Here is a 137037-nt window from a genome sequence, read left to right on the forward strand (position 1 = left end):
GTTGGACTCTAGAGAAGCATGGAATGACTTACAGGATCTAATGTTGAGGAACAACATTGTGAGATGATCAACTCCAATCCAGAGGAAAAACAAAACAAATAAAACAACCCTTCAGAATCCGATGAGCACTATATAAAAATTATCTCATACATCTCTTTCCCTTAATCCTAATTCCTCATACCCAAAATGACTAATCCATAAAAAAGTTTACCAAAAATTTATATGCTAACCTGACTGTTCGCTACTGAGGGGAGTGGGGTAGAAAGGGAGGGTGGAAGGAAATTTTTTAACTTAAAAATATGTATGTGTATATGGATGAAAAAATAAGTTAAATAAATAAAAACCCAGAGTGGCAGAGTAGGGAAGGAGTATATAAAGATATTCATAGTAACATTATTTGGACTAGTAAAATGGTAATGGCTAAGTATATAGCCAACAATGAAGGAATAGATGAATAAACTATGATATATTAATGTAATGTCTTATCATAGTATCATAAGGAATAATAAATATGAATTCAGAGATGCAGAATGAAGAAAACAGAGCAAAAGGAACAATATACATGATTTAGACCATGTAAATTAAGATAAAATTGAATGCAATAAAGCATGGACCAAATTCAATGAATAGCTTTTACTTCCATTAATAAATGGTAAATTATAAAATTTGAAAGAGACATATACTTTACTTGCAAACATTTGTTTTGTTGTTTATGTTGAGAATATATTGAAGTGGGAGGAAGGTGTTGCTTGTGTTTTGTAAGATATCACTGATATATTAAAATAAAAAGTAACAAGGAAAAAAAAGAATGGGAAGGGAAAGAGACTGTAAGGTAGTCTGAATAAATACCAAAAGATATAAAGTGCTCTGGGAGTTCAGAGGAAAGATTACACTTAGGGAATTAGGAGAGTCTTCACAGAAAAGATGGAACCTTGTTGAGCCCTGAGAGATCAATTTATTTCAAAATATGGAGATTGGGGGCAAGGGGTAGGAGATTCAAGGCAGGAAATTTGTAGCAGGGTTTACATTATTTTCTAATAGAAATAAAAAATGTTTGTGCACTTTACTTTTACAGACAGTCTCTCTGGAAAAGACTAGTGCCCATACTTATCCTTGTGGCTAACCCCAAAGTAGAATAAAGTATATCAAAAGCTTTTTACAACATTTCACCCTACTCACAAACAAAATTCAATCGACTTAATAGCTGATCCTGGGACCTGCATGTTGACTAGGAGGGAAATTACCACGATTTGAATTTTATAAGCTTCTTTCTTATTAGTAATTATTCTTTCTCTTCTCTGAGGTTTAAAGTTGGATGCATTTAATAGCTCCCCAAGGTATTCTTTTGCCTAACCTAAGGCCAAAAAGGGTGACAGTCTTTTACATATCATGCTTAGAAACTGCTGACAATATAACTCTCCTTTGGGGACAGGCTTGTGTGAATGCAAAATGTGAGACTGACAGATTTATTTTCATCTGCTGGTTCTGAGAGAATGGGTATTTGCTCTGCACATCAATAGGTAATCTCTGGTGTGAGGTAGCTTTGTTTAAGGTCTGCCAGCTGCAAACCATAACAAGCCCAGGCTCCCCATAGGAAGTCAGAGGGCAGTTTGAGTCTATATAAGACCAATACCATACTTATTTGGTTTTGCTGTCTATATAGTCAAAGGAAGTTATTATTGTAGATGAATTTTCAAATAACTACTAGAATGTAAGTTAACCAGTCCTAATGTACTGTGAAGTTAATTTATTTCTAAACAAAATTAGTACAATGGAATTTGTTGCCTTTTTTATCCTAGCACCTAGCCTGTTATGTAGTAAAGAAATGGTTGTTATATCACTAGGTGGTGTAGTGAATAAAGTGCTATACCTGAAGGTAAGACTACCTGAATACATTATCTGCTTCAGATACCAATTAGCTATTTGACCCTGGACAAATTACTCTGTCTCTCAGTCATCTCATCTATAAAGTGAAGAAAACAAGAGCACAAATTCAAAAGGCTGTTGATCCAAGGAGCAAATGAGATAAAATCTTAAGCAAATCTTAAGCCACTAAATAAATGCTATTATTATAATATTTACTAAATGACTAAATCTCTGGATTCAGTGGCTACTTCTTTTTACCTTTCATCACCATCCCTACCTTTGCTAGAGGTGTGAAGATCTGGGGCTCTAGGTGAAGTTAAAGGAGCAAGGGGAAAGAAGGCAAAAAATACTGCCTCCAGTTCAAGAAATATCTATTCTACTTTCAAAAGTCTTAGATTAAGATAAGCATTTTCTGAACACAAATACTAGATGTTTCTGTTCCTAATTAAGGGAACAATAATGAAATAAAATCTCTCATTCTGGCTCCATTCACATCATTCCTGAGAGTTCCTTGAACCAAAGCAGCCCTCTTTAACCAAAACATCCTGTAATTGTAGTCTTCTCTTAGAATGTAAGTTCTTTGAAGACAAGAACTTGTTTTTTGTTTTCTGTTCTCCAGAACTTAGATATATAGGAAGTGCTTTAAAAATGCTTTTTAATTCATTATTTCTGAATCAATTGTTTATACAGGCAGATTATCAATATGTGAGGAGAAAGGAAAAAAAGATGGATATAAAATATGTACAAGGGACCTAAAATAGATAGGGACTAGCAATATGTTTAACTGGAAGAAAGCAGTTCAGAAAAAAAAAGTAGCTCAATGGGTAGGATGAGAACCAAAAGTAGTGTTATAAAAACCTGGAGTGTCTAATGAAGGGATGATCAACAGTATCAACCTGAAGAAAAGAAAAGAATGAGTACTGACAAAAGGTCAGCAAATTTGTCAATAAAAGGATCATTAGTAGTGAAGGGAGTGGTATATTAAATGAGACTTGAAGTTGAAAACCAACCTGCAAAATGTTTAAAGGACAGTGATAGGACAAGCAGGTAGAACTAGAGTAGATGAAATTTCTTCAAGGAATTAAGATCAAGAAGAGAGGAAAAACAAAGGATAATGGCTTGAGGAGGTAGGAAAATCAAATGAAGATGGTTTTTTTTATTTGTTTTTTAATGATGCAGAGATCTAGGTATAATTGTTGGCAGTAGGGAATTGGTGGGGGAGGAGCTTGACAATTAATAAAGGAAAATGATCAAAATGGTTAGATACAAGATGAAGATGGAAAAAAGCCATAAGTAAAAGATGGTGTTGACAAGAAGGGGCTTCTCTTCTGCCAAAACTAGCAAAGGAGAAAGTAAAAAAATATTATAAAAATGACTTTTTAAGCATAGAATTGAACTGAGGGAATTCAGTTTCTTTCAGTGAAGCAAGGTCTTCTGCTGAAAGGAAGCAGGGGGAAGATGATGGAGGTGGCTGAGGAGAGGAGGTAATTTGCAAAGGACACTGTGGGTAGGCAGTGTAATAAAAGCATTGAAGTGAAGTACTAAGAGCCAAGTTGAAATTACACTGCTTCCATTTGAATGATGTAACAATAAATTTACTATATTACTTTTTGTCAATAATTGGCACAATTATTTTTTCAGCCTCAACACATTTAAGAAGAAATATAGTAAAATATTACAATCAGCATCCTTTCTCTAAAACAGATAAAAAGACAGGTGCTAGGAAAACTGTGAATTAAATAGTTGGCTGTATTCATACCAACATTTTAAGTTAATTAAGAACCATTTCAAACACAACTGAACACAATTAAATGCAACTGATTATATCAAAGAAAAAAAATTGAGAAGTTTGCTTCCCTTCCAGGCAGGGCAGGGTAAATTTTGTAGTGATTTGAATACAGTATATGATATTTGTCTTTCTGCCCAATCAAGTAAATTATTATTATTTTTGCTCAAAGCATAGGCTACTCTCCTTCCTTAAAGAAAAGGTAAAGGGGATCAAAGTATTTTTCTTCTACTTGCCAAGTATTGTTAGGATGAATAATACACTGCAATTAACTAATTGTCATAGTACATTATTATTCCTAGAAGATATGCTAATAATAATTTTATATTGTATAGTACTTGGTGATTTACAAATCATTTTCATATAAATTAATTCATTTGATAATCTATAGTAATAGAAGAGAATAAATAGCAGTAGTTTCTCTCAATGTTAAAACCAACAATACTGATTCAGTTAAAAAGTGATATTTTTTCACATTAGGAAAAGGAAGAAAGGAAGTTAGGAGGGAAGGAAAGAAAGAAGTTGTTAACAATGATTATTTTTACTCTTTGTAGATGCCTTTCTTCAGAGGAACTAAATCATATAAATATGTAACAATGAAATAAGATCAGGACTGATAAATTTTCCTTTTACATGATAATTTATTATATATGAACACACATGGATTAATGAGAAAAAATCATTCAAAACAGAATAATTTAAATATAATTTTAATTATCCAGGATTTTTTAAGCAGAATCTTAAAGTGTATGAAAGATTTTCATGTGTAGGATGAAAAGTATATATTTATCCATGTATATATATCTCTAAAGCATTATACAATTTTCACAAATAAGATTTTGGATTTCAAACTTTCTCAGAAGTATACAAGGCAACATGTGGCATGAATCATTTCTAGACGTCTTTTCTCTCTTCATTCATCAAGAGTTAATAATTATAATTTGACAACACATTAGGACAAAATAATTAATATTACATAGATTGCTGCTTCTTTTCCAAGGATTTCTCGATATCTTCAAGGACTTGAACTGCAGCCTTTGGAATCCGAGTCCCAGGACCAAATACATTGGCTACACCAATGCTGTATAGAAATTCATAATCCTATTGAGAGAAATTTTAAAACTTAAGGAGCAAGAAACAATTGATTCAGACAATATTTTGTGATGGTAAAGAAAATTAAGGAAATAAGAACCATGAATCCACTGATTCTTCTTTGTCCTCAATATTCCAAACCTACATCTACAATATTCCTAAGCTATATCTAAACCTGTTTCCTTTCACTTATTTTGAGATATTTACTGCCATTCTGTAGAGCATAGCGTGTTTTTGCTCCTTTGTATCCCCAGCATTTAGCACTTAATAAATATTTATTGACTGACTACATAAATATCAATTATAATCCTACAGTTCACTTCAAAGATAGTTTCTCATAAAGATCTTAACCTTATTGTTTCCAAAAGTCTCCTTTTTTCTCTCACATAACTTGGTGGAAGTCAGATAAGAAAAAAAATTATTCATAGAGTGCCTCTAGGTTTATTGTAAAAAATCTGATTCTGGTATTCTTTTATCAGAAGAAGATAATTTTTAGTTATCTTAGCTGTAGTTCTTTTCCCATTTCACTAGGAATTTATTTCCCAATTCTGATTAATAATGAATGACCCCTCGACAATCATCATATCCAGGATGAGATATAAAGTCTGAAGGAACTTAAATTTATAAAATGAAACCTGTAGGAACATAATTTTAAAAAGCCAAATCTAAAGAAAACTTAAAGATTTTAAACAGATATATAAATCTTCTTTTATTTATCTATCCTCCCTTTTCATTTTGTTCTCTTCATGACTATCGTTATTTTCTGTCATTTTGACTAGAGAGGATATTAATTAAAACCTTAAGATATAGATTTTCTTCATGCTAAGTTCTAAGTAAAATATTTTTGTTATTCTGTATTTTTTTAATAAAATATTGTTTGAAATTCTACTGAAATCATTTACCAGTGCCTCATCTTGCTAGTGGAATGTAGGCTCTGACAAGTGAACTCAAACTTGAAAGGTTTCAAGATTGTACCTAGGGAAGAACTGAATATCTGCTGTCTTAGCAATATCCTAGTACTGTTCAGAGAATGAATTAAAAAAAAGTGAATGTGTATTTCAATGATAATTCAAAAATACTGTGGAAGGGGAGAAAGAAGGCAATTTCAATTAATACTTTAGTACAAATGAATACATAATAGCACTCCTTGCCCTTGAAGCCATTAAAATTTGAGTGAACAAAAGCATATGATAAAGCCTAAAGTAGTTCTTAAGCTTAGTTCTTAAAATCTTTCATATTTCAAGATTTTTTTAAAATCACAGCTGCTAACTCCTCTACAATTTTTAGATGATGATTAAGAGGTACAGTAGTTGAACCAAGAAGCTAATCTGGAGATGATCTTTGAATTTAGTTGGATTAGCTCTTAAACAAAAGAACATAGTCAATAAATGTTTTTCTATCTTTTAGGATCTACCAAAGCATGGCACAACACTGAGGCAACCATTGAGAATCCAGGGGTAACTTCAAAGCTCTGATAAGGTACTGGATTAAGACTTTTGAAGAGTTTCTAAAAACTGATCTAAGACATTAAAACTGATGCATGACAGACATAACTTATGGTTTGAATGTCTTAACATGAAAGGAGGAGTTTGAATTTTATCATAAATGATATTTAAATTCTATTACTTTTTGAAATTGTTGTTTTAGAATAATATCCTGGCTGAAACTTTTACTATAATGGTTAAAAAAAGTATTTGAGATATGGCTAGTGGAGTTTGGAGATAAAATGATACATAAAAATGGTTCTATTTCTATGAAAATAACAATGAAGATGTGAAACAAAGTATCTTTACATTAATTAGTACATAACACACTCTGCTCTAAGAAGCAAAATTAAAGTTGTATGGCCTTATTTTCTGTCCTAAAATTAAGCTATGCTACTTGTTAATTTATACACATTATCTCATTCCATAAATTTTTTAGTTGAATTTCCTATATACAATGAGGGGAAGGTGAATTAAGTGAGTTAAAAGTGACATCTGACTATGAGGATAAAAGAGTCTAAGGATAAAGGAATGGATTTGTGGTGTGTTTTTTTCTTTGGTCAGGGTGACAGTTCATTTCTTTTTTTCCCCCATTCTATCTATTACAGTTACAAAGTGCAGTTAATATAAATTCTGACTGGGACTTTCTGCCATTCTAGTCAAACCCCCACATACTATTCTGGTCTATTGAAAAAAAAATAGTCCATTTCAAAGCAATTGAAAATAGAGTAAATATGAAATACAGCAAGGCTATGATTAGCATAGAATATTAATTTTAATGTGATAGCTGCTTTCTTAGAAGAGATGATCAGAGCTAGGGCAGATTTCTTTTGACTATGTATTAGATATTCTTTAGAACACCTAAGTCTTCTTTATGTTCTTCATTACATGAAGAAAGTATAGGCATGTCAGCATGTCCCTGAAAAGAACAAGCTATATTCTTTATTCTGTACAGAAAGTATTGTTAAGATGTTCAGAGTACCTCACCTAAAATGAAAATTAGGATCAGTAGCTTGGTTTCCTTGTCAATTAAAATGCATATTTTTCTTTTTAGCTTTTAAAAGCCCTAGAAAATTGATCTTATTGGACATTATTTCCCCTTCTCATAGACTGCAAATTCAGTCAAAATGGCCTTCTCTCTGCTCTCATGACACTTTATCTCCCATTTCCAGTCTTTGGACTGGCTGATCCACAAACCTGGATGCATTCCTTTTCTATTTCCATTTCAAAGAATCGCTCTCCTTTAGAAGGAGGCTACTTAATTACTATTTTCTGCATAAAGACTTTCCTGATCCCCCCAATAGCTAATGCCATTTTCCCCTCCCAAATTACCTTGTATATACATAAATGTATTTATTAACTTGACACTTATTATATATACACACACACATATAGCATACTTGTTTCCATTTGAATATAAGCTTACTACTGAGAATCTTTCATTCTTTGTACTTGTACACAGTACAAGAATCTTGCATATGGTGGGTGCTTAATAACTGATTGATTTATTCAAACAAGAAACTAAAATTTCTTGAAAAGTAGTAAAAAAAACCAAATCTATCTCACATTGCAATTTTTTAGTATAAATATTTTAGGATATGAATTATTTTGGAAACAAAGCAGAATTCTTTTATATTAAATTGTCAAAATGAGCTGTATAAATAAATTAGAATGTAATTTGATATGAAATGGTGGCATTAACCTCTTATAAGCTTTGTAGAATGTAATGAAAAAGCTTTTTTTTAAGGTTTTTGCAAGGCAATGGGGTTAAATGACTTGCCCGAGGTCACACAGCTAGGTAATTATCAAGCATCTGAGGCCACATTTGAACTCAGGTCCTCCTGACTTCAAGGCTGGGGCTCTATTCACTGTGCCATCTATCTGACCCCGAAAAAGCATTTATTAAGCAATTACTAAATGACAAGTAATGTGCTAAATACTGGAAATATAATGAGAAAAGCAATGCAATCTCTGCCTACAAGAAGCTGACATTCTTACACTGGAGGAGATCACACCTATAGAAAAATTCTACTGCAGATCGTATGGAAAGATTTTTGGTCCTTAAATCTAACAGTATATGATCTTCAGAAAACCCTTTTTACAGATTTAGTTCTACAATAAATTTGTTCTTCAATAAAAGCAAACAGTAAATAAAAGAACTATATAAGAGTTGCCTTTACTAAGGAGTCCCATCCACATAATTTTACTTAAAACACATAAGGATGAAGATTACCTGAGGTGGTATTACTCCTCCACATACTATAAGAATATCTGGCCGTCCAAGAGCATTCAGCTCTTTGATGAGATCTGGAACTAAGGTTTTATGGCCTGCTGCTAGTGTACTCACACCTATAGCATGCACATCTGCATCCACAGCCTGCTGAGCCACTTCCTGAGGAGTCTAAACAAACAGAAGGATGGCAAATCATTATTACTTTTAGGGAAACAATTTTTTTTGCAAGGCAAATGGGGTTAAGTGGCTTGCCCAAGGCCACACAGCTAGGTAATTATTAAGTGTCTGAGACTGGATTTGAACCTAGGTACTCCTGACTCCAGGGCCGGTGCTTTATCCACTACACCACCTAGCCGCCCGGGAAACATTTTTTTAAAAATGATTATGAATGGTATGTATATGCTACTTAAATAAAAACATTTCAAAACCATTTTCTTCCTTAGAAAACCTTGGGTAGATTAGATTAAAAATATTACTTCAAAGTAATGGCCCAGTAGCAGATTATATAGGTAACTAATCCTGAAGTCAGGAAGACCTGTGTTCAAACTCCTCTTCTGATGAATGCAACCCAGAGCAAGTTACTAACCTTTCCATGCTCTAGACAAGTCTATAAGACTACGGGACTACGGAAGCTGCAGACAAAGGGCTAATCTTTACTGGAAGAAAATTTTTCCTTACCCTGGGGTTCCTAATATCAGTAGAATCACAGTTCTAGTACCTAACCTTACTTAACATTCTATTAATTCAAATTGTTCTAAGCATTGGGGATAAAAAAAAGAAAAAAGTCAGTACCTGCTCTCAAGTAACACACAGTCTAATGGTTGAGACAACATGGAGACAATGCGAAAACAATTTGCATGTACAAATAAGTTTTATATAGGGTAAACTGGAAATAATCAACAGAGGGAAGCCTTCTTTTAGAAGATGGGATTTTAAGCTGAATCTTGAAAGAAGCAAAAGCAAAAAACCAGAGTTACCAAAAAAAGGTATTCTTTGCCCCTGATAAAGTTCACATTCTCATTGAGGAAATCCTTATAGAAGGTTTCAACTCAGAAACCTTCAAATTTGAGTCAGACAGAATGAGCCTTGGGGGTCAGAGGTAAAGCATCTTTTTAAATATCATTTCCACTGATAAAATTCTATTAATTAGTAATACTGAACCATTTGATAATGAGAAAGCCTATGGTAACAATAACCTTCTTTTCAGGGTCTTTAAGTTAAATCTATAGCTGTGACAACTACAGAAACATTTTTGTCAAGCTTCTGCATCTCCCCAGAGGGCTTCCTTCCCAGCATGATGGATGCAGACACTGACTGGGCTCTTAAGTTCAGGGTCCTGAGCTGCCTACATCAAGGTCTGAGGGTCCATGACAGTCAATGTGGTAGTGATGGTTGTGGTTTGGCTTGTTTGGCACATGCTTCCTCCTATCTCTTCCTCAGGATGTTACTTACCTCTTAAGTGCCTGAAGCCATATGTGAATTCAGATTGTCCTGGCTCCAAGTCAGCACTTTACCAATATGCTACCTATGCGCTCCCTGGTTTACTAAGCATTCTAGGATTTTGGGGGTATCCAAAATAATGGAAAGGAAAAATGTGAGAAAATTATTATTGTCTAAATGACAGGGATCTATTATCATCAATATTTACTGAATGTTTATGACCAAGGAAATGTGAAAGGTTCTATAGTTGCCAAAGTCTGAAGATATATGTAATGTGAAGCAAAGTAAGTCAATTTTATGCCTTACGGATAAAAAAAAAAGGAATTCACTTTTCAAAATGTTGCAAAATGAGTTCGTTAATATTAATCATAGATAATTTCAAAAACAGTAAATATCTTGGAAACTACTGAATATGAATTTTATTTCCAAAATATCTAATTAGAATCATAACAATTTAGTTCTGTATTAAAGCCTTAGCTATATCTTACCCAAGCCCCTAATTTTAATAAGAAGGAAAATGAGCATTGGAGTCCTGATTTCCTGATTTCTAAGTCTGATGTTCTTTTGTATACTGCTGCTTCCCCAAAAGTACAAGTAACTAACTATCTATCTATCTACAGAGAGATAGATGATTAAACTGTATTGAATATATCTTTGATTTTCACAATGAAATTTAACTATCTTCAATTCATTAGCTACTTTATTCATAACTTATGTTGATTTCACATTACAAGCTTACAACCTGATTCTTAACTTCATTTTCTTGTAAAGAAATTTTCCTCATTAGATTTTTAACCTAATATAAATTATGGAATCCTTTTAAGAATTTCCTATGATATTTTAGGTACCTGAAAAAGCGGGCCTATATCCACATCAAAGCCAAGATCAGCAAAACCTGTAGCAATAACTTTTGCTCCTCTGTCATGGCCATCTTGTCCCATTTTTGCCACAAGAAGACGTGGTCTACGCCCTTCACATTCCATGAATTTCTGAACCCTAAAGAACAGATATAACAGTTGTAACTGTATTCAAACAGATTAATCAATGATACACTATACAAATTGTGATTATTATTGAAAATCTTTCAAGTTAACTAACAGTCCTTTAACTAATTATTTATTACTAGGTTGATATTCCAATTATTTTTATTTTTCTTTGAAGTAAGTATTTTCTTCTGAAATCTAAACAGTTCAAAAGAGTATGAAAAATCAGAACTTGTAATATTCCAGCATAGAGAGGATCATAGAAATTCAAGACAAGGAAATAGGCAATTTTGCAACTTAGATATCAACTAGCTGAAAAATTTTCATTTTATATATATGATGAAATTGAGTTATTTCTTTAATGTAAAAAGGTGAAGGCATGGTACAAAGAACTAGAAATAGAAATTTGGGCAAGAAGGAATTATATCCTGCCTTCAAGGGGTTTACATTCCAACATGTGAAGAAAACATATTAAAAAAGGAGCAGAAAGGGAATTTGGGACAGGGGCCAAGGGGTACAAAAAGTCCTGTGGAAATGATTCAACAGTGAATCCAGGGTAACGTGTGTGTTTGTGGTGACATTTTGCAGAATGCTCAATAGATAGGTACTTCATAAATATCAACTGACCACAAAAATGAAACTTTTAAAGGAAAATCAAATATAAAAAGAGAAAACAATAAAAGTAAATTTAATTGTTTGGCAAACATGAGACAAAACTGCTGAGTTTAAGAATGTAGACACAGATCCTCATTGACATTTCCTAAATTTCCATTTAGTCACTATTTTACAATTTTTCAATATTTATGAATCAGAGAAGATTGTCTTTACTACAGATGCTTACTTATGATCTGTTTCTGAGAAAAGAGAAGTATGATTACTGATTACTTTTGTAAAATTTCAAACTTTTACCTGCTAACAGCAAGTGCTATTTCTTCATTCTCTCCAAATTCCTGGCGGTATGCTCCACTCACTAATCGATCACTAGCTTTATGTTCACCAAACACTCTTTTCATTGCATCTGTTATTTCTCCAACTGTACATCTAAAAATATAAAATGAAAGATTATAAATATTTTATTCTAAATAAAATTTTTATTTAGAAATATTTACCATAAAACATGCAAGTTGACAATAATCTTAACCTACATAAAAAGATTAACTTGAAAACCATAAAAAGGATTTTTTAATAAAGATTTTTAAAGTATATGGAACAAACATTTTTATTAAACAAACCAATAAACTAAACACCATAAAACTGAAACAAAATGCTATATAGGTATTTTAAATCTAAAAATTTAAAGATTATAAAGAAAAACATTCACCTCAAAAAATAATTTTGCTTTTACCAATAATTATGTGTAATTACTTGTTAAAAATAAATTGTCTGAATTGCTTGAAAATGAAAATTCTACATTGGTCATTTATTCTCTCTTATTTATTAGTGCAGTTTACTATTACTCAAAGCACTAAGTTGGCAAGGAAAAATCTATTAAATAATCATACCTTGAAAGTTAAGTATTAGTATGATTATAAGACAAATTAATGGTAAATCTGATTAATGATGGATATTACTGTATAGAACACAAGAAGCATCATAGTAAATTCTAATATGATGGAATTCTGGATTAATAAAAGTTTGATAATAACAATCTATGCTCCAGTGAATGTTTATACACATTAAAATTCACACATTATTTCATGAATTTTGACAGTCCTACCCAAGAGACTCAGAGTGATAAAATAACAAATATGCTATAGGTCACAACAAAGAAAGATTCAGAGTATAGAGGCAAACTACATTAACCTTCAAGTGAACTTTTTTCCCTATAAGAAAGAGGCACAAATCCCTAGATTTCTTCCTCATACTAACTTTGAACAACTTTAATAGTAACTTTACTGATTTATCCTCATAGCAGAGTTCACTGTTTCCTATATTTAAAAAATTCACAGAAAAATGCTTTGCAATTCCCCAGACTAAGTGGAATATTTAAGGAAAAAAGTAATATAGGCTTTTGGGTCATTTCACTAAACTCTCTGAGAGCTAACACAAAATTGAGTTCAGTAACTGGACTCAAAGATTGCTTTCTTGAAAGAATGTAAATGCTCATATGCTCTCACAGAGTGTTATTGCTAGAAGGGACCCCAAAGACTATCTAGTCCAATGCTCACATTTTAAAATGAGGAAATAGGAAGGTATTTATTATAAATATTAATTATAATTTTTCTTGTATTGGTTCTAGATATTTTACACAGAAATATAGCATGAAGAAAGACTGGTAATCTGTCTTTCCATATAAATAACAGAATTGTATTGGCTAAAGACTCAATCAAATTCCTAAACTGAAAAGAGACTCAAAATATTTCACATGAGATATGTAACACATAATGTTCTTGTTCTGGTTGGGATGGTTGATAAAGAATGGACTCAATTACAATAGGTCAAAAACAGCATCAAGATGATTGAAATAATTCTTGATCACACTGCAATATGACCTACAAAACATATCACCTTAGTGAAATAACTAACTTAGTACACAAGTTTCAAATTAATTTAACTGTAATAAATGCAATATAAGTAATGTCTTGTACATTTCACCAAAATTACTTCAGAAAATGTTTCATTTTAAGATCCCAAAAAACAGTCGTTAAGAAAAATATGTTTTTGGTTTTCTTTAAATTCTTTAAGGGATGATATACAGAGTTCTGCTTTATTAAAGAGACAACTCCCTGGGGCAGCTAGGTGGTACAGTGGATAAAGCATCAGCCCTGGAGTCAGGAGTACCTGGTTTCAAATCCGGTCTCAGACACTTAATAATTACCTAGCTGTGTGGCCTTGGCCAAGCCACTTAACCCCATTTGCCTTGCAAAAAAAAAAGAGAGAGAGAGAGAGACAACTCCCATATTTAAGAATTTTCATGTAAAATAAAATCATTTGTGATTCTTGACCATTTTAAATTTTCAAAAGTCCAGCTATATACCTTTTTCGGGCTGCCTCTACTGCAAGATGCAGGATATTTCCTTCCCCAGTGGCAGCACAAGCAGTGATTGCAGCAAGACATTTTTCAGCTGCTTCTTGATCTCTGCTGGCTTTTACCTTGTAAGCGAAGAAAGAGAAAGACACAAATTAGGCAAATGCAGAGTGAGAATCAGAGGCCACATGAAAAGTTTTCCTAGCAATAAAGTATCTTTAATAAAGAGAAAATGAATTAAAGAAATGGAATCCCATTATTGATAATGACTAATTTGAAAAGAACATCAGTGCCTATAGATGTGTTTCTATACTGAAACTAAAAGTCAAATATATGAAGAAAACCATAGAAATTATGTCAGAATAATACTAATTCATTCAACTGGAAATCAATGAAGTCATAAAAATGGAATCAGTTCCTCTGTATTCTATGACTTGTATTTATCTTTTATTATAAATTTATTTTTCCAATTATATGTAGAGAAAATTTTAAACATTTGTTTTTGAAAAGTATTTTTTCCTCCCACCCTCTTTCCCCACCCCACCCTTAGGATAGCAAATAATTTATATAGGTTATACATGTACAATCATGTTACACATATTTACATATTGATAGCACTGTGAAAGAAGAATCACAACAAAAAGGGAAAAACCACGAGAAGGGAAAAGTGAAAAACAAAATTAAAAGGGTAAAGAAAATGTGCTTTGAATCTGCATTCAGATTCCATGGTTCTTTCTCTGGCTATAGATGACATTTTCCTTCACAGATCTTTTAGAATTGTCTTTGATCACTGTATTGCTGAGAAAAGCTAAGTCTATCATAGTTGATCATTGCATAATGTTGCTGTTAAAAGTGTACAATGTTCTCCTGGTTCTTCTCCCTTTATTGAGCATCAGTTTATGCAAGTCTTTCCAGATTTTTCTGAAATGTACCTGCTTATTGTTTGTTAAATTCATATGCTACAATTTGTTCAGCTATATCCCAATTGATAAGCACTCTCTTAATTTCCTATTCTTTGCCACCACAGAAAGAGCTGCTATGACTAGTATTGTACATGTACATTTTTTCCTTTTTTGTGATCTTTTTTTGGGATAGAGACTTAGTGGTATTGCTGGATCAAGGGATATATATAGTTTTATGTCCTTTGGGCATAGTTCCAAATTGCTCTTCAGAATGGTTATAACACTTCACAATTCCAACAGTGCAATAATATCTCAGTTTTCCTACATCCCCTTCAACATTTATCATTTCCCTTTCTATCGTATTAGCAGATCTGATAGGTATGAGTATATGACTTGTATCTGAATAATGCAAACACACTGAGATAAAAATAGACATTTAATTGGGTGTTTCAATGATATGCTAAAAGTGAAAAAATAATAATGAGGAAGGTAAAATAATAGACAGTGAATTCACATATTTTATAATACTTTAGAATAACCAATAAATAGTCAATGAAATTGGTAGTTAAATTCGCTGGATTACTACAAAGTCCTCTTTTAAGATAGCTAATTTTAAAAGAAAAATAAAATGTCAACTATATTTCAGAAACACTTAGAATAATTTTTTTTAAAAAATTACAATAAAATAGCCTTTATTCAATAACCATTATTGAAAGACCATGAATAATCAACTTTCAAAAGAAGAAACTATTAACTTGAAAAAGTTTCTTCCAAATCACTAATAAGAGAAAGGCAAATCAAAACAATTCTACTCTTCTTTAGTAGAAGCAATGTCTATCATACAGGTTAAGGTAAGTATTTTGTTTTCTTTTGTTTGTCATAAAAGGCAGGAAAGTTGTCCCTGATTGTCCCAGAAGACCACGACTTTGGTAAAGCTTCCTAGTCACTTAAAGTCCCAACATACAAAGTGGGCATGTTTTTTCCTTTAAAGGCAAGGAAACTGTCCCTGAGATTTAATGGTACAAGGGAGAGTTGTAATACAGTGAGGCTTTTCAGACTTGCAGAATATACAAAGGGCAGCCCACAAAGAGTCACTGCCCTTCAAAACTTGACAGGTGTCCCAAAGCCATGTGAGTCAATTCACCTTTCTGATGCTACACATCGCCATATGGAGATCAATGGGATTGAGTCTACCTGAATCCTTTTTGAATATCCTTTACATTCAACCTATCTATATCTCCTTTTGTTACTTGCTAGATGGTCTGCAAGTGTCTTATTTCATCCTATTCCTGAATCTGAATCACCAGACTACCCTAAATCAGGTAGATGCAGTCTATAAAAACCTCATATTCAACAAACTAGCAAAGCAACAAATGAGGGAAGAAAATGTTGGGGTGGCCTATAGAAAGACAAGTAAACTAATATAATATTAGAAAAGCTTTGGACCAACAATTTTAGAAAGAAATTTGAAATTATGAATTAAAAAACAACTAAAATGTCCATACTCTTTGACCCAGACACTGACATAGGATAGATTTTGAGAAAAGTAAGATAAGCATACATTCACCAAAATGCCTAGAGGAGTATGTTTTCTGAAATTAAATAATGGTAGCCAAGCATATGCCCATCAATCATGTAATAGCTTAACAAACTGTGGAACTACATGTAAAGAAATATTATTGTATTGAAAGAAACAAAGAATATGAAGAATTCATAGATGCTTGGGAAGATTGACAGTAAGTGATACAAAGTGAAGTATGCAGAAACAAGAAAATTATATACATGATTACAACAAGGAAATGGAAACAACAAAAGGCAAAATGTAAATACTTCGTAGAGTAATATAATGATCAAGTTTGACTTTCTGAGAAGAAAAATGTTCATTTCATCCTTCTTCACTTAGGATGAAAAATATGACCATATACTGTCAGACTTAGTCAATATATTGGATAGTTTTGTGTAGGGGACTGTTTACATTGAGGCCTGAGGGTTGTAAAAAGGTCAAGAACAAAAAAGCCCAGAGCATTCTGAGAAGTTTCCCAGAATTGTTGTTTTCGGGAAAACTTTAGAAACCCGGTGTTCTGATGAGAAACCTCCAATCCTTGGATGAACCTTTGTGACTCCTTCTTGCAGTTTCAAATTCCTTGTTTGCTCAGTACTCTATCTTGGGGTTTTGACTGATAAAAGACAGAGGCTGGAAAGGGGAGAGAGACTGCTCTGTTGAGAGTCTCAGAAGAATGTAACCTGGAAAGGGGAGGGAGACTTCTCTGTTGAGAGTCTCAGAGGCAGAGAGACTTCTCTGTGGAGAGTCTCGGAAGCATGTAACCTGGAGAAGGGAGGGAGACCTCTCGACTGAGAGTCTCAGAAGCATGTAACCAGTCCTGAATAAACTTTCTGCTTTGCTGAGAACCTGCCTTGATTCCTGTTCTTTAGAAGACACTGGTTAACTCCTGTTGTAGACAGAAGACCTGTTGGGGTAAGTAAACTGACTGCCTGGTCAGGGTCAAAGCCTAATAGTTTTGATTAAAGTGAACTGAACTTTAAACCATTTTTCTTCTTTGTTCTTTGTTACAAAGGGATAGTTAGCTTAGGAAGAGAAGTAGAAAGAAGATATATGGAAATTAAAGTGAAATATAAACAATAGATTTTTTTTTAATTTAAAAAATGTCCAGTGCAGCTAGGTGGCACAGTGGATAGAACACTGGCCCTGGAGTCAGGAGTACCTGAGTTCAAATCTGGCCTCAGACACTTAATAATTACCTAGCTGTGTGGCCTTGGGCAAGCCACTTAACCCCATTGCCTTGCAAAAATCTAAAAATAATTATTAAAAAAAAGTCCTAACTTAAGAACTCAAAACATCTTTTCACAGTTTCAAGGACAAGAACAAACTCCTCTAATAAAATCAAGAAGATGTTCCAGACCATATTTTGCAAGCTTAGATGAAAAATTTATTTGGTCTGCACTTTTGTCCCCCATGACTTAGCATCTATAAAATGTTCTTATTACAATATAGTATCCTCTTGTATCAGTTGTTTAAAAGTTTAGTTCATATTTTGATTTTTTGATTTGATAATTACCTCAGAGCAGTAATTTCTTATAATATGAAGTATAACACTGGAATCGAGGCTGAGGCTTGAATCCTGAGTCTACCAATTAGTAGCTGTGTGATCCTGAGAAAGCCACTCATCTCTATATCTTACTTTCCACATTAATCAAACACTCTGGCAATTAAGGATATAATTACAAAAAGGAAGAAAGACTTTCCCTCAAAAAGTTTACATTTTACTAATTATTAGGAAGTATAAAATACATGAAGAGATCAATAGAAATTTAGTTTTCCTAAGTTTTCTAAGAAGAAAATGTTTTCATATATTGTAAAAACCTTACATACCAAATTTAAAATTTAAAAAGCAATGAAAAGGAAAACAGTAAAAAGTTTAGGGTAAAGATCTTATTTATATGTTATGACTAAATTTAATCCTATCCAAATATTTTCAAGTAACTATTCTATAACATTTTATAACATTGTCATTAGCCCTGAAATATATCAAATTGCATGCTGCTCACCTCATGTGAAATCTTCCATTTGCAAATGAAAAACTATAATAGACTCAACTATTCATTTCTTTCAGGAAATGAAAGTCAAGACCAAAGTCATAATACATTCATTGAGAGTGGGTTGATGGTTGGTTACAATTATCTACTTCCTGTGTTAAAAAAGAGGAAGAAAATGCTTACCTAAATGTATCTTTAAAATCAAAATTTAAAAAAGACAACTTAAATAATATAGTTGTGAATAAATGTTCTAAGTTCAAAAAAAGTAGTTTATATTATAGGTGAAAATGACCTTTAATTAGTTGACTCTGATTACTACAGTAGGCCACAACAATTCCAAGGACTGGGCGGTAAGGTGGTGCAGTGGATAAAGCATCAGCCCTGGAATCAGGAGTACCTGAGTTCAAATCCAGCCTCAGACAATTAATAATTACCTAGCTTGGGCAAGCCACTTAACCTCATTTGCCTTACAAAAAAAAAAAAACAATTCCAAGTACTTATGATGAAAAATGCTATCCAGCTTCATGGAGAAAACTGATGAACTCTGAGTACAGACTGAAATAAATATTTTTTTAATTTTTCTTCCTTTTGTTTTTTCATTCACATCAGGGTTAATGTGTAAATAAGTTTGACATGATTTATATGTATAATAGGTATCTTAGTTCTTATCCTCTCAATGGATGGGGGTGCAGGGCAGGGAAAGAAAGAAAATTCAGAACTGAAAATAAAATAATTCAAAATAATTGTAATTGGGAAATGCTTACCATAAATAAATATAAAATATAACAAAGAAAACTATTATTTTCAAGAGCAAAAGGATATCAGTGAATCATACAAATAGTTATATATTCAAAGGATAGTAGGACTGAAAAGACCTTAAAAATCATCATGTCTAATGTCCTAATCTTATTTTTTTAAAAACATATCTCAATGATGTTCATTCATTCACATTCAATGTTTTAGCAGGAAAAAAGGGACATTTTTAATCATCACAGATAGCGAGACTGAATAGGAAAAAGGAATTGAGAGTAGGAAGAAGTTCTAATTGAGTAAGAAGCAAAAACCCAAGCATGCTAAACCTAGGGTATATTTATGAGTCTAACAAGATGAAAAGGATTAATGGATTTAGGATCATGTCAATAAAAGATTATGCTTTTATGAATTTTATATTTAATATAATTTTATACATCTTTATCAGAGTTTGGGTAATATATCTCTAGTATTGGGTAAGATGATCTCTAGTATTCTAGTAAAAATTTTAAAAAATAAGAATATTTGTGAATTCTAGATTATTAAGGGACAAGAATACGAACAAAATAAAATAAGGTAAAAGAATTAATAGGTTCAATTTGGCTCAGGGATAAACCTAAACTATAAAGTATTATATACTTCTAAAATCTCAAAATACAAATAAATATAATATCCAGTAGTTTCCTAAATAATAAAAAATACTTGTGACAATTTACTTGTGACAGTAGCATGTAATTTAAGTTAGTCATTTCATAACGGCCTACCTTTTTAAGTTTCTCAATTTGCTTGTTACGAACCGAAGTGTTATCAATGGACAGAACATCAACAGGCTCTTCCTTTGCTAACTGGTACTTATTTACACCAACAATTACCTCAGATCCTATTCATTTCCAAAGGGAAAAATGTAGAAAATATTCACAATTAGCTGTAGAACCATAACATTGTTAGATCATGTGCTTCTTTCAATTTCACTGAAATGCATTTTTTTTTTAAAATTAAAGTTCTGAGAAGCAAATAGTTTCCTTTGGCAATTAAGCACAATAAGGAAATCAGTTATTGAAAAGTCGAATTCAAGATAAAGGATAAAAGGGGGAAAAAATCACATCTACCTTTTAAAGGGTATAAAGATTGCCATTAGAATCACAGGTTAAAAGATCTAGAGCTGGAAAAGACTGAAGAAAATTGAGTCCAACCTCTTATTTTATAATAAGGAACAGGAGACCTAGGAAATATAAGCAACTTGTCAAAAGATAATAAATGCCAGAGATGGGATTTGAACTCAGGTCATCTGACTCTAGAGACAGTGTTCAGTAGAGAAAAATAGATTTTAATGAACATTGGGTCTTTTGTGGGTTATTTACAAGTTGCTCAATAGCAGCATCATAAAAATGGTTATGTGTTCCTATTTCTAAGGGCATAAACAGTTCTATACTAGTTGTCCAAGTTCTAGAGTTGGCTCCACAAAACAAGAGTCCTAGTAATTAGAATAATTATTTTACCTCAATTATTCCATCTTAGTAGTAAAATTAGTTGTGTGGGAGAAGAAAAATTAAAAGATTTGGGACAACTGGGCAGTTTTTTGAGAGGAATAATTATTAGCAACCTATGATTTGGGGAGATCTGGAGTACCCCCCTTAACCATTTTTTCCTAACATCCTGATTTCAAAAGTTCAGTCTCATGAAGGACATAAATGATAACTAACTTTCTTATTTAGACCTCACCTATGGAGAGTTGTCTGCTCAGGCTTGATGCAAATTCTTTAGATTGTCCAAGTTAACTTAAAGTAGATAACATTCAAAGTTCAGGGTCAGTGCTTCACTGTAACATTCATTCTCTCATTAATTTTTAACCAATCAAGGTTAATTCCCACCCTGGGGAATACCTACTCTTTGAAGGATATAAAAATTGTGAGACTGCCTCCATGATTGTCTTTTGATCTGAGATAGATGGTCAAATGACCATCCTTTTCTGAAACTACTGGCATTATTAATAAAATGATTAAATTGCCCAGGAATTCTCTTGAATGTTTATAAATGCCACATTTATTTTAAAACTTACAAATAAACTAGCTAACAAATGTCTTTTAAAGCTTTTGTATGGTTGACCTTTATTATGTGAACTTCACAACAAAACTGCAAAGTATAGCCTTTGCCCATTTGATAGATGAAGAAACTAAGGCTCAGAAAAGTTAAGTGAGTTGCTTTTCAGTAAGTGAGCATCTGTCAGAGGATGAGCTCTGTATCTAGGTTTGAATGACTTCAAGTCCAATAGTCTATCCACTAATTGATGCTGCTTCAAATAGCTCCACTGATTTCAGTTTTGGCAAATAAAAACAAATAAACAACAGAAACAAATCTCTACTTTGAATACTTTAAAAAATAGATTAATGTTTTTATGTATGTTACATTTGTATATTTAACATGAAACAAAGAATTTATTATAACTTCTATAAAGCTTAATGAATATTTAGAATTAACTTCAAAGAAATAATTATTTATAATTTAAGATGTCATTCAAGTTTTCTGAAGAACGAAAGGAGAAAATAATAAAAAGAATTAATATACAAATAAAATACAAGACATCAAATTTTCTGTTGTTGTTTAGTGATGTTGAACTCTTCCTGATCCCATGGACTATAACATATCAGGCTCTTCTATCCTCCTTTATTTAGAGAAGTCTAGTAAAGCTTATGTTCAGAAATCATAAGAACTTTTATACTTTGACAATAGGAAAACTATCAGTCACTAAAGGAAATAAAAGTGGTAACTAAGTGATAGTCGACTCATGTATAAAGGATGAAGCAAACGTAAGAACATTATTACTATTATCTTTCTAATTCACCTCAATGTCATTCAAATTCCTCCAACATTTATCATGTTGTTATAGGCAATTTAGGCAGTATAGAAAATAGAAACTTTAGATAAGGCTCAATCCTTACAATAATGAACTAACAATTTAGGGAAGAATAAGAAACAAACACAGAAACTGTAATATATAATATTATGTGATAAACTCACAGCAAAATTGACAAAAAGAAATGCTATGTAAATACTGAAGGGGATTAATGACTGAGGTAAGAATGAACATTTGAACTGGGTTTTTCAGGGTGACTCAGAATTCAAAAAAGGAAGAAAGGAAGACTATGTCTTTTCTAGACATAAAGGAAAACTAAAAAGTCACAAAACTGCTTGTAATGCTGCTTGCAGCTCTAAATCTATAAATCCAAAAATTACTTCAACAACAAAAAAATGCAAACTTCTCTGTCAACGTGTGCTATAAAAATTTAAACATTTTTTACAGATGGATGTCCCACTTTTTAGCATATCTGATTGGTAGTATTTCGTCTCATATCAAAGATATAGTCTTTATTATGTCCTTTTATTATCTTTTCTTATTTAAAACTATCAAGTTCGGGGAAGGAGCTTAATACCATAAAAGTGAATTAAATGAAATAAATATTCCTTTATGGAATTAATTATTTAATTAAAAGCATTTATTCAACTCTTTGCAGAAGTGGGATGTATACAAGTATTATATGTTGTATATATTTTCAGATTTTTGATATAATGATCAATTATAATGATTTTTTCCCTCTAGTTTTTCTTTTTTTGTCTTTGAAAAATACTATTTTAAAGTTCAATATATGACATAGTTCTATGGGAAGGTAAGAGGAGAAATACTCAAGGAAACAAAAGATACAAAAAACAAATCAATAAAAACTTATTTAAATTTAAAAAACATTTATTAAGTCCTTAAGTATATGTATATAGTATAGAGAGCATAAATAGATAAAGCAAGACTTTGCACTCCAGAGGTGTTCTTCTAAAGAGAAGAGAGCCAGCAAGGAGGGTTAGGTAGGTGGCTCAATAGATAGAGTGGGCCGTGGATCAGGAAGGCCTGAGTTCATTTCTGGCATCAGTCACAAAATAATTGTCTAATTGTCTAGTTGTATGACCTTGAGCAAGTCACTTAACCCCACTGCCTTAAATAAATAAAAATGTTTTAAAAGTTCAGCTTCTGATAAATAGAAAGGCCCAGTTTAGTTTAGCTCCTGGTGGATAATCAGACCCAAAGGTCCAGAACCTATTTCATATGTCAGATAACAGTGTCAAGAGTCTAAAAGGCATAGAGATAAGACATTTAGCAAAGTCTGGTGAATCTCATAGTGCAGAAGTCAAGGAGATGGTAACAGCCTGATGGTTCTCCATCCACCAGAAGAAAAGCAAGTTTGTGAGCAAACAAGCAATTTTTGATGGATTCTAGGATAGCTGGAGCCAGGAGAAAGGGAAAGAAAGGACTGAAGGGAAGAGGGGGAGCCCAGGTTAATGACAGGACTTCTCACCACAAGGCTATTCCAAAAGTCAAAAGAAGTGTCCCTTGTGTTGTAAGGAACCATATCAAGAAAAGTTCTCTTTTGACTTCTTTGATTACTTTCAATTTGACCAAAAAAAAGTGGAAATTATTTTGGGTAAAATAAGAGTCTCTTTTTCCTACTTTTGACCAGTTAAGAGGGGCAATTTTAGAGGGAGAGGGAATAGTTAAAGAAATATAAAATGGTTTCAGGAAAATAGTTCTACAATGGAATGCTAATATTGACATCTCTATTTTTTCTGTCTGGTAAATCAAAATTTGTTAAACTTGAATTTTATACTTTGTCTTTTGCTGCAAGATTTATCTTTTGTCTCACAATCATTTTAAAAATTATTAGAAAATTACTTATATTCATGAGAATTTCAAGTTGCCTCCCTTCAAGCAAGAATATTTGTGTTTTAAATAAATTGCATCTGATATGACACTGGCTAAAAACAGAGTACAGAATTTTTCACCCACAACCATGGGAACAATATACTTGATACCTTAGTAATGTAAATAAAAATAATATTAAAAGGTACCCAAAATACAAGTTAACTGAAATGGTTAATCTTGGTACTAAAGAACAAATGATGAAACACACTGCCTTTTCCTCACAAAACTATATACTGTCCGATATAGATGGAAAAGACATTGTGGAAAATCTACTACAGTTTTGTTAGTCCCTTTTACTTAACGGTTTTTCTTTCTTCTGAGGAAGAATTCAGTGGGGGATAAAGAATGTATCAAGACCAATAAAAAAATAAATCAAATCAAATCAAAGACAATAATAATGGTGTATCTGAAATGTGCAAAGAATAGAGTATCCTGCATTAGAATGGAAAACTAGTAGACATGCTCTCCCTAGAGAACAAAAAAAAGACTCTAGATATGAATTTTTCCATTTTATCATACCAGAATCTATCCTGGCTTGTCTCCGAGCAGCACACTCTTCAATTCGAAGTTTAGGAATTCCTTCAGCAACAGCTTTTGCCATTCCACCCATTTCTTCAATTTCATTAATAAGCTAAAAGAACAGCAACCTTAATTAGGAATATTTAGTGATATATAAGAATGTAATCATTTTATAGTAAACATCAGTCAAATATTTTAAGTTTTGTTTTATTTGCAAAGGGTTATTTTTTTTCCACTTCACATTTTTAGTCTTAATAATCTCTTGTAACAGGATACGTGTTATCATTTTTTAAAATCACTCATATATCAGGCACATTCGTCAAGTCAATGAACTTTGCAATTCATTTAAAAGATGGTTCTTGAAATAAAGATTTAAAATTCTTTAACCAAAAAGTCTGGGATAAAACCAATTAGTAATTTTAAATAAATAGGAAAGCATGTCCTTTCACAAATATTATTGAACATGTTATATGCAAGATACAGGGCTAATTGCTGGCATACTAATACAATGCAGAATCCTTGATGATAACTAGCCAAATATTAAAATAAGTACACCAATACTTTTTAAACTGCCAATCTTTTTTAACCCAGAAGGCTATGAAATTACATAAACTTTTTATATTTTTATATATGCAACTTTTAAAATACAAATACCCTTTAAAATGATTTTTAAAAATTTCCATTTTGCAAACTGTTTATCCATTTTACAAAAAAATCCTAACGGCTCAATATCAAATAATTTTTATAACATTCTTTAAGGATTATATTCAAAGTCATCAGAGAATATGCCAGAAATCCAGGAAAATATAAAATGTCAAATTAGATTAACATTTAGCCCCAGAAATCTTTACAAAGGCAAACTTTGACAGAGGAAAAAGAAAACCTCATTAGCAATTAGGGCTATTAAAAAACAGAATAAGCAGTCCTGGGATGTAATGCATTCTCTGACAATGAAGGTCTTCAATACACTGTAGATAGATGCCCACTTGGTCAAGTATTTTGTAGGTTTAGGTGTTAAAGGGCTGACTAGATCACTGAAGCTCATTCCTTCCAACTCAGATCCTATTATTTTTAGGACCATTTAACACCACTTCCCGCAAAGATGTGCTCTAGTCCATGTTAATCTATGGACTTTGGAAGTAATAAGAAAGATGGGAACAAAGTTAAAAAGGATTTTGGTTGTTTCTAATTTGTAAAATTTGCAGGGGGGAAAAAGCTTGGCACAAATTTTAAGATTAAAATAGTTTCTGATATTTTAATATAATTTGCTTTTCAATAAACTGAAGAGCACATTGACAGAAAGAAAAGCAGATTTTTAGAAAATAGTATTTCAAATAATATATGAAAATAAATTTCAAATAGATAAGTAATTTGAATGTAAAAAAATAAAATAAAAAATTTAGAAGAGAACATAAAGTTTTCTCACAACTATGGATAAGAATTTATAACCAGATATTACAATAGAGGAGATTATAAAATACAAACTACACAATTTTGATTCTATAAAATTAAAAAATAGGAACAAAATGAATGAATAATAAATTGAATTAAATAATAAGAATAAAAGCTGGAATAAGAGACAACAAAATAATGTATTTATCGAGTTGCATCAAACATATGTATGACAAAAGTCTGATACCAAAATCTATAGGGAATTAACATTAATCTTTAAGACTAGGAGCTGTTCACCAAATGATAAAATATTATGAAGTTTATTCTTTTCAAAAATTATTTATTATTCCAACTAATTAAATATTAAACAGAATGGGCAATTTCATGTACATAATACACAAAACCCTAAGTATCTATTATATGCTTTTTAAGTTAACTTAAGTTTAACTGCAAATTTCACATATGTCCTGCTGTTTAGCTTACTTCTTTGACCCTCCTTCTGATGAAAACAGCTTTCAAAATAATTTATTTTTTTCAAAAATGAATAATGATACAAAAGTATTCAAGAGTCAAAAACATCCAATAAACTAGAGAATGGTAGCATGTGCATAAAATTAAAATGTGATTTTACATTAAGAAATTATGGATATGAAGAATTCAGACAAACTTGGGAAATGTTGTATGAACTAATTCAAGCTAAAGAAAATGGAACCAAAAGAACAAGAGGACACAATGATGCAAAAATGTAAATGAATATAATACTAAAAGACATTAAAATTTAAGTTGAATACAGGATTAAATATTAAGTGCCTATTCAAATTAAACCAAATTATCTTTCTTTTAAGAATCAGTAAACTATTTAAAAAATTATATTACTATCACAAGGAATCACTATATTTCACAGTTTTGCTTAAATATTTTGTCTGGGAAGATAGCAAGTTTGGGAGTTCATATAGTGAGAAGTGACTTGTGTTACAACAACAAAGTAGTCAAAATGAGATGGCAAATAATTGTAAACAAACATTTATAGAAGAAAAATACAATTTATTCTTTTAGAAACACAAGAGCAATTAATTAACTCTAACAATCTTTTATTTTCTGTTTTATTTCAGTTTAGAAGATTGTACAATCAAATTTAGACTTCATCTCTCAAAAATTCAAAATTGTTATAAAATAACAAGACCAAAAGAAGAAATTTACCTTCAAAGCAGCATTATAGACTTCACTTGTGAGAGATTCCATCATATATGAACCTCCCCATGGATCAGCTACTTTAGGAATACCAGATTCTTCTTGAATTATGATCTGGGTGTTTCTGGCAATTCGAGCACTTTTTACTGTTGGCAAACCCAAGGCTTCATCAAATGAATTTGTATGTAAGGACTGAGTCCCTCCAAACACTGCTGCCATTGCTTCTATTGTAGTACGAATAATGTTATTGTAAGGATCCTAAAGAGATTGAAAAAAGAAAAAACTTCAGACAATATGCTATTCCATTTACTTCTTTCATGCTTATATTTCATCTGAGATATGATAAAGGACATATTGCAAGACATAAATGCTTACATATTATACATACAGTACATTCTCAGGCACAAGGAATAAACCTCAGGTCAAAGCCTAAATAGTAGAAGCAGCAGGATTATAATTGACTACATTTCTAATTTTCATCATTTCAATTCTATCATGCTTTAAATATGAATTTAATTTATACAGGCAGATTTTAAACATATTTTGAGTATAACCTTATAAATGTTTCTGGTTGTTGAAATACTAATTTATATTATCACCCCAAAAGAATCATCAATTCTTCAAATCAAGAAAACATATGCCTACCAAATCAATAGTCATATAATAAGTACAAAATTGATGTTCAGCAAATTAACCTGAAGACTTCTATATATCAAGGTGCAGAAAATAATAATAAAAGTCCTGGTTTAACCAATTCATTGAGTGAATATGAATGAACTAGCTAATCTCCACAGGATTCTGTCTATCATCTTAATACATGGGAAAAAATCAGATACTGTCTTGCACCAAATTTCCACAACACTCAAACAAATTTCTCACAGCACTCCACCTCCTACTTCTGTCCTTTTAGGCACATTTTTCTCTGTGGCTGGAATATGCTCCCACCTCATCAACATTTGACAAAAATCCCAAGTTTCCATTCATGAGGGTCTCAATGTTGGAGAAGTAACAGTAAGATTTCTTTTGCATATGCTTTATATTTTTGCTACTTCTTATATGTTAAATCCCATTTTAAACAATTAATAGCTAGCATTTAAATAACAATTTAAGGTTTATAAACTGGATTTACAATTATTTACAAATTTACAAATATTTGTTTATATTCACAACAATCCTGGAAGGGAGCAATTATTATTTTTCCACTGTACAGATGGGAAAACTGGGCCATACAGCATTTAAGGGACTTGCTCAGGGTCACAAAGCTAGTGTCTAAGACTATATTTGAACTCAAGTTTCTAGACCCTGTGGCTCTATATCATGTAATTTTTAAAGCAGGCAGAGTAGAAGAAATCAGTATTGTGAGAGTTATTTAAATGGACAGAAATTAAATAAATTGGCCTAACAGATAAAAATTCCTAAATGGTCTCTATTTATATAATTAAAAAATAACATTCTTTGTATAACTACATGATATAAGTTTAGCTAACTTTCAATGAAGAATTTTGAATCATTGACATAATTTAGTTATATTTATTTTAAAGCTTCTTAATCATAACTTTATATTAATGACACACATTATTTCAATATTCAAGACAAATCATGGAAGAACTGATCAGCTTATTGCTATCAACCACAAGAGGGAGCATATTTCATTTGTGAAGATGATAAAATACAATACTGAATATTTGATAAAATAAAAGTAAAAAATACAACTTAACATAACATTCATACATAACAACTTAAATAACATTCTAGAAAAAAAGTTCTCAGTTTTACTTCTTTTTCCTTTTTTTTTAGTTTTTTTTTTTTTTTTTTGCAAGGCAATGGGGTTAAGTGGCTTTCCCAAGGCCACAAAGCCAGGTAATTATTAAATGTCTGAGGCCAGATTTGAACCCAGGTACTCCTGACTCCAGGGCTGGTGCTCTATCCACTGCACCACCTGGCTGCCCCTTTTTACTTTTTTTTTTTCTGGCCTGGCAAAATTTGGGAAAGCAAATAATCTTAAGAATCAATTACCTCAACTGTTTCCATATACCTAGAATGGCATTATTTAAAAGACTAAAATGACATAATATAAGTACAGAAAGTCCTCTGAAAAAATGAAAAACACTATATGAAGTAGACTGTATTTTTGCTTATAAATCAAATGTTTAAAGTTTTGAATGTACAGTCTTGGGTGGTTAAGTGGCTCAAGCACTGGACTAAGAATCAGGAAGACTCATCTTCCAGAATTCAAATCTGGCCTCAGGCACTAGCTCTGTGACTCTGGGCACACCACTTTTAAACCTTTTTACCTCAGTTCTTCATCTGTAAAAATAATCTGGAAAAGGAAATAGCAAATCACTGCAGTATCTTAGTCAAGAAAATTCCAAAAAGGATCACAAAGGGTCCGACATAACTGAACAACAACAACAAAATGTAAAGCCTTATGAGTATATGTACCAAAAAAAATTTTTAAGTACTGTTTATGAACCACTTGTAAATATATTCTATGTCTGCAAAATACACAATCACAACAGGAAACATTATGTAAATTAATTCTATAACTAATGATTAGTGTTTTAGATTATATACATATTATGAGCTTATATATGTGTGGGGGGCATATGTATTAGTTTGATTTCTTATTTTTATGTTCCCAGAATAGGTAAAATATATTATATATAATCTATTTTTAATCTTGGTAACATGTAATTATATTCTTATTTTCAAATAACTTTGAAAAACATCTAAATAGTAATTCTACAAAACCTTAATGTTCCACATAAAGAATGAACAATTTCTCAATAGAAAAAAACAAAATAGAACAAATTACAAATGACAACATAATGTTATGAAAACTGAATCAGTCAGATCTAAGGAGCTGAGCTGAAAAATAATGTTTAAGAATAAGTCCCAGGGTCTATGGAATTTATTCAAAAAATGATATGTGTTATAATACAAAGAATTCATAAAAGAAGGCAGAAATGCTGCTGGACACATCCTTTATGCACCACACCATAATGATGCAAATTATAATAAAGAAAGGAAAGATAAAGACAGTGACCAAAAAAATAAAAGCATCTTAAATAATGAGTATGTCAAAAAATAAATCACAGAATAAAAAACATACTAAAATAAATCATGAAACAATATAATGTAATATATGGAATGAAATAATTTCAGTAGGAAATATATATATATATGAATATATGAATATATGAATATTTATACTGAAAAAAAGACTAATGAATTCTCAGGTGGCACTTAAAATAATTAGAAAACAAATTATCAAACTCCAAACAAAAATGAAGATTATTTTAAAAATTAAAGGCAAACTAAACAAAAAAGATTTTTAAAAGAAAATAATTAGTTTATAAAAGGATGAATTAACCAAAAAACTCATCTCTTTTTATCAATATGATTTAAATAATTTTTAAAATAAAATAAAAAACACACAACCTGTTCAGTAAGTGACCAGCCTGAAGTCTGACAATGTGCCCGCAGAAGAAGAGATTTAGAGTTTTGGGGTTTAAACATTTTCTCTACTAAGTGTGCCCAGAGTCGTCTTCCTGCTCTCATTTTTGCTATTTCCATATAAAAATTCATTCCGATTCCCCAGAAGAAAGATAATCTGCAAAAATAACAAATGTATCAAAATTTACTTTTAAAGAGTTGATGTGCAATGCAAAAACCTAGTACTTCTACATGTACTAAATATTCTAGTAATAAATATGCAATTTTTAAAAAAAAATTCAAATTAGTTAAAATGGAATAAAACTAAGAAAAGAGAATTTTATTTATTTTACGTCCACTATCTGAAAATGTCATCTTATACACATAAAAAGAGATTATTGGCATTTTAAAAGCCATCTCCTCTTTTTAATAAGTTCATCTTAAATAATAAAAATCTCTCATAAAGCTAAAGTATAATTAATCTTATAAAAATTTGACAAATGTAACTTTTTAGATCATTTAATATATAGTACATAACAAAAGGTATAAATGTATATTAAAAGTTGAAAAACCATCAGAGCTACTCCTATCCAACATTGTTTCCCTGATATATCTGCATTATCTAGTAACAATGAACCACTAATTTGTCATAAAAAATGGAAAACTAAATATAGATATAAAAGTACTTTTCATAACCATTTCACTAATAGAGTTATTAAAATGCATTTTTGAAGTGTCTTGCAACCAAGTACAATGACTCTAGACTAATCTGTATATACAAAATGATATTTACAGGTCAATTTACACATTAAGAAATGCAAAAATGATGGAAAGTAAATTTTTTAAATGACATAATATCTATTAAGCACTTTGAAAACTTCAGCATGTTATATAAGCTTCAGCTATTATTATTATTATTATTATTATTATTATTATTATTATTATTACCTTTATTTTTGTGCCAGACCTACAATTTAATTCCTGTGGGAACTCCCCCCAAAAAGCTCCTTTTAACAATGCAGAGAACATCTGATCCTTATTCTCATTATATACCTTCAATTTAGATCCCTAAAAACTGACAGTGATTAGAAATCAAGTGATTTGTCCAAATTCATACCTGTTAAAAGTCACATAGCAAAAGAATTTGTACCAAAAAAGAGAAGAAACAATAGTTATTATGTATATAACTCATAATTTATTTTGCTAAATGCTAACATACTTCCTATTTCTGTTTAATATTTTTTAGTCATTTTGTTATTGTTTTTTTTTTTTTAGGTTTTTGCAAGGCAGATGGGGTTAAGTGGCTTGCCCAAGGCCACACGGCTAGGTAATTATTAAGTGTCTGAGGCCGGATTTGAACCCAGGTACTCCTGAGTCCAAGGCCAGTGCTTTATCCACTATGCCACCTAGCCACTCCTTTTTTTAATCATTTTACCAATGCTGGACAAATCTATGATTTTTACTCACCTTGGTGCAAACTCATCAATACTAAGACCAGCTTGGAGTCCAGTTCTGCAATATTCTAAACCATCAGCTATTGTATATGCTAATTCCAGAATGGCATCAGCTCCTGCCTCTTGCATGTGGTATCCACTAATGGAAATTGAATTAAACTTTGGCATATGCTATATAAAGAAATTTAAAATCAAAAATTAATACTTCAAAATCAAGTAATTATCAAAAATTAAGCTAAATGAGCTAACTTTATCTGAGCCTAAGTTTCATTCATATTATAGTTCCAGAAGATAAAAAGTACTACTACAATGTTTTCTATACTATTCATATTGTGTTCAATTATGTTCACTTTTAAGGGAAACATTAGCAAGTTGGAGTGTGTTCAGGAGGAGAAAAGGAAGATGAGGAAATCTGTAAACATATTCTATCATCTTTGCCTCTACCCTTAACTTCCATATTTTTGTTGATGGTACCATCATTCTGTCACCCTGGTTTGCAACCTTTAGCGATATTTTGAACTCTTTCCTGTCCCTCAAATCCAAAGTCCAGTTGATTCCATTTCCATAATTTATTTCACACCTATTCCTTCTCTCCACTTTCAAGGTCATCATTTTAGAATAGCTCTTTATCACCTTTGACCAAAGTTTAACATAGCTTTCTACCTGGTATCCTAGAGACAAGTCTCTCCCCTCTCCAATTCATCCTCCACACAGCAACAAATCAGTACTCCTAAAGCAAATGTCTAAGTTACTCCTGCACTCAAATACCACCATACTGCCTTTAGGTTTCTTATATATGATATTCCATTTCCCATCTCTATGACTTGTGGATAAATTGCTCCCCACGCTTGGAATATATTTCCCTATTCAACTTTGCCTTATAGAATCATCTTAATCTCACCTTAAGTATCTCCTATAAGAAGATTATTTCCCCTTAGTGTTGTCTTCCCTGGAGAAGGAAAGGGCAAACCACTCCAATATTTTTAACCAAGAATTCTCCAAATAGGGTCACACAGTCAGACACAATTGAAAACGAATGAACAACAAACTTTCTTCCCCCCCAGAAAATACTTTGCAACAACATTATATACACTTTGAAATCTTTGTGTAAATGATCCCCACACACACACAAAATGAATGTAAACTTTTAAAATAGAGATTATCTCATTTTTGGTTTTATATCTCAGTATCTAGGAGAGTCTGTCTAGGCATTTAATAAATAAACGCTAAGTAAATTACTGAATGGAAAGAATGATTAAAGGAACTGGAATATATATTACTTGAGAGAACTTAAGACTCAGGGGAAGGGGGCAGCTAGGTGACACAGTGGATAAAGCACTGGCCCTGGAGTCAAGAGTACCTGGGTTCAAATCTGGTCTCAGATTCTTAATAATTACCTAGCCGTGTGGCCTTGGGCAAGTCACTTAACCCCATTTGCCTTGCAAAAACCTTAAAAAAAAGACTCAGGGGAAGATGCAACTGCTATCTTTATATATGTGAAAGACTGACATATGGAATACATATTGGCCATATTGTATTGAGTCAAAAGAGCAGCACTTTGACCAAAGAGATAAACTGAGGCAGTAAAAGGCACAGTAAAGTTCTGATGGACTTGGAAGACTCAAGTTTAAATTATGACTCAGTCTCTGTTATGAATTTTGGCAAGTCACTAATGTCTCTCAGTTCCAATTCTTCATCTATAAAATAATTATAATAAAATACTATTTCATAGGGCTGTTAACATGAATAAAATCAGGAAAAACACATGTAAAGAGCTTTGCAATCCTTAAGGCACCATATAAATAGTTACTATACATTACTATTATTATTATGAAAATTCTGAGGGTCTTCCCTTCCCTAACTGATTCTTTTGTAAAGGCAAAATAGGCCATCTTTTACCTCAATTCTTACCTAATTTTGAACTACTGAATGTGTTGCATCAGACAAACTAAGATCTGGAAAAGACCTTTGTTTAAAAAGGCCAGGGGCCCCACTACATCCTGAGTTATCGCCAGCTGCCCTAACCTATCTTGCCACTGGACTCCAATGACTCTGGAGGAGAGATTAGGGTAATGACTTTGCACAGCTCTGATTCATTAAATCCAATTCACTTGCAAATCAAGATATCATTCTCCTGATGTCACTGGTCCTGTTAGAGAACCAAGGATAGACAACAATAATAACTTGTTGTTAACTTCACAGAATCAGATTTTGGTTTATTCTAAGACAGGGCTTTCAAAAACTTAAAATTAACTACATAAAGAACTCCTAACATTGAAAGGGTACCAGCAGAAGTTGGATGATTACACATCAGGGATTTGTGTGTCAGAGAAAGAACTGAACTGGATCACTTTGGATGTTGTAGTCCTTCAAATTCAAAGAGGACCAAAATGACATCCTAATGCTTGGGTCAATGCACATTATATATGACTATAACTGATCAAAGCTCTAAGGGTTCTAACACATGTTGGGCATAAAAATAGTCCATATGAACATTTGGGATGGAGAGGGTCTCTAAATTTGCAGATCTCACATTTCTTTAGAGCTACCACAATTCTGCTATGTTCACAGTGCCTTCTTTGATGTAGGTATGCCATGTTGGATAATCCTGAGACAGTGTCTCCCTTGTCTTACAGCTGAGCCTAAAGTTCTTCAGAGAGATCTTGGAAGATCCATTTATCACATTTTCCAACCTCCATATGAACAGCTACCTTATGTGAGTTCTCTGTCAAATATTCTTTTTAAGGAAACATACATTTGGCTTTCAAACAACGTGGCCAGACCATGATTGTTGTGCTTTCTGCAGTAGAGTATGAATGCTTGGCAGTTCAGTTTGAGAAGGGACCTCAGTGTCTGGTACTGTAGCTGGCCAAGTGACCTTCAAAACCTTCCAAAGATAATTCAAATGGAAGTGATTCAATTTTCTGGCCTGGTGCTGGTAGACTGTTCCCTGACTCCAAGTCAATCTTCCATTCACTATGTGATGGTGCCTTTCCCTTGCATTGGGTGGCTTCTTCATTTGTGCTAGAAAAGTTTGATGGAGTAGATGGGGGGGGGAGTGGAAGAAAAACCACAAAGTATTAAGAAATGATTGGGTAGTAAAGAAATGATGATGGTGGTGTTTGTCCTTTCTCGAAGATCATGACATCAGGGAAGTGATGCCATGACAAGCACAGCATTGGATTTGAGTAAGGGGATACTGTGCTAAGTCACCACTCTTACTTTGTCTTCTAGAACCATCTGGATCCAGGGGCCAGATATAAAACAGGATGAGTGGAAATGGCCCTGGATGTGAGGTAGTCACAATTAAGTTACTTGACCAAGGTCACACTGCTAGGAAGTATCTGAGATTGGATTTGAATTCCTATCCTCCTGACTCCAAAAACCAGTGCCATTCTCTGAGCCACCTAGCTACCCCCTTAGTAAAGAAACAGACATAAGCACAATGTGCTACCAGGAAAAAAAAAAGTTTATAAAATTTGGTGTATTATCTAGAAGTAACTCATTATATGATAAAGATAAAACATGATTCTACATAGGTACAAAGCTATGGAACAAAATCACCCAGAATACTAAGTGCATTTCAGCTCACAATAATTCAAAAAAAAGAAAGGGGGGTAACTGCTCAAGAAAGACTAAAGAAAGGTTAGCCAGTAACTTGAACTATCCTAAACCTATAAATGTAAAATAGGTACTAATCTGCACTGAGAGATAGAGTTTAGCTTCTGTTCCTTACTAATATCTCCCTACACAGATGAAAATATATATATCTATATATATATATATATATATATATATATATATATACTGATTCATAACTTGTTGCCTACAAATATAACTCAGGTGTACTACATTCTTAAAAAAAATAAACAAACTCACTTTTGTCTTACTATCTCCTTAAGCTATCATACTCTATCTCCTATCATTTTTTTCAACAAACATCAATAGAAAGCTTTATACTCTGATTATCTCCATATCTTACTCATTTCTCAACACTTTGCAATCTGTGTTCTGACCTTAAATTATTCAACTGAAACTCCTCTCTACAAAATAATAGCATTCTCTTAATTGCCACATTACATGACATCCTTTTTGTCTATACCAATGATTTTCTACAATAATCCATTTTCAACCTGGTTTATTTTTATAAATTTATCTACTTTCTCAAAAGTTTACAACAGAATTTGGTAATGATTTTAAGGTATCAAAAAATAAAATTTTAATATACCAAGAATATCTGATAAATATAAAATTAAAGCTTTCAATGTGAGTGCTGAAATTAATATACTATTTCTGCCCTCAAGCAATATGAAATCTGATGAGATACGTAGAATACACAAAAATAACTTGAAAATGTCAACTGGTTCAATACTTTTAAATTTGAAATTTCAGAAAATCTAGCTATAGAACTTCTGATACCTAAGCAAAATAATTTTGTGTGACAACTGCTTATGAGAAAAAGAAAATCCAAATATAGTTTTGCCTATTATCAAATATTTCTTAAAGTTTTTGCCATCATTTATTGTAAAAATTTTTCATCTTTACAAAATCATTATGATCCTAAAAAGTACACAATTTTTATTGTTACATTTTTAATTATTTTTCAAAAGAACAACAACTTATTAAGGTAACACTGCAGGAAATTATTTTTAAGTGACTACTATAGGAAAAGTAATCATACGATAATTTATCTACTTGTAAATTTGAAATTACACCTCTAGATTTGAGGGATAAAGCAAAATAAAAGGATACCTTTGCTGTGTATTGGAAGATGTCTGCAATTATCCTCATGGATGGCTCTGGAGGAAAAATATAAGTATTTCTGACCATGAATTCCTTTAATATGTCATTCTGGATTGTACCAGTTAGTTTTTCTTGAGGTACTCCTTGTTCTTCCCCAGTTACAATAAATGTTGCCAGAACTGGAATAACTGCTCCATTCATTGTCATGGAAACTGACATTTTTTCTAAAGGAATTCCATCAAAAAGAATTTTGGTATCTTCCACCGTGTCAATGGCAACTCCAGCCATTCCAACATCACCACAGACTCGTGGATTATCTGAATCATATCCTCGATGTGTTGCAAGATCAAAGGCAACTGATAATCCCTGTTGACCAGCTAAAGTGTGTAAAGAAAAATATATTTTTATAAGAGGGCTGTTTAAAATAAAACTTTGTTTTTAAATATATTACAGGGAAATCATAAACTTGCACTGCATGGTTTTAACATTTAAGAACATCAAAACAACTTAAGTTTACCAAAGATATCTCATTTTCTAAGATAGTTCACTAAAAAATGCTTACATTACATTTCATTATAACATGGTAGAATGAACTAAATAGTTTCAGTGCGACACTTCATAAAATATTAACAAAAAAATGAGATGTTACACATAAACGATTTTTTGGAAAACGGCCTTTAAAGCAGCAAAACATTTTATATTTTGATATAATAGAATTTTTTAATCAAAATATTCTGAAAATGAATTGTAAAGTTTTTTGTTTTGTTAGAGAATACTCAAAGCAAATTCTCAAGACTCAAGGTCATCACATCAAGGTCATTAAATTACTATGTTAGGTCAATTGTTCCTATATAGTGTCCTTATGCTATTATATTTTTTTTTTAGTTAATGATTCTTTTGCTTCCTTTCTGTCAATTGTCACTTCTTATACAAAAAAAAAGAATTAAAATGAGCAAAGAAGACTAAATAATCAAATACTCAATCAGTAATTTTAACCTTTTGCACAATACTAAATTAATAGTCTTAATACAATGTTTAAACCTTAAATGGGTTCATTCTCTTTAAGGTATAGACTTACTATATTATCACTAGGTCAAAAGATATGTGGTTTAATAGTTTTTTGGACATAGTTACAAAGTAACTTCCAGAATTATTGGATAAATTTACAGTTCCACCAATAGTGCATTAATGTACCTGTTTTTCTATATGCCCTTTAGAATGTCAATTTCCATTTTTGTCATTTTAAGCAACTTAATGGATATAAGGGAGCAATTTAAGAGTTATTTTAATTTTATTTTTTCTAATTATTAGTGATTTAGATAATTTTGTGACTATTGACAGATTGCATTTCTTCCTCTGAAAAACAACTTTTTTTCATATTCTTTGACCATTTATCAATTAGAGCATGGTTCTTATTTTCTATGTTTAATTCTCCTTAAATATATTAAAAAGAAAAACTGACAAAATTTTCCCCAATTTCTACCTATAGTTTTTGGTGCACTAGTTTTGTCAAAAAACTTTTTAAATTCACATAATCAAAATTATTTATCTCCACTGAATCTCTCAGTCTCATTTGGTCATGAACTTTGTTCCCTATCCATAGATCTGACAGTAATTTCTTCCATGCTCCACTAACTTGTTTATGGTATCATCCTTAATGACAAAATCAGGTACCCATTTTGAGTTTATATTATGTAAGATATTCACCTATACTAAGTTTCTGCCAACAATTTTCCAGTTTTCCAAAGTTTATGTTGAAAAATGAGTTCTGGGGCAGCTAGGTGGCGTAGTGGATAAAGTACTGACCTAGGAGTCAGGAGTACCTGGGTTCAAATCCGGTCTCAGACACTTAACAATTACCTAGCTGTGTGGCCTTGGGCAAGCCACTTAACCCCGTTTGCCTTGCAAAAACCTAAAAAAAAAAATAAGTTCTAATCCCAATTGCTAGCATCTTTGGGGTTTACCAAATGCTAGGTTACTATGCTCATCTATTTCTGCATATTCTACACATCAATCTGTTCCCCTTAACAACCTCTCCATTTCTTATCTAGTACCAAATTGTTTTAAAGATTATACATTTCTAGAGATCTGGTACTGCTAAGGCCATCTTCTTTCCTATTTTTTCCCAATGATTCCAATGATCTTTTTATTTATCCAGATAAATTTTGTAATTTTCTTTCCTTAACTCTCCATAAAGTGTTAGCTCTACAAAGTAATTCTTTGGTAGTTTGGTATGGCACTAAAGTAAATTAATTTAGATAGCATTGTTGTATTCTGTCTATATATATCTTCCTATTCCACCTCATACTCTTCATGCTGATTTTCATAAAACTAGCAATAATTTTTTTACTATTTACTATAGTAAACAGGTCGCATGGTGGATGGAGAAGTAGGCCTAAGAGTCAAAAAGATTCATCATTGTGAGTTCAAATTCAGTCTCAGAAACTTAATAGTTCTGTAAGCCTGGACAAGTCATTTAACCATTTTTATCTCAGTTTCTCATTTGTAAAATGAACTGGAGAAGGAACTGCAAACTACTCCAGCATTTTTACCAAGGTAATGGGATCATGAAGAATGGGATGTCTAAAACAGCTTAATACAACAAAACTTCTTTTTTAAACATTAAATCTTGAATATGGTCAATTCTCTGTAAAATTACCCTTACTCCAATCATAAAACATTTCTCAAGCCCCTCAAAAGCCAGGCCTTTCTCCATTTGCTCTGTTAGGCAAAGTATTGACAGGTAAAACATTTTACCCTTGATGTTGTCCTTATAAAATTTATTGCTTTCTTCCACAGTGCTAAAACCAGCGTATTGGCGGATAGTCCATGGTCTAAAGGTATACATGGTGGGATATGGCCCCCGAGTAAATGGTTTCATTCCAGGTAACTCTTCAGGTAGTTCCTTGGTATCCCTGCTGGAATACAAGGGCTTTACAGAGATTCCTTCTGGAGTGTGCCATATCAGGTCTTCTGGGTTCTTGTGTTTCAGTTGCTTTTTAGCCAAGGCAACCCAGCCTGGATGTAGGGAGACTTGCTGATGAAGAAGGCATTGACATGTATGCCTCAGAAATATAGACTCTTTTAGATGCTTCAGATGATGTGAAGGGAATAAGAGAGGTCCAATTTTAGCCCTTAACATGACTATGGATGTCATTCACCAAGATCAAGAAGTGACCTGAGAAGCAAAAGAAAAATGCTGCAAGTAAACCTCCAAAGAAAAATCAGTTTCATGAGAATTTGTTGAAAAGAGCAGATGAAGAAAAGCTCAATTTCACACTTTGCACACTGGAACTGACCATTTTCTCCACTCTAAACCTATCTCCTCATTAAGCAACTATGTTCAAGAAATTATCTTTAAAGTTTCTTGTAAATCTTTTCTTAATAAAATGACTTGGAGATAATATGCCTTTCCACATCCAAGAATAATCTTTTGCACAATAAGAACACAAATTGCTTAATGCCATATAGTGGAAAGAGAAATGGATCTGATATAAGAAGACCTAGGTTCAAATTCCAGTTATGTTGCTTTCTAACTGTGACCTTACTAATTTAAAGAAGAAAGAAATAGTAGATTTTGAGTCATTAACTTGAATCCTCACTTGGCCACCTTTACCAATGAATCCTTGTCAAAATGATTTAACCTCTTTTTATATTATTTTCCTCATCTCTGAAATGATTATCTTTAAGGTTCCTTCCAGCTTTAAAAATCCTATTATTATACATTATTTTTTATTCTAAATCTCCTATTGCACTTTACTTATCTGTTCATTTACTTTCTCTTTTCTTCTTATTTTGTCTGTTTTAGATTATAAACTCCAAAATAAGTGATCAATTTAATGTTAGATTCTGAATAATTTTTTTTATTTTTGTGCTTTTGAGAACAGTTCTCCTAAATAACTAAATATTTTATTAACCAGTACAATAGGAGTTGTCAGAAAAAATTACTTAAATTTCACAGTTCTGTACCCTAATTTTCATGGATACTTCCTCTACAGCAGGGATTTTTAACTGTTTCTGAATAATGGACCCAATGTTTTAATATGTAAAATAAAATGCATAAGATTATAAAGTAAACCAACACACTGAAATAAAATTATCAAAATTTTTCAAGAAACAAATTCATGTACTCCAAGTTAAAAAACAATGCTCTCTCAACAAAGGCTACAACTTTTCCATTCCTTTTTCAGTTGATGTAAAAATAATAACTAGCATTTATATTGCACTTTAAAGCTTAGCCCTGTGCTTTCTAAATAGTATTTCATTTTAAATCACAACCCAGAAAACCTCATTGTCATGCAGTCACTTGATCATGGCCCATTCTCCGACAAGATAACTAGGTTGGTCACTGCATTTTTAAAAATGTTTTAATAAAACTTTGCTATGCTTTGTGGTAATAGCCATCATTATCAGCTGGATGAAAGGAAGTAAAAAAACTTAGAATACATTCTCCAAGGTTTTATAATTATAATAACAACAACAACAATTTTATAATACTACATGATAGAAGTATGCTAAGAACTTTATTTTTAATCTCATTTGATCTCACAACAACCCTGGGAGGGGGGTACAATTATTATCTCCATTTTAAAGTTCAGGAAACTGAGACAAACAGAGGTTAAGTGACTGGCCCAGGCTCATACACAGTTAAGTTACTGGGACTGAATTTGAATTCAGGTTTTCCTAACTCCAGGCCTAATACTCTACTGTGTCAAACAGTTGTTCCTAACAGGCTTTATCATCTATAGTTTTGTAAATAGAAAAATAATAGGCTTTATCATCCATAGTTTTATAAATAGGAAAATAAAGATCAAAAATTTCAAAAGTAAAATCTTCAGTGTGATAATACTATAATAGTTATTCTGAAAACTCTCTATATTGCACAAAGGGTAAAAAAATTCACATATATTTTATTGAGATACATTTATGACCTTCCTAAACTTGGGGGAAAAACTGGTCAGTTAAGTTGAAGTCAGTTTCTATACATGAGCATTTCAATAATTTTCAAGTGATAAAATTTTAATGCTTTATTTCAGTATTTAAGACCCAGGTGGGAAGAGAGTCTTTGCAAAACAATTAAGAAAAACATAAACCAATACAATTTGAATTATTAAATGACTAGGAAATGACTAAATGGCTAAAGATAAATATTATGTTTGTTATCTATTATTTGGGATTGTCTATGCCCTTCTTCTCTCTATATAACTTCTTTGCCAGGAATTCAATAAACATGGGTGGCTATTTTAATTTTTGATAGTGTATTTTTAAGCTAATCAATTTCACTGGTAAGCAATCAGAAGTGGTTTTGATGTTTGTCCTTCATTCTCGAAGAGGACCATAACAACAGGGAGGTGATGTCATGGCAAGAACATGAATTGGATTTGAGTGAAGGAGTGCTGTTCTAAGTCACCAGTCTCACTTTCTCCTTCAGATTCATCTGGTTCCAGTGGCCAGATATGAATCAGAATGACTGGAGATGGCCCTGGATGCAAGGAATCAGGTTATGTGACTTGCCCTGGTTCACACAGCTAAGTGACAAGTTCTAACATTTAATTAAAAGAGTTGCACAGGAGAAGCAAAAAATTTAGCTAGTACTATGAACCACAAATCAATTTGTAATTATCTACAAGTCAAACTCTGATCCCATGTCACCTTGGCTCTGTCAATCAGTACGTTTGTGAAGCAAATTACTGTTTTAAGGAAATCAAAACCAAAAAGGCATGTAAATGTGCTGTGGAAATTTATTCAAATGACTATAAATATTATGCTTGTTATCTGTTTGGGATTGTCTTTGCTACCTTTCTCCATAACCGATTTGCCTCCCATTATCATAAATAATTGGTTCTAAACCAGAAGTCCTATAAACTGGGGTAGTTATTTTAATTTTTGATAGTGTATTTTAAGGTATCAGTTTCCTTTGTAATACTATGCTTAAAATTGTATGCACTAAAATATGATTGTGATTTCACTATATTCCCAAAGGGGCTCATGCAAAATAAGAGACATCTGCTAGTTAAAAGTGGGCTACATTACAATAATTGGTGTAGGGCAGGTCTCAGCTGTAATTTTACGCAGGTGCCCTTACGCACAAGAAGGACTGTTGTCTTTGGGGGTCACCTTTTGCAAAGAGCACTCTCAGAAACTTCCTTGTGGCAGAATGGTGACAGCTGCTGAGGTGACAGCCGTATGTATCTATGTTGAAAAAATGTTACTAAGGGGATTAAAGAGACTTGGATAAAACACAGTAGGTCGTGGTCAAGTGCAGGATGCATCAAGTTCAGAATTACCATTGTAGTATTATTACACTGAAGATCTGTCTTCTCCAGGATGAACGAACAAGCCTGGACCTCTGCCCAGCAAAGGGCAGGAGAAAGAAACGCAAGGGGAAGGAAGAGAAATAAAAGGGGAGAAGGAAAGGCAGGAGGAGGTATAAGGAAGGAGGAAGCCGAGAAGGAAAGGAGGGGTGGGGGTTGGGGGGGGAAAGAAAGGGGAGCCATGGGAAATGAGGGACAGTCCAGACGGTCGGGTACTCACTTACCGGTACCTATTTATGGGCCTTTTTAGCCTCTCTGCGACTGGAATTAGGGTGAAACCCCTAACCCTTTCCTAAACCCAGTAGCATCCGGACCGGACTTGATCTAGGCCCCGCTCGGCCCTCGGTCCAAGGAGAGTACGGCTACCAAAGAAAAAAATGCTCTTCGCGCATGCGCGGGAAAAGGCGGGTTGGCTGGATTGGGCGTATAGGGGGCGGAGGCCGGGGGGCGTGGCGGCCCAGCCAATCCAAGGACGTTCCTCTGAGACTCCCTGCCAGTGGCGGATTCCGGGGGCGGGGCCGGGAGGGGAGGGAAAGAAGTGCCTCAAAGACGGAAGTTGCGCTTCAATCCACCCATTTCCGGTTATTATTTTTGACAGTTTGAGCGCCAGTTGTGCTTCATCCCTGAGGCGGCTCCGTATCGAATGCGCGTGCGCCACCGGAAGACCCCCTGCGGAGAGGTTGAAAGAAGGCGTAGGTCGGTTTGCCGCGGGGCAAGCAAGTGATCTGCATGGAAAACCTCGCGCTCTGGAACTGGAAGAAAAGGGACTGGACGACTTTTGGAGGAGCGTTTGTGTGTGACCGAACCTTGGCAGACCTTAAGACAGCAAAGACCATTTAAGGGGGTAAGAGGATATTTGTGGAAACGAAGCCCTGTTTATTAGGGAGGAAAGTGGAGACTGTGTCTTAATGAATTCTTATGGATTCAGGTATAATTTCAGTGAAGATTGCTTAAAATTCGTAGACTCTAAGCCGGCGGTTCTCAAAGTGAATAATTAGCACCAGCTGTGCCACTAGTCGTGTGGAACTCAATCATCACGATTAAATTCGCCGTATTCCAATTCTCAGTACAGGAATTCCGAATTGAGGGCCTTCTTAGAATTATTTTGAAAGCATAAAATTTGGAATTACAATGGAAACTAATTGAATTGAAATGCAATGATCAAAATATTACGAAAACCATTCACAGACCCTCCAGTTTAAGTACCCCTATAAGAAGCAAAAATTTGCAATCCTTTACCCTAGTCTCTCCTATATCACCAAGGATCCTCGACATGAAAAACTTAACAGTTGATTCTCATCAGAATTCATTTATCTCCACACACTAATCCCCCCCCCAAAAAAAACAGCATTCTTATCTACAACTAAAAAAACCCATTATCTTATATTTGTTGTCCACAACAAATGTAGTGTAAAAGTAATCGTCTTAAAAACTTATGCTGTACTAAATCTTACTAAACTAGAAATGCTTCTGGTCTGCTCGTTGCAAAACATAGTACTATAAAAAAAATCAACTAAAGAACATCACTCAATAGATGGGCAATTGGTTCTTTGCTTATTGTAACCCATGAAACAAAGTAGAAAATGACCCTATTGACTATAAAATTGTCCATACCTTTTGATATAGTAATAATACTACTAGGTCTGGATACGAAAAAGATCATAAAAATGGGAAAAGGACTCACATTTTCTAAAATAGCTCTTTTTATGTTGGCCAAGAATTAAAAATTGAGATGTTCTTCAGCTGCAGAATGCATAAGCTGTGGTGTAATGAATGCAAGGAATACTATTGTATAAAAAAATGATGAAAAGGCAGATTTCAGAAAAACCTGGAAAGACTTATATGGCTTTGTGCTGAGTGAAAGCGAAAGAACATTGTATAGAGTAACAGCAACATTCGGTGATTGATCAACTATGATAGATTTAGCTCTTCTCAGCAATACAGTGATCAAAGATAATTCTAAAAGATTTGTGGTGGGAAAATGCCATCCACATCCAGAGAAAGAACTGGAATTTGAATGTAGATCAAAGCATACTATTTTTCCCTTTTTTTGAGGGGGGGTGGGTTTCAAGGCAATGGGATTAAGTGAGTTGCCCAAGGTCACAGAGCTAGGTAATTATTAAGTGTCTGACACTAAATTTGAATTTAGATCCTCCTGACTCCAGGGCTTTGTCCACTGAACTGACTATTTTCACTTTTTTAAAAAGTTTGTTTCTTTTTTTTCTTTCTCATGGTTTTTCCCCCTCTTGTTTTTTTTTTATTTTTAATCGTTATTTTATTCTTACAAATACATGTTAGAAAAGCTTTTCAACATTCTTCCATATGCATATGTATATTTTTAAGATGCAAAATTTCCCTCCACCCTCCCTTCAGTAGCAGTCAGGTTAACATTGTACATACATCTGTGTGATAAACATGTTGACAGATTAGTCATTTTCATTTTGAAGAATTAGGATTAAAGGAAATTGATACATAAGAGATACTTTTATAAAGTGTTCATCAGATTTTGAAGGGTTTTCTTTTTCTTTTTTCTTTTTTTGGTTTGGTTTGGTTTTTCTTCCTCTGGATGGAGATAGCATTGGCCATAGTTGGTCTAATAGCTCTGAACTGCTGAGAGGAGCTGCTTCCATCAAGGTAGACCATCTCACAATGTTGTTGTTAATGTGTACATTGTTCTCTTGATTCTGCTCCCTTCACATATCAGATACTGTAACTCATTCCATGTTTCTCTAGATTCCAACCATTTATGGTTTCTTACAGAACAATATTATTCCATAATATTCATGTACCAAAGCTTGTTCATCCATTCCCCAACTGATGGGTATCTCCTCAATTTCCAATTCTTTGCCTCTATAAAAAAGAATGGCTTTGAATATTTTGGAGCATATGGGACTTTACCTATTTTTTATGATTTCTTCTGCATATAGGCCTAGAACTGGATAGCTGAGTCAGGAAATGAACAGTTTTATTGCTCTTTGGCATAGTTCCATATTACTCTCCAGAATGGTTGAATCATTTCACAGCTCCACCAGCAATACATCAATGTCCCACTACTCCTACAATCTCTCCAACATTGATTATTTTCCCTTTTTCTCATCTTGACCAGTCTGATAGGTGTGAGATGATATCTCATTATTGTTTTAATTTGCATTTCTCTAATCAATAATTTTTTTCATATGATTGTATATAGCTTTAATTTCTTCATTTGAAAACTGTCTATTCATATCCTTTGAGGGTTTCCCCCCTTTGTTCTGATTCTTCTTTTACAACAGGACTCATGGAAATTTTTTGAACAACATTGAGCATGTATAACCTATATCAGATTGCTTGCTGTATTGGGTTTGGGGGAGAAGGATGGTAGGGAGAAAAATTTGGAACTCAAAATTTTTCAAAACTTAAGATTTTTAAAAATGGCACTTTAAACCTGTATGACTCCTTTCTACTTGAATAATAATTGATAGAAAAAGAAACAAAGAGTGTTAAAATTCTTAGTCTTTTTAGATAACTTTAAAGCATTGAATCTTGGTAATCTAAATTTGAGATTTTTTTCCTAGTGGCTAACAACTTAACATACTATTGGAACTGTATCAGTATTAATATTTACATCAACTCTGGGCCCTATTAGATATATTCTAGAAACAACAGAAGTCTGGGGTAAGTATTGTGGGGGGGGGTGGTTAATGGACCCTTAAAAATGTCATTCATCAAGTTCTTGATGTCTGTTTCTACCAATACATATTTTTTCTGCTTGCTTACCTCCAAACCTCCCTTCTGGGCTCTGCACCACTGTCAGGATCTGGGGACTGGCATCAAAGCCAAGTAATCCAGCAATTCTTCTAAACTCACAGAATCCTTGCTTTGCAGTGACTGGGTGAACTGCTTGATCTCTCTACAGTTGAAAGTTATCTTTCTTTTTCCCTCCATCCTCTCTACCAACAGAAAAAAAAAATGAACAAGCAAATAAATTTCATGATGAAGTGAAGAACTACTATGCTGTAAGCAAATCCAAGGATAAAACTCTAGAAGATAGGAATAATTGAGCAATAACTTCCAGTAGAGTATCAGGAAAAAAAATGAAATGCCACAAAAATTCTGGAAATGACAAAAGGACTTAAAAAGGAACTGACTGGGGCAGCTAGGTGGTGCAGTGGATAGAGCACCGACCCTGGAGTAAGGAGTACCTGAGTTCAAATCCAGCCTGACACTTAATAATTATCTAGCTGTGTGGCCTTGGGCAAGCTACTTAACACCATTTGCCAAAGGAACTGACTACAGAGATAAATAGTGAAATTGATTGCTTTGAAAAGAAATTAGAGAAACTTAAAGAAAGCAATCAAGGCTCTGGAGAAAACAACTAAAAATTAGGTGATAACAAAACATGATGAAGTCAAAATAGAGCAAATTTGAAAAATGTCTACTGTTAAAATAGCTTATATAAAGATGTCTTGGAATCATCAGGTTTGACCTAAAAGACCCAAATACTAAAATTCAAGGCATCATAAAAAAATGTCTCTAAAAGTAATAGAATTGGGGGATAAGAGATGAGAGTGTGGCTAATATCCACAGATCACCACCACAAAGAAGTATTGGTTGTAAATACATCCATAAACCTGTTGAGTTCTAGAGCTTCTAAGACAAAGGGAAAATATTGCAGGAAGAGACAGCTGTGGGATCAAGGAAACTCAGTCACTATATAACCAACCAGGAGTAAAGAAAGAGGGGTAAAAAGATATTTTGAAAAGCCAAAGAAAGTAGTTTGTATCCAAGAATAACATCCTGCAAAATTGAGCGTAATCCTATGAGTGGAGGAAAGAGAGTAGGAATGTGAATTTTTAACATAATTTTTGCATTGTAACCCTTCCTATTGAAACATCAAGATCTGTACAGAGCATCAAAGTCTGGCATGTACATATTTAGGACACATTAAAAAGTTTAAACATCTCAAAGGGACTAAGTGAAGATCAAGTATTTCCACTCCTAAAGAGAGAAAGGAGACTATATTTTCCCTTTGGTGTCCCATTGTCTCTAAGGGTCAACAGAGGAAGGAAGGTAGAGAAATTTTGTCTTAGAGTTTTCTTTTCCCTTGCCCAGAAGTTTGCATTTCTTTTGTTATTTAAACTCTTTTGGGGTTAAGTTTTTTCATGCACCAAAATTTCAGGAGACAGTAGCCACTAGGTGGTGCTTAAAGTCTTTCCTTTAAATTAAAAAAGTTTGAAGTGATTAAATTTACTTAGAAGACTTTCTCTATTGATAATCTCTGAAGCAACTCTGAGAATTAAATTATAATTTATTTTAGTATGGAATTGATATTAGTTTAAAAGTGTATTTTTGGTTAGAATTTGAGTCTGATCAAATACAATTAATTTTTAGCACAAAATCCTAACTTAAACCCAGTGCAAGGGTCAGCTACTATTTTGTACCAATCTTCATTTACTCATTTACTCACAATAAGACGGTGGGGGATGTAGTGGATAGGTAACCTATAGTTCATATAATCCAGGCTTCTTGACACCACCCAAAGTAGAATTTTGATAGCAGGGAGAAAATTAAGTGCTGGTCTAAAAATAGAAAAGTAGAACAATCTAGAGAAGAAAGAAAAGATTCAGAAGAATTAATAGGATAATGGGAAAACAAGTTATTACAACATTTATAAGACCCAACCCTTAATAAAGCTTTTTTATTCTGTTTTGACTTCTTTGCATCTCCTTTAACACAAGTATTTTAAACTATAGACAGAAGTTTTCAGTTTGTGAGCTGAGAAGCCTGCATTTTATTTTATCTTCATTCTGATGGTGCCTAGCTTTGGGACCATAGGCAAAACATTGAAATTTTCCATAATTTTTTGTTAAAAACTGGGCATAATAATGACAGCTTCACATTATAGCATTTGATAGATATAGTTGTTCTGTATAGATATATAGTTGTTTGATTAAAATAAAGGGTATATGACAACACTTGAAAAAATAAAATACTATACAAATACAGAGATTATAATTTTTTAAGAGAAAACCCATAAGTAAATTAGCCTCGTTTAATATTAGTTGTTGCTTGGTATTTTAATTGATTAAAGTTGCATGACATTTTTAGAATCTTCCCCTTATCTTTGGTGTTTTGTTGTTTTGTTGTTTTTCTCTGTAGGTCTTAAAGCACTAATTTATCTCCCATAAATCATGATGCCTAGAAGAGCAGATGCAGATCACATCACAGGAACCAAGTCAAAGCAGATGAGCAAATCTCCACAAAGCAAAAAGACTAGAAAAAGGAAAGTTGATGATGGAGATACTAAGGAGTCAGAGAAAGAGGTATTGAAAATGTCATACTTAACCAATCAGAAAAAAAAGAGATTAAAAATGTGATTTCTTCTTGCATTCTCTGTGAAATAGAGAAAAGTGATGTTTAGAAACAAAACCAATTTGATAAAATAAGGTTGAAAATATTTTTTAAAAAATGCTGAAACTATTAATAATAAGATTTTAGAGTTGAAAATGTCTTCAATTTATTCTAGTGCTAGTCCTTTTAAGTTAGAAGTGCAAAAACCAAAGTCCAGAGACATTAAATGATGTGTCCAAAGTAAAAATATGTAATTAGTGACAGAACCAGTACTTTAACCCAGATCTGACTTTAAACGGAGTCCTCTGCATTATATTACAGTGCTCCCATCAACTCAAATGAAACAAACCTTGCTCTCTAAGAACTTACATTCTAAAAGAGGAGAAAACATGTACATTTAAGTAAATACAGACTGTATATAAAATGAACACAAAGCAGAGGGCACTAATGCCTGGGGGTAGGTGAGAAAGGTCTTTCCCTAGAACTAAATTTTATTTTATTTTATTTTAGTTTTAGTTTTAGTTTTTGCAAGGCAATGGGGTTAAGTGGCTTGCCCAAGGCCACACAGATAGGTAATTAAGTGTCTGAGGCCAGATTTGAACTCAGGTACTCATGACTCCAGGGCTGGTGTTCTATCCACTGCGCCACCTAGCTGCCCCTACAACTAAGTTTTAAAGGAGACTATAAATTCAAAGAATTGAAAGGAAGGAATATCCTAGCCACAAGGATAGTCAGCACAAAGACTCAGAGAGAGGAAATGGAGTGTCTTGGTAACTATTAACAGGTAGGCTACCATGACTGAACCATTGAGTTTATGGAGGAAAATATGGAGGACAAGTGGGAAGAGGAAGGGTCATAGTTGTGAAAAACTTGGAATACCAAAAAAGATTAGTTTATATTTGATTCTAGAGTTTATAGAGATCCCCAGAAGTTTTTGTCTCCCAAAAAATCTCTGTCCCTTAGTTTTATTCTTTTAAAAGCTCCTTTATATCAAATAAGTATAGCCAAGTGAAATAAATCTATATGATTGCTATGACCAAAATATGCATCTCATTCTATAACTTGCATCTGTAATGTCTTTGTCAGGAGATATTTTTCAGATGACCTTTTTTTTCTGGATAAGATTCTCTAGACTATATTTGGGAAGTTAATTTTTTATCCAAATATTATACTTAGCCACTATGAAATTTCATTTACTAGATGCAACCTATCATTCTAACCTGCTAATATATTTTAGGATTCTGGTTGTGTCAATCGAACATGTTAATTAGCCCTTCAAATTTAATGTTATTGGAAAATTTGATGTCTTAATTCATCCCTGTCTACAAGTGCAAGTGACTTCACTAAGTTTACAATGATCTATTAAAGACTATTTTGGGGATCTAATCAATAAATTCTAACTATCTATATTAGTTCTCTTGAATGATAATTACTCCTAACTACTGTCATACAATACAAAAAGAGACTTCATCAGAAGTTTTTAACATTGTGTTAAAATGTTATGTGCAGTAAGCCCACATCAGCTTTCCATGATCCACTGTATTAATAGCTCTATCAAAAAAGAAAAGGAAGGTTATAGGATATGACCGATTCTTGATATAGTTATTCGAGTTCTTCCTGATCACCATATTCTATGTGCTTGTAAATCACTTCTTAAATAAGACAATTTCCAGAATAAAAATCAATTTCACTAGTTTAGGACTGGCACACTCCAAACTCTCCTTTTTCCTAAAATAAAGGTTATTTCTTAATGTAACACACCCACTTTCTCCACAGTTCATCAGAGATCTGGGTAGTACTCTCTTCCTCCAGTTCCTTTAGCTCTCCCAAGGTATATGTTGGGACCCAGTAAATTTAAACTCATTGAGGCTATGGAATCTTATATCATCTCATTTATCTTTAATTAGACTTTGTTCTGTTTGGTTTTTTTTTTTTTTTTTTTTGCAATGCAAAGATCATTCTTCTTAACAGAGAAAAAATTAATTATTCTTCTGGCTCTTTCATCTTCTCATTTTCCTCCAGAAATGTCCTTGTTTCTTGAGTTTCCTGCTGCGTTCAGCCTAGCTTAAAATGGATGGATGGATGGATGGACGGACAGACAGACAGACAGACAGAACCTTGCCCTTAATATTCATGTACAACTCAATCCATTCTATGCTTTAACACTCCTGAAAATATCATCACAAAGCCATTACACTTTTCATTATCTGCCTTTATTTACTTCTATTTCTTTTTAAAAATTTTAATTGATAAATGAGTTTCCTAAAGAGACACGAGTGTTGAAACAATTATACCTTTTCTTATTTTCTAAATTAATTTGTTATATCTTTGGAATTTCATTCTTGAAAACTTCTCATCTTTTTTAGATCAAATTTATCTGGGGAATTTTGGACTATGGTATACTTGTCTTTAACTTAGTTTTTGTTGACTTCTTTCAAAATACAGGATGGATATCATAATATGCCCAGCTTCTTTGTCATGATCTGCTGTGAATTTTTAAGATTTTTAAGATTGAATAGTAATTTCTCACCAACTACAACTTCCTCCTTTGTCAGAATCAATTTCCAAAATAGCAAGACTTCTTCATAAGAGTATATTTCCTTAAAATGTAGTACTTCAGGGACAGCTAGGTGGATAGAGGCAAGAGGATCTAAGTTCAAATCTTATCTCAAACACTTGACACCAGCTGTGTGATCCTGGATTTAATCCTGATTGCCTCATTAAAAAATAAAAATACAATGCATCATCACTGTCTTTGTTTTCCTCTTTTGGCTTCCCTGACAGTAGTGATGATAATACTACCTCTCCAAATATCTTCAAATTCTTGTCAAAAACATCACAATAACTAGTACTGGTTTATAACTTTCTTGTTTCTATGTATCATCTCATCCATTCATGACCTGCAGGCATGAGAATTGCACAGTTTTAGAAGTCTTAGAAAATTCTCCATCCTATCTCTGAGTACTTGGCTTCAGCATGTTTGAAAATGATCTTACTCCCCCATCTTCATTTTTTTCTTTTGAACACTACTATATTTGCCACATTCTAATTCTTTTTATATAGTTACTTCTGTACATAGTACAAATCCACTTACTCTAATAAGATTTTATAGACTTCGTTAAGGCAGGAACCAAATCTAATTTTTATATCTTTGTTTCCCCAGTGCCTAATATATTATTTAATTAATTAATGTATTAAATGCATTGATTTTTACTCCTCACTAAATACTTTTTAAAGTTGAGCGATACTTTTGCTCTTATCTAACTAGAATAAGAGTATCAGGATGCCAAGATATTTAGAATATTTTTGGAAAAATTGTTTCTCTAACACTTTTTTTTTGTCTAGGTAAGACAGATAATTAAACAAATGAAGAAACAAGCAGATAATCCAAGACAACTGTTGCAAGGTTACTATTTTTCTTATCCTTTCTTATTTTTGCTCAACTGACTTTAAGACCTGGAGATATTGTAAAGGAAGTCCCCTGTCTACGTATAAAAAAATAAAGATTACCATTTCATAAATCTTATAGAGACTGGCAAAATAATGTTCTCTTTTGTTGGTGGTAGTAGCAGTAAGATTTTATCTATTGCAATATTTTTTTTTTAGGTTTTTGCAAGGCAAATGGGGTTAAGTGGCTTGTCCAAAGCCACACAGCTAGGTAATTATTAAGTGTCTGAGACCAGATTTGAATCCAGGTACTCCTAACTCCAGGGCCACTGCTTTATGCATTGTGCCACCTAGCTGCCCCTATTGTAATCTTTATTTCAATTTTTATTCTTGACAAGGCAACTGTAAAATCTCTTACAAGCTTTAACCAAGTGCTAGTTAGAAATTTTATTGTACTTAAAGTTTTACTCAGATATAAATTGTAAAAGATTGAATATATTTTTTAAATCCTTTTCAAGCAGTAGTCTAGAAGGTTCCTAGAATTATTGGTAGTAATTGTTCTGCTGGTCCTGGGTCATGGTTTGTGCAAGGGAAATAATACAAAGCAAATACATGTCAGGTATGTGGGAACAAATTAAATTCCTTGCACTGGTCTGGTTCCTTCTTTTTAGCTACAAGTTCGGATGTGTGTGTAATGGAATAAGGAAGGGAGTATGGAAAGTGACAAGGCAGCAGAAGAGTAGCATCTGCATCAGAACCATAATCTAAACTATGGTTAGAATTTTCCATTCAAAGTCAAATATCATATTTTTTTTCTTTCATTTCTCATTGTGTGGGGAGAGCAAATTTGGGTTAAGTGACTTATTTGGTATTACATGGCAAGTAAATGTCTTAAGAGCAGATTTGAACTCAGGTCCTCCTGATTATAGAGCCAATGCTTTTTTCAACTAACTGTACTACCTAGCCTCCCCCAAAATCACATTTTTTAAAAATATGTATTTGGGTAATTGCCCAATAGACTGTGGATTTGCCCATAACTAACTTGTTAACACTGTCTTCTCCACTTACTGATTGGTTCTTTGAGGGTAACTTGACCATAACATATATTTCAGACCCTCTGAATGCTTGGATGCAGGTCCCTAATTTTGAGGAGGAATTCAAAAGAAGTATGTGACACAGTGGATAGAAGGCCTTACTTTAGTTACTTGATTCCCCTAACACAGAATAACTACATGACTTTGAACAAGTAACTTAACTTTTTAGTGCCTCCAGACAACTCTTTAAAAGTTGTAGATGAATTGCTGATCAACATTGATGGTGGGTTAAATCCATAAAAATTGCCCAGAAGTTTAACCTAGAATTAGACTAAAGATAAAAATCAAACCACTCTCTTCTCTTCTTAAAGGAAATCTTTTTTTTTTTTTTGGATGTGTTGTGTGAGTTCTTTCTAGGTCCATTGACTAACTAGTGCCAGTTAACTAACCACCATAGAGACAGGATTACTGTAGTTCATTCCCTCAGAGTGAAATACACTCCACAAGCAGTTGATGGACATCTTTATCTCTTAGAATTTGAATACTAAAATTTATGTTACATGAGACAAAGAGAAAAAATGCTAAATACAGTACACCTGGTTATAAAAAGAAAAAAGTTATGCTTGTTAAGGAAAATGTATATTACTAATTACAGGAGACAAGGAATGTATCTGTTCGTAAAGCTAGCTTCATTAGATCAGGTGGAAATATATTACTTATAGATAAGATAAAGAAGGAAATAAACATCCTTGAGCAGTTGAAGTCCTCTTTAATTATCATAGAAGCCTTTCTAAAGGAAGTGATTCAAAAATCTTGACAAATGTGGCAATATTGTTGTAATGAAGGTTTAGATTCAAGGTGACTTTAAATAGGAAATAATACATTTGAATATTATTCTATTTGTATGCTTTTAGTCTCATTAATTAGTTATTCACAAATATATAGATAACTTTTCCATGGTGCTTAATATAATGTATATACTTTGTGGATGTGAAAGAGAAAATTCTAAATCTATGATTTATTGCATTGGGGAAATACTTCTTCCACACATTCAGGTCAGCCACTCAACTCTTTCTTAAAGTCTTAGAGACTTGCCTAAAATACTGAGAGCTTAAATGGCTTATCCATATTTACCTAGCAAATGGGTATGGGAGGCAGAACTCAACTAGCAGTTTTTTCCCTTAAAACTATCTAGTTCCTACAAATGATCTCTCTTACTGATTTGTTTTATTGTCAGTTGTTTCTGACTCTTCATGATCCCACCTGGGGCTTTTCTTGGCAGAGATACTAAAGTTCATTGACATTTCCTTCTATAGCTCATTTTATAGATGAGGAAGCTGAAGTAAACAGGGTTAAGTGCTTTGTCCAAGGTCACACAGCTAGTAATTGAGACTGGATTGAAATCAGGTCTTCCCGATTCCAGGCCTGACTCTAAACACTGTGCCACCTTGCCTTCTCCTATCTTACCTATACTCATATTAAACTGTCAGGATTGTACTTCCTCCCTACTTAGTTAATATCTTAGTCATTTCATTTGGTTTTATAAAACAGGAATCTTAAAAGATTCAAGTTCTGGTTCTGTATTATTTCTGTACATAATTTAAATTTATCTCACTAATTTGTCCTGTGATTTATAAAGCTTGTCCAGTAAAAGATGTCAGTTGACATATAAGGAATAGGGATCTAGTAGTTCATTAAATATTTGGATCAACTAGAAGTCAGCTGCTCTACTTTACTGAGATACTCTAGGGGAGCTGCTTGTCCTAGGTTCATGGGACTCATTCCAGTGGCAACAGAGATGATCATGCTTTTCTTCCTATCCCTCAGACTTAACATCAGATGATAACTAAATGAATAGCTTTGTGGAAAACTATTCATATGTTTCTAAAAGGCAAAACCACTCACATATTCTTTATAGGATTTTAATTATGATTGACTGGATCTCAGATTAAAAGTTAAACAGGGCACAAAAGCTGACCTCTCAGGTACTTGTATATGAAGATCATGCTCTTTAAGGCTTATAGAATTTCTGTTCTGCATCAGTTTTTTTCACATTGATACAAATAGCCTGTGTCTATAAGTCACAGAAAGAATTTTTGGCAACCATGCAATCTAAAGCCATATTACTCACTATTTATCAGTAAGAGACTTGAGGTTTTTTGAAGATTTAAGAGCTCAAATTGGGTGAGTTGCCCATAACTAACTTGTTAACACTGTCTTCTCCATTTACTAATTGGTTCTTTGAGGGCAACTTGACCATAACATACCTTTCAGACCCTCTGCATTCTTGAATGCAGGTACCTGATTTTTGAGAGGAAACTTTCTTCTCATAATTAGCCTTAAGGTGATATACAATCAAGGACATTTGGAGGTAGACAGTATGCTCAAATTGAGTACTAGTAAATAACCTGAGAATGACCTTAATAGAAGCTGCAGTTATCAGAGAATTATTGGAAGGAGAAGAGAAAACAGAGTTTTTTTGCAGAAATGAAAGAAAAAAATTAATTTTTACCATGGAAATTTGCAAGTCTACAAACAACTACATTTCAAAAGAAAAATCTTATTACTAGTAATGTGAAAGCCAAAAGAATTATAGTAACTCATTTTTTTACCTAAGACAAACATCTTCCAAAATGGAAGTGACCTCAATGTTTGAATGTATGATAAATAGTTGTAATAATAATGATGATGATGACTCTCATGGAGGCAATAAAAATAGCTTAGTCCAGCACCCAACCTCATTTCTTTAATTAAAAATTCATACTTCTCATAAGAAAGATCCCTATATTCAGATGGCCAAAATGTGATACCTGCCTGATGAAAAAAAATCCATCATGGTATTGCTGTAGCCTCAAGAAGACTTAGAGCAACTAGGAAAACAGACTTAACAGATAAATGATTCTTACCTCCAATGTAGAATAACTTTTGTTTTGGTTTGATGCTGGCAAACTGTTATACTGTTGTCATTTATGTAAGAACCTTGAGCCACTCTTTCACCATTCAACCTGATTAGTTCTTCTATTTCATGTTAAGTGAAACGTATTCTGCCACCTCCAGGTAGATTGGTAATGATCTTTTCAACTCTCTTCTTGAAAAATCAAAGTTGCTTCTCAATTTTGAATAGCAATTACATCATTCTTTCTTATTTCAGTTTGAAAGTTGATATTTTAGGCATATGTCTGAAGTACAAATTAATAAATATATCCACTGGTAAGTTGCTGGACAGCATGGGTTACTTGTTTTTATTGTTGTAGAATTTAATTTTAATAACTAGCAGGCAGATGGGTCAGACCGTGGATAGTGCAACAGCCCTGGAATCAGGAGGAGTTCAAATCTGGTCTCAGGCACTTAATAGTTACCTAGCTATATAACCTTGGGCAAGTCACTTAATCCCATTGCCTTGCCAAAAAAATGTTAATGAATATATTTCAGTATAATTGGATTCCTTTGTTACCCTATGTATTTTACTTTTTTATTTTATTTATTTAAAATATTTCTTTAAAAATATGATGAAAAGAATTACCTTTACCACATTTACAAAGGGGGTACATGACATTAAGAAAAAGTTAAGAATAGCAGCTTTATTTGGGTATCCCCACTGATTATAGAGTTTGAGGAATATTTTCAGCAAATATTAGGCCACTTAGAAGTTGATCTGGTTTTATATATTTATATGAATTCCTTATTTTAAAAAATAAAATGAACCACAGTTTCATCAAGAAATAAATTGTCATGTTCCTCTTCTTTTGCCAGAAACCGGGAAAAATATAAAAATGAAAAAGAAAACCCTCAAAAACAAAATAACTTGGCAGTCTTTCTCAAAAGCCAATAAAGAATATTTTGAGGATATGATGGATTCTATGATACAGTGAGTATGTAATCTGTGTTTTTCTTTTTTCTACAGCTGTGTGGTTATTTTTTTTTCAATTATGTCTGACTCTTTTTTGACCCCAACTGGGATATTGTCAAAGATACTGAAGGGATTTTCCATATCATTCTCCAGTTCATTTTCCAGATGAGGAAATTAAAGCAATCAGGGTTAAGTGATTTGCCTGAGATCACACAGTTAGTAACCAGATTTGAACTCCAGAAGTTGAGTATTTCAGGCATAGTGCTCTATCCATACCACCTTGCTGCCCAGTTCAAATCTTTTTTTTTTTAGATTTATCTTATATCCTGCAACTTTTCCTTTTTTTTAAATTTTTAAATTTATTTTTTCTATTCTCATTTTGTACAAATTTTTTTACATTAATAAAATATACTTGTTTACAAGTAAACAAAATACCCCTCCCCCCATGAATATAGATAGACTTGCTTGGGCGAAAAAGTAAAGGGGAGAGAAGAAAAATTAAAATTAAAAAAAAAATAATAGTAATAATTTATGGCCAGGTGGCGCAATGGACGAAGCACCAGCCCTGGAGCCACGAGCACCCGAGGCCACATCCAGCCTCTTAAACCCAATAATCATCCAGCCATGTGACATGCAAGCCACCTGATCCCCACTGCCCTGCAAAAACCAAAAAGAAGGGGAAAAAAAGACCCAAAATAAAATAAAATAGTAATAATAGTAGGGGTGGCTGGGTGGCAGACAGAGCATTGGCCCTTGAGCCAGGAGCACCTGGGTCCAAATCTGGCCCCAGACACCCAAAGATTACCCTGCTATGTGGCCCCAGGCAGGCCACCCAGCCCCACTTGCCCTGCACCCTCCCCCAAATAATCATAACAAAAAATGTGCTTCAGTCTTTGTTCCAACACCATCAATGCTGTTGTGAGTGGATCACATTCTTTATGATAAGTCCATCACAAAAGTTACTTCCATATTTTTCCAACATTGCCATTGCTGATCGCAACTCCCACCTTTCTTATTTCTCCACTATCATGTACTATGTTTTCTCTCTCCTTTCACTCTGACTCTGCTGTAGGGTCGCTGAGTGGCACAGCAGACAGATCCCTGGTCCTGGGGCCAAGAAGCCCTGAGCCCCCATACCACCCCTTAGGCCTAGAATCCACCTGGCCCTATGGCATGGGCAGGCCATCCAATCCCAGCCCCTTGCAAGAAGTAAAAAGGAAAATGTGTTATATCTGACCACTGTCCCCCCATGGTCCATCCTCTCCTCCTTTATTCACATCCCCACCCCTTCCCCCTGCTCCCCCCTCCTTCTTACTCCAGTTGTCTGTACCCCATTGAGTATATTTGCTGTTTCCTCTCCTAGCCATCTCTGATGAGAGCAAAGGTTCCCTCATTCCCCCTTGCCTCCCCCCTTCCATATCATTGCAATAGCTCATTGTAATAAAAAAAAATCTTATTATGTGAAATATCTTGGACTATTCCCCCTCTCCTTTTTCTTTCTCCCATTCTATTTCCCTTTTTTTCCTGTTGACTCCATTTTTACACCATATTTTATCTTCGAATTCAGCTTTCTCCTGTGCTTCAACTATAAAAGCTCCCTCTACCTGCTCTACTAACTGAGATGGTTCATATGAATATTATCAGTATCATTTTTCTATATATGCAGTTCATCCTCATTAAGTCCCTCATATTTCCCCCCTCTCCTCCAATCTCCATGCTTCACCTGAGTCCTGTATCTGAAGATCAAACCTTCTATTCAGCTCTGGCCATTCCAAAAGGAACCTTTGAAATTCCCCTGGTTCATTGAAAGTCCATCTCTTTCCCTGAAAGAGGACATTCAGCCTTGCTGGGTAGTTGATTCTTGGCTGCATTCTAAGCTCTTTTGCATTCTGGTATATTGTATTCCAAGCCCTACGAGCTTCCAATGCAGTTGCTACTAAATCCTGTGTGATCCTGACTGCAGCTACACGATATTTTAATTGTGTCCTTCTGGCTGCTTGTAATATTTTCTCTTTGACTTGGGAATTCTGGAACTTGGGTATAATATTCCTAGGGGTTGGTTTTTTGGGATATCTTTCTCGAGGGGATCGGTGGATTCTCTCCATTTCTATTTTGCCCTCTGCTTCTAGAATATCAGGGCAGTTTTCCTGTAGTAATTCTTTGAAAATGATGTCAAGGCTCTTTTCCTGATCATGGAATACCTATTCCAATAATTTTCAAATTATCTTTCCTAAGTCTGTTTTCCATATCAGTTGTTTTTTCAGTGAGATATTTCACATTTTCTTCTAATTTTTCATTTTTTTGGTTTTGAAGTATTGATTCCTGTTTTATGGTAAATTCATCAATCTCCCTGAATTCTATTCTTTGTCTGAAGGATTTGTTCTCCTCAGAGAGTTTTCTTATCTCTTTTTCCATCTGGCCAATTTTGCTTTTTAAAGCATTCTTCTCCTCAATAACTTTTGAACTGTTTTATCCATTTGACCTAAGCTGTTTTTTAGCATACTATTTTCTTCAGCAATTTTTTTTGGATTTCCTTGACTAAGCTGCTGACTTCATTTTCATGTTTTTCCTGCATCTCTCCCCTTTCTTTTCCCAGTTTTTCTTCCAACTCCCTCATTTGATTTTCAAAGTCTTTTTTGAGCTCTATCATAGCCTGAGCCCAATTTCTGTTTTTTCTTGGAGTCTTTAGATGCAGGAGCTTATGCTTCCTCATCTTGGCTCATTTGAAAAATATTTCTCAATGGTCTTCCTCTTGTTTCTTGTTCATTTTCCCAGCCTAAGCCTGTTTTTTGGGGTGCTTCCTGAGCTTTTGGGACACTCCCACAAGGGTCTCAGTGTGTGAGGTTCTGTCCTCCCTCCTGGTCTGTGAATGACCATAAGCGCCCCCCTCGGCCACGGGGCCGAGGTGGGGGGACCCTGCTGTTCTATGGGGGGGCCTAGACTGGGATCAGGATCTGAATGTGGTCAGAGCTCCAGAGTCCTGTTCCAGGGGCAGAGGACAGAGCTCTGCAGTCTCTCTCTCTCTTCACTCCCCTCCCTCAACTCAATGGGCTCATGCCCTGGGGGCTCCTGCTTACTGGCTTCGCCTGCTTCTGTTTCCAGGTCTGGGGTGAGGAAAGACCAAGCTGCTTGCTGTGTGCCCTGAGGGCTGGGCTCCATGTGCTCGCTCTGGCAGAGGTTCCTTGCTGTTTCCCCACTTTGTGCCGGTGCTCCCCCGGGGTGCAGCTCAGGAGACTCCCCAGCTGCTGTGAGCCGGGGCTCCCAGCACCCTGGGGCTGCCTCCAGGAGGCTAAAGTTCTTTGGCTCTGGCGGGCCACCCCTCTGGTGGGCTGCCCCTCCGACCCCGGGGAGCAGGGCCTTTCTGATCTTTTCCAGGTTACCTTGAGTAGGAGAACTGCCTCACTGGGTCCCTTTGTGGGTTCTGTCTCTTGTTTAGTTAGAGTCCTTAGCTTATGAGTTTTTATCAGAGAGCTCCTAAGACTTGATCCCTTCATCTGCCCAGTTCAAATCTGAAGCTCAAATCAGGGTTCCTATATTTTAGCTTATTCATTTTAAAGTCTGAGCTATAGCATGTTTTCAGGGATATGTGATTTTAGAACCGACTACTCGCCACTACATATCACAGCCTCTATAAATTTGTTGGCAGTTTTTAAAAAGTTCTCTGACAAAAATGTTAATTTCCATGCAGTTAATATGATGATGATCATTTATCATTCAACTGGACAAGTCTTCAGACTACAAATATTTCCATGTTTAAAGACTTTCCAACTTGGTAGGGCAGTCCAGAACTTGGGTTTTAAGGGAATGATCTTCAGGAACCCAGAATTCCCTCCACTTTATGATGAGGCATTAGAGTAGGACTTTAATACAGAATGTATCATCATTAGATTTTTCAGAGTGGTAAGTCCAAAATTTTGTCTCATAAGTCAAAAAATCATTTATAACTTTAAGAAAACAAGATTATAATGAATCCAGTTCATTATTTAAATTCTCGTTGGCTTCCATTAATACTACTGGATTTATGTCTCTTGTTCCATGCTTATTTGGCCATAGAGGTTCATTCTGATTTATTTCATTCAAATGTCCCTAACAATTCCTATCCTTTTTATCCCAGCACTGGAAAATAACTGAAATCATAATGGAAAGCATCATTGATAGGCTTATCAAAGACTATTAAAATCCTTTCTTTCTACAGCAAAACCAGCATAGTAAGAATTGATATTTAATTAGCAGAACTAAGTCAGCTAAGAAGGAGAGATGTATAGAAACCAGTTAAAAAAGAGATGAAGTAATTCAGATTTGAAATGGCAAAAGACTAAGGATTTGGTCTAGAATTTTAGAGATAAGGATGAATTATCTCAGAGATTAGAGAAAAGGGCATTTAGTTTAAATGACTTAATGTAAAAAATTCCACTTTTTCATTAATTATATTAAACCTCTTCTAGGTCTGTTTTGAGAACTGAAGTAAAAGAAAAAGAAAACACTCAAATTCATCTCAACTGCTTAAAGAAAAGGTAATAGTTATGTTATTGCAAAGAGCTAAAATGGCAGAAAAAACTATTAATAGTTATAATTAAAAACTAGTAATGTTCTCTTTTCCATTGATGAAGATTTCTTCACTTATGTGAAACTCATAAAATGAAAGAATGGAACAGTCCAAAGGAAGTGTCAAATCTCTGTCAGAAGGAAATGAAGACTCTTGAGACCAATGAAGAATACCAGGCATTATTGCAGGTATTACAAAAGTGTAAGTGGGAGGATTTGACAATATCTAAGAAAGTAGGGGAAAGATAAATGACTGGAATTTTATCACATATCTGTTTGATACTCTACCAGTTTGACCTAGAAAATAGTGCTTCCCTTCTTGAATAAACTTATTTATCTCAAATCCTTTTTCAGCAAGATATCATGTATACCTGAATTTAGGCTACAGTAATTGACTAATGGTCAGGTGTGGGGTTTTTTTCCCCTCCTTTTATTCCCTTAAATATATAATATTGTTTTCGATTCAAATTATGGGCTTTCACAACTAATACTATAGAATTTCAGAATCCTCTTTCTTTCACATAAATTTAATATGCTATTGGCTGTAGTGCTAGTAGCTGCCAAAGTTGACCCCAAATCATTTTTGTTTGTTTAAACTGCTATAACCAAACAATAATAGCAAATTATAGCATATAATTAATAGCTAATTCTTAGAACTAAAATAAGTTTTTACTTGTCCTTAGACTCTGGCTTCCAATTTCCAATGCTTGATCCAACTCTTTGAATGTGCTTACTTCTACTGAAACAGCCTATCAGTGAGTTAATGAAGCATCATATATTTAGAAGAACTTGAAATTTTCTTTTTCATACTACTTGGAAACATAATCTGAAATAGTGTCAGTTATGCACACAATTAGAAGGAAGAGAAGTTACAAATAATGCAAAGTATTAGATATCACAGAAATAATTAGTATGTGGAATAAGTTCTTCAAAGACCTATATCTTCCACTATCCTTAAGATTCCTTCCCATGCTAATATTCCTCAAATTCAACTTCTTCCCTTTTGAATTTGATTTCATTTGCAACAGTCTAGTCTAGGTTCTTATGATTCACTTCTATAAATAGTAATCTATAAACTGGATATTGAATATTTATTATGATTAATTTTGTAATTGAGATTATAGAAATTCTGCTGCTATGTTCAAACAAAAGCTCTATACCTTAGAGAAGACCCTTTATAAATAGAGTCCAAATTCAGGATCTACCTAGACTCACATTACCTATATTTCTGTGATAAATCATTTAAGTTTTCTTAAAAATTTCAGTTTTCTCAGCTGTAAAATAGGGATCATGGAATTTCTAACTAGAAAGGACCTTGGAAGTCTCATCCATTTACTTATTTTATATGTAAGGAGATTGAGTTCAGATAGGTGATGCAACAGCCACTGTTCTACAAATAGCAAATAACAAAGCCAGGATTTGAAGACTGATCTTGTGACTTTAAAGTATTGATGGTATTCGAGGAAAAGATTGTAGTTTGCAGAACATTTATATGTTATTTTCACCATTTGTAAACCAAAATGTGATCATATCTTAATTTACATGACAAATGTTAGTCTATATGAATTTTTCCCCAGTTTTGCCAGTGTTTTGAAAATATTTATCCCAGATCTTTGTACTTCTTAAATCCTAGTTGACCTCATCCAACAACAAAGAAAAATTTGCACAAGTATATTTGCCTGGCATAACATAAGGTGGCCAAAATTATCTCTTAACTCTAATAATATAGTTCACAAAGTGTACTATTTATTCATCTGTAAAATTCATTCAATTCCATAAATATTTATTGAGCATGTATTATGCACTGGGGTTATATATTGAATGAAAAGCAGCATGGTATAATGAATAGAGGACCAACTTTTGTATCAGAACAACCTGAGTTCAAGTCCTCCCTCTGATACATATTGACTGTGACTCTTAGGCAAGCCATTTATCTTGTTGGTGCCCTCAGGCATGTTTCTGAAACCATAAATTGCAGAAGAGTTACTGGTCTGCATTCTAGTATCAGTAAAAGGAAAAGTTCTAGATTACAAAATGGGAAAAATGGAATAAAAATAGTTTACAGTGACTGTGATCATAATGGGCAAAGTAATACTTGCATTATTTGTTATTGCTTAGTGGTTTAGAAGACCATGTTTGGCAGCAGTTTCTATCAACTAAAATGCTTGGCTCTTTTTTTGATTTTGACCTGAATTATAAAAGCCTGTATTGGGCAGTACTTTGCAGTTAGCCCTTTAGCTATCATCTTATTAATTTAAACCCTTTGTTGTATCCATTTCTACTAATCAAATGAACTTAAGAATCAAATCTAATGTGAGTTGTCCTTATGAAGCTCTTACTAACTTCAAGTTCTCGTGTGTTTCTTTTTTTAGTACTCACAAGACAGCTATCTGACTTGCTTTTTTTCAATTTTTACTACACATGCTCATAAATGTTTATTTTTGGACTTTCTCTTTTTAAAAAATTTGGGAAACATGGGTGGCTAGGTGGCGCAGTGGATAAAGCACCGGCCCTGGAGGCAGGAGTACCTGGGTTCAAATCCGGTCTCAGACACTTAATAATTACCTAGCTGTGTGGCCTTGGGCAAGCCACTTAACCCCATTTGCCTTGCAAAAACCTAAAAGAAAAATTGGGAAACATTTGCCTATCTCTAGTTTTCTGTCACCTTTCCCATTCTCCAAGATTCCTCAAAAATGACTGGCACATCTTCAAGTTCATTATAATGCTGGTATACAATTTATTTGGACTTAGAACTAATTTAAATTAGCTCTCTTTTCATTTATCATGGATGTCCTCATTATTGTTTTCTTGTCAATTTGCGGGGGGGGGTTGTGAGGAGGAGAGTTTTTTTTTATTTTTTTATTTTTGTTTAACAAATGGGAAAATTAGAGCAACTGAGGGACAGGGGAAGAAAGTGCCCCAAAAATCCACATTATTTGTTTATTATGGTTCTGGATAGATTAAATATGCCCCTTCCAGTGCAGAAATTGAAATTGACAGTTCAAAGAAGAGATTTAATTAAAGGATTTCTCATGTGCAGTTCCTTAATTTCCTTGACCACCCAAAAACTTTAGTCTGAAAATAGAAAGTATAGGATTGCCTTCAAATATTTGAAGTCAGTTGGTGGAAAATAGGTTATGTTTACATTCATTCTTTGTAGCCCTAACATGTTGTTACTCAATCCACACTATACTGTGGATCCACAAAATTATCGAAATTTTCCACTGTAACTTTAGATCTCCAAGCATCAGAGAGCTGAGGGTGAGAGATATAGGATAAAAATGAGTGGAGGAGTCCATTTTTTATGTTTATTGGTTTTTAAGGAGCAAAGGCATTTGCATCTTTTGTAATAAAGGTTGTGTAACCTAGTTCTGATCCTGAAACTAGCAATCAGGAAAGATTTCCTCACCAGATACTCAAGTGCAACGATCTGTTCTGAGTTATCAGTGGCACCAACTTTAAAAACAGAACACCTTCCATTTGTCAGCATCTTCTGATGCTATGTTCATATTTGCTTTTCTTCAAGGACTGTAGCTGCTAGGCTGCTATAATGTAATTCTTGAGGAAAGCTCCCACAGTAAGAAGCAACAGTATCATCTGTACTTCTGTCTAGTAGAACAGTATTTTTTATGCTAGCAATCATAGATAGTATAAATCTTAGACAATTCCTCTGCAACTATTCATTATCGTTTTTATAGACGATTCTTTAGTCCCCTCAATTGTATCACATTTTTAAAAAATTATGTAATTCACAAATTTCGTCTAGTAATATGTAACCTGTGGAGAAAGCTATTCTTGACTAGTGTTTTGCTTTATTTTATTTTTCTCCTTCTAATCTAGGAAGAAACTGAAAAAGCAGTGAAAGCCACAGAGTCAATAAATGAGAATATTCAGGAACTTCAGGAGAAAATTCAGAAACTCGAAAGTGAATTGGTGGAAAAAGAGGAAAAGGCCAAGAAGGTATTCATAATAAAATGTATTATAGGACCTTGGATCCTGAAGGAAATCTCCTTAGGTTAACACAAATGATTTAAAGATATAATCTTGACTATAACAGTAGTGAAAGAATAGGGATTGAGTTTGTTAGCTACTCTGATATCACTTCCCTGTACTCAGTAGGTTTGCCTCTGGAATCAATCCCTTAACTTCTCTTTAACTCTTAGGATTTAAGGTACCAGCCTATCCTTCCAGCCTAATAGTATTACTTTACCAACAGTCTTTTCTGTATATCCCCATACTAGACATTCTACCTCCCAGCCCTGTGCCTTTGCACTGGCCATCTTCCTTGCCTGGAATGCTTCCTCTTCCTTCAAGATAAGCCAAAAGTTTCATACTGTCTTTATCTTCACCTACTTAGCTATTTGTATATACTTGTATTTATTCTCTTTCTTCTTCTTTTTTTTTTTTTTTTGTACTTTTGTGTCCTTGTCTCTCCTGCAAAGTGTAAGCTCCTTGGGAAAAGGGTTTATTTTATTCATTTTATTTGTATCCCTACCACCTAGCCCAGTGCCTGGCATGTAATATATTCATAAAACTACTTCATTTATTATGTATTGATTACATCTACATATTTCCCCTCTCTAGGTACTTCAGATAGATGGTACCAAGGTCCTTTCTCTTCCAGAACTCCCCAAGAAAAGTATTAATGCTCCAATACTTCATGTAAGTATCTGTTTTTCCTTTTGTGAGTAAAACCAGTTATTCTTTACATTATATCTTATTTTTTTTGGAAAATTTTTCTTTTTCCTTGTGAATAACCATCTATGTATCCTTAGCTAATTCATTTCTAAGATATAAATTCTAAAATACAATTTAATTAATTTTTCTAACACACCTCCATGTACCAAAGCAAAAATCTAGGAGAGCCTTTCAGTATGTTTTTTTTTAGGTTTTTGCAAGGCAAACAGGGTTAAGTGGCTTGCCCAAGGCCGCACAGTTAGGTAATTATTAAGTGTCTGAGACCAGATTTGAACCCAGGTACTCCTGACTCCAGGGCTGGTGCTTTATCCACTACGCCACCTAGCTGCCCCGCCTTTGAGTATGTCTTAAGAAACATCCTTGAAAAATATGGCTGATACCTAATTTCCCAAAAGATAAAAAGGATCTTTGATTTAATGAATAACGAAGGCAACTTTTTTTAAGGATCCTATGAAGAATGACAGATAATATAAGAAACATGGGGAGAAATGAAAGCAAAGAAATTCCTTCCTGATTGGGAATTTGTTCTGGCTTCTGCAGTCAACTATTCTCCAGATGAATGGGGAGCATAACGTTCTAGAGGACTATGGCATGATCCCAAGGGATGTATGGTCTGTCAGTTGAAAGCTGAGAATGCATTTCATCCTATCTTCCCTAAGATAACCCATCATGAGGTTCATCTCCAAAACAGCCACACCTACTCTTTACCCATTAAAATTCAGTATTGCCTCCCTACAACCCTTCCCTACCCCCCCCCCAATTTCTAAACTGAATAACCTAATCCTTCTCTACAGGCTCACAGGAGAGCATAGAATGGAGTATTACTGACAGAGATATCATTTTTTTTAACATTGGAACTAGTATATTAACTGTCAGTTCAATAGATGAGACCTAATTTAGGGGGGAGAGAGAGATCCAAGAGAAACAACTGTGAGGACATCACCAGGTTCTCAGACTCAGGAGAGCAAGAAAGGGCTTAAATTTTAATTCACAGGATACTGCAAAAGTTTCGTAGGTTACCGCAAAAAGTTACAAATTAATTCACAGAATTCTTCAGCAAGGTAAAGAAAGTAAGTTCTTAAGAAGATAGAAATTCAATAAAACATGGAACCACTACAAATTGGGCTGGTGGGGGAAAAAAAGGACAGCTAAATATAGGGAGAGTGCGGTAGAGAAATAATAGCTATAAATTAAACAGCCAGACTGAGTAGCTAAAATAAGCACAATTCATCAATTTGGAGAAAGTGAGCAGAACTCTTATAAGGAGTGTAGCCCACCTCCTGGGCAGGAAGGAGTTAGACCATGATGGGACTAAGAGCAGCTTAATGTATGATATAAGGTTATATTTCACACCTGCTGAGTGTTGTAGAGTAGTAGATTCTTTAAATTCTCAAATTAAGGTTAAGAATTCACTCTCAGTGTGACTGGGAGTTAGGGTCTTTGGTAATTTGTTAAAGACTTCTAGAGTCATAGGTAATTGCTTAATGTTTGATTTTAATTTGGGAGTCCTGAGAATTAAATCAATGTGATTTCTTTATTATTTTTTTTGAACTCAAAATACACTAATTTATACAAAGAGAAACAACAAGAGAATTGGACATAAAATCACAAATTTTCATTATATACAACTTGAATTTTTTTAAATAATAAATTCAGTATGCAGAGTCTAAACTTATGTTTCTTTCTGAACCACTTCTATTCTTGAATTGTTCACTTCTATTCTTGCTTTGTTTTCTTTTTTGTTATTTTGCATTGTGATCGCTAATTGTGTTACAGTTTATTATAATACAGTATTTAAATACTGTGTTATAGTCTTAGTAAACTTCATATAAGTGATTGTTTTTCATAGTGATGCAAAATGCACTGCAATATAAAGATTTGTGAAGACAGTCTTTTTTATTTGTATTTCTCTTTAAAAAATTAGTCTATTTTGAGGTAACTTCATTTTTAAATTTACCATCTATCTTTTGTCTGTGTTTCTCTGCATTCTTATGCCACAGGAGGAAATTCTGAAGAGCATCCCAAATCAGAAAGATATTCTAAAGGATCTTCATGTCATGAATAATTCAACAGAGATGAAGAACATGTTAACTTTCATAAAAGAAGCCTATGAAAAGCTAGAGGCCTCATGAGTTCTTGTATGTAATGGTGGACAATTTAACATTTATAAATCAGATAAAATGATTCCCTTTAATGGTCTTTAGATATTATAGGATAAAGCTATCATGAGAATTACAAATCCCCCATTCATCACAAGCACTTTCTCCTTCTAAAGGGAAATCCAGAGACCCTCGATCGGAAATTACCAAGTCTTGGTGCTGTAGTCTTCCCATTCCACCTCTTTCCTGATATGTGCCTTAGGACTGGACACCTAAAAACCAACTTTTGTTCCACTACTCTGACTTTTCTGGACCAGAATTTCAACTGAATGTAATTCAATTATTTTTAATGCAAGGATCAATCAAATAAAACAGATAGGATATAGGACAATTAATTTGTACTTTTAAGAAATGACTGAACTTTCAGTGTTTGATCACTTAGAAATGGAGAAGCTACCCTCTTTTTTTTAATTCCCTATTTCAGTGCTAGTTTCCTCTTCCCCTGGCCTTCCTTCAAGTGAGCAGTCTCAGTTTTCACTGACCATCTGTGTTTTTGGTAAACTGGAGAAACCAGGGACTGTCTAATGGCATCAGTATTTTATTTCTATGAGTGTGTAGTTACTGATCCCTTTTTTCCCCTCTAGAGATTAACAATTCTTTTTCTTTCTAATATATGTTTCTATATTAATATAAAACCATGTCTTATTTAAAATCATAAATGCTTAATATAGGAAAGGATCTTGAAAATCATCTAATTCCCTAATTTACAGCTTAGAAAAAAAGGTGTTTTGTGAAATAAATGGTTAATAAAAGAGAACTGAATTTAAAGTAAGACATGATCTGGGTTGAATCCTGCCTACCTAGGTGGTAATCACAAGCAAATAGTTGAACTCTTTGAGCCTCAGTTTCCTTATCTGTAAAATGGGGATAATAATACCTGTGGTAACTCTTTCACAAAGTTGTTGCAAAGATCGCTTTTATTAGATGTGCTTCTCAGCTAAAGTTCTGAATCCATTTGGGAACAATGTAATCATGTATGACTACAAAGCTATATAGTCAAAAATAGTCAATAGTTTTGTGTGTGTGTATATGAAATGTCATATCAGTGTGATTCTATGAGGCATACTGCTCAGTATTGGAGCAGTGTTACCTAGAGAGGGACATAAAAGCTCACTTCAAGAAGAAGTTTGACAAAAAGTGCCACCCTACCTGGCACTTACTGTAAGGAATAACTGATAGCTATGAGATGAATGAGACTAACACATTTCATCTACTACTGAATCAAATTTCTATTTTGATCAAATCAAGCAGTAGTAAGTACTTATCTACCATGTGCCAGATACTGTGCTGGGCTCTGGAAAGAAAAAGGCAGAAACAACACAAAACAATCATGTACAGACAATATAAACTGGATAAATTAGAGATAATCATAGAGAAGGGATTAGCATTAAGGAAGACTGGGGAAGGCTGTTTGTAGAAGGTGAGATTTTAGGAGACTTCAAGGAAGCCAATAGGTAGAGACTAGGAAAGGGGAGAATAATAAGCATGGAGGATAGCCAGTGAAAAAATAGAATTAGGAGATGAAGTATCATGGTTGATTAACAGAAGGCCTGTATCAGTGGATCTTGGAAGTGTTTGGTGGGGTATTGTACATAAAAAGATATGACGGTAAGTAGGGGGTTAGCATTTGAAGGACTTTAAAAGCCAAGTAATGGGTGGTTAGGTGGCACAGTGGATAGAGCACTGGCTTTGGAGTCAGGAATACCTGAGTTCAAATCCGGGCCTCAGACACTTAATAATTGCCTAGCTATGTGGCCTTGGGCAAGCCACTTAACCCCACTGCCTTGAAAAAAAAGCCAAGTAACATTTTATATTTGATTCTAGCACAATGGAATCAAAGTTTTACAAGAATGGTACCCGACTATAAAGTCTAGTTAGAGCATCAACCCATCCAAATAATGAGTACTGTAACAGTGGTAATCTGAATATTAGAGACAAAGTATAAGGTATCCTATATATACTAGTTTATTATGGTTACAAACAACACCATCTACATTTTTATCTTTTATTTAAGCACTATTATCTTCTTTTTCCCTCCCAAAAAAATTTAGTTTTAAAAGTAAAGTCATTGAAGATGTGTTAAACATTGCAATATTTATTTAGCAATGAATGTAAACATTTTTAAAAATCAAATTCAATGATATATATGTAAAATGTTTTGCAAACCTTAAAATGTTATACAAATATCAGCTATTTAAGTAATAGAATCAAATAGTTTTAACTTGTAGTATGCTGCACAATGAATTAGTGAGTGAACATTTTTTAAACTTTTAATATGTGGCAAAAACTAAGTGCTAAGCATAAAAATAGAAAAACAAGAGGGTAGTTAAGGGACTTACATTCTAATAAGAGAAGATAGCATGAGAGAGAATAGCTAGAAAGGAATATTTTGAGAAATCACTGATTTTTTTCAGTAAAACCTAGGGAACTGTTGACATGACCTTTGTATCAGAACAGCAGGATTGGTTTAGTTATAGTTCCAGGAAAAGGAACAAAGTGATAGTTGAGTAGGTTGTGGGTTCAGAACTTAACGATGGTAAGATAATCAGAAGAAAATGTGAAATATGTTTGGTTCTGGCTAGATATGGTGAGTCATGTAACACTTTCAGTTGGCAGAAGTAGCAGGTTTTTGTACAACGTTAGAGCCATTTCTTGGAATTTTGGCAGCTGGGGCAAATTTAGCTGAGTTAGAAGGCACAGGATGAAATATGATTCAGGGTTGGAGATCACTTCCTGAAAACCTCTTTTCCCCTGCTACCCAGCCCAGCTTTACCTCTCCTTAGTCATGGTAAGAAATGTAGGGTGTTTTGCTATTTAACTTCCACAGGTGAAAGAGGAGATTGCCAGTTTAATTACACATATATTACAAAAACAGGTTTGCCTGTGACAATTGATGCCTACTTGCTGGTATGTGAGTGTAAGACAAAAGAAATGACCCTGACTAATCATTGATCTGAAAGGTCTCCTCACCTAACATTAAATACCTAGGGGAAGGTCCAAAACTAGCTTTGACTAGTCAAGGGTCAACCTAGGTCCCTGTCCTTTGTTCATTCACCTCTGCTCATTAGTATAATGACCAGAATGGAGAAAACATTACAGAGTGGTATGGGGATGGGTATTGTATTAGATTGTAACTCTGACCAATGACCGTCACAAAAGGAAGGAACAAGCCTTTCAAACCCCATATAAGACTGGACATCGTCCTAATTCACTTAGGAAAATAGCCCTTTTCTGCAGAAAAGATTTTTAATAAAAGCTATTTTATTCACTCTGGACTAAGAATTTATTATTATGAGCTATTTATAACAGTCACTATCCTACTTCCATTGTGCCCTCTAGAAGCGCCATTATTAATAACCCTTTCTTTTCCTTTAGACCTCTTCTCATTCTCATTACAACCATGGAAGCCTACCTAAACCACAGAGGATACTATCCCATCTATCTTCTCCAGGACTGCATATACTTTTCATTCCTGCCCAACCCTCATGATTTCCATTTCACTGGGCCTAGACATACACTCCTTTTGCAAGACCCCCTACAGACATGATTCAGAAATTTCTTTGAAGTTCACCAGTCCAAACCTATCAAAAAGTTAGGTAATGCAATGAATAAAATTCTGGCCTGGGAATCAGGAAGTTGAATTTAAATCCAACCTTTTGACACTGTGCAAGTCAATCTCTGATTATCCCAGTATCCTCACCTACATTACTGAGAATAGCAACACTTAATCTCACAGAATTGTTGATATAAATGTGATGATATTTGTAAAGTGCTTTGTAAATTGTTAATAAATATTGTCATTATTATTTGTAGTAGTAGTAGTAGTAGTAGTAGTAGTAGTAGTAGTAGTAGTAATAGTAGTAGTAGTAGTAGTAGTAGTAGTAGTAGTAGTAGTAGTAGTAGTAGTATTGTCCTGGTGACTTAAATACCCATTCCCAGGCTATACTTCCACCTTTATTAAAGATTTCAATACTTGATTCATAGGTTTACTTTCTATTACAAGCCCTATATTTATGCTTAGGGAAAGTAATAAATAAATTGTTGTAATTGTTTTTCCACTACATTTCAAAAGTTTTATTAATGTGTTCTGTTTTTGTATTATAGACATTTACAGATTAATCTCGCTTCATAAATGATCTCATAACAAAGAAACATTTAAGTAAAATTAAAGATACAGTGATTTCATCTGAAAGTTCATGTAATTATTTCACATCTACATTTCACACCCTACACTGAACTCTATTTTTTAAATTAAAAAAAATATTTTCTCTCTCCCATCCCTACCCACAGAAAAAAAAATTCATAACAAATATCATATTGAAAAGTGAGTTGCTCCTCCAGAGAATACTTCTCTATTTTCAAAAATGGAGCCTTCCCAATCTACTACCCCTTGATCCAACAGCAGCCTGAAGCTTATGCTTCTTACCTAAAAAAAAGATAAAACTGTCATTTATTTTTTATTCCTTTATCAAAAAGCAAAGAGCCTTTATAGAATTGAAGGTCAAATATATGAAAGAAGATGGTTTTAAAAAAATACCCAAGAATATATAAGGAGAAAGATTATCTTTAAAAGAGCTAACATCTACTATGAAAAATATACACAGACATAAAAATCTGAATGGTTGGAAGAACACAATAAAAGTGTAAACTCATATACTTCTGAATCCAAATTTGCTTTTGTATTAAGAATTAGAACTAGATAAGAATCAATGGTGTCAGACCAAAGATCCTTAAGGTATTGAAACTTTTGTATCTTTGTCAGATCTTCAGTAGTGAATTTGTTAAACTCAACTTCGGTTGCCATGCTGAGATTTGCTGCATATTCAAACCTGAAGTTTATGATTGACTTTTGTAGTTATGCAAGATCAAGACGATATCTTGCTGTTGTTTAGTTGTTTCGGTCATATTCAGTTCTTTGTTACCCCATTTGGGGGGTTTTTTGGCAAAGTTTCTGGAGTGGGTTGCCATTTACCTTCTCCAATACATTTTACAGATAGGGAGCTGAGGTAATAAAGTGTAACATGGTGGGAAAGTGGTTTGCCCAGAGTCACATTGCTAGTAATTTTTTGAGGCCAGATTTGAACTCAGGAAGATGAGTCTTCCTAACTTATGACCCAGAGCTATCCACTGCCCTACATAGCTGCCCTAAAAGTAGCTTCCAAGGATAGTTTTCTAATAATCTATTAATAAAAATGCCTATGGTTAAATGGTATATATGTTGTATTAGAAAATTACTCATTGATTAAGTAATGTATATGGCTGTGTTCTTAGATCTGTAGTTCATGGCTAAAGACTTAAAGAAATCTAACCTTGGGAGAGGACAATCACTTTAAATTTAATTGCCTCAGTTCCACATCTATTAAATGAAATGGAGAAGGAAATGACAAACCACTGCAGTATCTTTACCAAGAAAACCCCAATTGAGATCACAAAAATTGGACACAATTGAAAAGACTCAACAACAACAATGTAATAATAACAAAGCTTGAAAGAATGGAACAAGGGTTATTTGGTGGCATATGGAAATGCAAAAGTTAAAAGGAAAAAGGTTTTAACAACTGGTTCTCCAAAAATGCACAATTCATTTTTAAATTTAACCTAAATTATTAACATTTTTCCATTATTTTCTTAAGTCTAGTCAATAAAACAGTAAATTAAACTGTGATTTTTCAAGATTATTGCTGTTTGTCCTTCATTTGTCCTTCATTCCTGAAGAAAACTATAACATCAGGGAGGGGTTGTCATGACAAGTACATGAATTGAATTTGAGTAAGCAGGGACTGTGCTAAGTCACCAACTACACTTTCTCCTACAGAGCCATCTGGATCCAGTGGTCAGATAAGAATCAAGACAACTGGAGATAGTCTTGTACGTGAATTAAGTGACTTGCCCAAGGTTACGCAGTAGATATCAAGTGTCTGAGGTTGGATTTGAACTCATGTTCTTCTGATTTCAAGCCCAGTACTTTAACTATTATGCCACCTAGCTTCCCTACATGTGTTCTGACCACTGTTGGTGATGGAAAGACTAAGCCCAATGATACCATGGAACTTTGTAGGCTGCCTGGGAACTCTTGTTGTTGCTGGCACAGCTCTGATCCCCATCTGGAGCCTTGACCTGTGTGACTTCATTGCTCCTGAGCCCACAACTATGCTACCTCTAGGTTTTATCACTTTGGTTTTCTTTCTCTCTCCACAACAGTGTGACATGCCAAGGGTGTAACAACACTGAATAACAAATGACTCTCTTATTCCCAATGGTTCCAGTACAGCACTGGAGAGAAGCCATGTTGCTTCTATCAACTTGTTGCTGCCAGACATCGCTTCTATGTATGCTCATTGAGTAAAATGTTCTGCAGCTCTATCTACAGTGCAGAATACATGTATTTATCACTAGAGAAAGCATATGTACTTAGTTGGAGATGACATTTTGATGAAATCCTTGCTGACATAGAAACACCCTTGTTATTTCAATACTTTAATTAAAATAGAATTTTAGATTACAAAAAGAAATAAAGTGGGGGAAAGACAAATGAAAGAGATCATTTTTTAAATATCTCTTGACAGAAAGAAAATTTTAAAATGAATTGAAGCAAACTCATTACTTTGTCATAGATTTTTCACCTTTACATTTAAGAGTCATTGAATGTCCCTTTCCCCCTCAATCATCAATTGATGCTGAGGAAAATATAATAACTCTATGTTTTATTTGCAAACAAAATACCAGCACTGAAATCTGAAATTAAAGGATTAGTTCCAGTTTACTTAAGTAGATAGAATTTCCTGGTTTTCTCTATTGCAAAATAAATTCTTTTGCACCTGGTTAAACCAAACAAAAGACAGTATTCAAATAAAGGCTGGCATGGAAAAAAATACCAACAGTATTTCTGAATATAGACCTTCAATTTCCTCAAATTTCATGAACTAACAAGTAGTATTTCACCTAAGGGGAGGGAGGGGAAATGGAAGAAATTCAAATTTCCCTCTGGGCTTCAACATCTTCCATGTTTGAGTCACAGGTCTGTATTTTAATTAGCTCTTTTGGTTAATGGGGTTACTTCCACTGGTTATTTTTTAGAGAGTCCTTTAATGATGAAAACAAATCATTTATTCTGTTCTGTATGCTCTAAGGAATTAGACCTTGTACAATTGCTGTGTTAGAGCAATGGAGATGTTGGAGAGGACCTTTTGCTAATTAGATGAAATAATTTGAAAACATTTTAAAAATTGATATTTCATTTTTTAAGCCTCTAGAAAAAGCAAACTCTAGCCCATGTTCTCTTATAACCCAGACCCTTAAAACTGATTAGAAGTAGCTCTCTTAAAGTGAGACCTTTCATGATAAGAAAATAAATAGATCCTTGAACTTGGCATCAAGAAGAATTATGTTCAAAACCACTTTCTGTTGCTAAACTATATGATCTTGGGTAAATCAATTAATCTCAATTAGTCTCAATTTCCTCATTTGTAAAATCCTCTAATACCATACAGGGTTATTAGGAAATATAAATGAGATAATGTACATTATTTTGTATATTTGTAAAATATAAAGAGATATATAAACCTCATTAATTACAATTATAAAATGGTGGAGGGAGCCAAAGGTCTTTTCTTAATCTTCATGTTTTGTTGACCACTCTGCAGAGGTCTCTGAAGTCCCAGTTGTCTATTCTTTCCTCCTTGGGTTTTTTCTGACATAGATCTCTCCTAGCTTTCCTACCTGTCTGAACATTTCTTCATGACCTCCTTTTTTCAACACCAATATCCCACCTTTTTGGTCCCTCTTTTCTTTCTATACTCTCTTTTCTGACGATCCTACCAAATGTCACCTGTTCATTTATCAATCTATATGGATAGTCTTCCAAATTCATCTATAAAACTCTACTTAATGCCAGACATCCATCTTCATCAGAAGATCCAATAAGCAGTTCAAACATCATGTCCAAAATGGAACTTATTATCTCCTTTGGCAAACCTGTCCTCCTTTCAAACTTCATTAATTCAGCTGAGGGCAACACAATCCTTATTGCATTACCTCTGGATTTGGTCTTCCTATTTCATTAAAAAAAAAATTCAGAGCCACTTACAATCTAGGCAACTAGATAGATAGTGGATAGAGTGCTGATTTGTAGTCAGAAAGACCTGAATTCAAATCCAACCTCAAATTCTTTACTATTACCCTCAATAAATCATTTAATCTCTCTTAGCCTCAGTTTCTTGATCTATAAAATAGGAATAATAATAAAACCTACCTCACAGGGCTGTTGTGAAAATCAATGTAAATAATATAAACTACACTGCTAAATATAAACATTATATAAATACTAGTTATTATTATTACGATGGCAATTGTTTATATTATATATTGTATATTGTATATTATATCTTGTATATTGTATAATATATTATATATTGTATATTGTATATTATATTATATTTATTATATGTATATGTTATGTGTTATATATTGTATATTATATGTTATGTATTATATTATATATTATATATCATATATTGTATATCATACATTATATGTTTGTGTTATATATTATATATTATATTAAATAATTTACTATGGAATCAATTTAATAAAAGGACAAAACTTACTTTTAATGCATTTAAATAAATTTGTTTTGTATTAACCACAATAGTATCTGAATGTAATTGAAAATATCATATTTTTATAGTATTACTATGAGTACAGTTGAAAAATATTAACATATAGAACATTTTGTTTATTCAGCATATGGAAATTATACTTTCTTTTTATTATATTAAGTCAATAGACAGAATGATTATTGTATATATAGATTTGAAGAGCCATTAAAACTGTAGCCTTCTACCCTAAGTATCATGGAGTCCATGATTCAGGAGTCACTACATCAAACTACTCAAGATCTGACCTACTATGAACATATCTTCAAACTGACTGGGAAACTACTACAAATGAGTGAGTATGTCTAGTAGTGACAAGTGAAAAGTTAGGAAATAGGGAGTCAAGGCTTAATTCTGTTGCTCACAAAGATTCAGGTATCATAATAATCTTACTTTCCTAAAAACAGGCCAAATATCTAAGTATTAAAAAGGAACATGAATTTATCATATATATATATATATATATATATATATATATATATATATATATACGTATATATATATATATATTTACAGAAGATAAACACCTTTTATAGTAGAAATCTCTTGTTCACAGGTGTTTAGTTAATGCCTAATTTATTAATTTATTAATATAAATATTTAACAAATATTTTGCATTTATGGTTCTTTTTTCTTAGTATTCCATTTTTCTAGTCAAGCATGAGTCTAGTTCAACTCAATCTGAAATGATTTTATATATATATATATGATAAATTTATATATATAGGGATTGAAACAATGAGTTCATTGGCATAATAACTCCTGGTGGAAGAAACTCCATATACCAATGTATGTTAGCCCCATCCTTGCAATACATAATATTAGAAAGTTGCTTAAAGCATTGACAGGTTAAGTGCCTTTTTAAGAGTTACGCAGCCAGTATGTATTGGGTGTGAAACCTAAATCAAATTTTCTTTTTAACTTTTATGCCAAATCCTTATCCATAATATCACAAAGAAATAGAAGACAATTGAGGTTCTAGAGCACAAGTTTGATCAAGGGTATCAATTTACTGGTTAAAATTTGTAATTTGAGAGAGGCATTGGTACTTTATGAAATGAATGGTTTTATTTGTCTGAAAAAAACTAGATGTCAACCTGCCTAAAGATAGGATTCCAAAATCACTTATGTAGGTTCCATTTATTTTTCTGATATGTCATAATGTACTTTGTCACCTCTCTCTCTCTCTCTCTCTCTCTCTCTCTCTCTCTCTCTCTCTCTCTCTCTCTCTTATTCTAAATTTTTATATTATTTTTGATTTATGGAATAAATGAGTATTTCCATAGCATAGTATAATAAAGAATATGATTGCACATGAAATAGAAAGTCTATTATGAACAACTTGCTATTCCTTTTAAATATACAATAAAGTCATGGAAATTGTTTTTATTTTCCTTTTTTGCTATCATGAGATGTAAATATATATTTGTGAAATCATTTAGTCATACACCTTTTTATCAATTCTTCTTTGGATGTTGGTAGCACCTTCCTTCATATGAACTTTTTTTAGTCAATTTAGGTATTTATGGTAATCAAAATAACTTAATCACTCAAAAATGTTCTTAAAACAATATTGCTGCTATTATATACAATGTTGTCTTGGTTCATTTTTAATTATTACATGAACAGCTATCCATGATCATTGAGCTCATTATTTCTTATAACATAGTAGTGTTCTATCACAATCATACAGCTTATACAGTCATTCTCCATTTGTTGGGTATCCCTGCTTTGTCACCCTTCTAAGATATTTAATACTCTTGTTCATTATCTATCAGTCAATTACCAAGCAGTCAAGCCCCTACAATGCACCAACTCTGTGGTGGACACTGAGAATAAAAAGACAAAAATAAAGTACTTCTCACCATAAATAACTTATAATCTACAAAATATGTGTATATATGTATATGTATGTAAAGAAAATAAAAATTTAAATGGTACATCAGAAAAGACTATAGATAATAACTGTGGCCAAAAAAAACCAAAACAATTGCCCACTGTTCTTAGTATAGTAAGGGCTAAATCTTTTACCACCCTCATGGGGGTGGGGGTGGAGTCAAGCTGTAAGGCATTCTCTTGTAATATGAAGGTTAACCATTCCTTCATTCATTTATTCATAAGTTACTAGGATGATGATATCATAAATCTAGAATTGCAAGAAACCTAAGAGACCATATGGTCCAATCTATTTTTACAGATGAAGAAACTTGACTTGTATAAGATCACATAGGCAGTAAATATTAATTCTTTCAATAGGCATTTAATTGGAAAAAATAGCCAGATTTCTTTTTGGTGTTAAGTGAATGATATCTGTTTGCTGAATAAAATAATATTAATACTGCATTCTGTATGGCAAAAATCTGTCATAAATAGTTTTTCAAATTAATCCAAAAATCTTCATAAGCCAAATATTTCTAGATTGGAAAAAAAATGTTCAAAATGACATGGACCTTTCTTCACCATTACCCATAACTTCTGATATCACTCTACCAAGACAATTTAAGAATTTGAAATAACATAGGAATCTTGAACAAGAAAAAATGTCATAAAATGATAAAAGAGTTTTTAGCTAACATAATCTAATAGGAAAAATATTTCCTTAACCTTTTCACCATATTGCTGGAAAACCATTCCTCTAAAACTACTTTTCCTTCCTTGAGCATTCACCTTAAGAACTTTGTCTTCCCAGTTTTTCACAAATACCCTGAAGAGGGATGGCTAGGTGGTGCAGTGGATAGAGCACGGGCCCTGGAGTCAGGAGTACCTGAGTTCAAATCTGACCTCAGACACTTTCTAATTACCTAGCTGTGTGGCCTTGGGCAAGCCACTTACCCATTGCCTTGCAAAAATAGAAAAAAACAACAACAAACCACAAATACCCTAAAGAAATCAAAGTAATCTAAAATCCCTCCAAAGGGGAAAAAAAAAACTGCTTTTAGAATAATCATTAATTTAATCCCTTCTATGAAAGAAAGAAAGCAGTGATATTAACTAGGTGAGAAATATGACTTTCTAAGTATGGTCACCACCTTTAATCTTTTTTTTCCTGGACCTTAGCTATTATATTTGGCTTTTTAACACATCATTCTTCAAAAACTTTCATAAATGGAAAAATCTTGAAATGACATTAGACTAGAGAAATATTACTTCTTAAAATTTTCAGTATAACTAAAAAGAAAATCTATAATAAGCTCTCACATATAGGTACAGTGCAATTTGGGTATCTTTACCCTGTGGCATCATTTAAAGTTTTTCCCAAATGTCCCACCTCCATTAGTAATTAAAGGTTAAAACTTCTGGAAAGCTGCCACACTATAGCAAGATCAGGTAAAGTAGAAAACAGTATTCTCCCATGTGATTATCTTTCCGAATTGAGGTAATCTCTTATGGACCTTGGAGACTTCTTTACCATTAATCATCCCTGTAGAAGCAATGTTGTGAAGGGAGAGAGAAAGAGAGAGACAGAGAGACAGAGTCAGAGACAGAGACAGAAAGAGAAACAAAGCAACAGAGGCAGAGAGAGACAGACAGAAAGATTGAACTCATAACCAGATTTTTGTTGGCTGAAGTAAATAACACTCTTTTCTTGGAGATGAGGAACCCTGGAATTGTACTTTTTAGAAAAAATAAAATTTATACTTAAGGAGAAAAAAGGGGGCTGTTAAAAATTCTCTAAGATTCCTTCAGCTCCAATATATATCTTATTTTCTTTTTTGACTAAAACTATCAGAGAAGAAAGTTACCTTTAGGGAGAATAATGAAATTTAATGTATAGCTAAAGCTTTCCTGGTTTTTAATTCAGGGGTGCCAGAGAAAGCCTCTCTTAGAAACATAGTATGCCATTATGCCTTCCTGACTCTATGTCCCTTCTCCTTCTGGTAGTCTCCCAAAATGGCCCTATCATGTCATTCCAATATCCATTTGCTTTGTTACCTCTTACATAGAAGATGCACACCTGCATTCCTAAGAATCCCCATTCAGTTCTCTATACCTGTAAAATCATAGATCCAATACTAATAGATTTCATGATGAGTTTGTCACAAATTGGTCCAATTTAGGAAGCTGAATGTTGTGTTAAAGAGATAAAGAAAGAAGTTAAGTTAACTGAAGAAAGAACAAGGGACTTAAATTAAATGATTTCCTTTTTCTTGCCACCATAAACCCCTCCTCCTCTAGAGGTGTGGATATTTTCCTCCTCCCTCCTCTTCCACAGACTATAAACTCTCTTCTTGTTTATTAGTCTTCCAAGCCATAGAACTGAGATAATTGCTGTTACCACTTCAATTTCAAGGGGAACTATCTACAACAGGTAGGAATTATTTAGTATTAAGGGTTGCAAAGAGAGACAATGAAAGGAAAATATTTTAAAACAAAAAGGAACAATGATAATTGCCCCTTACACAAAAGAATGACACACGTTCTAAGTACATGTATCAATGCAAAAGGTATTTTTAAATTGTTTAAAATGTTTTAAAAATACAAAATATAAAATAGTTTTATTTGAATAGGTAAGACCAGAAAAAAACATGTAGGTAAGGAACCTTTGAAGGCTCAGTCTAAATTCAAAGATAATTAGTAACATGGCATTGCAAATAAGAGTATTTTAAATACACTTTGTGTTTATGACTATCATATCTATGACTTTGTTATAAGGGATATATTTCATTTTTTCCTATATATTATTGCCAAATAGCTACCATTTTCTGTGATATCAGTGGGTATATAATATGCATTAATTAATGAAATAGTTTAAGCATTTGTTGTACCCTGGTGGAGACAGAAACGCTCCAGAGAAACAGAAATCCCTAAAAGCTATATAAGCATAATTATTTTTCTTGGCACATTCTTTAAATTAGGAACTCTGTTATTAAAGTCAATTTAGTCAAGGGATCAGAAGCAACTCTAGTCCCTGGATGCAAATTGTTCATAGTTGTTCAGATTTGGAGGGAAAGTTGTTCTCTTTCAAGTTGTCATTGTAATTTACTAGTATCTTTCATGATGACATTTTTTAATGTTTCAAAAATCCTATTCCTGTTAATGAAACTATATATATATATATATATATATATATATGGCAAAGTAAAGCAATACATATCTTATTTTTCTTCTTTGGTTAGACTTTAACAAAAAATAAAATTGAGTAGATGTGCCAAAAATCTACCTTAAGGAAAATCACCATCCCAACTTGAAACTCAATAGGTTATATTAATCCTCTTAAAATAATTGGAAATATGTTGTTAAACCAGTATAATTCTTACTAAGTACTTAATTGTATGTGTGATGTACAGAAAAAATATTAACCACCCCTTTCTCTATTTGTTTACATGCTAAATAAACAGACTGTCCCCCAAAACCCCAAAACAGACAAAACACAAACTTGAAGCCGGATGTAGGAAGTAATTGAAAATGTGTTAATTAGTTTTGATTAATTTATTTTTCTTATAGACCAAATGGTTGTTTGCTTCATTTGTTTGTTCAAGTTATTTGCTTCATCTGTTTGTTCAAGTTGTTTATTTTATTTGGAGAAGACTTTTAACACTATACTTACTCTTTAATGAATTTTAATGAGATTAAGCATTCAAGGAATAAAATACATTTCATGAATTGATATTTGGATAGTTTATGTATAAAATGTTATATTATTCTATGCTAATAATAATGAAAACTTCATTTATTTAATATTTTAAGATTTTCAAAACAGTTAAAGAACTACATGATAGAAAGTGCCCAGAGAGGAATTACCAAAAAAAAAAAAAATCCACAAAGACTGAGAGGAAGTTAAAAGGACAATAAAGTCTATTCTTGTCGGTCTTAGAGACAAAACATTAAGGCAGAGATAAGAAAAGTAATACACAATATTACAAAATGCTTTAGAAACGCATTTTTTTGTGGAACCAACTAAATGAAAATAAGTGTCCATTAATTTGGGAAGAACTGAGCAAACTGATATAGAATAAGATAAGCATAATCAATAGCACAATGTGTACAGGTAGGTAAGTGTGGGAAGGGAGAGAGACAGAGAGAGAAAAAAGAAGATAGAGACAGACAGAGACAGAGATAGAGAAAGAGAACTAGAGAGAAAAAAAACGATATGAACAGAAGATGAATTTTGAACTGTGACATGATACTGTTCAAGTGACTCTGAATGAGCTAAAGTTAGGAAAGGAAAAGGAAAAAAGGAAAAGGAAAGGAAAAAAAAAGTTTTGTTTTTGTTTTCAGTCTTAGTTTTTTATTTTGTTTTTTTTTAATAATGACACAGTTTGCAGAACTATACAGTTCCTATTTTGCTTTTCTTTTTCTTTTTTGAATACAAAAAGGCTAGTAGAAAGCTGAAAGGCAGGATAAATAAGTATACAGACCCAAGTAAAGTTATCTGACCCAAGTGAACTACATACCATAGATGTCTCTTGAGAATGGAAGAGTTTCCAGGAAATTAGATTTAAACAGATATTATTATTTTTGCTTTATGCAAGAGAGATTTATAGAGCTAAAAAAATGCAAAATTCACCTGAAAGAATAAAAAAAGTCAAGATATCAAGGAAATAAATGTTAAATATGGGGATCTAGCCATACTAATTCCTAAAATATAATACAAAATGGTAATCATCAAGCAACTTGATATTGAATAAGGAATAGATTGATTGATCAATGGAATAGATTAGAATAGATACAGAAGCAAAAGAACATAGTTTGTGTTTGATAAATCCAAAGCAAGAATAAACCATCTGACAAAAAAAAATGATGGGAAAATTGGAAAATAGTCTGATAGAAGCTAAATATAAATAAACATCTCACTCCAAGATAAGCTTAAAGCGTATGTATGATTTAGATATAAAGGGAAATATAAGCAAATTAGAGGAACAGAGTGGGAAAAATTACCTCTCACTATGAGATATGGGAAGCAAAGTTCATAAGAAGTAAAATGGATAATTTTGATTACATAAAATTAAAACATTTTCACAAACAAAACCAATGTGGCCAAAATTAGAAGACAGGAAGCTAGGCAAAATTTTACAGAATTTCTTGGATAAAGATCTCATTACTCAAATATATGGGGAACTGAACACAAATTTATTAAAATAAGAACCATTTTCCAATTGATAAGTAGACAAAGAATAGGAGCAATTTTTTTTTCAGAAGAAATCAGAGTTATCACCAGTAACATAAAAATACTAATTAATTGAAGGAATCCAAATAAAAAGCAACTCACATCCATCAGACTGGCTAAGATGACACAAAAGGGAAATGACAAATGTTGCAGAGTATGTGGGAAAAAGCAGGAAAACTGAAATAAAAAAGGGAGAACTCTGAACTGGTCCAAGTATTTTAAAGAACAATTTAGGACAATGCCCAAAGGGATATAAAACAGTGCATACCTTTTGACCAATAGTACCACTACTTGGATTATGCACCCAAGAGAGAAATGAAAAAAATAAGAAGATGCAAATGAAGGAAAAAATATGCACATGTCTTTGAGCATATCTCTATGTGTGTGTGTGTGTGTGTGTGTGTGTGTGTGTGTGTGTGTGTGTGACAGAACTGGAATAGGAAACTGAGTGGATACTCATCAAATGAGAAATGACTAAACAAGCTGTGATACTATAATAAATGATATTATCAGAAAACTTTGGAAGACTTAGATGAACTGATGCAAAGTAAACAGAATCAAGAAAATAATGTATACAGTAATAATAATATTGTGAAGATAATTAACTATAAAAGTCTTATCAACTCTGATCAAGATAATGATCTGTGAGAATTCCAAAGAAATCATGGCAAAACACTGTTACCTCTAGATATGGGACTGATGGACTCAGGATATAGATTTAAGCATAATTTTTTGCTTTCTTTTCCTCACTTTTATTTTTCTTCAGGGAATTAATGTGAAAATTTGTTTTGTATGACTTCATATGCATAATGGAAATCATTTTTTTTTACTTTCTCAATGAGAATGAGCTAGGGTAGAAATGAAAGAAAATTTGGTACTGAAAATATTTTTAAAAAAATAAAAATGAGAGAAGACCCTGCAAACTATAAAGATCAATAAACCCAATTTTTGATCAGGTCAAAATTCCAGAATATTAAGGAATAGTTAGTAACCATCTCAGAAAGGAAATAGTAGGCACAACTAGTATAGTATCACCCAAACAGATGGTGCAAAATTAATCATATTTTCTTCATTGACAAATACATCATAGAAATGTCATATACTGACTTAGATATTATTCACATATTTGACAAAAATCTATCATGTTTTTCTCATGTACAAGATAGATTTGGACTAGATAATAGTTTATTTAGGTGAGTTCAGAAATAGTTGCAACCCAACTTTAAAAATAATCATTAATGATTTGATGTTAACTTGGAAAAAACTGTGTCACAGGAATTTGTGACCATGTGTTAACACTTTTGTCAATCACTTTAATGCAATTATACATGACATTCTTATTAGATTTGGACATAACACAAAATTAGGGCAGCTAGCTAATGCATTAGACAACAGATTCAATCCAAAAAAATCTCAAAAGATTAGAATATTGGACTAAATATAATTTGGAGGGATGAATGTAAAGTTATATATTTAGGTTTGAAGAAAAATCCCTTTCAAAAATACAAAAAAAGGAATCATAATTAGAAAAATATTTTTAAAAATCTGGAGGTTTTCATTTATTCTACATGTCTATGATGAAGCATCTTAAAAAGTCAAGATCTTATAATGCATTAAAAGAAGCATAGTTAATGAGAGCAATTCAAATCAAAACAATTCTGAGGCTTCATCTCATATACAATAAATTAGCAAAAAGAATTAAAAAATGAGGATAGTTAAAGTTGGAAGGTTTGTAGAAAGACTGCATTAATAGAAAGAAATACTAATCTGTTCTTAGTACAACTGTAAATAACTCCAGACCTTCTGGAAAGTTATTTAAATTTAGGTCATTCTACACCCCCTGCAATGTACATATATTTATATATGACTATATATACATACATATATGTATATGTGTGTATGTATATATAAGCATATATAAATATATATATATATATATATTAAATTAAAGTGTCCTTACAACTAGAACACACTATTAAATATATATTCCAAGGAAGTCAAAGAGAAGAGAAAGTTCCCATATATGCCAAAATTTTAATAGCAGCCCTTTTGATGGCAGAAGCAAGAATAGAATTTACAGTGCTTTAGATCAACTCACAAAAAGGAATCTTAGCAATCACTATATCAGAAAAACAGCAATAAAACTTGGATGAATGCTAGCTCAAAGTATTTTGTTATCCCCAAATTCCTCTTCTTTACTAATTTTGATGCTGGCAGAAACTTTGCAATTCTCTATACCTTCCCTGGAAAAATAATTGTTAAATGAAGTAAAATAATGGATGTTAATACTCATAATTGAAAAAAAGAAAAAGAAGGAAACATAATGTACTTAATGTATAAATAATGAAATAAAATCAGTTATATGTATATATAAATAGACATTTTATTCTATTATATTGATCATTGATTCTAATCTTTTTAGCTTTTATCTAATTATAATAATATATGGTAGCACTTTGACAATTACCAAATCAGAATAGAAAGGATTATAGATATTCCTAGGTGTGTATGGCAACTTTGTCAAAAGTGGTCATGTAGTAGGTCATAAAAACACTATAAGCAAATGCAGAGAAGCAGAAATATTTAACACATCTTTACTGACAACCAACACTGTAATAGTACAAACAACAATAGTATGTTAAAAAAAGATTTAAACTAAACCAAGGCTAAATCACTTAATTCTAAATAATTGGTGGTTCATAGAACAACTGACAGAAACAATAGATAATTTCATCAAAGAAAATTACAATAAGGAAATATACAAAAAAAAATCATTGATAGCCAAAAGCAGAATGATTTGCCTAAAGAAATGAGTTCCCTTCTCACTAGAAACATTCAAGTAAACGCTAAATGACCAGTTGTCAGGTAACAGAGATTCCAGACTCATGGCTTTAAAAAAGATTATCTTGAGATCTCTTTGTACATGCACAGAAACTCATCCTCATTCCTTTTCAAATTCTTCAATTGAAATATTATTTAGATTGAAGAAATAACAATTGAACTGATACGTATTTTATGCTTTTTTGTAAAACCTGAGTGAATGCTAGCTCAAAGTATTTTGTTATCTCAAAATTCCTCTTCTTATTTGTTCCTTCATTACAATGAAAATTGTTAAGCTTGTAGGAAACAGAATACTGGTTATTGATATCCATATTGGAGAGAAAAATCATAATAAGTAGAAGTGTTTCTTACTATAAGTAAGAGCCTTGTCAAAGTATTTTACATTCACATGTTGGGGAATTAGATATGAAAATGAAACCAGGATAGGTTACAAATGTTTGCCAATCAAATGAATGAAGCAATTCTCTGTTGTCAAGAGAAAAATGCTTTTAAAACTTTAGAATTAGGGGCAGCTGGGTGGTATAGTGGATAAAACACAGACCCTTGAGTCAGGAGGACTTGAGTTCAAATCTTACCTCAGACATTTAATAATTGTCTAGCCATGGATCTTGGGCAAGTCACTGCCTTAAATAAATAAATATATATATATTTTAAACTTTAGAATTAAGTTGTTCATACTTTTTGACTCAATAATCCTACCACTAGACATATCCCTTAGGAACATTATTAACAGAATGAAAGTTCTTACATCTAATATATATCAATATATCTATATCTGTTATCTGTCTATCTATCTAGTCATATACTTATTAGCAGTGTAACCCTACACAAGTCACTTAACCCCTAATTGACTAAAAACAAATCACACTCCTTGTGCTATCTAAAAACATAGAAAAACAACAGCAATAAAAATATAAGAATGGAAACAGAATGGATTTTTCTTGGTTGAGAAATGATGGAACAAAGTATGGAATATGTCTTCTTTCTTTCTAAATTCCCTCTAGTGGTGATTTCCCATATCTACTCATTCATCCCTCCTGTCATTAGTTCCAAATTCATATCTGCCTAATTATGTATCCAACTTGACGTTCCTTACACCTATTAGAATCAACTTATCTGCCATAATTAATAATTTTTGTCTCAAAAATCACCCTTCTTCCTAATGTCCTTATTTCTGTGAAGTGTATCATCTTTCTAGTCATCTTCAACTTTTTCCCCTTCTTTCATCAATAATCTCTCATTGAAAAGTTTTATTGATTCTAATTTCTTGATGTTTCTCACATCCATACTCTTCTCTTCACTCTTGCAGCTAACTTCACAAGTTCAGGTCTTCATCAAACTCTGCTTGAAGTATTTTAATAGCCTCCAAATTTATGGTCCTCCCTCTAGTCTCTCCTTTCTAAGTCACATTCTACATAGTTGCCAAAGTAATATTTTAAAATCACAAACTATAGTGACTCCTATTGCCTTTAGGATAAAATATAATTTTCTCTGACATTTAAAGTACTCCACAAATTGGCTTTTTCCTATCTAACCTTTATATACACTCCCCTTTACATACTCTAGGGTTCAGTCTAATTGTCCTCCATGTTTTCCATTATACATAACATTCTGTTTTCCTTTTTTTTGCTTTTACCCGAGTTGTTCCCTGTACCTAAAATAGATTTTCTCCTCCCCTCTGCCTTATAAAATCTCAAATATTTTTTTAAATTTAAATCTTTTTTAATTTAATTATTGTAATTACTTAAATCTTTTGGAGGGAGGGTATATGTGTGTGTGTGTGTGTGTATAAGTAGAAACATACACACACACACGCACATATATATATATATTTATTGTGGGGGGTGTAGCATAAGTTAAGTGACTCTAATTACACAGTAATTTTTAAGGTAATTTTCATGATACCACAGAATTATAGCTTTGCCACAGCTGCATGGAGATTTGCCACCTCTCTCTGGGTCTAGTTTTCAAACAATTGAATAATAGCCTAGAACTCTACTTTGAAAGCCTTATAAGAGATAATGCTCTGAAGTCAATCTATATTTATTCCCCAGAGGACTTTGCAACTGACAGCAACAGGCCATATTAGGTATAAAAAAGGCTAAAACCCAATTCACAAAAATTGCCACTTTTTTCCCCTATCTAGAAGAAATTAAGAATTCCCTTGACTTAGTGTGAGATATGCTGGTTGAGAGAATGAGAAATGTTATTAAGAGTAATGGCAGAGGAGCCCTGGTGTGTCTGGATGTGTTGGACTCAGACTGTCATTAAAAATCTAAATCTGGTAGCAGAATAGTTTCTTATTTGAAAATCTCTTAAACTAAATTATAGATGAATAAAAATGCCAATAATCATGTATTAAGATTAATAACCACCACTTCAAAAATTAGCTGAATGAGAGCTGGGATTTCTACTGTTTTTACAAGAAAAGGCACCCAATTTTTCTCTTTCCACAACTGACTTGAAAAGTCACACTAATGGGTGTTTCAAAAATTTCCCTCACACCATCTTTGGTCTTTGCTGAACACTCCATAATAACCAAATGTACCAAGTCAGTTTGGGAATATCTTTGGGTTCTTTGGGTTTCCCTGCCTCCCAGTCAGCTAAAATTCTATCTTCCAAATGAAACTTTTTTCTGTCTCCCCTTCCTCTAGCTGCTAATACCATCCCTACTCTAGAATTACCTTGTAGTTGCTTTGTATCTTTTTGTTCCAATTTATATGTATGCAGATTGTATCTCCAAAGAGAAAGGGAGCACTTTTTTCCCTTTATATCCTTATCACCTAGCTCTGTTGCTGTGAAATATTATATTAGGTACAAAAATGAGAGTGAAAGTGGGAGTGTTAAAAATTTGCTTAAAATACCAAAGTTTGGAGAGTTCACTTTCAGGAACCAAGATGACAGAGTAATCAGGAAATCTCTTTAATTGTCCCATTTTCACCTCCAAACTATTATAAAATAGCATAAAATGAATGCTGGAAAAGCAGAGTCAGTAAAAAATATTAATGGTAGGAAATGTCTGTTTCTATAAGGTGTGTCTAGATGGCAAGCCAGTAACAAGCCCTGTCTCAGCAAGCCAGTGGAGGAGGAGGCAAATGACAACACTTGGAACCCTTCAACCCCATAGTTGAGCAATAGGTAGACCCCCAGTGCTGGAAGCCCAGAAGTACTTTGGCATAGCCAGAAAAATGGGCAAATGTCAATGTCAGGACTGCCACATGTGTTAGCTTAGCCCCCAGCAAACCGGCAGCTTTTGTTGCCCAGCATCACTCCATACCACATGCTATATCAATACTCCATACTAATGCTGGGACCCTCTTCATGCCAAAGTATGGAGGTAAATAAAATCTTAGAAAAGTTAGATAAGAGAGACCTTTGGAGAAAATTGAATGGGAATAGAAAAGAATAGACTTTTTTCCTCAGCAGTATATGGCACCCACACAAAAACTGACTATGCATTAGGGCATAAAAACCTCAAAACTAGTTCATTTTCCTTTGGAAAGTCAGTTTGCTCTTGGGGAGTGTGATTCCCCCAGATAACTTCTTATGCCTCTTTACCTTTTTTTTTTTTTTTTACTGCTTATCCCCTGATGGCTCATCTTCCTCTAGGAATCCAGCCTACTCTTGGGGAGCATGATCCTCCAGATAAACTCTCATGCTCCCATACCTTACCGTAGAGTTTAATAGCAGCTGCTGTTGCTGCTACTGCTACTGTTGCTGCTAATCTCTCTCTGCTAACCACAGCAATACCTAAATAAACTATTTTTGTTCTTAAAAAAAATCTCAAACTCAAATGTAGAAAAGCAGGAATTAAATGCATTCTAGGGGCAGCTAGGTGGTGCAGTGGATAAAGCACCAGCCCTGGAGTCAGGAGTACCTGAGTTCAAATCTGGCCTCAGACACTTAATAATTACCTAACTGTGTGGCCTTAGGCAAGCCACTTAACCCCATTGCCTTGAAAAAAATCTAAAAAAAAATTAAATGAGTTCTATTCAGATCATAATACAATAAAAATTACATTAAACAAAGGACAGTGGAAAAATAGATTGAAAATTAATTGACTGGGCAGCTAGGTAGTGCAGTGGATAAAGCACCAGCCCTGGAGTCAGGAGTACCTGAGTTCAAATGTGGTCTCAGACACTTAATAATTACCTAGCTGTGTGGCCTTGGGCAAGCCACTTAACCCCATTTGCCTTGCAAAAAAAAAATTAATTGACTAAATAATCTATTCCTAAAGACTAAGTGGAGCAAAGAACTAATCATAGAAACAATAATTAAAGAGAATGACAATAATTAAACAATGTACCAAAATTTATGGGATGTAGCCAAAGCAGTTCTTAGAAGAAATTTATCCAAATTATTCTAAATAAAAAAGAAGAAAAGTAGATCAATAGGTCTGAAACTTAAAAAACTATAAAAATAACAAATTAAAAATCACCAATTGAGCACCAAATTAGAAATTTTGAAAAATCACAGGTGAGATTAATAAGATTGATAGTAAAAAAAACTATTGAATGAATTAGTTTCATGGAAAAAAAAACATGCTAAAATAAATGTCATTGGTTAAGTTTACAAAAAAAAAAGAAAGCCCAATATCCAGTGTCAAAAATGTAAAAGGCATAATCACTACTAATGAAATTAAAGCAATCATTAGAAATATTTTGGTTATATACTAACAAATCTGACAATCTAAGCAAATTGATGAATATTTATGAAAATATTAATTATTCAGAATAACAGATGAGGGAAAAGAAAGTTTAAAAAACACTATCTCAAAAAAAATCAAACAGGTCATTAATGAACTTTCTAAGAAAAAGACCCCTAGGATCAGATAGGTTCACAAGTGAATTCTAGCAAATGTTTCAAGAATAATAAATTCCAAAAATACAGAAACTATTTGGGAAAATAGATGAAAAAGGAGTTCTATCAAATTCCTTTTATGATATAGATATGATGCTGATACCTAAAACTGGAATATCTAAAACAGAGAAAGAAAACTATAGACAAATTTCCCTAATCAATTTCAATGCAAAAAATATAAAATACTAGCAATGAGATTATAGTAACATATCAAAAGATCATGAATTATGACCATGTGGGATTTATACTGAGAATGCAAAATTGTTCAGCATTATTGATCACATCTTAACAAATCCAACAGAAATCATATGCTTATCTCAAGGGAAACTGAAAAAGATTTTTGACAAAATACAGCAGCTATTCCTATTAGAAAACACCAGAGAGAAAGAGAGAAAAGGATTAAAGGGATAATTCCTTTAAATAATGAGTGATATCTATCTAAGACCATTAGTAAGGATTATTTGTGATAGGGATGAGCCAGAAGCTTTTCCAATAAGATAAGTGGTTAACAAGGATGACTTATCACCAATATTATTCAATATTGTACTAGTAATATTAGCTATAGCAATAAGAAAAGAAAAAGGAATTGAAGAAAGTGAGTAAACAAAACTATCACTCTGAAGATGATATGATAGCATAATTAGAGAATCCTAAAGATTCAATTAAAAAACTATTTTAAATAATTACCAACTTTAAGAAATTTGCACATATAACATGAGCACTTCTATATTTGAAAGACTACCTATCAAGGCAAAGCCAGAAACTATATGAACACAATTACAAAATACTTTTCACACAGATAATGTCAGACCTAACAATTGGGAAAATATCAATTGCTTATGGGTAAAGCAAGCCAATATAATTGAAATTGAAATTTCTACCTAAACTAATTTACTTAGTACTATAGCAATCAAACTATCAAAAAATTATTATAAAGAACTAGAAAAATATTTACAAAATAAAACTTCAAGAACAAAAAGTCAAGACTATCAAGGGAATTAATGAAAAAATGTAAAGAAAGGTAACAGCAATACAAGATCTGAAATTATATTATAAGGGAGTGATTATCAAAACAATCTCTGTTACTGGTTAAGACAAAGAGGTGGATCAATGAAATGGATCACATATATCAGACACAGTACTAGGTGATCATATTAACTTAGTGATTGATAAACCCAAAGACCCCAGTTTCTGGGAAAAGAACTTATTATTTGACAAAAAACCATTGGAAAACTGGAAACCAATATGGCGCAAAATAGGTATAGAGCAATGTCTCAAATCCTTTACCAAGATAAAGTCAAAATGGGTAAATGATTTAGTTATAAAGGGTGATAGCCTAAATAATTTAGAAGAGCAAAGAGAAGTCACAGTTATGTAGAAGAGAATTTTTAACTAAACAAGAAACAGCATTATGAAATGTAAAATAGATCATATTGAATATATTAAATTAAAAAGCTTTTGAACAAACAAAATAATGCAACCAAGATTAGAAGGAAAGCAGAAAGACAGGAAATAATCTTTATAGCAAGTGTCTCTGATAAAAACCTCATTTCTTAAGTATGCAGAGAACTAATCAAATTTATAAGAATACAAGCCATTCTACAATTGATAAGTGGATGTTTTTAGATGAAGAAATTAAAGCTATCTACTGTCATTTGAAGAACTACTCTAAATCATTTTTTATTAGAGAAATACAAATCAAAAATTGGGACACTAATATATTGATCCAATCATTCTGGAGAGCAATTTGGAATTATGCCAAAGAAACAACCAAAATATGAATACTCTTTGATCCAGCAGTTCTGCTACTAGGTCAGTATCCCAAAGAGATCGTTATAAACGGGAAAAGTTTCTACTTTTACAAAAATATTTAGAGTAGTTCTTATTGTGGTGGCAAAAAACTGGAAATTGAGGAAATTTCCATCTATTGGAGAATGACTGAACAAATTGTGGAAGATAAATGTACTGGAATACTACTGTGTTATAAGAAATGATGAGCAGGAAAATTTCAGAAAAACCTGGAAAGACATTCATGAACTTATACAAAATGAAATGAGTAGAATCACCACAAGCAGCAACATATCCTGTTACAAAGGATTTATGATGGAAAATGCTGTTTACATCTAGACAAATAATTGATGGACCCTGAAATAGCTCAAATGCTGTTTTCACTTTATTTTTTTCATTTTTTTCTTTTTGTTCTTTTTCTTTCATCACTGTGACTAATATGGACATGTGTTTTACATGATTGTATATATAAAACCAACAGTAAATTACTTATCAAAACTTCATATATATATAATCAAAATTTTATAAAAATAATTTTAAAAATTGTCTTTACAACTAACTGTGAAAAAATAAAATACTATTAATTTTTTAAGTCAAAATCTGGAAGCAAATCTTCATGTTTTGTTTGGTTTTATTTGTGTGTTTCTCTAAGAGTTCTGGAAAGATGATACTGCTCAATTGTTCCACCAAACTACAGATGCTAGAGCAAATGTTGAGGAGTAACTTTCCTGAATCACTCAAGGTACCATATATCTAGTCTTTTCTTGGTAAGAGATAGCAATGTCAGATGCCTGAGAAAATATACTGCTGTGTGACTGTATACAACATATTTAACATTTCTGGTATTTTCATCAGATGAGGCTATCTGATTTGATTATGCACAGGTTATTAGAGTCCAATTAGATGAAACATGCATGACAATTTCTTTGATTAAAATGGTTTTGAGTCTTTAAGTTTTTTTTAGTTTTCCTGGCACCATATATGAAATTTGAATAGCTTTCAACAGGTTGACACTGGCCCAAAAGACAAACTTGTTCCAAGAATTATCTTCCAGAACATTAATAATTTGACTAAGTTCCATATGCATTTTCATGCAATAATATAATTGGTAAAATTATATGAATAGTGATTAAATGACTACCTTTATATATTAATACTAATAGGCTAGGAACTATTCTTATGATCTCATTGGCATAGGCGACACCCAAATGAGAAAACTTTTACTAATGCAAGTTAATATCCACTCTATAATTGAAAATCTTAGACTTTTAGAAAACTGAGAGGTCAATTAATTTACCCTGGTACACTTAGCCGATAGGTTTCAGTCGTGGGTCTTGAATTTAGGTTATGCTCCATTGCCTCTCAATAAATATTATTATATAAACTTATAGACATATAAGAAGATTTCTCCTGTCTTCATTTTTTCAAAGACTCTTAGTGATTCTAATATGTTTCTAATAAAAATATATTTATTAAGGAAAGCATTAAACATTTAAGATTGTGATGTTAATTGGTAAATGAGGTAATTTTAGATAAACCACAGTTGCTACTCTCAAGCTGCATATAGATTAGGTAAATATTCAGAAAGCAACTAGGTGACACAGAGGATAGAATGCCATGCCTGGAGTCAGGAAGACTAACTTTCCTGAGTTTAAATTCAGTCTCAGACATTTACTAGCTCTGTGACCATCGGTAAATCACTACCTCATTTTTCTCATCTATAGAAGAGGAAATATCAAACTATTTCAGTATTTTTTGCTAAGACAACCCCAAATGGGGTAACAAAAAGTCTAACACAACCGAAATGACAATAATAACAAAAAAGGCTACCAAGTAGGTAATATAATAGGGGACTTGAAAAGTTATTTAACTATGATTAACTTTTAACTGCGTTTCCATAACTCTTTATTTCTCTAGTTTCTTTATATGTCAACCCTACAAAAGAATATTTAGTATTTAAATAGTGGAAGTTATTTAAAGCATGACTTCCCATAGACTTTAAAATTTTTCTTTTCTAATCTTGAGATCAATCACTGTTTTTTGTTTGTTTTTGGTCTACACCTGAGTTTTTTAAAAAAAGAGGTATTACATTTTTAACTTCAAAACTCTTAATTCATCATTTGGAACAGAAAGAAATTATGTTAAATAGTAGAAAGCTAAGACTAAAGGGAAGATGTTACAGGGGAAACATTTTTAGCTCCAAAATTAGAAAAACTTAATAACTGGTAGAATTGTCAAAGAATTAAATGGATTGATTTGTCAAAATGCTAAAGAGTGCCTCACCACTTAAATACCCTCAAGGAAAGACTGGATGATCACATCTTCTTTCCCAGGGGGTGGGGGGTGAGGTGTTACAAGGCCATGGAGTTAAGTGACTTTCGCAAGGCCACACAGCTAGGTAATTATTAAGTGTCTTAGGTCAAATCTAAACTCAGGTCCTCCTGACTCCAGGATTGGTGTTATATTTAAGTGCCCCTAGATGATCACATCTTAAGGGTATTTTAGGATCTTGACAATTGAAGGGATTATCTAAATGTCCTCTCAGTTTCTTCCAATTTAGGGAACTTGTGGTTTTGTAAAATGTAAATTACTCTTGTTATATTTATTGACTAGCTATAGTTCATTACTCTAGATATAAATGACATTTCCAGCCCACTAAAATTACATGAATTTAAAGTAGATTCAACATTGCCTGCTTATTGCCATTTGGGGAAGGCTTCCTCAATAAAATAGATTCATTGAAAAGGAAAAAATCACAGGCTCATAGATTTGAGCTGGAAGGGACTTTAAAATTCATCTAGTCTAAATCCCTCATTTTGCAGAGAATGAAATCAAGTCCTAGAGAGGTTAAGTGATTTGTCTAAGGTCACATAGTTTACAAGTGTCAAAGGCTCAAATGCTAGTCTGTCAGAATTCAGCCCCATTCTCTATGCATGTACTATGCTGCCTCCCAAATAAAGCTCTGATTCTCCAGGCACACAAAACAACTTGGGAAGTCAGACACAAACAACAAAAGTGATCCAAGACACCAAAAGCAGGTTGACTTAACTATCCTCTAAACTTTGTCCAATGCCCTGAAACCCCAAAAGAAAATGTTTAATGAAAGTTATCATTTTGAATATAAAGACAACCAGAGGAGAAAACTCTTGCCTAGAAGCTTAGAGAAGCAATCTCATTGGAAATTTTTGAAAAGAAATTTGATTGAGGATGTGAAAGAGAGAAGTTAAGAAACAGACAGATGGACAGCTGCATTGGTACTCATGAAATGTTAAAATACCTAAAGCAAGACTTCTAGTGTTTTAGATGGATCCACTATTGAATGTTGATATAAAAGTCACAGAGGATCTATACTACTGAAAATTATCTACTGGAGTATTTGGAATTACAGAATGAAATTCAAAACTATAATTTTATACTTGATCTTATACTCTTATCCTATAAAAGCTCAAACTATTGTGTAATTATTATATCCTTCATTGTTGTGCAACTATATCTTATTTAGATTTTTCCCTTCTCAATACTCTTCCAATGAACATGTTAATATCATATATCTAATGCAAATTATATATGCAAACATATATGTGTATATATATAGTGTTTAAAAGTATGTAAAACACTTAACTAATATTTATATAGTACTTTCTATGTGCCTAGACACTTTGTCAAGAATTCTATAATTATTAAGTCATTTGATATAAAATCTTACTGGATTCACATTAGAACTCTGTCAGATAGGTACCCAATATTCCAATAAGTCTCTTAACTCACATATACCCAGACTTCAAGCTCCCATACTCTATCCACTGGGCCACCAAGCTTCCAAGTGAATTATAAAATGAATAACTGCATATATGTGCAAAGTAGCTTAATAAAAAACATTTAGGAAGGAAAACCTTACCAATTGGAGGATTGGGAATGACTTCATGGAGAGGATGGCACTTTTTTTTTATTTTTGTTTTTTAAGGGAAGGAAGTTAAAGTGACTTGCCCAGGGTCACAAAGGCCAGGGCTCTATCCACTGTATCACATAACTACCCTCCCTTTTTTGTGTATTCTTAACACCTAAACTTGGAATATGGGAATTTGATTGAAATTTGGATGGAAGCACACAAGATTACATACTTATGGCACCTGTTTTTTTTTAAAGTAGAGAGGAGGTGGAATATTAAGAAAATGGCTAGAGAAAGCAAGAAAATTCATTTCCTTTTCCTTTTTCATCTGGTTGTCTCAGGATAGCTATCATAAGCTCAATAAGATATGAAGTGAAGAATACCATCTCAACAGAATCTATCTTACTAGACTGGTGGTTGGATTCTTATTTACTTTCTCACTGGATTTGTGATTAGGTTTATGGAGCCGTAATGAACATGAATCGTGGAAATCCCTTTCAGAAGGAAGTGGTAGTGGATTCATGGCCAGATTTCAGAACTGTCATAACTCGACGACAGAAACAGGTATCTAATGGTATTGAAAATCAGTTTAAAATTTTATCTAAAGATCACAGTAGTAATAACAGGGTATGGGTTTCATTTTAAAAGAAAAAAAAAGACAACTAGGGATTAGAATCATATAGAAGGAAAGGAGCAAAGACAGTAGCCAGGGTGATTTTATATGTTTTTAAGTGAGCCATAAGTAGAAATTCTTGGGTTCATTAACAATATTATGAGTTGATCACCTTGATGGATGCAGCTCCTTTCAGCAGTTCAGAGAGTGAGGACAAATCTTTTAGACTGACTATGGACAAGGCTATCCCCATCCAGAGGAAGAAAAAGAAAACAAAACAAAACCAAAAAACTCTTCAGAATCTGTTGAACACTACATTCACTTTTTAAAAAATTTCTCTGATGTACTTCTTTCCCTTAATCCTAATTCTTCATACAAAAATGAATAATCTGTAAACATATATAAACAAATATGTATGTACAATATTAAGATGACTGTCTCTGAGGGGAGGGGGGATAGGAAGGGAGGGTCAAAGGAGATTTTGTAACTTAAAACTATACAGTTACATTTAGATGGATATTGAAAAACTTTCATAACATGTATTTGGAAAAATAAAATATCAATTTAAAAAAGTCTGGGGTCCTAGTCAAAGTAATATGTGGAGATTAGGGATGAAGCAGGGAAGAGAAGGCTACATAGGAGACAGTCTACTCTAGCTAAATGTAATGAACTAGGAAGATTGCTGATATTCAAGTTCTATGACCCTGGAACCTAGAAAAAGAGACAGCTGAAGAAAAACAGGCATTGTAAGGGAAGTGGAACCTTTTAGGGCCGATAGATTGGAAGGTTTTTCACTTGGAGAAAGTACCTCAGATGAGGTGGCCTGAGGAAAAGTCCCAGTTGATGTACCTGATCTGAGGCTATGCTATTGAAACTACATTATTAATATACTAATTAGTTTAGTAAGATAGGGCTTTTCACTTGTATGATTTTCTCTAGCATACATTTAGCAGTACAAGAATAAAATCAGAAAACATAGTCTGGGGGAGATAATCCAAGGTTGAAGTTTGGCAAGCTGTGGTAATAAAAAGACAAACAGGTAAGGAATGCAAAGAGAAAGGACTGTGTATCATCAAATTAATTAACTACAGGGTAAAAGTTGCAATTGTAGGGTCAGGAAAGCAGAGCAAGAAAATGAATCCAGAGAACAAGGAGGGATTGAGGACATAGAGATCAAAAATGGAAAAAAAAAATAGGCTAAAGAGGAGTGAGAAAGGAGCAGCTAGGTGACACAGTGGGTAGAGACCTGGCTGGAGGCAGGAGGCCCTGAGTTCATATCTAACCTCAGACCTTGAATATGGGCTGTGTGACCTCGGGCAAATTACTCAATCCCAATGACCCTACACCTCCCCCACCCTACATACATTAAAAAAAGAGGAGTAGGAAAGAAGAAAAGATGGAAGGATAGTTTGACATGATCAGAGAGAGGGATTTGAGAGTGCTGGATCATAAGATTAGATGGGGATAAAGACTGGATTTTAGACTTCATTGATATAGGAAATTTCTGGTTGAGAAAAATTATTCCACAAATGACAGTAGTAGCCTCACTGCAATTTAGAATTGAGAAAATTACCTAGAGAACTGAGATTAAGTGATGTGTTCAGAGTCTCATAACTAAAATATATAGATATAATAAGTGGAAGGGACTTTTAACATTCCTCTAATAAGATATATAGATCTCTAGATACGTATCTATATTAGAATAAAAGTTAAATTAGCCTCTTTGTAATTACTAGTCACTTTTCTCATTCAGATCTTTGGAATAAAGGTATGACAAATTTAACAACTATCATATATGTTATTGTTAAAAATATTGGTTTTTGTCAAATCACAAACACATGGAAAATACTGAGATAAAAGCTAATGCAGGTGATCTGTTTGGTTACTTTTACAGACAGTACACATAAGAACACAAAATACATTCAGAATTAAATCTAATTAAATATAATTCAAACCTGAGCATTTGATGTTTACTAGAATATAGATCAAATCATAACAAAAAGTGTATATTTTTCTTTTTTGTTTTTGCAAGGCAATGGGATTAAGTGATTTGTACAAGGTCACATAATTAGGTAATTATTAAGTGTCTGAGGATGGCTTTGAACTCAGGTCCTTCTGATTCCAGGACTGGTACTCTATCCACTGTGCTACCTAGTTGCCCCTATGTATATATTATTCAAGGAATTTATTTTTATTCTACACAATTTGGTTAAACTTTTTTCTTTTGGTTAATATTGTTTTTATATCTAACTGTTCTTCTAAACACCAGATTTCAAATACTTGAAGACAGTTACAACACCCCTTGGTAACCTTAACTCTTTCAAACAATTCTCATGTGGTATCATCTTCAGGCCCATTATGATCCTGGTCACCCTTCTCTTCATTCTCTCTCGTCTGTCAATATTCTGCTTAAAATAGTGTTCTGGGGATTGAGCACAATACCTCAGATATGTTTTAGCCAGGACAGAGAAAAGAGAAACTATCATTTCCCTACTTTGGGACTTTGGTTTTTAAAATTTTTTTTAAAAATGATTTAGACTATATTCCATTCTCCCAAGGTTAATGATTGAAAAGGAGGGAGTAGTTATTGATTTAAGGATTTAGTATTAATAGAATTCCCACCTATCAGAGTATTGTGATAATACAGAACAGAATTAAGTATAACCTTCAAGAAGACCAATATTGAGGAGCAGTATATTCAAGGTGCATATAAAAGGGAAGTCAGTATCTGAGTGGCTATGGTACAGAAACACAATTCTACTGGATCCAGTGATGAAGAATCATGGTGGGAGGAGAAGGAACTCAAATTTGAAACTTAATATTGGTAGAGGTGTCCACCAGCTTTTTCATGGATAATGGAGAGTTTCAGTATAGTTACAATGAATCAAGTCAAAATAACATTCAATTCTAGGGAATAGATTATCATGAGAATAAGGGACCATGAACTCTCTTTCATCCTTCAAATGACATCATCTTTTATTCTTGTGCACACCTTCTGACTATTTTTTTGTTTTTTTGCAAGGCAATGAAGAAAGTGACTTGCCCAAGGTCACATAGCTACATAATTAAGTGTCTGAGGTCACATTTGAACTCAGGTCTGCCTGACTCCAGGGTGGGTGCTCTATTCACTGTGCCACCTAGCTACCCCTGACTATTCTTTATGCTTTCCTCTGGAATCAACTTCAGTCCTTGATTATGAAAGTGGGAATAGAGAGATAGTACTTCTTTTCTACAATTCTTCTATTCTGTACTTCAACAGGCATTCCACACTCAGGATCCCTTAAGAAACAGAGAAGGTAAATAAGCTCAAGTTAACCAATTAAATGCTTTCTGGCATCATTTTTTCCTGTTCTGAAAGTTCTGAGATGCTTATTAGGCCTTACTAATGGGACTTAAGTGTTACACACTTCAGTGTGGCATAATTAGGGAGACAACAAATGCAATGGATAGATAATCCAATCCTAGGAAGAATAAGAGCCACTAATACTAATTACATATTAGCAAAAGGAAAATTCAAAGGATTCAGAATCTTCTAGAATATGATTTGCCTTTCCCATTTAATCATTGCTTGAGAGACATTCCACTTCTTTAATACTGTCTAAAAATGCTCAGCAACAATTGTATATATGTATACAAACATATAAAAACTCCCATTTATGTGTATAATAATAATAATTAGCATTCATTTAATGCCTACTATGTGTCAGACCCTATGAATTGCATTACAAATATTGTATCATTTGATCCTCACAACAACCTTGGAAGGCAGGTGCTATTATGACCCATTTTATAGTTCAAGAAACTGAGGTAGACACAAGTGACTTGTTTAGGGTCACACAGTTAATCAGTGTCTGAGGTCACATTTGAACTCAGGTCCTCTTGATTCCACTAACTCTATAAATGTGTCCATTTTCACATAGATACACCTAGACATACATAGATACATGTGTGTATCCATATTACCTACATATATACATTTAGATATCTATATACATCTGTACCTATATATGCATATATGAATGTATCAGAATATGCACATACCTATTATACAAGTTCAGTTGTGTCTGACTCTCTCTCTGCTGTTTTGAAAAGCAATTTGTAATTCTAAAAAAATAAATAAATACTAAAAGACCCTATCTGCTGTTTTGTTTCTGGGTTTGTTTTTTTTTTTTGGCAAAGATACTTCATGGTTTCCCATTTTCTTCTCCAGCTCATTTTACAGATGAGAAACTGAGGCAAACAGGGTTAAGTGACCTGTCCAGGGTCACACAACTAGTAAGTATAGGAGGCCAGATTTGAAGGAAGATAAGTCTAGCTGCCTTACATAATACATTTAATCACATATATACATATATGATATCTTTTGGCATTAACTAATTTAAAGGAGAAATTCTACTTAAGAATTTTGAGCTGAGAAGGACACAGACCTTCATGATTTGAATCCCCTATAGATTTTTTGCTTGTTTGTTTGTTTTAGGGTTTTTTTGCCAGGCAAATGGGGTTAAGTGGCTTGCCCAAGGCCACACAGCTAGGTAATTATTAAGTGTCTGAGACAGCATTTGAACTCAGGTACTCCTGACTCTGAGGCCAGTGCTTTATCCACTGTGCCACCTAGTTGCCCCTCCTATAAACTTTTGTTAATTTTGTTTGTTTGTTTGTTTTGGTTTTGCAAGGCAATGGGGTTAAGTGACTTGCCCAAGGTCACACAGCTAGGTAATCTTTAAGTGTCTGAGGTCAGATTTGAACTCAGGTCCTTCTGACTCGGGGGCTGGTATTCTATCCACTGTACCACCTTGCTGTCCCAAACTTTTATTAATTTCATAACTATATACTTCTCCTAGGCTAAAACAGATGACCTGGACCATTATACCAATGCCTATGCAGTCTTCTATAAGGATATCAGAGCTTACCATAAACTTTTAAAGGAGCCTGATGTTATCAACTGGGAACAAGTCTTTCAGATACAAGGTGAAGTGAAGTATGTGAAAAGAGCAATGGACTCAGCAGTTTTTCTTCCCATTTTCCCTCATAACTCTGTTGGTTATTTGCTTTAGTGAGGAGTTAATATTTGCTTTTAAAAGTATGTTTCTTTGTTATGTGAAGAACTGACTCTTATGGAAAGAAGACCCTTTAAATTGGCATTTCTTTTAATGAAAGGAATTCTAATAGTACCAGTTATAGAGTTCTATAGTTCTTTCAAAAAGTGAATACATGTAACATTATTCCCTTTTCATCCTCCTTACACAATCCCAGTATATTGAAATATGATTGATCCAACAGGGAAGTTTAATATTCTTCCACAATTAGAAAGACTTAATAGTGGCATCTCCATTCTTTAATTACAAGGTCAATAATCTCCCTCCTTTTCTCAACAAACAGTATAGAACACATTATTTTAGCTTTGGTTCATTTTAAAATTATTTGCCCTATAAGCTAAATCATTAAGGCTATGAAAAATCTTTGGTTCCTCAAATCTGTATCCTCTCAATTCATATTTTACCAATATATATTTCTCCTTTTCCCTTTTGTTCCTGGTTCCTAATTATAGGGGTCATAGAATGACCATTTGCTTAGCATAATACAATCAGATTTGACTGTTGATGGAGCTTTGAATTAATCCAACCATTTTGAAAAGCAATTTGTAATTCTAAAAAAATAAGTAAATACTAAAATATCCTTATTTTTTGACCCAGAGATTACATTGCTAAGAAGATACCCTTAAAAGTCAGACAGAAAACAAAATTCCATATACACAGATATATTAATGATTATTCTTATAACTCACAAAGAAACAGAAATGAAGTATATACCCATTTATTTTGGAGAATAGCTAAGCAAATTGTGGTACATGAATAAATATTAAAGAATATTACTTCAAGAAATGATGAATATGAAGCATTCAGGGAAGAGTAAAAGGACATATGAAATGATGTCAAAAGGTGTGCACAAAAATAAAAGATGATGTCATTTGAAGGATGAAAGAGAGCTGTGACCCTTCTTCATGATTCCTTATTCTCATGATAATTATTGCCCTAGAATTGAATGTTATTGTAACTATACCAAAACTCTCCATTATCCATGAAAAAAAGCTGGTGGACTCCTCTACCAATATTAATCAGAATCAACAAAACAATATATATAATAGCTACAAGAGTATAAGTAGAAAGGGGAGGAAAAACCCGAATACTGAGTAATTATAATGAGTAAGTTTGACCTTGGATAAAAGTGGGGAAAAAATGCATCTACTTTTTTTCCTAGCATAGGGGGGAATATATACAGAATATTGTGTTTCAGGCATGATGGATTTGTTGATTTTCCAAACTGCCCAACCCCCTTTTCCCCCCAAATCTTTTCCATAAAATATGTCTTGCTAGTTTTTTGGAGGAAAAAAAGGACATATTTGCAAATGAAAGAAACAAAATATATTAATAAATATAAGATTAATATGCAATTAATTTCTTTAATTCCTGACCCAAATCACCTATATAAATAAAAATGATTAAGATTAGGTGTATATATAAATGCCCATAATCTCTGCCACTGAGGGAGGCCAAGGTTTGTAAATTGCTTAAGCTCAGGAATTATGAGCTTCACTAGGGTTAAAGATGATTATGTGTTCACATTAAGTATAATGCCAATATGGTGAGCTCTTAGGAAAAGAAGACCACCAGCCTCCTAAAGAAGGGTGAACCTGCCCAGATCAGAAACAGAGCAGGTCAGAGTTTCTGTGTAGATTAGTAATAGTATAGGTCCATGAGTTACTTTTGCTATTCCATCTTGTGTGAGATGAAATTCAGTCTTAAAAGCAGGAAGGAAGGAAGGAAGGAAGGAAGGAAGGAAGGAAGGAAGGAAGGAAGGAAGGAAGGAAGGAAGGAAGGAAGGAAGGAAGGAAGGAAGGAAGGAAGGAAGGAAGGAAAGAGGGAGGGAGGGAAGAAAAGGAGAGGAGGGAAGGAAGGAGGCAAGTAGGCAAGGAAGGAATCATGAATACAGCACTAAAACACACTAAAAAAATTTGAGAAGGGAATACAAATGACAATTTTATTTTAGCTTTGTAAAATTTAATCCTCAATTTTGTTTAAGACAAACTGCATAATAGAATATTGTGACTTCACATGAAATCCTCATCTTTTGCCTTACTTTGTATACTGAAATTAAGTTCCTAATAAAAAAAAGAATGTTATGTTGTACCAATGTATTTCTACCAATCACCAATCTTTTTTAGCCTTTGACAGCATATGGAGTAATGTTAAACTTTGTTCAAGAGTCATAGAACTCAAATCCCATCATGGGTACTTGATTATGACTGAACAACAAAGATGAAGTTTTCAGAGTTAGGTTTCTCCCTTGTAGAATGAGGATAAGCCTAGAGGCTTGTTGTGAGAACAGTGCTTTGTAAATCTTAGAAGTATTATTCAAATGCAAATTCTTATTTGTTGTTACCACATTTATTTCTTGGAAGTTATTTTTGAAAGTATTGTACTGTCTTTTGGACACTAGATCAGATCTATCAATCTATCTGTCTAGTTATGTTTATATACACATACATTTCATGCATGTAGATAGATATATCTCTGAAAAAGATACTGTATTTGACAAACTAACCTCTATTGTTGTTGAATATCCCATAAATCAAAAAGACTTAGACTTAAATCCTCCATCAGGCATTTATTAGCTACATGACTTTAGGCAAACCATTTACACTATCTAAGCCTTACTTTATTCATCTGCAAAATGGGTGAAATAATAACAGCTCCTAACTTCATGGTTTTATTGGGTTAATATGAAACAATGCATACAAAGCACTTTGCAAACCTTAAAACTCTATATAAATATTAATTATCATTCTTATATTTGAGATATTATTTTAAATTTGTTAAATGTAGCTTAATCCCCTGAAGACAACCAAGTAATTCTCCAGTTTCCATATTACCTAGTTATGAATCCTTTAGAGGTGGCACCCATGTGGCATAGTGGATAGAATTCTAGATTTGAAGTCAGGAAGACCATCTTTGTGATCCTGAGAAAGTCACTTAATCTTTGTTTGCCTCAGTTTCCTTATCTATAAAATGGATAAAATATAGCCCTTGACTTCCAGCTTTGTTGTGATGATATTCAGGGGATATAATACTCTAAGGAAAGCATTTAACACAACGGTTGCCACATAGCAAACAATATATAAATGTTAACATTATTATTCAGTTAAGTATAAATGGAATAGTCTGATCTTTAGGATCCCTGACATTTTTTATATCTTATTATTTACTTTATAAACAGAAGTAGGAAATGTTACCTGGCCCTTAAGGAGTTTACAATTCTATTTTGAAAATCAGGCTTAACAACAGAGCAAATTTGATACTTCCTTGTTAAATTTTATAATAAGTCTTTAAAAAACAAACATGCAACAAGTTCATGAGTTCATATGTAATCTCCATTTTTTTCTTTGAAAACTGATAACTTTGTTGATGATTCTTAAAGTCATACCAGAAAGTAAGATATGAAGGAATAAAAAAGGAAATTATATGCAATATAGGACTTAATAAAAGTCTACCTAAATGCAGTGGATTGAGTGTTAGATCCAGAATCAGAAAGATGAATCTTTCTGAATTCTAATCAGACTTCAGATACTAGCTGCATGATACTTGGCAAGTCACTCAACCCTGTTTACCTCAGTTTCCTTATCTGTCATATGAATCGGAGAAGGAAATAATGAACCACTGAATATTTTTGCCAAAAAACTTCAAATGAGTTCACAAAGAATCAGATATAACTGGAAAAAATGACAATACAGAAAATATATAACTAACAAGTTTATGGCTTTTTAAAAAAATATTTATTTAAGGCAATGGGGTTAAGTGACTTATACAAGGTCACACAGGGAATTATTAAATATCTGAGACCAGATTTAAACTCAGGTCCTCCTGATTCCAGGGCCAGTGCTCTATCCACTGAACCACCTCCTGACCTCAAGATTATGTTTTTCTAATACTATCCTATATAAATATATATTTAACACTTTCATATATGACCTAATTTATTAAAGAAGTCAATTGACACTTGAGGCCTCTCCCCTAGGTGACTGAGTCAGACCTTGAAAGTACATTTAAAGAATCACAGATGCAGAGCTAGAGGGAATCTTAAATTTTAGAAGTCATTGATGTGTTTTATAGATTAAGAAAATGCAGCACAAACATGAAGTCATGAAGAATAAGTGACAGAGTTAAGATTATTAAATAGAGTTTCTCTGACTCTGAGTTAGGCCACTGTTGAACAATTTTTTTTCAGACTTCAAAATTAGTTTTCTATCTACCATACCTTGTAAGTAGCTATTTCATTTAGTGTATACTCTAAGTACATTAAGAATTCTGTAATGAACAGTTGCTCTTTATTTCTCAAATAGAACATTCATATTCATTATCTTCATAGGACTCCAGGATGGGATATATGAAGTTTCAAAGGCTGTTGCGAACTCAAAACAGTTGGATGTAAATTTGTCTTCCTTTAAGGCAATTGAATTTTCTCCATTCCCTATGCCAGATGTCAATTCCAGGTGGGTTGTCAATTTTCTGAGTTTAGGGGAGGATTACTATTAAGAAAATATATAAAGCAGAGCTTGGTACATCCAAATTTTTCTTTGGGAATATTTAGGGACTTGGTACTGAAATTGATCTTAGAACTGAAATGCAGTTTTCAGAGTTTTTCAGAGGGGTGAAGTTGATACGAGTAAAGTAAAACCATTGCACTTCCTTTTTCCCCACACAAAGCATACAACAAAGAAGTTTTTCATTTCCCCTTAGATATTAAGTAGGAATAGCTTTTACGTTGTCTACAGTGAGCTCAAATCATGTTATTTTACATTTGCATTCTCATATCCAAATAGTTGTAAATCAACAAAAAAAATTATCTAAGCTTAGCATTTGTTTAGCAAGAATAATTGATTTGAATAGGATTCTGCTATATGCCTCCTTCCTGAGGCTGTCACCTAGTTGAGCTCCTGACACACCCATCTCTACTCAAACATAACTTCCATGAGGTTTGTCCTTTAAAAAGCTGAAATTGTGGATACATTTCATTTTGCTTTCCAGAGGTCATTTGTGAATCTTTACAGGAATAAAAAAAAGTTAGTTGTAGCTTCCAGCATTATCATAACAAAAACTTGGACAAAATTAGAAACCAATATTAAATTATAAATGAGTAGTGATCATTTTCATCATGATCTTGTTCTCATCTTTTACTTGGTTTATATGGAATATAACATTATCAATATTATAATTATAAAACAATAGTCACTAAGGCCTATTAATCACAACCCTTTTTATTCTTATACTGAATATTGGCCTAGGAGCTGAAACTTTCTGCATAAAGTTAAACTGTGCCCATCAGACCACTGACCCCACTCATTCATTATTTGTTCAGTATCCTGCTCATGAAGAAAATAAATTTTAAAAAAACTGGGGTATACTGTCACACTTGGCTATTGCTAACTAGAAGATCTACTGATCCTGTAACATCCTACAACAGACCATTTTCTGTATTTGACCATGTCCACATTGGCAATAAGAACTTTTCAGTTTTTGGATCATGTCATCTGTCTTCTTTTGGTTACAATTCTGAAGAAGGAATTAAAGCCAAAGGCAGATTGTTTTCTTGTTTAGCAGTTAGACAGCTGACTGACTGCTAAAGTCATCTTTAACTCTAGAGAAAAAGCTAACAATGCAGTGCTGGAACTTAATGATGATCAGAAATTCTTAAAGTGCCCAAAAGGGATGCCACAGAGAACTGGAATTTGCTTACTTCTCAGACAGTTGACATCCCTCTTGTATGAGATGACTTTGTAGTTGCTACTCTGTAATCTATTAAAAAAAGATCATAAAACTGGTAGGCACAATGAAATTAGAAAATATATTCCTGTCTTAATGTTGAATATTATCAACAGTATAACAGGTGATAACTTTAGTCTTATTTTTCCCTCTATAATGTTCTTCTGTAATGACAGTCTTTCTGCCTAGGATTTAGGTATATATAGTCCATTCAATTCTAATTATTGCAGGTTACTTTTAGTATAAGCTCTTTTTTTCCTACTTTTTTCTCTCTCTGTTTTTAATGCCAAGAGATATGTAGATTTAGAATAGAGAATTTGTAAAATATTTCAAATGACTATGCAGAAGATCTATGATTTCAAAAGGTAGGGAATTCCTGGTGTGGGAACTCTTTCCACTAGTATAAGTCCTACCAAGGTTCTATGGTGAATGTCAGAAGACAGAATTTGATAAGATTTTTAAATTCTAAAAAGGAGTACTATCATGGTAAACAGTTCTTAATTTTCATCAGTAACAGCAATATTGTTTTAAGAATGAATTTGAGCAAATGAGTTATTTTATTATTATAAATTTCCAAATTAATTAAAGAACATTTGAAGAAAGGAAATATTTGAATCCAGAAAAAAGAATTGATAATAGAAGTATGTAAAGAATAATTTTAGGTGTAGCTAGGTAGCTCAGTGGATAAAGCACCGGCCCTGGAGTCAGGAGTACCTGGGTTCAAATCCGGGCTCAGACACTTAATAATTACCTAGCTGTGTGGCCTTGGGCAAGCCACTTAACCCCATTTGCCTTGCAAAATCCTAAAAAAAACAAAGAATAATTTTTACATACATATGTGTGTGTACACATATTTAAAAACAAGATATAGATACATTACACATTAATATGTAGATTTACATACACACATCTATTTGTTTCTAATGGTAGTCATCTTTAGGCTGGGTGGAAGTTTAAAAAAAAGAAATTTCATGATAATTTTGTTGTATGTTTGAAAGGAGTAGCAAGTTGTGTATAGTAGATTTCCAGTTTCATTTACAATCATGTTTTGTACTGTAGCATGCTAAAAATGTTTATTTTGTTTTATATATTAAGAATAAAATTTAAAAAGAATAAATGAACTTATGTTAAAGTAGAAAAGATTTATATTAGTTATAAGGAAAAACTGATGCTCAGAATTTTTTAAGTGCCTCAAAGGGGTGGCCCAGAGAATCTATTTTTTTGCAAATCAATCAAGTACTTTAGCAATTTGACATTACTTTGCCTAAAATGATTTCATCTGTAAATTTGTTTTGCAAGAAGGATGTGAGCAAAATGATTTCTAATTCTGTGATTAAATCCCATCTAACATGCCATATTTTCCTTTAGAGTGGTGTCTTCCCCTCAGTTGTCTTACCTGAGTGTTGCTGAGGCTGATCTGCTTAACAGAACTTGGTCACGGGGTGGAAATGAACTGTGTCGCCAGTACCTTGCCAACCTCATCTACTGTTTTCCTAGTGTATGTGTCCGAGATGAAAATGGAAATCCAGTTTCCTGGGGTATGACAGATCAGTTTGCTACAATGATTCACGGTTACACCTTGCCCAATCACCGCAGAAAAGGTTATAGCCGTCTAGTGGCTATAACACTGGCTAGGAAGCTCCAAAGTCGGGGATTCCCAAGTCAAGGCAATGTCTTAGATGAAAATTTAGCATCGATATCTCTTCTTAAAAGCCTTAATGCTCATTTTCTGCCTTGTCGCTTTCATAGACTTATCCTCACTCCTAGGGCTTTCTCTATCTAGATACCTATCCCTAAAATAGAATTGATAGTCTTTCTTACTTTCTCTATCTAGCCAATGCTTTCTTATTTACCAGGGCATAAGGAATGAAAATGGAAATAGGACAGTCCCAATCTTGCCCTGGAAAAGACATGAAGGATCAGATCTAGGAGACGATGATTCTATTCTTTCCAGGCTCCTTTGGAAGTAACTAAAGTTGTCAGGAGCTATCAAAAAATGGCTATAGCTGCCATTCTTTGATACACAACTCAAAACAATTCCATGCTTCAGTTTCATGGATAGGCTAATGTAGGGGACAGCAGTGCTTCCTTAGCATGCATGACAGAGACTAGCACTGCAAGATAAAAGACTTATTACAAGCATTTTTCTATAGCAGTTGCTCTAGATTACTAACCTAGCTCTCCAATACCTTGATCTCCCTATATTAACCCCCATCAACTTCTCTTCTGGTAATGTTTTACTCAGCTATTCATATATCAGCCTTTATTTTCCCTTTCCCTTTATCATATTGACTCACCTCTGTTTCCAAGAGCTAGGTGATGTCAGTAAATAGAACAGTGGATCTGGAATCAGGAAGATCTGAGTTCAGATCTGGTCTCAAATATCACTTGTTTGATTCCATTTCCTCAACTATAAAATAGGCATAATAATAGCACCTTTCATAGAACTGTGAAGATCTAATGAGAAATCTGATACATACTTAATTCCCTCTCTCCCTTCCCTTTCCTTTCATCATCTATCTTTAATAATCTTGCATGTTGGAATAGTAGTAGTGTGGTCTACTTAAATCCTAAGAGTGGTTGTTGATGATGTTTGTTCTTCATTCTGAAAGAAGTCCATGACATTAAGGAGGTGATGCCATGACAAGCACATGAATCAGATTTGAGGGGGGGGTACTGTGCTAAGTCACCAGCCTCACATTCTCCTCTGGAGTCATCTGTATATGGCTATATGGCCAGATATGAATTAGAACAATTGGAGATGGCATTAGATCAAGTTTGCAGTCAAGGTTGAATGACTTGCCCAAGTCACAGTGCTAGTAAGTGTCTAGTGTCTGGGGTTGGATTAAAAAACCCCATCCTCCTGACTCCAAGGTCAGTGCTCTGTCCACTACACTACATAGCTGGTCATGTTGCTGTTACTGTTTCTGAGCCAATCACTATACATCTCTTTCTTTTACTTTGTGACTTATCCCCTCCTTCCACCTCCCTCCCCTCACCCCTCCATTTGTCAGCTTTAAAGATATAAATTTATCTGTTCTAAGACAATGTTTGTAACTGCTCTTGGTCTAAAGTTCAAGGAACTGAAATTCTTAATTATGGGAAGAAACCATTGCACAATAAAACACTTGAAAACCACTGGGATTGAAACTCTCAATCTTTTTTTTTTAAATAATACTTTTAGCCTTTCGTTTGATAAAACAAATTGTCATAGGATGACCATGCTACTGAGTAGAAAACTGAATATGATTGCATATTTTACTCTTAAGCAGGGGGTCAGAAAAGGCATATTGGCATCCAATAAATTTGATAATTTCATGTAGAAACAAAACTAAGACAACTTGACAGGGAGATTCTATTGACAGTTACTATAATTTAATATTTCAATAGTTCTGCTGGTATCTGTGACATTCTTAAGGTTTTAACCCTCTCCCTAGGTTAGAACAAAGTGACATTTAAATAAAATAAAATTAGGCAGCTTGGTGATACAGTGGGACAATTAGATGGTGAAGTGGATGGAACACCAACCCTGGAGTAAGAAGGACTTGAGTTCAAATTTGACCTCAGACAGTAGACATTTACTAGCTGTGTAACTCTGTACAAGTCACTTAACCCTGACTGCCTACAAAAAAATTAAATAAATAAAATAAAAACAGGATATAAATTTGTAGATTTGACCTAAAGGGGAGTTTATTGGTTATCTATAACTTTATTGGTTATCTATTTTAACCATTTCATTTTTCTGATGAGAAAACAGATTCAGAAAATTTAGGTTGACTGGTCTTAGGTTTATGTAGAGCAGAAGAGTAGAAATTGGCAAGAGTTTTGATTCTGTAGTAAAAGGACTTGAATTCAAGTCTATTTTCTGATTGCCTGTAGACATGGTAAACCACTGCTACCTGTGGACATGGGTAAACCATTTAAAGTTCTTGGTGCTCAGTAAATATGTGTTGGGCTAGATGACCTTTGGAACCCCTTTCTACTTTAGATCCATAATCTTAAGAACCTAGGCACTCTGATTTCCAATCTAACACTCTTTCTACTAATTCATCCTGCTTTCTTTACAGATTAAGATTTGAGAAACTAAATATGTGAAGTACAACCTATTAAGAAATATATAATATGCATATCTGAGGTATTGCCCCTATTCCTTAGCCCAGGGATGAGGAACCTCCAGTCCATGGACTGTATTGATCTGGTGCTGCCAAGGCAACCACAGGCAGGACTAGAAATTGAAAAATTTTCGGTGCTTTTTAGGGGTGAATTGATTAAATGTTTGACCAAATATAACTTGTCAATGATATTATAAATATAAACACTCTTGGATAAAGGACAATACTTTCTTTGAAACCTAATCTTAAAGATACCTGTAATACCTAAAGGTTAAATGATTTACCCATTTTTGCATTGTAATATGCAAGAAGAGATATGCAAAGCCATTATGCTTCAGAAATTGAATTGGAACCCATTTTCTTTGTTCTAATATCAGTTCTCTGTTCAATGTATCAAGCTGTCAGTTTGTGTTAGAAGTCATAAAATCAATAAATTTCATATTGTCAAGTGAAAAATTTCCAGGTATCTGAGTAAAGAGACCCAGAAAATTTGAATGGATTGCTCAAAATCAAATCATTTTAACACAAAAAGCACCAGAACCCAGCTCTTCTAATTATCAGGCTAATAGTCTTTGTTTTTCTCCACATTGCTTCCCTTAGCTTACCAAGTTTCTAGATGTTTGTATGTTTACCTCAAAAGAGATGTACTTGTCAGAGTGCCTTAAAAATTCCTTGAGTTTAATAATAAAGGTATGAATTCACACTTTGTATTCATTTCTGCTTTAAAGCAACTATAGATAAAATGGCTATTGGAATATAATAAGATTGACTAGGCCTTATAAATTACATATTGTCATATCCCATACATGGAGTCTCATTGCTACCTTGTGGAGCTGCCAAATTTTTTATAGGTTTCTGAAGGTTTTGATAACCTGAATGTGTTAGGTAGGAAAGGTAGCCCAGTACCAGGAAGAAACTTTGCAGAACATGGACAGTAAATTTAGATAAGAAATGTTCTTTTAGGGGCAGCTAGGTGGATAATTACCTAGCTGTATGGCCTTGGGCAAGCTACTTAACCCCATTTGTCTTGTGAAAAAAAAAGCCTAAAAAAAAAAGAAATGGCTAAAAATTATAGGTTTCTATGGTTAATATAGTCATCTCTAATTTGTTGGATTTAAAGTTCATTAAAGGGCTTTTATTCCAAAAGAATGTTTCTTTAGAGTAAGAGTCATTTTTTCATTATCACAGATATGTAGCACAGTGCCTTGCATTGGTAGACCCTTAATTACTGAATAGATTTGTTTCATTACATGCCCCAACAAATATTTTCAATTATTGTGAAACATAAAATTCATACAAAATCTATGAAATGAATCAGGATAAATGAAGTAAAAGAGATGGATAAATGGAAGGTAGCTAGTGTCCTTTGGTCATCTCATCTCAACAAACAGAAAGATAATAAGGATATGACCACTTAGGAAACATAGTATAAAGATGAAATATCATTCTAGAGAGAGTACCTAAAAAGAAAAAAAATGAGAACCAAGAAAAGGTAGATAATAGAATCTAGAATTGGAAGAATTGCTAGAAATCATTTAGTCCAGTTCATTCATCTTACTGATGAGGAAACAGCAGATCAGAGAGATAAAATGATTCCCCCAATAGTAAATGGGAATACTCAATCCAAAACAATTGTGCAATATTTTCCTTGGTTATTCTCTTTTGGCTTAGTTCAGTTTTTTTTTTTGGTTAGTAAGCATTTATTTTCTCTCCCTCAACTCACACACTAAAAAAAAGAAATATAATATATATATATATATATATATATATATATATATATATATATATATTCTTTGTCCTGTGTTTCCTGCATAAAGTTCAAATTCCTTTGCTTGACATCAAGAAATGAAGCATCCATAAAACTTCCTCCAGTAGTAAGAAATGATTAATTGGAGTAATGTGGATATATTAGAAGATTTATATAAACTGATAAAAAAAATGGGTCAATGCAAAAGAATACAATGCTTGTTAACAATGTAAATGAAAAGATCACCGAAAGGAAGCTAAATAGTGGAGATATCATAGAGCAGATGATTAAACACAGGTCTTTTCTCATCATGATGGTGCCAGGGACTTCAAATGCTTAAGTGAAACCATTTTTTGACCAAAAGGGAATATTTCAATTTACTGGAATTTCTTTTTTAACAACTGACTGATGTAAGGGAAAAAGATATCAATAAAAGAGTTTCTTTTTGGTTTGTTTTAGAGACTGTTTCTCAGATACAACTGTAAATCTTATTATTTTGGGGGTCCTGTACTTTAAAATATTTATGGTAGGTTGGATATGGGAAAGTAGACAGGGAAAGCATGAAAAATTTCCTCTTCCTCAAGTCCAGATCTATCATGAATCAATATGACAAGTCTCAAGAATTTTTGAAATTGTCTTTCCCTAAAATAACCTCTAATTATTTCATTTCTTAAATTTCATTTTGATTTGGTCCTTTATTAATGGTGTAAATGACTTTTGTTTATCTCTAATTAACTTAATGAGTTTTAATATAGGCTTCTTTCCTTTTATCCAACCATTCAATCAGAATGTGAAATTCACTTCATAAGACCACTGAAGGAAACACAGCAGATAGCCACATTAAGGAATAATATGGTTAATGAAAACAAACTGTAATTACCCAAAATGATAAGATTTATCAGTATCCACAGTTTTTGTCCATATGCCTTCTGAATTTTTTTTATCACTATATAACTTTTGTGGGATGATTTTCATAAAACATTTGCACTTGTAGGTATGGTAATAGTCTAACCCTGAACTGATACTAAAACACTTATTTCCTTTTGTGTTCTACTCCCCCCCCCAGAAATGTATATAGAACTGAATGAAATTTAGGAAGGGAACATATTGATTCAGTTTTTAATATAGATTTAAATCATTCACTTGTCAAGAATAGGAGAAAAATTTAATACAGTTATTTGCATGTTAATACAATCTATTATATTAGGCATGGTGAATCTGTGATAAATTTTATCCTATACTTCATTAGGCATGGTGAATCTGTGATAAATTTTATCTTATACTTCATTATCTACTGAATTTATAGTTTTATTGATATCTCAGGAGTTCATTATTAACAGTCAGTACCTACTCTGAATAATTATAACTTGGCTGAGGTCTCAAATTTATTTATTGAACTTAAATGCCTTGAAATCTAGACCAATATCTGGTATTCTGGAAATAGTTGAGAAAGAACACACTTCGTATTATATTAGTCTGAACTGAATAGTGAACTTACAACATGGAGTGAATTATAAAAAGAATGATATTAGACAGTTGACCAGTTTGTCAAAAAGAATTTTGTCAAAATGCTATGCACTGGGGTTATGAAGAAAAAGTTAAAAAAAAAAAGTCCCGACTTTCAAGAAGAATTAGTGGGAAAAGTCCTGGGATTAGATCTGGCTCTTCTCCTGTGACCCCCCCCTCCCAAATTCTAATCCAGTGCTCAATAAAAAGATACTGAAGTATTCCAAGCATTTTCAATTTGGTAGGGAGTTCAGAGGTCCCTAATTAATTGGATCCAATATTTTTCTTATGATTAGAGACCTCTGTCCCTGGGTGTTAGCCACTTTTACACAGCACTACAAATAGAATGAGGCAGTACAGTTTCATGATTGGTTAAAATCAGAAGTGGAAAAAACTCTATGGTTGAGGAGCATGTCCGTTAATCATAAGAAAGTTGTCAGTAAGCTTTTGAGTTATTAATTACAGTATTTTTTCCCCATAAAGACATTCTATTTGCTACCTCAGCAGGGGTTTTCCTAGGAAATAAAATATCTGGTGTTTTGGCCTGCAGTATTCTAGGATTTAAGAAGTGGTGGACCAAAAGAAAGGTCACAATGAAGAAGTGACAGTAATTGTTAGGGATGAGGGATGTTGATGCTACTAATGAGCTTTGTGGACAAATATAACATGATACTCTAAAACAGAGTCATGATTTTATCCTATAATCTACAATGCTGTCACTAGTACATAATATCAATAACACAAATGCATAGGAGGCTATTTGATCCTAATAATGTATGTACTTTTATCCTAACATTAACATCCATAACTAGCAAACTTGATCATATTTGACTTAATTCATTAAGACAATCACTGATACTTATGAAATCAAATAAGCTGAGTAAATGTTATATTGGAGTAGGGTATATTAAAATTATCATCACATAATTTACTCTGGCTTTGGGTAATTTACTTCACTTTTCTAGGTCTAAATGAGTTGGACTAGATAACTTTTGCTTTCCTTCTAACTCCAAAATTTCTTGTTGTTTTTTTTTATTCCTCATAATTCAAGATTTTTTGTGTATTTTAGAATCATTATTTTCCTTGAAGTATATTTTCTGAATATGTCACAAACTTCATGGTCAAATGAAACAATAAAATATAAATGTTTTTAATAGTGGTTTTATTTTTCTTACTTTTTTGATTGGTGTAGGGGTTGGTGAGTGGTAGGAAGAAGATAAAATGTGGCTTTTTTAAGGAACAAATCAGAACAAATATTTTTTGCAGCTAATGTTGGTCTATTTAAAGGACCCTTGAGATTAAACTAAAATTAACTGAAATAAGTAATTACTTCAGCAAAGTAGCAGAATATAAACATACATAAAAAAACCAGTTTTTCTGTATTTAACAACTATAGGGCAATAAGGAGACATTATTAGGGCTATACTCGCAAAATGTTCTGCCCACTGAAACCTACCTGGGTGAGTTAGAGATCTCTTCTCCTATTTCAGATTGATTCTTAGGTTCTTTGCTATTTGTCTATTGAAATGTGAAGGAAGAAACTTCTGAATTTCTAAGGATCCATAACTAAGAGTAATAAAGGACTTCAATGAACAAACTTGGTCTTTCTCTCTTGATTTTTCTTTCACAGTGGCTATTAAAAGGAAAAACTATAAACCAAAGTTGTCAAACTCTCAGCCCACTCCTAAAGAGCAAAGCAAAAGCAGATTAAAATGTAATTGGAAAATGTTTTACAAAATAAATAAAACTACAATACAACATAGATAATGCCAATTTGTGGTTTTGAAAATTAATATGTAACTCACAGGAATCTGTTTCTATTTGAATCTGGCACCACTACTGCAGAGTATGGAGAGGAGGAGAAGCCCTTGGCTTTGATCTCCTGTAGCCTGCCAGGTGGAGATTGAATGGTCTTGTGAACCTCAAAATTTTGGAAAAATCAGCAGCTTTCTAGCATCCAAGCCCTCTGAATAGGTAGACTTTAAGACTGACCTGCTCAGGGGTGTGATGGAGGGGGAGGGGCTCCAGAGTCAAGATGGTAGAATAAAGGCAAAAATTCTCACAAACTCTTCCCTAGAGGACTCCAAAAACCTTTAAAATGATCACTCTAACCAAATTCTAGAGCAGCAGAATTAATTAAAAAAGACTAAATGAAACAATTTTCCAGCCCAAGACAGCTTGGAAGATCTGTGGGAAGTGTCTGTTAAACCAGGGTTAAAAGGGGGCCCACAGCACAGGCCAGGTCCCATGCCAGAGCAAACCAGTTCCAGCCATCAGGCAACAGACCCCAGGACATCTGGGTCCCTACCAGCTCTTGGGTCTGTGGCAGTGATAGCAGTTTCCAGACCTCTCAGCCCAGGGATTGCTAAGGATTATTAAGAAGCTCAACAGAAAAATTTTGCCACACCAGAGTGAGAGCAGAGCCAGTCTGGCACAGGTCTCAGCTCAGACCTGGCCAGGAGCAGGCCTGGGAGCCACCTGGTAGCTGTTTCCAGAGTGCTCAATCCAAGAACAGTAAGGGAGTCAGAGGAGATTTCAGAGGTCTCTTTACTATCTATCCCTGAGGCAGTACTCTGTTGCTTTGCCCATATTCAGATCCAGGTCACAGTCTGGGGCCCCAGTCTTAGCAAAAAGAGCTTTGCTGCCGTGTTTCAGCAGGGACTCCTCACAGTTCCAGGATAGAGGGGAGTGCTTTTGGTCATCCACAGGCTAGAGTACAGACCAAGAGAGCAGTCCTCTCATAAGACCTTGAAGGAACTGAGATCCCTGGTCAGGGTAGAGGGAGGGGGAAATGGTTCCTTGAAAACAACTTCAAAAACCCTCATAAGCTTGGGACAATGCATCCTCCACCCTGGAAACAAAATCCTACCTTAACAAAAAGAATCAAATCATAGGCTGGAGAAATGAACAAATAACAGAAGAAAAATTCAACCATAGACAATTACATAGTTCCTTCAAATTACACACTCAGAAGATAACAAGATTAAAGCTTCTCTATTGAAAGCATCCAAGAAAAATATGAATTAGTTTCAGGGTATAGAAGAGCTCAAAAAAGATTTTGAAAAAGTCAAGTAAGATGTAAAATTGGGAAGACAAAAGAGAGCAAGGCAGGAAAATCATGAAAACCAATTCAGCAGCTTGGTGAAGAAATTATAAAAAAAATTACTGAAGAAAATAACATCTTAAGAACCAGTTTGGGTCAATTGATAAAAGCATTCCAAAGACCAATGAGGAGAAAAATCCTTAAAAAACAGAATTGGCCAGCTGGAAAAGGAGATACAAAAACTCTGAAGAAAATAATTCCTTCAAATGTAGAGAATGGAGCTAAGGGAAGCAAATGACTTTGTGAGAAATAAAGAAACAACAAAGCCAAAAAAATGAAAAACTCTAAGAAAATGTGAAAATATATCATTGGAAAAACAACTGATCTGGACAACAGATCCAGAAGAGATAATTTTAAAATTATTGAACTACCTAAAAGTCATGATCAAAAAAAAGACCCAGGCTTCATTTTTCCAAACTAATCTGCTTAATCCAAACTAGAAGTGGGTGGAACTCAGATTAAAAGCACAATATCCTTTAAGCAAAGGAAGAGCTATTCTGAACCAAGAGAATTTTGAAACCTTGGGATGCCATCCTCTCTCCCCGCCCCCATTGAATCTCATTCATCATTTAAAGACCAACTCAAAACCTGTCTTCCATGAAATTGTTCCTTGTCTAACAAGTCATTAATGACATTTTCTTCACAAGCACTCAGTTGTTTCCTCTCTTAAGCACTTAACACATTTTCTGTTACAGTTATTTGTAAAGAGGTAGGGGACACAATAAATAGAGGGACAGATTAGAAATCTGGGTCAGATTTGGAATGTTTGCCTAAGTTTCCTTACATATAAAATGACCTGGAGAAGAAAATGGAAAATAACTCTAGTATCTCTGGTAAGAAAACCCCAAGTGAGGTCATGAAGAGTTGGATACAACTGAAAAACTGAGCACCAATAATATCAATTTGAATTAGGAAGAGTTAGGTTCAAGCTTTTTGGATATGTGATCATATGTAGTTCAGTTCTTCAGACAACTCTAAAACTATAAGGCGCAGAAGAGAAGGCTATCTGTAATTGGACTTGTGAAAGGAATTTCCAACCAAGTATTCCCAATATGAACAAAATCACTAGTTAACTTTTCCCTTCACTTTGAAAAAAAAGTTTTTCAAATCCCTATTAATCTAAAAAGACTATTAGGGAAGTAAATTAATCTTACCTGATCTTTATCTATCTTCCCAAACACAGTAATTTGCCTGCTGCAGGTAACTAATACATATTGATTTGAAAAGACCTAAATTATGGAAAGTTCCCTTTATTTTGGTCAAAGCTCTGCAGTTATTATAGTGTACACTAGATGGCAGACCTGAAACCTAAATACAATTTCCCTATGACTAGAAATGGAATTTTAGACACTAAGAAACATTGTAGGATGCTTAACAGCCAGGGATAGTGTTTTTTTTTTTGGGGGGGGGTTGAAGGGTGAGGGGGAAGACCACTGGGTGCGTGACAGCTATATTATTGAGTTAGTCCTAAGAGATGTGAATTCAGTTAAATTACTTTTTAGAACCAGTTATCCTATTTCAAGTTGTCTTTCCTCCAATTCTTATTAGTTTATCCTGTGTTCCTATTGGCCCTACTCTCAGCAAACTTTCACTAATCTACTTTCAGTATTCCAGTATTCAAGGATCTGAACAAGGAAGTTGGATGAAGTATTAGTTAAGAATGACTTATTCCACCTTTTGGAAAGTATTTACATTTCAAAGAGGTAACAACTATAATCATTTGCTTCCTTAAAGAGTCTCTTTCATACCAATCTTGAAAGGTAGGCAATACAAAAAGCAGTTAAGAATAGGGTGACTTACCCAGGGTCACTCAGCTAGTGAAGAATGAAAAAAACAACAAACTTAAAGATTGACCACAAATTCATTCATTAATTATTCCATAGATATTATTCATAGAATTCAGATATATTGACAGATTGATGATGTTGCCAGTTATTAAAGATTTGGAGATCAAAGACAGAATATTTAAGGCCATTGAATAGGAGAAGGAATTTGCAGCTCTCTGGGATGTTAAGACCATTCAGTTTTTTTTATTATGTCAAAATATTATTACAAAATACATCGGCCACAATTAGTAAGAAAAGCAGCAAGCACCCTGAGGACAGCCAGAGGACTTGGTTTAACTAGGCCACATGATGAGTCCTACAGTATTCCTTGTGGATTAAGGAAGAGCATGACAAAGCCCCATCCTTCTGGATGGGAGACCTGAAGAAGCAAGAGAGCTCCAAGGGACAGCACTTCCTATTAAATACCCTTCTATGGTATGTTGGACAGAGGGTGGTGCTTGGGGAGTGAGTGGTCTTCTACCTTGGGCCAGGTACCTTCCAAATATAAACTACATACTGGTCCTTCCTGTCCCAAGGACCCCCAAGTTCAAAATGTTATTTCCTGTCACACCACCTTCCAGGCCAAAGTTAAGTGAAGGGGAAAATGGGGACAAGATAGGCAGTAAAATATTTCTTTCTCATAAATAAATTGCCATTACCATTATTTCTTTTAATAATAAATAATATAATAGTGTCAGTTGCATGGAGTAATGAAAAAATAGATCACTGGAACTAAAGTCAGGAAAGCTTTAATTTAAATCTAACCTCAGACACTTACTGAGCAAATTATTTAACTTTTGTTTTCCTCAGTTTGTTCATCTGTAAAATGGCATTTATTTACTAGGATTGTGAGGGTCAAATAAAATATTAATTATTAAGTGCTTAGCACAGTATCTGACACATGGTAAGCACCATATAAATTTTGCTGTTCAGTTGTTTTTAGTTTTGTATGACTTTTTGTGATCTCTTTTGGGGATTTTCTTGACAAAGATACTGAGTGGTTTGTCATTTCCTTCTCCAGTTCACTTTACAGATTCGGAACAAGATTAAGTGACTTGCCCAGGATCACTCAGCTAGTAACTGACTGAGGCCAGATTTGAACTCAGAAGTTTTCCTGACTCTAAGTCAACCCTCTGTGCCACCTTGCTGCCCATATAAATGTTAGTTATTATTGTTATTGTCATTAATGCACTCTGCTTATGCTACTATTGAAAAGACATTAAAATTATTTACATAATTCCATAGCCTTCTGACCCTGGGTCTAGATTATTGAATGAAGTAAATTTAAGTTGGACATAAAGAAAAAAACTTTTGGCAATTAGAGTGGCCCTCAATGTGTAATGAGCTATCTTGAATGATACTGAGCTATCCTCACTAGAAATTGTTAATCAAAGGCTAGACTATTACTTGTCAAGAAAGAAAAATTTATGTTCAGACTAGAATCCCATGAGACCTGGATGGGAATGTTGTTTCCCATACTTACTAGCTATGTTTTCATAGACATATCACTTCCTAACTTTAAATTTCTTCATATTTAAAATTTAAAAATACTTGTAGTACCTTCCTTGGGGGATAGCAAGATAGCTCAGTAAATAGAACTCTAGGACTGGAGTCAAGAAGGCTTCTCTTTCTGAATTCAAATTTGGCCTCAAACCCTTAGTAGCTGTGTGATCCTGGGCAAGTCACTTAATTATACTTGCCTTACTTCCTCAATTGTAAAATGAATTGGAGAAGGAAATGCTAAACCACTTCAATATCTTTGCCAAAATAACCCCAAGTGGGGTAATGAAGAGTTAGATACAACTCAATAAGACTTACCTTATCAGAATCAAATGAGATAAGCTATATAAAGTTCTTTATAAAATTTCCTTAATACTTTTTCTTAGGATTTCCATTTTTTCCAGGTCTTTTTATTTTTAAGATATATAGAAAAAAGGGAATAAAAGAACTTACTTTAGAGTGATGGCAAAGGGAAAACTATGACTAGATGACTCAAGTGTCATCTAAATTTTCAGATTCATGGTTCTGTGATTTATTGCTAAAATCAGGACATTATTGTCTTATGCCAACTTTCTAAAAAGTGCTGAACTCTAAGGTATGTTTAAGGAGTCCAACCTAGAGTTACACCCTGCCTGGGTCAGTAATTTTTAATGCAAAATAAAGTTTTCTTAAATAATAGAGGCCATAGGAAAAATTGTCCTTTTGGGTTCATCTTTAATCTTTATGGACTCCAGAGACACTGCCAGGTAGAGAGATTATGTGAAAAGAGTTAGGTACCAAAATTCCTTGGATTCTAGTGCTGACTTCCACTCTTAGCTGTGAACCCTATTTGTCACTTCTTCCCAGGCCTCAGTTTCGTCATCTGTAAAATAGAAAGGTTGCAAAAGCAGACTGAATAATTGTATTATCTTGTTTTGATCCTGGAAGATAAAGGATGAAGAACACCTTCCCTCTCCAGGTAGAGAACTAAGCAGGGAAGAAAGTTTAATGAAGGACCTGTTGGACTTCAAATCTGGAAAACAGGTTTGATTCTTATTTCAGTCAAACCATCTGTGTTACTCTTGTTAAGTGCCTAAATCTTTCTTGACCTCAATGTCCTTATTTGTAAAATGATGTAGTAGAATAAAATGACCTCTTAGGTTCCTTCCAATATTTATGTAGTGCTTTAAATTTATCAAAGTGCTTTCCAAATATTATCTCATTTTATCCTTTCAATGGGAGAGAATAGGGGCTTTTATTATCCCCATTTTACAGATGAGAAAACTGAATCATCTAGAAGTTAAATGACTTACCTAAAATTTGATAGCTATTGAGTGTCTGAAACCTATTTGAGGTCTTCCAAATTCAAAACTCTGTATCTACTTATAGGAATATCTACCAAAAGTAATAACCATTCAAAAAAAGTTTAATATTCAGTGTCATTTTAACTTGACAGTTTTTCCTACTACAAAACTCTCTCTCTCTCTCTCTCTCTCTCTCTCCCCCCCCCTTTTTTCTCTTTTTTTGAGGATGCTGCTGGTGGTGGTGGTGGGGTGCTCATTAGGGAATAATGACTATGATATTTTTGAAAAGCATTCATAAAAATTTTTAATAATAAAAATAATGAAGAGATGCATTATAAGGTCTCTTCTGTGTTTTATGACTGTTTGTTTATTTTAGCCTTTCAACGCAGCCCATTTTTCTGTTTGCTTTAGTCAAGTAATACTTAATTCAGCCTCCTCAGGATACCTAGACTATGGCATATCCTATACATTTCTAATAATCTATTGACTCCTGAGTGAATTGAAGAGACTAACAGAGCAAATTGTTAAGTGTTATGATTCAATTCTGAATCTGGTTTAGCTTCTAATCAAATTGGATATAGTCCAAATTCTGTCTTATGAAAAAAGTTTATTCATTTGGGAAAATGGGAGAAGTATCTTATTGTATTGTTTGAACCTAACTGGATCACCTGCTTAACTAAGGTTATGCTGACCAGAAACTTGTAGATTCATTGATTTCTATTTCTTCAATTCTAAATTTTAGGCTTTTATTTTCTTCGATTACCTTCTGTGTTTCCTTTTTAAAGATGTTGAATTTGGGGAAGCTAGGTGGCACAGTGGATAAAGCACTGGCCCTGGAGTCAGGAGTACCTGGGTTCAAATCCGGTCTCAGACACTTAATAATTACCTAGCTGTGTGGCCTTGGGCAAGTCACTTAACCCCATTTGCCTTGCAAAAACCTAAAAATAAAAAAAAAGATGTTGAATTCTCTGGTCAATTTTTCATAATTTTCCTGCATGACTCTCATTTCCTTTTTCCATATTTCTTCCTCTCTTCTCTGGTTTTTAAATTCTTTTCTAAGCTATTCAATGAACTTTTGTATTTGAGTCCAATTTAAATACTGTTTTGATACTTCCCCTGTGAGTGATTTTTTCATTAGTTTCTTCCACAGATATGGCATTGTTATCATCTTTATCTGTAAAGTAGTTTTCTATAGTGAGCACTCTTAGCTTTTTTTTTTTTTTTGCTCATCTTCTTTGTTTTAGCCCTAATCCTGGAGTATCGGGAGTGTAGACCCAAGCTTTTTTTTTTTTTTTTTGGTGGGGCTGGGGTCTGATCCCTGGGTTGTCTTTAACTAAGAGATGTTGCCTATACAGTCTGGCCTTGCCTTTGCAGAGGTTTCCTTCTTTATGTCCAAGTTCTAACTTAGTGGTTTATTCCCAACCCAGTCCCATCTTTTGCCCCAGTTTTCCCAGGGTTTAGACTTTATTTGAGGTTGAGATCCTCCCTGCTGGCTTGCTCTCTAGCTGCCAGGACCCCTGCTATTGTCAACTGTTGGGACCTAGATTGTTTTGTGGCTAGGAGCCTCCTGCTGGCTTTCCTGCTCTCCTGCCTTTACTTCCTCTTTTCCTCCCAAGAGACAGACCTTCACTGAAGATCTTCCATGATGTCTACAATTGAAAACTTCTGTAGCTTGAATGTCAGAACTGAGGCTCCATTTATCTTTGGTAGGGAAAAGCCCCCAGAGCATGTTAGCTTCCCTGCCATCTAGGTTCCACCCTGGAAGTCTCTGCTGATCAGAAAATTAATCAGATCCAAAGATTTGGATGCAAGAAATTTTCTTACAATTATACATCTTAAACGACCATATGCCTTATCTGAAAACTGACTCAATTTTGATCAATAAGTTATTGTGTCCATGTTCCTTTGATTGTTTGCAAACTCTTGGGAGGAGGCCACACCACTTTTTTCAGATTCAGATAAACATAGCTTTCCACTCCCATCCCCATTCCCAATTTGGAAAGTCCCTGATCTTTCATCCAATTAGAATCAAATTGCCTTTTAATTAATTGGTCTTATTTGATTAACTTTTTAATGTTTAAAAGTCTATTTCCCCTATATTAAAGATTCAGCCCTAAACTGAGAAAGGGGTTGGGTTCCACTCTATTGGACAATTGGTATCCATTTCTTAATAAATCAATATTCATGGAAGATCAAGCCTTTGTTTTTCCTCAATTATTTCATCTTTCACAGAACTTAATTTTTTTTGCAAGGGATTATGTTTAGAATGTTATGAGGGCTGAAAGAAGTATTGAATTGGCTTTCAGGGTTCAATCTCGAATGCAAATGGAAATGGGCAAATAAAACATATACGAATGAAAAGATAGTTAAACTAAGCAGTACACAATGCGCTAAATAAGTCATGAATTAAAACATTAATATAGAAAATAAAAAAAACAATAAATATATAGTATTTCAGGAGAAGGAGATATAGACTGAAGAAACTATTATATGACCAGGTCTGTTCAGAAAAGTTCTTCTCTAGAAAGTAGAATATGAATTGGATTTTGCAGGATGTATAGAATTTGAATAACTGTGAAAGAAGAACTGTTTCTAAGGAAAATAGGAATTGTATAGAAAAAATAGGAAAAGTGAAAGTTCTGTTTATAACAGAGAAAATTGCTTAGGGAAGAGGACTTGCAAAAATTGGTGAGTATTCATTTATCAGTAAAGAAATTATGAGGCTCTTTTACTCAGGAGGATAAATTTTAATTCACAGATTACTGCAAAATGAAATTAATAGAGTTCTTTAGGAGGGCAGCAAGGTAAAAAGAGGGAATTTCAATAGAAGTAGTGAAATTAAGCAAAGAAGAAACTGATACAAGCTGGGCTAGTGAGAACATCAAAGACAGTTAAGATGGGAGAAAGGGAAAAATCAAGAGATGGGTAGCTAGGCTGGGATCAATATGGATCCAGCATGGAGAACAGGATAAGCACAACCTTTATAGGGAACCTAGTCCACCTTCTGTATGGGGAAAAGTCAGAGGAAGTGGTCAAGGAGTGATCCATCTGCTCACTGGACTGGAATCAAGCATATACCTTGGAAGTTACATGTCAGGTGAAGGAAGGTGCGAAAGGGCTGAAATTGCTTCCTATTATCTTAATGAATTTATATTTCAGAAAAGAGTTAGACAGAATAATGGAGAGTAAGTCAAAAGTCCACAGAAAATGCCAGACAAGCACAGATAATAGTTCCTTAATATTACAGGAAAGGTTAGGAAATATTTTCCTAACATTTCTTCTTCAACATGTTCAGGGAATAGTTGGTAGCTTTAGCTTCAGTTGAAGGTGTTAAAGGGGAAAACTGGGAAATAGACTGCAAAGTTTAACTTGGCATCAGGAAGTCCTGAACTTGAATTGTTCCACTTATATGTATTAGTTATATGTTCCTGGGCAAAACCAACAAACCACATCTATACAAAGGCAATAATAGTAATATATAGTTCATAAGCAGGGTTATTGTGAGGATCAAACAAGATAGTATTTGTAAAATGCTTTGCAAACTTTAAAGTTTTTTTAAATACTAGCTATTTATATCCTTTAAGGCCTTTTTTATGCAGTAAAATATTTGAGATAGCTTCTGAACCTTTAATTTCATTAATATGGCAAACTCTTGGATGAGGAAAATCTATCTATGGCACCTTTGAAACTTTTAATTAGTTGCTAACTTGTGCAGGATTATAATCCATAACTGTGAAAGACATGACTTGGAAGCAAATCTTCCTGGTTTCCAAATTCTCTATCATTATCACAGAGCTTTACAAGTATAAAGTAAGATGTAAAATATTGAGAAAAAATATTATGACTGTAACCTAGTCCAAAGAGCCTAGTTTCATTGGAATCAAGAGTCACAATAGGGGCAGCTAGGTGGCACAGAGGATCAAGCACTGGCCCTGGAGTTAGTAGTACCTGAGTTCAAATCCGGACTCAGACATTTTAATAATTACCTAGCTGTATGGCCTTGGGCAAACCACTTAACCCCATTGCCTTGCAAAAAAAAATTTTTTTAAAGTCATAATCACTTTTTGTAATAGAAAACCTACTTAAATTCAAAGAAAGAGCTAGATTTGACTCCTTAAAATTAAGCTTAGATAGAATAAATGTCCTTTTGTTATACAGAAAAATAGTCCTCAGTTTAAAGAGAACCAAATTAAGAAAATAATCTATTATTCACCTCTAATTTAAGAAAAGATTGAAAGTGTCTTTGTTCAGCTCAATTAAGATAAGTAATCTTGTATCTTGTGAGTTCACCTTTGACCAGATTGAAAAGAGGATATTTAGAGGAAGTGGTTAAATATGGAATAATAGACTGGAAGAGGTGGGGAATATTTCCCCAAGGGTGTGCCCAATATGAACATTTTTATAATTCTGTTTAGTAAATCAAAAACCAGGATTAAAATTTTTGTACCCTGGATCAGTATTTCTGTGGGGTTTTCTTCTTTGTCTCTGATTACTATAAAATGGAGGTAATGGCTGGAAACTATCGCAATTTCACTTAACCTGCATCAAATGGATTCGCTCAGAATTTACAAAAAATAGTCAAATTAAAGTTTTTCTTCCACAATTAATGCCCTGAAATTATAAAGGTAGCAACCACAAAATTATACTATGTAGCACTGGGGATAGGGTGCTAGACTCAGATTCAAGACCTGACTTCAATTCTATTATGTATATTCCCTAGCTGTGTAATCCAGATTGACCATTATTTTCATATACATTCAGCACAATAATCTTCCATCACATTTACATGCAATAACCTGTTCTTTCATTTCCCACTTTATGGATACTGCCTCAGATTTCCATTCTTTGCCATCTGGATCAGAGCTATAAATATGTGAGAAATAATTCACTTGGACCTCTACTCTTATCCAATCAGTATCAATCCATTTGAAAGAATTCTATAAAGATAGTAATTATAAATTCTGCATTTTAGATCCCAGAACTACAGATTGAAGGATCACTTGTGTAATCAGAGGGAGCTGGCTAAAAATCCTCCTCCCTTGTTTTCCCTTGTCATGGTGACCTAACCCAGTGTGGTGGAGGTGATTCAACTTTGTGAAAAGTCCTTCAACATATTTTTGTATCTCTAGACCATTCTTTTTTGCCCAACATGAGCAGTTGATCATCTTATGATCAGTTTATGACTACTTAATAAATGGAGATGCCCCGTGCTTCATCCAAATCTATGGTTTTTCCCCCTTAGCCTCTGCTGATATACCACTTTTGAACCTCAAGAGCAAACATATATATTTGCCATATTTGGGTATCAAAACCTATAAAGATATTGCCCTGTAATGAGGAGGAATCTCAGGTCAAGAGGAAGGTCTGAGGTCCACTTCATTTGAGGGGATCATGAACCCTTTACTAAAGTGCTAATGGCTCAGAGCTTTGCATCAGCCTCTTCTATTGTAGGTTGGATAATTTTAATTTCCACAATATTTTAGTATATCCTAAAGAGTTTTTTTTAAAGGACTTCTCCTTCCTTTTAGACTGCCTTTTCTCTAATTCCTACTCCCCCCCCCTTCCCTCTTATTTTTTTTTGTTGAGGGAAAGGGATTTCTGTACCCAACTACGAGTGTAAATATTCTTTCTTCTATTAAACAGTTCAGATGAGAGTGAGATTTAAATGTCAACTCTTTCCCTCATCTATTCTTTATCTCAGTGACTACTAGTACAACAAGATAATGAAAGCTAATTTTCCCATCCTCCAAGTATATTCTTCCCTCTTTTTCTATTTTTTTCTTAATATTAACAAGGCATAACAAAACCATTCCCAGGACTTGAGGTTACACATGTTACACATCTCAATATTAGAATATCAGCATTTTATTCTTATTTAATTCTTTACCATTATTTATTCATGTTTACATTTATGTTTTATTCACTTTTTTTTCTGAATTTCAAAATTTTTCAGCAGCTCTCTTCTTTTTACTAGAATGCTAGGAAGTCTTCTATTTTATTCCCCACCCCACCCCATCCCACCCCTCAGCATTAAATTCTATTTTGTTGAGTAAATTATTCTTTACTATAAGCACATCTACTTCGATTCTTGGAATGTCATATTCTAAGTTTTCCTCTCTTTTAAAATTGTGGCTACTAAACCATATGTGTGATCCTTGTTATAGTTTCTCTGTTCTTGTATTCTTCTTTTTTGTCTTCTTACAGCATTTTTGTCCTTTGACTTGGGTGCTCTGGATTTTGCCTATGTTGAGAATTTTCTTTTTTTCTTTTTTTTTTTTTTTCAGGAAATAACCAGTATATTTTTTTCTATTTCTGTTTTGCCCTCTGTTGATAAGATTTAAGACTGTTTTAAGATTCCTTGAAATATTATGCCTAAGTTCTTTTTTTGTAGTCCTGACTTTTCAATAGTTCTTTCTTTGAAGATGGACAATACTTTCCTTCACTAATTCTTTATAGTTAATTTGAGCATTTGTAGTATTGAGTATTCAAAAGAACTTGGTTGTTCACAAATATTCTTTGAATAATACTTCTAGGGCAGTTAGGTAGTGCAGTGGATAGAGCACCAGCCCTGGAGTCAAGAGTACTTGAGTTCAAATTCAGCCTCAGACACTTAAATAATTACCTAGCTGTGTGACCTGGGGTAAGTCACTTAACCCAATTGTCTTTCAAAAAAAATCAATGTTGTTGTGTCTACTCTTGGTTCTGCTCACTACATTTTTCATTAGTTCAGGCAGATCTTTCTATGTTTTTCTAAAATCAACCAATTCATCATATCTTACAGCACAGCAGTACTCTATCACAATCACATTTCAAAACTTATTTAGTCATTACTTACATAAACTCAATTTCTAATTCTTTGGAGGGCTATTATAAACATAAAATATAAATATAAAAATCACAAAGAGGGCTGCTATAAATATTTTTAAATATATACTTTTTTCCTTTTTTCCCTGATCAACTTGGGAAACAGACATAATAGTTGTATTGTTGGATCAAAGGGTATATACAATTTAGTAACTCTTTGAGCATAATTCCAGATTGTTCTTTAAAATGGATGGATCAATTCACAGTTTCACCAACAGTGAAGCATCCTCCCCAGCTTTTTCATTTTTCCCTTCTATCATTTTAGTTAATCTGGTAGATCTGAGATGATATCCCAAAGTTGGTATAATTTGCATTTCTCTAATAAATGATGGTTTAGAGCATTTTCATATGATTACATAGTATCAATAGAATTATGATTTTATATGGATCATCATAATTGTATGCTTCAATTTGCATTCATACTTCACAGTTCCAAATGACCTAACTTACAGTGTAGTCAAAGGCTCAATGTGTCTCCCTTCAAGCAGTATTCTGATGACCTCTGGATAAATTTGTGTGATTTCCTGACAATCAAAAAGCATACAGAATCTATCCATATGAAATCAGGGTCCTTCAGATATAACAGATTTCCCAACATGCCACATTGTCACACCATCTCTGTGACTTGATAAGCTTCCATATGGAAAGGCAATTTTTCTATTCAAGCTAAAGAACTCTAGCATCCTTATTTTTTATGCTATACTTAAATTATTTTTACAGAGTTAGAAAAAAATAACAAAATTTATCTGGAAGAATAAAAGGTCAAGAGTATCAAGGAAATCAATGAAAAACATGCAAAGAAAAGTAGTCTGGCCATACTAGATCTCAATCTGTATTATAAAGTAGAAATTATCAAAACAATCTGATATTGACCAAGAACTAGCATGGCAGATCAGGGAATAGATCAGGAATATATTACAATAAAATAAATGACCATAGCTATCTAGTATATGATAGAACCAAAGATTCAAGTTTTTGGAACAAAAATTCACTATTTGAAAAAAATTGCTGAGAAAACTGGAAAACAGGATGGTAGAAATTAAACAAAAACCAGGATCTCACACCAAGATAAAGTCAAAATGGGTATCTCGTATAGACATAGAGATAACATAAGCAAAGATGGAATTATACACCAGATTTATGAATAAGGGAAGAATTTAGAACAACAATAAATAAAAGGTAGATTAGTTGGTTGGTTGCTGTTCTTTGTTCTCAAAGAGGACCAAAACAACATCACTATTTTAGAGTCAAGTGATAGTGCCTGTAACTGTGACTAATCAGACCAAAATAAGCTCAGAATGCTCTAATACAGGTCAGGCACTAATAGTCCATGTGAACACTTGGGGTGGATTGTCTCAACTGATGCATCTCATATTTCCTTTGAACTACTTCAATTGTGTTTTACTCCTAGAGCATGGCACCCTCTCTGAGGAGGGGGCAGGGTACAACACCTTTTTCTGCCATGCTACCTTTCAGAAACTTCCAAACATTGAGCTAGCTCGATGTGTCAACCTTGTTATCAACATGTACCACCTTGGAAAGGACACTAGCAAGGTAATTCAACTTATCCACATAATTCAAAACTCCTTCATTTGCTGAAAACATTGGTTTCAGAAATGGATGGTGTGATGTTGGCTGATGGAGCACCTATTTTTTTGGTGTAAATTATTAGGCCAAAATCAGCACAAGCAGAAAAGAATTGATCCATACTGTGTTGCATCTCAGTTTCAGAGACTGCATTGAGTATATAACCATCTGCAAACAGAAAAATCTTGCTTCAACACTCCCTTCACTTTGGACTTGGCTTGCAGCCATTTTAAGGTGAGTGAGGTAGCTGACCTTAATGTGATGTTTGTCCTCACTGAAAACATTTGGCAATATGGATGAAAACATCATGCTAAAAAGCATTCGGTAAGCACACAGCCTTGTATTAACTCCATTAGTGATTGAGAAAACATGAGAGCATCATCCATTAATTAGAACCTGGGCAAACATGTCAACTGAGGTGGAGAGCTGAGGCTCCTAGGAGCCAATTGCCTCTGAATCTGGCAAGCCTCCCTTGAAGTCAGATGAAGAGAATGAGGTCCAATGGGCAGAGCAATCATCAAAGTCAGGAGACGTGGGGAACTCTGACTCAGACCTAGCTGGAAATTGCAAACACAGAGCTGACTTCCAAAAGACAACTATCTCAGTACCAAGAGAAGAAAGGAGCAAGATCTGAGCTCTAGGGAAAGAAGAGCAGTCTCAGTTCAAAAGCTTCCTATTTCCTCTAGATTTTAATTTTATCAACTACCTAGAAAATTTTGTTGGTTCAAAGTGACAGAATTGCAAATTATTCTAGAATTATTGAACATTGCTCTGCAGACTGGCTTGATGCTTTAAGTGAGACCTAACTAAGAATCTGAGATCTGAGCCATATAACTGCTGCTGCTGGCTCCTGAACTTCTTTCTTCAAAGACAATCCACCCTGGGAACACCACTCCAGTGTGCAAGTTCTCTTCTTATTCCACCTTTGTTCTGTGATTCAGAATTAGATAGAATTAGATACTAAGCTGTCAGTTAGCACCTGTCTCCTGGTTTTGGTCTAGTAATACCCCAGAAATGCTGTGGAAATACTAAGCAGAGAAGAAATAGTTAAATTCTGTGCCTTTGTATATATCAACTGTTAAAACTTATTCTTTAAGCTATGCCTAATGAAAAGTAGGTTATAGAACAAACTCTGTTACACCATTCTTGGAGAAATAGTATGTCAGAGAAACATTGTTGTTTCATCCTTAATTGCCTCTCTGTACAAGACCTTGAACTGATAACAGCTATTTGGGTGTCCTACCAAGTAAAATATCTACTGAGAAAGATTCTATAAGTTCAGGCAAGTAGAAGCAAAAATTCCACAAAGAATATTCCTATAACAAATTGTTAGCTCCCTGTTTCCCAAAAAAATGAAACTGTTATCCTTGAACATACTGATATACTACTTGCTACTATGCCTGTGCCAACCTACACCCTTTTCCCAGCATGTAGGCCATTCCCTGTATCCCCAAAGAAGCCCTAACTTTTCTCCTGCTAGCTGCTTATCCAAATGTATCTGTCTGTACCTTATAACTCTGGGTCATGAGTCTTCATGGAATTCTTTTATCATTCGAACCCTAGCTCACCATGTGAGTACCAAAATACATCCCCAGTACCAGACTGGAACTTTCCTTGACCTAGGGCACAATTTCTCCTTGAGTCTTGGAGTGTATTAACAATGCTCCTCTCAGTCACCAGTTTCTGAATCTCTTCCCATCTGTCTTCCCATGTGATCTGGGCTGGACAAAGAACTCCCTTTGTCAATATTTCCTCAACAAGATTCCATCTTGGGGATTTTCCTAAACTGATTTGGAGGAGTTTGTGGACAGGACCTCACTGAACAGCTTCCTTTCACATCACATTGTGGCTCTAACCTCACACCAAAGAGTTTCTGAGTAATGGATTATATTTTCATATATGCTTTATTAGATATCAAAATAAAAATTTTAAATATTTATTCATTTGAAAATAATCAAACTAAACCCATTAAATATTTACATAATTTTATGAAAAATATGTTTTCCCAAACAAAAATATAATGACATTGGTTTACATGTTTTTGCAAATCCCTTTAATATCTAACAATAGAAGATAGCTACATTTTCCTACGTGCCTCTACATTCAATCTGTTGTGATATGCTATTTTTGTTGAAGTATATGAAGAAAGTCATGAATTACATAGATATATAGTAGGAGAGAGAGTAGTATTTTAATTGGCACATAAGATCTTAATATAATTATGAAAAGTGTTGACTTCATTGACCCCCTGAAAAGGTTTTAGGGGCTCCTAGGGTTCAGTTATCCTGACTTTGAAAACCATTGCTCTAAGAAATTCAGATGTTTAAAATGAGACCATGCAGCAAAATTGCCATGAGATTTTCTTTAATATGAAGGCAAGGGAAAAAATCTGGTTGTTAAATTTTCAGGGTGAACATTTTGCATCTCAGAAATTTGCAAAAACTATAAATTAGGATTTATTATTTTCTTAATTGTCTAGATAAAAGAAAGCAACTGAGGAAATGTTAATGATGCAGATTAAATTCAAAAGTGTATTGAGTATATTTGTGTATTTGTATTTATGTATGTATGTACATTATTAAACATTTACTCACACATTTCTGCATCAGGGATGAGGATGGAGGGAGAATAAAGACCAATCTTATCAGCTCTGATGAATTCATTATATTATCTAAGACCTGTCATTTAAGATATCTGAATATCTTAATTTTAAAAGTCTAATAATATCAAGAATGTCCATGAACTTTGGCAAACTATTATGAAGATTTTTTTAATATAGCAAAATGTTATCAAGATTCTTTTTATAAAATCTCTACTTTTTTTAAAGAGTACTTATCCATTTCTTCATGAACTTCTATTTCTTTATTAAAAAGAGAGTCTCAATAGCAATTTTCTACAATTCATGGACATTCCATGTTTGTAGACTTATTGATTATAGGGCTGATCTAAGGTTGACTGCCAATGTAATCATATCTTACCTTGTAAATTTCTAGAAGAAGTTGGATATCTTTGGAGAGATGATCTTGTATACATTAGAAATAATATTTTAAATTTTTTTATTTATTTAAGGAAATGGGGTTAAGTGACTTGACCAAAGTCACACAGTTAAGTAATTATTAAGTATCTGAGGTCTGATTTGAACTCAGGTCCTCCAAACTCCAGGGTTAGTGCTCTTTCCATTGTGCCACCTAGCTGCTCCAAGCATTAGAAATACTATTGATAGGATGGGAAAAGTTTTGTTTCACCCAGGTGAGAGTGAAGCACAGTCCAACTTAGGTTGTGCCTGACCCCAGAAAACCAGGAGCAGGCCAGGAGAGTCACTGAACCAGAAGTAGCAACTGTCTCCAGATCTCTCAGTTCACGGACAAAAAGAGGAACAAATAATTAATCACAAGGAGATTAGAAAGGTCTCTTTGTTATGACTGCAGTAGAACTCTGGTCCAGGACCAGGAAAAGCATTAGAACACCAGAGTTTGTGGTTGCAGGGAAAAGGGGATCCTCCTCATAATTCCAGGGCAGAAAAGAGAGCTTGTGGTCATTCTCAGACCAGAGTACAGGACAAAGGAAGAGTAAAAGCCTCTTCTTAGACACTACCACCTTGAAAGAATTGAAAACTTACAGACAAGTATCTCTGTAAACACAAAACCCCAGAAGCTTAGGACAATGAGCTCTCTACTTACAATCAAACAAAACCAAAACAATGGAAAAAAATAGAATAAAACATGAAATATCTCACTGAATAAACAACTGATCTGGAAAATAGATGGAGAGATAATTTTAAATTATTGAATAATTTTAAAGCAATGATGAATAAAAGAACCTAAACATCTTATTTCAAGAAATTATCAGGGAAAGCTGTCCTGACATTCTAGAAGCAGAGGGTAAAATAGAAATTAAAAGAATTCACCAATCACCTCCCAAAAGAGACTTGAAAATGAAAACTCCCAGGAATATAATAGGCAAATTCCAGAATTCTCAGGTCAAGGAGAAATATTGCAAGCAGACAGGAAGACACAATTCAAGTATCATGGAGCCACAGTTAGGATAACACAAGATTTAGCAGCTTCTACTTTAAAGGATCA

At 33.5% G+C, this 137037-nt stretch overlaps 3 protein-coding genes across 5 annotated transcripts; 2 read left to right on the forward strand and 1 right to left on the reverse strand.

The window, feature by feature from the left end:
- Positions 1 to 4346: 4346 nt before the first annotated feature.
- MMUT (methylmalonyl-CoA mutase) lies at positions 4347 to 48413 on the reverse strand. Of its 2 annotated transcripts, XM_074237164.1 has the most exons (14): positions 48301 to 48413; positions 46611 to 46783; positions 39298 to 39718; positions 36550 to 36917; positions 31811 to 31968; positions 30350 to 30521; positions 26918 to 27166; positions 24326 to 24437; positions 19824 to 19939; positions 13862 to 13977; positions 11794 to 11925; positions 10750 to 10897; positions 8462 to 8629; positions 4347 to 4753 (listed from the first exon to the last, which is right to left on the reverse strand). In XM_074237164.1, the coding sequence occupies exons 3-14, from the start codon at positions 39695 to 39697 to the stop codon at positions 4625 to 4627; spliced, it is 2268 nt and encodes a 755-aa protein (XP_074093265.1). In that variant the 5' UTR covers positions 39698 to 39718; positions 46611 to 46783; positions 48301 to 48413; the 3' UTR covers positions 4347 to 4624. The 2 variants fall into 2 exon arrangements, with proteins under 2 accessions (XP_074093265.1, XP_074093264.1); XM_074237163.1 differs by lacking the exons at positions 46611 to 46783; positions 48301 to 48413 and adding an exon at positions 43079 to 43262.
- CENPQ (centromere protein Q) lies at positions 43446 to 77165 on the forward strand. Of its 2 annotated transcripts, XM_074237166.1 has the most exons (10): positions 43446 to 43698; positions 48993 to 49156; positions 52530 to 52590; positions 57359 to 57473; positions 61901 to 61969; positions 62066 to 62189; positions 65841 to 65960; positions 66585 to 66662; positions 68699 to 68836; positions 72233 to 77165. In XM_074237166.1, the coding sequence occupies exons 2-9, from the start codon at positions 49025 to 49027 to the stop codon at positions 68828 to 68830; spliced, it is 831 nt and encodes a 276-aa protein (XP_074093267.1). In that variant the 5' UTR covers positions 43446 to 43698; positions 48993 to 49024; the 3' UTR covers positions 68831 to 68836; positions 72233 to 77165. The 2 variants fall into 2 exon arrangements, with proteins under 2 accessions (XP_074093267.1, XP_074093266.1); XM_074237165.1 differs by lacking the exon at positions 72233 to 77165 and having other exon boundaries at positions 68699 to 69625.
- Positions 77166 to 94726: 17561 nt separating this feature from the next.
- On the forward strand, positions 94727 to 112717 carry GLYATL3 (glycine-N-acyltransferase like 3). Its single transcript, XM_074237162.1, has 5 exons — positions 94727 to 94850; positions 98454 to 98561; positions 103452 to 103578; positions 108034 to 108157; positions 110796 to 112717. Exons 1-5 carry the CDS (start codon positions 94773 to 94775, stop codon positions 111208 to 111210), a joined length of 852 nt encoding a protein of 283 aa, XP_074093263.1. The 5' UTR covers positions 94727 to 94772; the 3' UTR covers positions 111211 to 112717.
- Positions 112718 to 137037: the final 24320 nt, after the last annotated feature.

Source organism: Macrotis lagotis, chromosome 5 (genome assembly GCF_037893015.1).
Source record: "Macrotis lagotis isolate mMagLag1 chromosome 5, bilby.v1.9.chrom.fasta, whole genome shotgun sequence".
Lineage (NCBI taxonomy): Eukaryota > Metazoa > Chordata > Mammalia > Peramelemorphia > Peramelidae > Macrotis > Macrotis lagotis.

What these genes read in the sequence shown, in the direction of transcription:
- MMUT (XM_074237164.1), bottom strand. Translation starts at nt 39,697, where the DNA reads ATGACATCCATAGTCATGTTAAGGGCTAAAATTGGACCTCTCTTATTC. An exon ending in TCTTCCAATACACAGCAAAG is followed by an intron (nt 31,969 to 36,549) that starts GTATCCTTTTAT and finishes TTCTTTATATAG; the next exon opens with CATATGCCAAAGTTTAATTC. An exon ending in GAGGAGTAATACCACCTCAG is followed by an intron (nt 4,754 to 8,461) that starts GTAATCTTCATC and finishes TTCTCTCAATAG; the next exon opens with GATTATGAATTTCTATACAG.
- CENPQ (XM_074237166.1), top strand. Translation starts at nt 49,025, where the DNA reads ATGATGCCTAGAAGAGCAGATGCAGATCACATCACAGGAACCAAGTCA. An exon ending in CTAAGGAGTCAGAGAAAGAG is followed by an intron (nt 49,157 to 52,529) that starts GTATTGAAAATG and finishes TTTTTTGTCTAG; the next exon opens with GTAAGACAGATAATTAAACA. An exon ending in TCCAAGACAACTGTTGCAAG is followed by an intron (nt 52,591 to 57,358) that starts GTTACTATTTTT and finishes TTCTTTTGCCAG; the next exon opens with AAACCGGGAAAAATATAAAA.
- GLYATL3 (XM_074237162.1), top strand. Translation starts at nt 94,773, where the DNA reads ATGATACTGCTCAATTGTTCCACCAAACTACAGATGCTAGAGCAAATG. An exon ending in TAACTCGACGACAGAAACAG is followed by an intron (nt 98,562 to 103,451) that starts GTATCTAATGGT and finishes TACTTCTCCTAG; the next exon opens with GCTAAAACAGATGACCTGGA. An exon ending in ATGCCAGATGTCAATTCCAG is followed by an intron (nt 108,158 to 110,795) that starts GTGGGTTGTCAA and finishes ATTTTCCTTTAG; the next exon opens with AGTGGTGTCTTCCCCTCAGT.